General features: G+C 39.8%; 1 protein-coding gene and 1 pseudogene across 5 annotated transcripts; one reads left to right on the plus strand and one right to left on the minus strand.

Moving 5' to 3' along the window:
* Window positions 1-1,209: 1,209 nt before the first annotated feature.
* LOC117705641 (armadillo-like helical domain-containing protein 4 pseudogene) lies at window positions 1,210-2,625 on the minus strand (annotated as a pseudogene).
* A 22,667-nt stretch (window positions 2,626-25,292) lies between these two features.
* Window positions 25,293-115,167, plus strand: LOC117705458 (armadillo-like helical domain-containing protein 4). Of its 5 annotated transcripts, none has more exons than XM_076931126.1 (9): window positions 25,293-25,447; window positions 34,717-36,091; window positions 36,240-36,275; window positions 39,376-39,624; window positions 40,171-40,362; window positions 56,308-56,571; window positions 108,743-108,774; window positions 114,188-114,322; window positions 114,518-115,167. In XM_076931126.1, exons 1-9 carry the CDS (start codon window positions 25,439-25,441, stop codon window positions 114,584-114,586), a joined length of 2,361 nt encoding a protein of 786 aa, XP_076787241.1. In that variant the 5' UTR covers window positions 25,293-25,438; the 3' UTR covers window positions 114,587-115,167. The 5 variants fall into 5 exon arrangements, with proteins under 5 accessions (XP_076787241.1, XP_076787242.1, XP_034354023.2 ...); XM_076931124.1 differs by lacking the exon at window positions 25,293-25,447 and adding an exon at window positions 33,212-33,232 and having other exon boundaries at window positions 114,521-115,167; XM_076931127.1 differs by lacking the exon at window positions 36,240-36,275.
* Window positions 115,168-144,179: the final 29,012 nt, after the last annotated feature.

Consider the following 144,179-nt stretch of genomic DNA (forward strand, 5'->3'; position numbering starts at 1 on the left):
TGGATGCTGTCCTGCAGAAAATTCTAAACCATCTCTGGCACCTACCCAGGAGACATCAGCAGTCAGAATCAACCAAAACAAGTAAAAACATCTGCAAACACTGTTAAATGTCCCAAGGAGAGTTGGGGTGTGTACAAATTGTCCCCAGTTGAAGATCTTGACTTCTGTGCAGGATATGATTTTTATGGAATATATGATTTATTTTAATATTTCTTTCCTTGATTAAATCTTGAGTAACTGTTTCTAAGTCACCATTAAAAAATAGAACCATATGGACAAGATCATAACATGACTTTCATCTGAGAGGTTTCATGCAGAAACTGATGGAAACAGATGCAGAGATCCACAGACAAACATGAGGAGAAGCTCAGGGAGCTTGTGGAAGAGTCAAGGGAAGGATTGAGGGAACTAGAAGTGTCAGGTACATCACAAGAAAGCATACAGAGAAAACTAACCTGGGCTGATGGGGCCTCATAGAGAATGAACCACCAACCAAAGAGCATGAATGGTCTGGACCTAGGCCCCTTACACTTTTGTGGCAGGTATGTTGCTTGGATTTCATGAGGGTCCCTAACAATTGGACCAGGGACTGTCTGAGTTTGTTGCTTGCCTTTGGATCCCTTTACCTTAGCTGAGCTGCCTTGCCGAGTTTTGATGGAAGAACATATGCTTAGGTCTACCATAACTTGATATGCCAGGGTAGGTTGGTACTCAGGCTGTGGGTTCTCCTCTTATCTGAGGAGAAGATAAGGGGAGGATGGAATAAAAGGGGTATGAGGGTGGGTCTAGAAAAAGAAGAGGGATGTGATCAGAATATAAAATAAATGAATAAATAAAACAAAAGACAAATATTGTGGCACACATCTGTAACCCTACGAATCAGGAGGTAAATGAAGGAGAACAGTCATGTTTGAGGTCAACAGGACAATGTGGTAAGTTCAAGGCAACTCTGAACACACAGTGAGATCCTGTCTCAAAACCAAAGCAAACAAATGAAAAAAAATTAAATAAAACCAGCCAGGCATGGTGACACACATCTGCATTCCTAGCAGTTAGGAGAAAAAGCAAGGACACAGTAAATTCAAGGAATCCTTTTAAGATCCCATCTCAAAAAATTTCAGATATAACTATTTTTTTTTAAAAAAAGGTTCAAACAGATAGTTTTCCAAATTAATCACTTTGCTTATGCTTTACTGTTGTTTTAATTCTTTACATTCGTCTCATAACTTTTACCACATTTCCTGCTTCCTGCTGTGACACAGGCTCATATTGAGAGGTAGAAACTGCAGTCTCTGAGGAGAGCTGGGTCCTGTCCCCCTGAGTGGATGCTGTGAAGCCTCCTGCACTTGAGATCAGCTTCATAGTGGAAACTTCAGGGTCTTCTGCCAGACTTGTGGGAGGGAAGGAAATTTGATAGCTGAAGACTGTTGACCTTTCATCTCCCAGTGCAGTTTCCAGGGCTGTTCCCAAGGCTGTTTCTCCTCCTGGGAGCCCTGGAGCCACCTTTGTGACCTCTGTGGAAGTGGGGCTCTCCTTAGTCTCCTCAAAGCTCCCATAGGTTCCATGTGGGGGTTCTGTTCTCACTTGAGTTTCTGCATTGTCTCCTGGCTCTGGGGGCATCCCCCGACTTATGCTCTCAAATTTGGTGTCATCCCACTCCTCACTGAAGACAGAAGAGACTGGGCCAGGTGTGGTGGCACTCACTGTGACCTTAGGGTCTTCCAGAATTCTGCCAGCTGTTGGCTCAATAGTCAGGACATTCTTGGGGACTGTCACCAAATACTTGGTGGTAGTGGTCTGGGCATCATCAGTTGCCATCTCTGAGGGCCTCTTCCTATCAGGCTCTGTGTCTCTTGTGGAATCAACACCAGGAAAGGCAGTGGTAATCCTGGCTGCATCTGCTCTGATTTTCTCAGGTTCTTTGGTATTTACAGAGGAAGAAGGTAAATTCCCTAAGCTAACTGCTTCCTGACTTTCAGTTGCAAACAACTGGTTATCTACATACTCCAGGAAACCATGTGTTCCATCTGTGACAGCTTCTACAATAGGCTGGGTGCTCAAATTGCTGTAGGGTCCCCCCTGGTCAGGATTCAGAGAAGCTGGTGAAGATACAGCAACAGTAAACATGGCCCTGGAAAGGCTGTGCTCAGGAGACATTCTTTCAAGCTGGCTGGGACCATGCTCTTGTTCACTGGCTGAGACCACTGGCTCACTGGGAGAGTCAATGCCAGGGCTGGTAGGATGCAGAAGCCCAGCTCCTGGAAGTTGGCTCTCTTTGTTGACAGAGAATACTTTATGTAATGGTGTCACTGAAGGTCCTGCAGACAGTACCATTGGAACTTCAGAGGACATCTGTTGTGGCATGTACTTTGGAGCAAAGGAGATGTTTTCTTGGTCATCTGTGTTCATCTTCTGGGTCTGCTCTTTTTCTGCAGATGCATGCGCTGTCTCCCTCCTTTCCACCTTTGGGAAAGCTTGACATCCTGGAGTCCAGGTGAGGAAGAGAATGCTACAGAAAGCCACACAAATGAGCAACAGAGTTGATCTGCTCATAGTGGATGGAAAAAGAAGGTTGAAGGAGTTGACAATTGCAGTAATTGAGTCCTGTAGGCAAGTAAAGCACATCACACTGTCATATGGATGTATTTGTAAATCATCTGCTTTCTGTTAAACCAGAAGTGCAATGACCTCCTTTACTTCCTCACAAAAAAGGGAGGTCAGAGATGGTTGTTCCATTTCTTTGTATCCTTGAGACAGTTCACTTTCCCCTGTTTGTAGTAGGAACAGCTGGGCCACCTCTAGGTATATGCTGGGGGCTGTGCAGTTGCAAAAGCATCTCCTGCAGGAGGACCTAAGTGAGGACTGCCTGTGACACCAGCATTCCCGCAGGGGGACCTGATTGAGGACTGCATGACAGACTAAGGATTGCTAGTGCAAATAATGTCCGCTAATCAGGAACTCCTGTTTAGAATAGATAGTTTCTTGGGACCAATGTGGGCATGGGTGGAAGGTATTAAAGGAGCTTGCAGCAGTGCTCAGACAAGGAGCTTGCTGCAACATTTTTCACCTGCTCCCAAAGGGAGTCTGTGTCCTTGACTCTTCGCCAACTTGCCCCCAAACCCCAAAGGCAGGTAGGGCCAGGTAGACAGCTGCCAGGGCACAGGCAATACCTGTTAAAATATCCAGGTAATTCCACCTCCTTTTCTCTATTATTGGAAATAACATGTGAACTTTAAAAGAAACTGAGATGACGGCCTGTAGGAGGCCTGTAGGAATGGCAGCAGCAAGCAGCCTGCCACTCAGAGGAATTAGCACATGACCTTCAAATCCCTCCATTTCTCAAGCTCAGTGCAGGTCTCCATCACTGCTCTTAGGAGTTTCATCAAACAATGGGAGTTGTATGACATTAGAGAATATGGAAGAAAACTCAGACCACAATCAATTTGTTGCTAATATTCTTAACCCTAAACCACTCCTGTAGCCATGTTTTATATAGTCTCTGGCCTTTGCTTTCTTTCCTCTACACTACATCCTCTACATGGCCAAGTGCCCAGGAGAGAGGAAATGCTGAGCAGATCTTGGCTGAAAAGCCAGGATTGTCTTTAGGCTGCTCTGCAGGGAGAAGGGAAGAGGGAAAATGTCACTGTTTATGAGCATCTGTGTCTCAGGTTCAATTATCTCAAGCCATAGAATACTTAAGGAACAAAAGGAAGTTATTCTCTTGCTTTCTGTTCACACTGCATCTTTGGGTGCTGTTATGTCTGTGTCTCTCCATGCTGGTTAGTTCTCACAAAGTCTAACCAAATTCCTAATAGCAGATATTCACTCCACCTAGTATACAAAGCATTCCTTAGGGAGCTAATCAATACTACTTTGTCTGTCACTTGCTATCAAGGTACACTGATGGCTTCTGCTGTCATCTGAATAATTTGCTGCATTTCTGCCAGCAGTGGGCAGATAAGCTGTTCTGCCATGCATTATCTTTGACAGTCTTAAATAGACACAGTCCAGAACCTACTTCTTGTCAACGTGGCATATTCAATCTTAAAGGACCATGAAAATCAATGTTAAAAAATACAACTGTAGCCATAAACGTAATTGTGAAATTTTCTAAACACTTACTTGGTGATTGTATTTCCAAGTGAGATTAAGAGCATCATTGCTTCACATGGAGAGGTAGGGATAAGGAGACTTTTACTAAGCTATCATAAACATCACCACCAACATAGGCATTCTATTTTATTATTAAGAGTGGTGGAATAACTAAAATGACAGGGACATGAGATCAGTTTGAAAGACTTGAATATCATGTGTTTAAAAACCATGTCAACACAGTTTCAACATTCATGTCCCTCAAACTACAAAGAACAATCTGAAGCATCTATAGCATCTGTCATTTGTGGACTATATGTTTTCCGTCTACTTCATTTTTCACATCTTCAGTGCAGAATCCTGTCCTGGTCAGTTTCCTGCTAGAAGTGGTTGTTTTCATATCAGGCGGTTCTTTCCAATGACCCAATTTAACACCTTATTTCTGTCCTTTGTGGACAATGAACCTCATTTGTCTGGCAAGATCTCTCCTAGTCGGCCTTTACAAGAAACCTGAAAGTAGTTTCACAGACTTTGTTCATTAACAGTAAGCAAATTCAATATGAAAAAAGGAGACTGACCACATACGTCTTAACTGAAAATGAGTTTTTATATTAGAGAATAAACCTAGACTACCCTTGAAGGGTCTCCTTACCTTAAATTTCAAGTAGCACAATTCAGTGCAATGCCCCTCCCACGGTGGCCCACATCTTTAGTGATAGCACTAGAAGCAAAGGCAGGAATATCTCTCTCAGTTTCAGGACAGCCTCATCTACACATCTGTTTTAGGCCAGCCTAGACTACATAGTGAAACCCTATCTCAAGGAAAAAGAGAGAAAGAAAAAGGAAACAAAGACAGAAAAACAAAAATAAAGGGGAAAACACTAAGAAAGAAAATTCACATTCAATTGAATGATAACTTTAAAGCTACTGAATAGGATGAAGCACACCTGATATTCACAAGTGAATTTTTATCTTAGAAGATGGGCTCATCGCCCTCACTTATAGTACCAAGTGCATTTAGCACAGAAAAACTTAGTGCTAAATGCACTTGGTACTATCGTGCATTTAGCACTAAGTTTTATAGTGCTAAATGCACTATAAAACTATAGTGACAGATGACCATAGTGTGAAGGTCCAGCAACAAAGATCCACTATGTACAGTCAGAAGCCTCTCAAGAAAACAAAGGCAAATCCACATTGCCCTAATTGGCCCTGTTGCTGTAGCTACCTTAGACTTAGTGAGCCTTGGGAGTTTTGCAGTCAATATTAAGGCAGCTGCATAACTGTGTGGTTGATTAGTGCAACCAATGTAACAAATTCTACTTTATCTATAAGAGCAAGCCAGGCTGACTTTAAAACTCTACTCTGAACAATAGAAGTAGCATTCTGACTCTATGAGGCTTTTCTTCAGATTCCAAGTCTTTCTAAATGATGTTGTACTAAGAATTTTGCTGTCTTTGGTGCTGCAGCTGCCTGTTCAGAAGATGCTTAGCTGAGAAAGACACAATGGAGCTGAATAGACAACTTGATGCCAAGGAAAAACATAAAAAGGGGGAGGCATGCAATTTCTGACCACATGTATGGTCCTCAGTGAAGAGCTCTTTCAGAACCCTGTGGATGGTTTCTAAACCCTGCCTTAACTCCCCTTAAGTTTGAATGGAAAAGTTCCAAAGGGAAACCATTGGAAGCACTTGAAGCAGCCTTCTTTGCTGCCTTCCCCAAGAAATCTGCTCTTTAATATGATACCCAAAGTTTCTTTCAAGGAAAAAAATGCCTCATCTTGAAAGCCTCAAATTCTTGGGTTTTCCATTTTGCCTGCTCCCTTGCTTAGCCAGGGTTTTTAGCTTCTACATGATTAGCATCTACTTTGGCTAGGCTCTGTCAGTGACCAGGACACACATGATATACCTCAGCACTCCTGACAGTGCTTCTGCCCCATGTTTTTGTATCAAATGCAACAAAGCAGGTAACTGGGTGCTGGATTCAAGAAAAGATGCGGGGCACTTCCAAGCTGTGCCACTGGGTGCTCCATGCTCAGGGAGACCTGTATCACCTAGGGCCTCTGCTCCACTCCTGCCCTTGTGTCATGTTTGCAGAGGCCCGGCTTGATCTCATCTGTGAGCATTCAGCACAGCTGAGCCACAGAGGACATCTGAGGCACCAGCTCATAGGCATCACTGCAGCAGTCCACAGAGTGGTTGCCAACTTCTTTGGCCAAGATGCCAGAGGGAGACTGCTTCACTTTGGTACTCATAATGCTGTGCCTAAGACTAGGGAGTGGCCAGCAGGTAGGTATGCCTGCTCTCTGGACATGATACACTAAACTTGGCCCCTACAGTTTTCACTGGGGGGACTCCTCTCCTGCATGGGGCTGGATCAGATTGGGACCCTGAGCTGGGACCTTTCGAAAGACCCTGATCTCAGCTGCCCCTCTTCACACCCTAGGCTTCTGTTGCAGCTCTCTTTGTTCCTTCAGACAGAACACTGGAGCATTGGTCCAATCTGAATAGTAATTTCTCTGGTTCCTAGTAAAGAAGGGGCACTCAGTTCCCAGCTGCAGAGTGGTCTCTGTGGAAAGAGTGGGTGGCTTGATGGAGCCCCTAAGCAGATTCTTAAAGGAACTTCTCAAGAACTGTTCCTATCACTCAAGTAGATGTGTATTGGTATCTGACTCTGGTCTTTCTGACACAAAGCAAAGTGCTGTGTACTACACAGGAACTCTGAAAAGTACAATGATCACCTGAAAGTTGAAGATTCAGAGTGCAGTTGGTTCAATGACTTAAGGCAGGGATATGCATGCCCACCACCATCCTTGAGCCTCTCAGGGACTCAGTTTCCCTTTTTCATTCTCCTGATTGTAAAGGGGAAAAAGTATCTGAAATCTGATTTCTAGAACAGGTCCCACAGCATTTTCTCTCCATTCTGATTATTATGATCTCCCTTTTTCATGATGGTCATTTTAGTCCCAAGTGAGTGTGAGTGTATGCACATGGATGTGTGTGTGTGTGTGTGTGTGTGTGTGTGTGCATGTATGTCCATGTGTGTTTGTGCGTGTGTGTGTTTGTGGGTGTGTCATGTATTCTCATTATATAAAGTTCTATAGTATGGTAAGGTTCCAGCTAGTACACACACACACACACACACACACACACACACACACACACACAAAATGGGTCAGCTAAACCAAAATTCTGGTAACTAATAAGCCTAAAGAAAACAACCTGAATGGTGGATATTGAACCCAGAGTTCCAAGAGAAATAGAAGAGATAACAAGATACACTCTGGTTACCTCACATCCATGGCCTGACCCATCCACAAACTTTATCTAGTCAAAACTTCTTTAACATTTTTCTGTCTCTGTTTATGTATCTCCTGCCATTACACTTGTAAGTCAGAAAAGCAGAATGTCACTAGCTTGACTCGCTTGACACTCCAATACGTTCTTTCTTTGAAGACAGTTCTTTCTCACAGTAAACTTCTCTCGTGCTTACGGAAATTATATCAGCTGTGCCATAGATAGCAAACAATCTCTTCTGAAATTTGTTTATAAATCCTCTATCCTGTCACAATGGTCAGCCCTACTTTAAACCACTCTAGTTGATACAGTTTTTCTCAAAAGTTTCTATTAGCACATGGCAGTGATATAAATCTGTTCTCGCCACCTCAACATACACAAGAACTGTAGACCAAGAAAAGTGTTCTTTGCACATCAAATCAATACATTTACACATTATGAAGGTAATTGCCTTTTAACAGTTTATATATGTGATATGTTTGGGGTGCAAATATGAATAAATCATGTCTGTACACACACCAACAGCTATTACCAAATAAGGCAATGAGCTCAGAAAAAAAAGTTTGGAGACTGATAGATTTAGCAATCCTCTATTTAGAGAATCCTCATCTTAATTTGAATTCCTGATATCTAATATTTAACACTATGCCTTGGTTATTCAATGGTAAATATGGAACTAGAAAATACTTTAGTATATGTCATGGAGAGATGGATAGTGGCAAAGATCATTCCTACTTTTCCCAGACATTTGATTTCTAGCCCACAAATACCTCACACCCCTTTGTAAATCCAGGATCCAAAGCAAATTTATTTCCTTTGTGACCATCATGGAAGGGAAGTCATACACACACACACACACACACACACACACACACACACACAAATAAAAATAGTATATACTATTCAACACCTAGGTCTGCTTATACTGATGTTAATGAAGTTTATCAGAAATACAAATTTAACTGAGAATCCTGCAAGTCTTTTACTAGATCTGCCAGTATTTGGCTAATACATGGTTCTAGCTGGATAAAATCTTTTGAGTCAGGATGGCGTTAGAACACTCACTCACCTTCAAAAGCAAAATAAACAATAGCTGTTCTAATATCACTCATATGAAAAATTTCGCCAGGAAAAATATGGCATGCAGAATGAGATTATCACTAATACGAGCAGAAAAGGGCTAGAGAAACAACTCAGGATTTAAGAACACTTCTTTCTCTTCCAAAGGATGTGAGCTTGATTTCCAATAACCAAAAATATGCCAGCTCACAGTCATCTGTATGCCAGTATGTCAAAATCTGCTGCCCTCTACTGTCCTCATTGGGCAAAGTATGCATGTAGCAGAAGGTCACCTATAAATTTGGCAAAACGTTTATACAAATAAAATTAATTAATTACAAGCTATTGTAAAGGAGTACAAATACTTCACAGCACATCAGTTCCTTAATGTGATTCTCAGTTGTTGAAACCAGCAGCACAAAATCTCTTTTAGATTCTTGCTCTTGTTGTAAAACAGAATTTGAGAAGGAGGACAAACTGGCCACATAAAAAGAGCAGAAATAGAAGGGTATCCAGAGCCCTTGTTCCTTATGATGAAGAAGCATAAAATTGACTGCCTTAATAGAGGGTTTGGTCTTGGAGACCAAGACGATGCACCAATCTTTAGGTACCACCAAGGAGGAAATACTTAGTATTGATTGATTGAACCTTGTAATCAGCTAAGAGATGCTCCATGTAACCTGGAAGTTAGGATGTGTCTAAGACAGAGACAGTGACAGCTAGCTAAACTTACTGTCACCACTTACCTCTCAGCTCTGTATCCAACAGAAAAGAAAGTGATGTCACTTTGCCTTTGGCTTTCTTATTGATAGAGGAGTTACAGAAGAACTATCTGCGCTGGCTTTCATTGGTCAACTCTTGGCTCTGTGGGCAGTGTAACCCCACTGCCATCAGCTCCTGTTTATCCTCACAATTAGTTATAAGCATCCTGTGGGTATTTAGCCAAAGGCCAATTGTGGTTTATTGTCAATCTAGTTTATATATGTTAGCACTTGAAAATGAGTCACAATGATTTATATTTCTTGGACTCTACCTTGCTTTGATTATTTAAGACACTAGAGTATTACTGAGCACTACCCATGCCACTTGTCCCCGAGGAAGCTGACATACTGACATTCATATGTCTCAAATAGTGCTTGGGTAGCAGATAGCCTCAGTTTTCCTCCTTTTCTCCCTGCCTAATATCACCTATTGGCCACAAATAATTATAAAATGCCTTGATTTCTCCTGCACACACTCCATGGGACTCTGCTAAAATTCACATTCCTGGGGCTAAAGGATGGTTCAGAAGCAAATCATACTGCCTGCTCTTGAGAAGGCCTGTGGTCAATTCTAATCACCCTCATCTCAGCACACAGCTGCCTGTAACTCTGGTTGTCTGGTTCCAGGGCACATGACCTCCTCCTCCTCTTCCTCCTCCTCCTCCTCCTCCTCCTCCTCCTCCTCCTCCTCCTCCTCCTCCTCCTCCTCCTCCTCCTCCTCCTTCCCACAGGCATCAATGACACATGTGGAAAACAGACATACATACAGACAAAAGAACTATACATATAAAATCATATTAAAATTAAATAAATCAAAACATTTAAAACAGTATCCCTATCCATCTGACATCCGTGTGGGAGAAGCTCATATTTTGCACTATGGGAGATGTTCAGTAGAGGTCTCTTCCTAGCAGGTATTCTGATCCCCACAGAAATTGCATCTCTGGTCTTGCAGAGACATAACCAAGAAGTTTTGACAAAGAGCTGTCAGATCTTACTTAGACTTAGTGCTAGTGGTGGTGGAGCATGCTTTTATTGGAGTCTAACTGATTTTCATTTGAAATGGATCCTGCAGCAAGGATGTGAGGCACTGGGACAGAATGAAAAATTAAAACACACACGTGAAAACATTATCTTCAAGGGTTGTATTTAACTAGTTCTCCTTCCAATCCTTCCTTCAGACTGTCTTGGTCTTACGGGAAGTGTAACCATAGAGGAGGGGGAGAAGGTTCCATTTGTAAACTGTGTATTTAAGCCTTTGATCTGTAAGATTGTCTTTCCTTTCTGGCCTTCCCCAATATTGATTCACACGAGCCTTCCAGTTTTTTCCAAAGTATTATTTCCTGACCATTTGACTAATTCTTCAGTGGGAAATTCCAGGTTGCTTTTGATTTTTTAAGTTGAACTTCTGAGCAGTAGTCTTTGGTGTGGAGTAGTATTCAAAGAATATGCTACTGACTCTAATTATGCAATGAAATGAAAACTGATTGTGGTGAGAATAATTGTATAAATAATTGTACCAAAATAGAATCTATTTTGTGCTTTCTCATGGCTTCTTACATCCAAAATCTTCAGAAATCCAAAAATCTTCAGAACATTTGACAGGACCAATCTTGTATTACCATTCTGCTAATAAACTTACAAAATTATTTAGTGTACAGTTTATTAATAAAATAAATAGGTAAATTCTGTCAACTGTTTTCCTTAAACATGCATTTGGAATGATAAATTTTTATACACGAGTTGCTTTTAACTTCAAAACACTAGAATTTGCTGTGTTTTTTTTGTTTTTTTGTTTTGTTTTGTTTTGGTTTTTTTGTTGTTGTTGTTGTTTTGTTTTTCGAGACAGGGTTTCTCTGTATAGCCTTGGCTGTCCTGGAACTCACTCAGTAGACCAGGCTGGCCTTGAACTCAGAAATCCGCCTGCCTCTGCCTCCCAAGTGCTGGGATTAAAGGCGTGCGCCACCACCGCCCGGCGAATTTGCTGTTTATGTATCTACATTTTAAACACTTATTCCAGAATCACCCAGATAAATTCACTGACTTCTCTTTCTTATCCAAAAATCTTTTCATAAGTGAAGGAGCAAAATATTGCATGACTTAAAATTATCTTTTTAAAAAATGCATTATTTAGCCTCTTGTTCTCTGCTGTCTTTAGACTCTGAACTCCTCCATTCAACTGAGGTAAATAGATTTTTGTCCTTTGCATTGAAGAGGCAAGATACAAGAGGGGAGGACTGAGACAGATGCAGAGTAACACAAATGTCTAAAGTAGTGCAGTCCTTAATGAAATCTTTTAAAGATAAACTCTCAAGCTGAAACATTTACATAAAAGAAACCTACATTTTATAGAAATAAATGTATCCATGTGAGATGGGTTATATGCCTTGCTCATCAAAGAGATTGTGCCTTTCATGGAATAGATTCTTTTATTCCAAATGAATTGGTCATCAGAAATAACTATGTCTGTAATGGCAGCCATGACTTATTCTTCACTTATTGAACAATTACGTTGTGTCCATTCCTTTCTTCTTTTTCTTCTCCTCCTTCTCCTTCTTCTTTTTCTCCTCTTTCTTCTTTTTACAAATCAATGATTCTCAGAGTTAATATTTTAAACAAAAACATAAATTATTTATAATTGAAGCAACTGCATACCTGCTGTTTTTTATTGCCGAGGAAGACCATTTTCTTCTATTCAAAAAAAAAGTAGACGTGAATAAATAATTTACTAATAGAGGCAAAACTCATGACCAATAAGTTACTGTGTTTCTCATGTTTCTGAGAAGAAGTCTTAATTGTATCCCAGATTTGTTTGTCCAAAATGCACAATATTCTTTCTTTGACCTATAAATGTTGACATTACAGATATAGGCTCTTAGGCCCTGATCAAAAGATGCTCTTGAAAAGAATATTTGAGACACTAGAATAGAGAAGCAAGAGGGTCAAATATTCTAACTATAGTAGATTTCTGAAACACTGTGAGTTTAAATCTGTGCTATGTTGTGGACTTGATGAAGCACCATTAACTTATAGTAGTTAGGAGTTATGAGATCAGTTACAGACATGGAATGACCTCCAAACAGATTTACTGAATGTGTTTTCTTATCTGCCTTCTGATCAACATTGCTGTGATGGCTACTTTGGTTGTCAACTTGGCTACATCATAAAAATAACTAAAATCAAAAATGGCTGGCCGAATAGGTGGGAGAGGAGATCTTTGGTCCCATGAAGGCTGAATACTGAGTGGGGGGGGGGATTTGAGGGTGGGGAGGTGGGAGCGGGGAGTAGGTGAGGCACACCCTCATAGAAGCAGGAGGAGGGGGGGATGGGATAAGGGGTTCCTGGGTAGTGGGGGGAATGGGGTAAGGGGATAAAATTTGAAATATAAATATTATATCCAATAAAAGAGGGAAAAAAAGAAAAGCTGTTAAAACCAACATCTTTAATAAAATGTCAGCCCTCTAAAAAAATCATCTTGATACTAAAATTTGTTTTGAGAATTGTATATTGCAGAAGACATAGCCTTAGTGTGTTGTGGTAAATCTCTTGCCCATAGGAAGTCCATAGAAGAAAAGACACAAGTCAATAAATATCCAATGAATGCTGCATGCCTAGATTGGGCAGATTTACCATTAAACTACACTATTCCCCGGCTAAGAGAGCTCTTAGCAGAGGAGTTGACAGTTGGTGGAAGCAGAGGGAGTTGGTGGAGCGAGAGAAGACGAAGAAGACCTTGACCTAGGAAACCACATGTTGTTAAGAGCTCTCCTAGCCGGGGAATAGTGTAGTTTAATGGTAAATCTGCCCAATCTAGGCATGCAGCATTCATTGGATATTTATTGACTTGTGTCTTTTCTTCTATGGACTTCCTATGGGCAAGAGATTTACTGCAACATTAGTGTATCTACTCATCAAGCAAGCTGAGCAGGCCTGCTCAAACTTCTGAGGTTCTGGAATTCCATCTGGATGCAGTGAAGACACAGTGTCAGAGGCTTATCAATTCACTCTTCCCCCCACCCCTCTTCTAATATCTCAACACCCGTAATCAGCTTGAAGAAGTTAATGAAGAGTCAGCACCCCTCTTCCCTGGGCTTGGAGACTAAGATTGTAAATATCAGGCTGTCTTTCTAGGGAGAAGTAGTGGTTTGTGAGAATAGGGAGGATTAGCTAGGATTTATTGCATAGCCATAACCTATTGGTAGAAATCTGTACAATTATTGTCAAGATGAAGTTATAATTTCTTAAATGGCACAAATTTACTTTGATTTCAAATTTAAGGTTTTCATTGGTACAAGCTTCTTATTGATATAAAAGTGAGATGAATATTGATACTCTCATAGGCATTGTACCTGTATAACACATTTAGGAATACAAGGCTTAGACCCAGTCCTTCTTTAACTTTTTTAACAGATTTGAGATGGTTAGCCTGTGAGTTAAGGGACTATTTATGGCTTGGAGTTTATTGTTAGGATGTTTTCTATGTTTTATTTAGAAATAGCTGAGAGGAGTTAACAGACAACAGTCCAGATTACCTTACATGGATAGTTGGTTTTTAAAACATCAGAAGTCCACAGAATTGACGTTACAAACATTTCTGTAGTAATGTTCATTTTGATTAGAGACCTGTCTGCTCCTGACAGCTTCCTGTCTTGGATTCTAAGAAGAAACTGAGCATCTTTGGAGTTACTCCAGTTGTGGTGAGACAGCCACTAGGCAAGAATTGCCTCTCTCCATCTGCAGACAAATTACTGTCCAGAAAAGGACACACTTGCAGAATAGTCGACTGATTATATCTGCCTAGACAGAGTAATCAGCCCTTAATAATTCTGCATCACTAAGGTCTGTCAGATGATCCTGGGCCAGAAGGCTGAAGATCAGATGCTCCAATGTTTTGTAGTATAGGGACTGTCCAGGTGTTCAGCGGTCTCTATAAATTGACTAAGTTTTAGAAGCTATGCTTTGTGCTTCCCATAATTTTAGTTAACTCAGCCATTCGGGATTTCTGACAGGGTTGAAAACTTATAGTCTCATAGCCAATCCTGGCTATTTACCTTGAGAGAAAAGATTTGAGTGGATGTTTTTCAGCTGACATTCATTCTAAAGCCAAGGAAAAAGCCAGGTTCAGAACTAAGTGTTTTAGTTAGGAGAGATGACAGAGGTTCTGATTAGTCAACAAAATGATGGACTGGGTATTAGGACTATCTTGTACCTCACTGGTACAAATAGGCATAATTATGCTCTAATTGTATTTTGAGAGAAAAGTTTTATTTTAACAGGAAGGGTGATATGTAGGAGGAGCTAAGGTGGGAGGAATACTGAGAGAAAGAGAAGAAGTAAGGAGAGGAGGAGGAGAAGGAGAGGAGAAGCTAGGTGATGAGAGAGAAAAAGAGAGAGAAAGAGAGGGGGGATATCAAGGCAGATGTTCAGGTGTTTCCACCAGTCAAAGATAGTTTATATATCTAGGTTGAGTATTGGGTTACACTTCTGATTGAGCATTACCAAACATTTTTAAAAAGTGTATAAAGGCAAAAAGGAAAAGGGGGCATAGGATAGGGGTCTTCTGGGAGGGGGGCGGAAATGGGGAAGGGGATGGAATCTGAAATGTAAATAAAATATCCAATAAAAGAAAAAAGAAAAAAATGGCTGGCCCAACCTGTGAGGGATATTTGCTTACTTAAATCATTTGAAGTGAGAACATCTCTTTGTAATCTGGATATTTTGATGGGGGAAGACACAGCTTTAATCCAGATCTTGTAAGGTGGGAAGACCCACATCTAGTCCAGGCCACACCTTCTTCCAGAAGCCTATGTAAGGCCAAGGAAGAAGAAAGCCTCTCTGCTACCACATCCACTCCTTCATAACAATTAAAGCTGACTTCTTTTGGGTTTTAGCATATACTGAAGACCAGCTGAGACATCCAGCTTTGTAGACATAACAACTACTGGATTCTTGGACCTCACATTAATAGGCATCCATCATTGAACTAATTAGTCTATAGCCTATAAATAATTCTAATAAATTTAATAAATAATATATATGTATTTATTGTTTATAGTAAATAAATAGAGAGATACATTCCATGAGTTTTGTTACTCTAAAAACTCCTTATACTATTGCTTATGTAGCTTTCAAAGAATGAAGGTCAAATGTTAACACCAAGCTTAAGATATCTAAAGTCCAAAATTATATTCCACCTGCAGACATCAACTGCATAAGCCAGGTTTGAGAAAGCAACATTTCTGCGGAAATTGTTCTACTCCTATGCTTCTCTAGGTCAGAATAATACCCAAAATGTAAATATCTGTTTACCAAGATTCCAATGAAGAATGGAAATCCCACATAGAAAGTGAGAAAGAGGGACCAAGAAGGCCAGCATGAGCGTCAAGGAGTGATTTTGCCTTAATAGAGACATGAGAAGGGGAGAAGAGCGAGGGAGGAAGGCAGGGAAGGAGAGAGGAGAAGAGATGAAAGAAAAAAGGGAGGGTAGGAGAAAAACAGAGAAAATTCATTCCACAAAATTTTCTTTTTTTCTTTCTTTTTTATCATGTAGCTTCAAATTCTCCTTCAATGTCTAAACACATAAATTTTGGAAAATTGAGTGAGTAAATAATCTTAAAATACATTTGTGTTCCCTAAGCACTACACAATACACAGGAAATCATGCCAGTATGCTTTTCAACAGTGAACTGAGCTCCATAATCAGTCAGTCAGTAAGTGAGTTTTTTTTTAATATTCCAGAGAGTATGCAGTGTAATGCCAATATATGTGAAAGGGTACTGGAACTGATCTGAGAAAAAGAGGTCATCTATTAACAAACATAGTCAATATACTATACAGCATAACATTTCCCATCTTCCTCATTGGTGTTCTCAGAGTGGTTTATCTTTTCAGCACCTCTCTTCATGCTAGTACTGCGAAGAACTATCACATGAAGTATGGTAGACAGTCTAAGTGTATGGAACTGCCTTTCTCCTGAAAAAGAACGGCAGGCTGTTTGAAGGAAGGCACTGTGCTTTAAATAGTCTCACATCTCTAACACCTCCAGCAGCACCCTGACAGCTGCCGTCCACAAAAAGGGGTTGTTGACTAATTATGTCCAGGAGCTCATACCGAAATAGATACTGGATGCTGTAATGCACATCTTTCATAACTGAAATTTGAACTGAAGTCCACTGGCAGAAGAAGGGAAATGTGGCCAACGTCAGAGTGAAGTGTATTAATCCCTTATAAAGGAAGATAGGCTCAGGTGTGAATGGCTCAGTGACATGGGGTTTAATTGATTTTACTCTTACATCCTATGAAAAGAGGATGCATATGTGCGTGACATCTGAAAGCAGAGAACCAAGACAATTTATTTCAAATCCTTTCCTGACCACAAGTCTGTAAATTTTTTAAAATTATTATTTATAAAGTTCATGTTCATTCAGAGAGTAGCCGGGCATGGAACAATATTCCACGTGTAAGACTTTAAAACATTGTTTCTCACCCTTTCTAATGCTGTGACCCTTTAATACAGTTCTTGTTATGGTGATCCCCAACCACAACATTGTTTTGTTGCTATTTCATAACTGTAATTTTGCTACTGTTATGAATCATAATGTAAATATTTGATATCCAGGATATCAGATATGCAACCTCCAAAGAATAACTCAGATATCGAAAACTAGTGCTTTAAAGTGAAGGGCAAAAAAAAAAAAAAAAAAAGTAAAAGTAAAAGAAAAGAAAAGTAAGAAAAGGAAAGGAAAAGAAGGCTTTTTTTTTTTTTAAAGCTGAATTCAGAATTTAAATGCTACCCAGGGTCAAAACCTGTGAAATAGCCAGAGCAATGTTTTGTCTTCATTATTCTTTCTGAAGTCCTGAAACATAAAATAGACATAAGACATAAAATATTTACCTACCAGAATCAGAACAAAGCATTTTTTCCTCTAATTTGTTTACAAAAAACTTAATGTTTAAGGATGAAGGGGAGACTTCCTTTCAAATCAGAATGATTGAAAGCATGTCTCATCCTGAGAAAATCATTTGCTTTGGAACTCATCTAGCATATGAGGCACAAAAGAACAAGTGAATATGTCCCCAGAAAAGTTCCAGTGAAGGTAAATGGGGTGGTCATGTGACAATCTTTCCTTCTCTCTCATTTTGCTTTTAGAAGCTTTCTGTGAGTGGGATTCAGGCAGTGACATGTTTTCTTTGCCTTCTCTTGTAAAAGACACTTTAAGGCACCTACTATTGCAGCTTCTGCTCAGCTGTGATACATTCCCAGCAGTCCCCCTGACAGGAACAAGCACATTTCACTTGCATCAGGTTCTGTTCAGCTCACAAACAAACAAAACTTCATCCCACTGCTGTTTCTTGTTCCCCTGGATTTCCCTGATTTTCTTTTCTTGTGTGCTGCTGAGTTCCTAGATTTAAAGTTGCTGCTGTTAAATGTCTTCTCTAGTGTGTACATTGTTCCTTGTTTCAAAGAGGAATTATTGAGCACTTTGGTCAATTTCAGTGAGCCACTATGTTGAAGGCAACCTTTAGGAGCAGAACAGAGTCTTGCATAATATAATGGATTATTTATCCACACACTTTTATAGACCCATTCTTTTTCCCAACACACAAATACTAGCAACTGGCATCATCTCCTCTCCTTTCTCCATTGGGAAGAAACAAGCAGCAGGAAAGACATGGAAAAAGAAGCAAGTATATTTTGGGGGAGCAGCCGTGAGGATAAGGAACTTTGAGATGGTGCAGTTGGGGACATGGAGACCTAAGAGGCATACTTTCTTTTGCAGAGACTGGAACAAGGTAAAGCTTCAACTTTTACACTCTAGTATAGTCATACTAGTCAATGTAAGAAAGTCTTCCATTCCATGATAGTCAAAAATATGTCATCCTAAATTATCCTTCCAAGTCTGCCTCCCCTTTCCTGCCTCAACTTCTCCTTCACTTCCACCAAGTAAAAGAAGCAGTAAAACTAGGTTTGTGTCATGGGCTGAGATGTGTCCCCTCAAAATTTATATAATTAAATCTCTCTTTTCTTTCTATTTTAGTGAATTGTATTTCTTTTTTAAAAATATTGCTTCCTTTTATTTAATTATTTTTTACACTCGGAGATTTTATTCCCCTCCTGGTTGACCCTCTAACTTCCACATTCCACACCTCCTCCCCACCCCCCTGTCTCCCACCTCACCCCACCCTCACCCACCAGACCTCTAAACTCCCTGGGGCCTCCAGTCTCTTGAGGGTTAGGTGCATCTTCTCTGACTGAACCCAAACCAGGCAGTCTTCTGCTGTTTATGTGTTAGGGGCCTAATATCAGCTGGTGTATGCTGCCTAGATGGTGGTTCAGTGTCTGAGAGATCTCGAGGGTCCCTGCTGGTCCTCCTACAGAGTCGCTCTCCTCCTCAGCTTCTTCTAGCTTCTCCCTAATTCAACCACGGGAGTCAGCAGCTTCTGTCCATTGGTTGGATGCAGATATCTGTATCTGACTCTTTCAGCTGCTTGTTGGGTCTCTCAGAGGGTAGCCATGATAGGTCCCTTTTTGTGAGTGCTCCATAGCCTCAGTAATAGTGTCAGGCTTTGGGGCCTCCCTTTGAGGTGGATCCCACTTTGGCCCTGTTGCTGGATCTTCTTTTTCTCAGGCTCCTCTCCATTTTCATCCCTGCAGTTCTTTCAGATGTGAATAACTATGGGTCATAATTTTGACTGTGGGAGAAGGAAACATGACCTAGTATTGAGTGGAGGAAAAGGACTGAAGCCCTGAGGGGCAGCAGAAAGAATGGAAAGTCACAAAGACTTCTGGAAACAGTGTCACAGCTGAGCAGAAGCTGCAACAGTAAGTGCCTAAAATTGCCTTTTACAAGAAAAGGAAAAGAAAACATGTCACTGTCTCAATCTCACTCGCAGAAAGCTACTAAATGCAAAATGAGAAAGGAAAGATTGTCACATGACCATCTTATTTATCTTCACTGGGAATTTTCAAAGGACAAATTCATTTGTCCTTTTGTGTGGATGCCTCATATGAGTCCCAAAGTAGTAATTTTCTCAGGATGAGACATGCTTTCAATCATTCTGATTTGAAAGGAAGTCTCCCCTTCACCCTTAGACAGTTTCTGGTAAACAAATTAGAAAAGGAATGCTTTGATCTGATCATTTGATGTAAATGTCTTATGTCTATTTTATACTGTAGGTCTTCAGAAGAATAAATAAAACAAAACATTGCTTTGGTTATTTCAAAGGTTTTGAGCCTGGATAGTGTTTGAATTTAGGATTCAGCTTGAATCAAGGCTTTTCTTTTCTTTAATCTCTCCTTCCTTTTCAAGTCTTAGCCATGAAGTACTTCTTGTTCAGGAACAGCTACTCTTTGACTGAACATGAACTTCAACAATACCAAAAGATCAGAGGCTTTTGGTCAGAAAGGGATTTGAAATAAATTGTCTTGGTTCTCTGGTTTCAGACATCACACACACGTGCATTCCCTTTTCATAGGATGTAAGAATAAAATCAATTAAACCCCATGTCACAAACCTACTTACACCTGAGCCAATCTTCCTTTATAAGGGATTAATACACTTCACTCTGAGGTTGATCACACTTTCCTTCATCTGCCAGTGGACTTCAGTTCAAATTCCAGTTGTGGAAGATGTGCATTACAGCATCCAGTATCTATTTCGGTATGAGCTCCTGGACACAATTAGTCAACAACCCCCTTTTTTGGACGGCAGCTGTCAGGGTGCTGCTGGAGGTGTTCTGAGACGTGCAAGAGTATTTAAAGCACAGTGCCTTCCTTCAAATAGCCTGCCGTTCTTTTCCAGGAGAAAGGTGGTTCCATGCAATTAGTCTGCAATAAGGCTTTAAAGTTCTACCCAAACCTCATTAGATTCCTCTCGGTACTATTATGAAGACAGATGCTGAAAGATATAGGAAATGACATGCTGTATAGTATTGGCAATGTTTCTTAATAGATAACCTTTTCTTCTCAGATTAGTTCAGGCTCTCTAGATATATCCTTGCATTACATTAAATACTTATTGGAAGTGAAAAACAAAAACCAAGATAACCACCCAAACAACAACAAAAAAGACCACTTGCTGATTGATCCCATGATCAATCAGCTAAATTCAATGTTGAAAGGCATAAGTCGTATGGCATGGTGTCCTGTGTATTGTGTAGTGCTTAATGGACACAAACTCATCTTTAGATTATTTACCCACTCAATTTTACAAAATTTATAGGGTTAGAAATTCAAAGAGAATTTGGAATTACATGAGAAAAACAAAACACAACAAAACAATCTCTTGTGGGGCCAGTTTTCTCCTTTCTTCCCCTTCCCTCCAGTTCCCTGCATTCCTCTTTCCTCCTCTCCTTTCCTGCCTTCCCCCTGACTCTTTTCTCCTTCTCCTCTCTCTATTAAGGCAGAATCCATACTTTTTCATGCTGGTCTCAATGGTCCCTCTTTCTCATTTTCTATAAATGTGGTATTTCCATCCTGCACTAAAATCTTGAATATTTTTTACGTTTTAGACATTATTCTGACTAAAAGCAGCATGGTGGTGGGAGAATTTCCACAAACACTTTACTTTCTCAGACATTGCTTGCACAGTTGACCCGCTGCAGGGGGAATATACCCTTGGATTCTTGGATAGCCTGAGCTTGTTATTAACATTGGACCTTTATTCCTTAAAAGTGACTTGAGCAATGTTTGTTAAAACATATTTTTTAAAAAAAGACACTTTCAGTGAATGTGTTTGGGATTCCTTCCATGTCTGTAAGTGACCTCCTAACTCTCTTCCTGAGTAACCAATGATGTTTCCTCACAAACCTATAGCTCAGCACAGACACAAGCTCACAGTGTTTCAGAAATCTACAATAAGAGAATGTCTGACCTTCATGCTTCTCTATTCCAGTGTCCCAGATATGTGAAAAGAACATCTCTTGAGTAGCCCAGTGACCTACATCTGTCATGTCTGTGCTTCAGAGGCTGAACTTCTTGATCATGTCTTTGCAAGACCAGAGATGCAATTTCTGTGGGGATCAGAATACCTGCTAGGAAGAGACCTCTACTGAACATCTCCCATAGTGCAAAATATGAGTTTCTCCCACACAGAGTGAACATCTCCCATAGTGCAAAATATTAGTTTCTCCCACACGAAGGTCAGGTGGGTAGGTATACTGTTTAAAAGTTTTTGATTCATTTAATTTTTAATATGATTTTACATGTATAGGTGGCTTGTATGCATGTATGTCTGTATACCAAAGGTATGCTTGGTGCTCATGGATTCCAGAGGAAGGAGTCAGGTACCATGGAACCAGAGTTACACACAGTTGTGTGCTGAGATGTGGGTACTGAGGATTGATCACAGGCCTTCTCTAAGAGCAGGTGAGGCACTTAAGCATTGAGTCATCCCTTTAGCCCCAAGAATGCTCATTTTAGCAGACTCCCATGGAGCATGTGCAGCAGAAACCAAGTCATTTTATATCAGGCAGGGAGAAAAGGAGGAAAACTGAGGCTATCTGCTACCCAGGCACTATTTGAGACATATGAATGTCAGTATGTCAGCTTTCTCGGGGACAAATGGCATGGGTAGTGCTCAGTAATACTCTAGTGTCTTAAATAATCAAAGCAAGGACAGAGTTCAAGAAATACAAATCAGTGTGACTCATTTCCAAGTGCTAACATATACAAGCTAGATTTACAATAAACCACGATTGGCCTTTGGCTAATGATAAATACCCACAGGATGCTTATAATTAATTGTGAAGATAAGTGGGAGCTGATGGCAGTGGGATCACACTGGTCACAGAGCAAAGAGCTGACCAATGAAAGCCAGCACAGATAGTTCTTCTGTAACTCCTATATCAATAAGAAAGCCAAAGGCAAAGCGACATCAATGTATTATTATTTATTATATATTGGATACAGAGCTGAGAGGTAAGTGGTGAGAGTAAGTTTAGCTAGCTGTCACTGTCTCTGTCTTAGACACATCCTAACTTCCAGGTTACATGGAGCATCTCTTAGCTGATTACAAGGTTCAATCAGCCGGGCGGTGGTGGCGCAAGCCTTTAATCCCAGCAGATTGGGAGGCAGAGGAAGACAGATTTCTGAGTTTGAGGCCAGCCTGGTCTACAGAGTGAGTTCCAGGACAGCCAGGACTACACAGAGAAACCCTGTCGAAAAAACAAACAAACAAACAAACAAAAAAACAAGGTTCAATCAATTAATACTAAGTATTTCCTCCTTGGTGGTACCTAAAGGTTGGTGTGTTGTCTTGGTCTGCAAGACCAAACCCTCTATTGAGGCAGACAATTTTATGCTTCTTCATCAGAAGGAACAAGGGCTCTGGATACCCTTTGATTTCTGCTCTTTTTATGTGGCCAGTTTGTCCTCCTTCTCAAATTCTTTTTTTCAACAAAAGCAAGAAGCTGAAAAACAAATTCTGGGCCCCTGGTTCTAACAACTGAGAATCACATTAAATATATGATGTTTTGAAGTATTTCTACCCCTTTTCCATAGCTTTTAATTAATTAATTTTTATTTGTACAAATGTTTTGCCTGAGTTTATAGATGACCATACGCTACTTACTTGCATTGCCCAACAAGGCCAGTAGAGGGCAGTGGATTCTGATATACTGGAATTACAGATGGTTGTGAGTTGGCTTTTTTGGTTATTGGAAATCAAGCACATGTTTTTGGGAAGAGCAGGCAGGGTTTTTAATTGCTGAGTCATCTCTCTAGACCTTTCCTGCTCATTTTAATAGTAGTCTCATTCTACATACCAAGTTTTTACTGTCAAAACTTCTTCTATGAGTGATATTTGAATGGCTATTGTTTATTTTGCTTTTGTTGCTAGGTGTCCTAATTACTTCTGACTCAAAAGATTTAAACCAGCTAGAACCAAGCAATAGCCAAGTACTGGCAGATCTAGTAAATGAACTTCAGGATTTCAGCTAAATTTGTATTTCTCACAAACCCAATGTAATATCAGTATAAGTATGGCCTAGATGTTGAATAGGATATACTATTTTTCTTTATACTAATTTCAAAAATATTTTTATTTTATATGCATGTGTGTCTTGTCTGTATTATGAATATGTGTGCACAACTTGCCTGCCTGGTGCCCACATAGGCCACAAAAGGTGTTAGATTTGATGCAATTGGACTTACAGACATATGCGTATTGTTTGTAGTTGCTTGGGATTAAACCCTGGTCCTCTGTAAAGCAGCATGAAATCTAGGCTCTGAACCATCCCTCCAGACCTTATATTAACTTTTAAAGCTAGGTATTTCCTATTGCATAGCTAGTGCATACTAAAGTTAAAAGTTAGATATAGTTTATCTGAAATTAAAATTGAACTGAGAATTCTCTAAATAGAGAATTTTTTTTTCTAAATCTACTAGTCCTCAAACTTGTTTCCTGAATTTGATGCCTTGTTTGAAAACAGCTGTGGGCCTGTGTACACACATGCATTTATGCAAATTTGCACACATATATGCACACAACATACAATTTGTTGTTTTACCCACTAAAAGGGAATAACACTCCTGATGTGTGGATTTATTGTTTTGATGTGCAGAGAACACCTTTCCTGGTCTACGGATCTTGCATGTGTTGAGGTGGCGGAGAATAGATTCTGATCCCTGCGGTGTACTAACAGCAGCTTTTGAGATAAACCGTACCAACTAGAGCGGTTTAAAGTAGTGTCCACCATTTGGGACAGGATAAAGAATTATAAATGAGCTTCAAGAAGTTTGTTTTAATTTTACTGCACAGCTGACAGGAAAGAGCTACCATGGAGGATGACAGCATTAAGCAGGTCTAAGTGGGACTCTGCATTTCCAACTTGGGAGTGTCGTGACAAAAGATGCATAAACAGAGACAAGAGGATGTCAAAGAAGTTATGACTAGATAAAACTTGTGGATGGGTCAGGTTGTGGATGTGAGGGAAATGGGAATAGCAACCTCTTGCCATCTCTTATATATAGCTTGGAACTGTGGACTCAATATTTAGCATTCAGGTTGTTTTCCTTTGTCCTATTAATTACCAGAATTTGGGCTTAGCTGACACATTTTTTTGTGTGTGTGCTAGCTTGGACCTTACCATACTGTAGGACTTTATATAATGAAAAGATATGACCTGATTTTCAAAACCATTGACTTTAAGAGAAACATAACTTAGTTAGGTGTGGCTGATCTGGCAGGATACCTGGTCACCACACAATGCATCGTGTATTAAGTTGAACACACACAGAGTACAGCTTTTATCCATTAATTAAATTTAATCATATTCCATTAAAAAACCGCTTCCTGGCGTCCATTCAAATATACAAAACTGTTCTAAAGGGAAGTGGGAGAAATAAGGTGATGGTGCATAAACCAAAGATGAGTGTGAGCGCGCGAGCGTGCGTGCGCGCACGGGCACACACACACACACACACACACACACACACACACACACGACTTAAAAGACGATCCTGAAGAAAGGCCATCATAAGAGCAGAAAGAACCAAGGGTAAAGTGCTATGTGACCTGTTCTAAAACTTACTTCTCTCCCTTCAAAATTAGGAGAACGAAAAAGGGAAACTGAGTCCCTGAGAGGCTTAAAGATAGCTGGCAAGGGCAACCTTGCTTTATGTCATTTTACCAGCCATAGTCCTGAACCTTCACCTTTCAAGGGGTCATCCTAATTTTCAGAGCTCTTGTGCAATTTTTATGCAGTAATTTATGTGGCACCTTGCTTTGTGTCAGAAGAAACAGTTCTTGCAGGTGTTCTCTGATTAGTGGCCCCACCAAGCTGCCTACTCTTCCCACAGGGATCCACTGCATCTGAGGACTGAGTGCCCCTTGTTTACCAGGCACCAGAGAAATTCTTGATCTGGTTGGACCAGTGCTCTGGTGTCCTCTCTGAAAGTGTAAAGGGAGCTGCAGCAGAAATCCAGGATGTGAAGAGAGAAAGCTGGGGGCCCCGGTGTCCCACTCTGCTCCAGGCGGTGTAGTGGCTGAGTCTACAAAGTCCAAGCTGTAGGGGCGTGGTGATTTAGCTCGTCATTGCAAGAGAGGCGGGCATACCTACCCGCTGGCCAATCCCTAGCCTTAGCTGCAGTCTTATGAATAAACAACAAAGCCAAGCGCCCTCCCTCTAGCAGCCCAGACAGCCAAGGGAGTGTAGGCGGCCTCTACCTGAGTCGTGGCAGGGATGGCTGGCACTGGCGCTGCCACTTTCCTTCTCGCTCAGCTGTGCTGAATGCTCCAGGTGAGGACAAGCCCGGCTTCTGCAGACCTGGCGAGAGGCAGGGGTGGGGCGAGATTCCAGGGCTGCTCGGGCTTGCTCTGTGAGTGGGGCAGCTCTAGGGTGGAGCTCCCTGAACCCTCCCGGAACGCGGTACCCGGGCTCTGACTGAGCGGGGACAGCTCCAGGAGCACTGGACGAATCATGCAGGCCTGGGAAGGCTTTCAGCACTACTTGGTCCATCCCAGCCTTGCTGCTCAGCACCTGGGAGAAGCCTTTGTGCAGGAAGAGCTTCCAGGCTGGCTGCTTTTTTGTGGACTTGCTCCTTTTGCTCTCCCTCCCCTTACAGTTCAACCTTGTGAAAGAGAAGTTCCTCAAGACCTTAGTTCATTCCTTTCAAAGCTTAGGTCCCAGTGTTCCTGTGCCACTTAAAGCTAGCAATAGAGGAGCGGACTGCTGTGGCCTCCCAAAAGGGTCTGCTACTTTACAGAAAACAAAAACAAAAATATTTGAATGTTTGATGCAGGGATGTCAGGGAGCCTTCTTGCTCTCGCGGGTCCCCCAGGACAAATGAAGGACACTCCCTGAGAACTTAACCTAATTAGAAAAAAAGTACTAAGGGTCAAGGTGGGAGAAAGCTCTGCGGAGCTTGAGACAGAAGCACGGTTTTGAGGTGCTGAGACAGAGCGTGTGCGTTCTGGTCACTGACAGAGCCCAGCCAATACAGATTCTGATCTTGTGGAAACTACAGCCCTGGCTGAGCAAGGAGGCAGCCAAAATGGGACTCTCAAGAATTTGGGGCTCTCCAAGATGAGACATTCTTTCCTTTCCTTGGAAAGAAAACGTGGGTACCAAATTAAAGTACAGATCTCTTGTGGAATATAGCAAAGAAGGCTGCTTCAAGTGTCTGCAATGTTTTTCTTTGCAAGTTTTCCTTTGAAACTTAAGAGGAGTTAAGACAAGGTTAGAAAACCACCCACAGACTTCTGAAAGCTCTTCACTGAGGACAATACATGTGGTCAGAAATTGCATGCCTCCCCCTTCTTTTTGTGTTTTTATTGATGTCAAGTCTATTAAGCTCCTGTGTGTCTCCTTCAACTAAGCGTCTTCTGAACAGGCAGCTGAAGTCAGCAAATCCTTAGCATCATTCAGAAAAAGTCAGAGTCTGGAGGGAGGCTTTGCAGGGTCAGAATACTGCTTCTATTGTTCAGAGTAGAGTTATAAAGCCAGCCTGGTTTGCTCTTATGGACACAGTAGAATTTGTTATACTGGCTGTACTAATGAACTACACACAGTTATGCAGCTGCCTTAATATTGACTGCAAAACTCCCAAGGCTCACTAAGTCTAAGGTAGCTACAGCAACAGAGCCAATTAGGGCAATGTGGATTTGCCTTTGTTTTCTTGAGAGGCTTCTGACTGTACATAGTGGATCTTTGTTGCTGGACCTTCACACCATGGTCATCTGTCACTATAGAAATGTTTCTGTGCTAAATGCACTTGGTACTATAAGTGAGGGCGATGAGCCCATCTTCTAAGATAAAATTTCACTTGTGAATATCAGGTGTGCTTCATCCTATTCAGTAGCTTTAAAGTTATCATTCAGTTGTATGCAGATTTTATTTCTTAGCATTTCTTTCTACATCTGTCTCTTGCTCTCTTTCTTTCTCTCTCTATCTGTTTCTCTTTTTCTCTGTCTCTCTCTATCCCCCCCCCCATTTCTATTTTTTCTCCCTGAGATGTGGATGAACTATGTAGCTCCAGGTGGCCTGGACTTAGCTGTATAAATGAGGCTGTCCTGGAACTAAGAGATGTATACCTGCTTCTGCCTCCAGTGCTGTGTGTGAGTGAAGGTGTGGGCAGGCCACCACACATGATGCATTGCTGTTGTTCACTGAGTTTTCCTTCAAACGTAGTCTGTATTTATTCTCTAGGATGAAAACTCATTTTTTTTTCAGTTAAGATATGTGTGCTCAGGGTTATTTTTCATATTGTGTTTAATTATTGGTGATGAGAAAAATCTCTGAAAGTTTTTTTTCTTTCTCATAAAGACCAACTATTGCTTAGAGATCTTTCCAGGCAAATGAGGTTCATGATCCACAGGGGACAGAAATAAAGTGTTAAACTGGGTCATTGAAAAGAACCGCCTGATATGAAAACAACTGCTTCCTATAAGAAACTCATCAGGACAGGATTTCTGCACTGAAAATCTGAAAATTGAAGTTAGGTGACAAACATTTAGTCCACAGTTGAATGATGCTATAAATACTTCAAATTGCTCTTTGTGGTTCGAGAGACTTGTATATCAGAACTGTGTTAACTTATCTTGCATTGCTTGATATTTAAGTTTCTTCAGAGTGCTCTCATGTCTGCTGCCAGTTTTTTTCCTGTCTTCTACCCTTTGAAGAAAACAGAATGCTTATGCTGCTGGTGGTGACCACGATGGCTCAGCATGAGTTGGAGTCTTCTTATCTCTGTCTTGCCATTTGGTATCTTTGTTGTCACAGTTTGTTCAAGGTTCCCTGAGAACTTGCACGTTAGGCTTTAATCTTCAAGGACAACTTCTCTTACCAAGGATAGAATGATATACTGAGGGTGAGAAGCATGGACTTGTTGTTTGTTAGCGTCATTAACTAGACAAAGCTCTGGAAGGGAACAATGTGCAGAACTCATTTGTGGTCTGAAGCTGGAGAGATCACTTTGCTGGGGCTTGACCTGTCTACTCACCCTCTTCTCAGTTAGCCCTGGCCTGGGCTGCTGTGCTCCGTGGGGAACATCACTCTCTGCAGCGACGTCATTCTTTATTGTTCCACTGTGATGGAACAGTCTGCTGAAAGGATCATTTGTCATCCTATCTCTTTAATTTACAGTAAAGGATGGCTGCAGCCCAGATCTTAGAACCAATATGAGAGACCAGTGAGGGTTGCAGTGAGTGACACATTGAATCGGTAATGTGGTGCACTAATGCCAAGATCTGTAGCTAGATGAATAGAGCCAGAGTTGATTAAGGCAATAATATTGACAAGGAGAACAGTGATGCTTAGAAACAAAACAGTGACATATGGATCCATGAGGATCAAGAAAAGCACAAAGTAAAGAGATTATTAAGACACCTAACCAAAGAAAAGAAAAAAGAAAAAAGAAAAGGACTTTTTCCTCCTTTGTCAATCAGAGAATCGACTGGATTTCTGAAAGATTAGAAGGTCATTAGGAAACAAGTTGACCCAATATTCTAAAGCTACTTACCTGTAACTTCTTCACTTCCCCATCTCTCTCTCTGTCTCCTCTCTCTCTCTCTCTCTCTCTCTCTCTCTCTCTCTCTGTGTGTGTGTGTGTGTGTGTGAGAGAGAGAGAGAGAGAGAGAGAGAGAGAGAAGGAAAAAGAGAGAGAGAGAGGGGAGAGAGAGACTTTCATAAGCTAAACTACAGGGCAAATAAGAACATACACAATTTGTTGGCTTTATTGAATAATCAGACCAAAGTGGTCAGGTGGGTAACAAAGCACACAATAAGATTTGGAGAGACTAAATGCCGTGGGAAATCCTCTGGTACTAAATTGACACTGGATACCCCATCCTTAAATGATTACTCGTAGTTACTCCATCCCATCAGCTATGTATTGATTGTGTCCTCTATCCAGTTGTCACCATTAAAAACTAGGCAAACAAAGGAAATTTAAAAGACCAATGCGAATGTGCAAGAGATGTAATTTCCTTTGAAGTGAGATGACTTACAGAGAAGATAATTAGCAGTAAAAAAGCTGAGAGAATAATGGGAAGAGAATGGGCTAGTTTGTGTGTTTGTATTGTGTTTTATATTTTTTTTTTATAGCATCTTTTTTCTAATGCCCATTAGAAACATGGTCAGGACTTGATATAGGATGCAGAGAAGAGCAAATGTCAGGCTAAAGTGGTGGAAGCAGAATCAATATGAAGGCTCGTGTGTAAAGCATTTAAGTGGGAGCTGCATCTGCCCCGAAGATGGGGATTTGCTTGGCCCTGGTGTGAGATTTGGAGAGTAGATGTACAGCTGGGGGTTTGTGTATTTGAGGACATTACATTCCGTGCCTTGAGAAGGCAGAGAAGCCAGATGGCAAAGGCAAGGATACTGAAGTCTGAAAGGCTCCAAAAGATCAAACAAAGCTACAAGCTATCACAGAAACAGTTATCCTCTGTAAACGTGTAGCTTTTTCATCTGAAAGATAATCAGGACTACGGTAGCACCCACCTCATTTTGTGGGAGTAAATAAGGTAGATTTCCACCACTCACTTAACAGCGGTTGGCTCAAAGCATTACTCAAGCAGTGGCCTCTCTTGATTGATCACTATCGTTTTATTCTCAAGAACAAACCATCTGGGTGGTCTGTGATATCTTACAAAGGAGACAGTCTAGACAGATTCACCAATTAGAAAGCAATTAAACTAATGAGGATCCAGTTAGGCATCGGCCACTCCAAGAGGGAGAATGAAGGACAGAGTCACAGCAGTTGGGACGCTGGGATTTCAAAGAAAAATAAATAAATAAAGATGGTATTGAAAGTTAGGTGAAAAAGAAAATTGAGTTTGATGTAGACCCCAGTGGCCACCAGATGTAATTGTTTTGAAAGACAAGGGAAGACCCCATACAGACCGCATCTAGGACTGAACGGTTGTCTGTCAGTTTGCGTTGCAGATAGCATTTTTGCTGCAGACATTACACAATGTGTCCTCCTTGCCTTGAAGTTCAAACATTCAATTGGATAGAAAGGAAAAAGAGCAAACCCACAAATGGCTGCTGGATCACCACCTCATCTTTCCAGCAGACAAGCGGGGTCTATGAACTGGGATCTTGCCTCTCCATTTCTCCTCAGTTTTCCATAGTGTTTCTGTAGATATGAGCCAACTGTCAGAGCTTGTCTGTGCCTTCAGTACTCTTGGGGCAATGCTCATAGTCCTTTTAGAATAGATATGAAATTCAATTTACTCTATGAGCTCGGTCGTAATAAGAAAAGTGTCAACGTGCTGGGTTCCCTGTCATGTCTTTGTTTTGGTAACACACTGAAGCAATAATGGTGTCCATCTCAACTAGAAACATACTGACCAAGTAAATGTGTAGAAAACCTAACGTTTAAGAACAAGGCTACAGTTGTAGGGTTTATTTTATTTATTTTGTTTTTTTAACATTGCTTTTCATGATCCTTTAAGATTGAATATGCCAGATTGACAAGAAGGTTCTGGACTGTGTCTATTTAAGACTGTCAAAGATAATGCATGGCAGAACAGCTTATCTGCCCACTGCTGGCAGAAATGCAGCAAATTATTCAGACGACAGCAGAAGCCATCAGTGTACCTTGATAGCAAGTGACAGACAAAGTAGTGTTGATTAGCTCCCTAAGGAATGCTTTGTATACTAGGTGGAGTGAATATCTGCTATTAGGAATTTGGTTAGACTTTGTGAGAACTAACCAGCATGGAGAGACACAGACATAACAGCACCCAAAGATGCAGTGTGAACAGAAAGCAAGAGAAGAATAACTTCCTTTTGTTCCTTAAGTATTCTATGGCTTGAGATAATTGAACCTGAGACACAGATGCTCATAAACAGTGGCATTTTCCCTCTTCCCTTCTCCCTGCAGAGCAGCCTAAAGACAATCCTGGCTTTTCAGCCAAGATCTGCTCAGCATTTCCTCTCTCCTGGGCACTTGGCCATGTAGAGGATGTAGTGTAGAGGAAAGAAAGCAAAGGCCAGAGACTATATAAAACATGGCTACAGGAGTGGTTTAGGGTTAAGAATATTAGCAACAAATTGATTGTGGTCTGAGTTTTCTTCCATATTTTCTAATGTCATACAGTTCCCATTGTTTGATGCTAAACTCCTAAGAGCAGTGATGGAGACCTGCACTGAGCCTGAGAGATTTGAAGGTCATGTGCTAATTCCTCTGAGTGGCAGGCTGCTTGCTGCTGCCATTCCTACAGGCCGTCATCTCAGTTTCTTTTACAGTTCACATGTTTTAAGGAGCATATGGCTCAATACACAGACACACAAAAGGCTGGTGGGTCACCCCCACTTTCTCTACTGTAATTGGATTTAGAAAGCAGATGGCCAGACTTACTCACACAAGGAACATCTTTTAGAGGAGAAGCAGAATTCCCTGCACACAGACATTCTAGAATTCTAGAGGTAGATGAATTAAGACCCTGAGGAGAATTCTGCCTTGGCAAGATGGTTGGAGCTACTTAAACCTTTATCTTTTTTCTCCTTCCCCTCAACCTAAATTGTTCAGAAAAATTTCCTCTCAGCCCACAGGCTACAAATCATAAAATGTACAGTGCTCATTCACATGTGTGGGCACCTCCATTCCCTGATGGAGAAATGCTGAGACTGCAGGAACGGTCTTAGGTTTGTTTTACTCCATAGTAACGAGACATGAGTATACAGTCGTAGAGGTAGAGGGGATCTCATGGTTTGATTTCCTAACTCCCCGTTTTATCAAAGGCAGAAGTGAAGAGGTATATTCACCAGCACATGGCAGCTGCTAACGAGCAAAGTAAATCCAGAAATTATTTTCTAATGCTAGTCCATGTTCCTCTAAACTCCCCATTCTTGATATTTTGGGCTACTCTGGTTTTATCCAGAAGCATAGAATCATGTAGACTCAGCTTTTAGGCCATATCTTTTTTTTTTTTGAACTTGGGGCCTTGCGCATGCTAAGTAGGCATTCTGTCTCTGAGCCCCAGTCCCAGTCTCCGGGGCATCCCTCCGATCATCTATTATGTTTAATAAGATGTCACTGAATGAAAGAGGACTAGATAGATCTGAAATAAACCAGAGATTTCTGTAGTTATTATCAGTATTTTATCCTTTGCAATATTAATATAGTTTCCTAGTTCAGTTTGTCTACACACAAATCCAAAGGTGTAAACTCATTGCCCATGGACGCTTTTGATATACAGCTCTCTTTGTCTTTGTTTTAAAGAAGGAAAATTGGGGCATCAGGACCATCCCTCTGTAGGCTCATATGACCTGGCTATGGAATAAGGGATTTTCTGGCATATCTAAAGTAGAATGACATCTCACATGTGATGTGCCTTGGCATGTGTATTTTCTCTTTTTCTCAAATGTCTTCTCCATATTTTCTCCCCTTAAAATTACACTATATATAGGCAAGCTAATATTTAGTTAAAATTGTTTCAACCCTTGCCATCTAAATGCCATCCTTCCAGTGCCTAAGGATCTTGGGGGTTGGGTGGTATGGAGAGATGGATAGGCTTAAAGTTTCTCCTAGCTTCTTTGGATTCAGCTTCCTCTGCATGCTAATTATGATCTTGATGATACCATTACTTTTCTGCACATGACACTTGACAACTCATGGGTTCTCTTCCTATATTTTTCAGAAGCTCTGTGGAGTCAAGGTTTGGTGTAGCACAATACTCTAGAAAACCACTGGTTCAAAGCATAGCCAGTGTTTGTTGATTTATTCATTTCTGGACGTGGAGAGTTTGGATGTTTCTTATCTAAGAACTTCTGACCCAAGGTTTCTCAGGAAAGCTTGAAAGGGGCTAGAGGATCAACTTGCAAGATGGTTCACTGGGTGGTACTGTTGTTGGTAGGAGCCCTCAGCTCCAATCTGTGGATTCCTTTTTATATATGTTTAAACAATATAAATACAGTTTTCTTCTGTTCTTCAGCCACCTGAATCATGCCTCAAAACCTGACTCTTGCTTTTTTAAAAAATATATATTTTAAAAGGACCTTTAAGACTGAATGAGACCTGGGCATGGTGGAGCACACCTTCAGTCACAGCACTCAGGAGGCAAAGGCAAGCTGATTTCTGTAAGTTTAAGGCCAGTCTGGTCTACAAAGTGAGTTTCAAGACAGCCAGGGCTACACAGAGAAAAGTTGTCTCAAAACAAAACAAAACAAAACACAAACAGACAAAATACCACCACCAACAAAACAAAACAAAACCCCCAAACCAAAATGAACAACCAAAAGACTAAATGGGATACCCTATGAAAGCTGTGAAATCCTTCAGGCTGAGGGAGGAAACCTCGTGAAAATGTGTGTTTCTGTATTTCACACTCCACAGCGTGTGCATATTCTAGGCCGTTTAGTTGGTTAGATGTGAGTGAAAGAAGAATAGTAACTTTCATAAAGATGAGACTTTGATGTTTAGAATCTAATTTCAGGAATTAACCTTTTAGATTTTTCCTGTTTGTACTGAGAATTCAACATTTGTGGAATTTTCAATATTATGAAATCTAAAGACCAGCCCAGAACAGTGGATAAAGATTTGTAAATCTTTAAACTGGGGTGAAGGTATGCTATACAGATGTAATAATATGCTATATGGATGTAGCTGTAATGAGATTGTGAATAGTTTAAAGAATATAACAAATCTAATTATTATAAATCATATCTAACCAGGAACAAGTACAAATTTGAACATTAAAAACCCATATGTTTGTGTTGCCTAAGTATGTTTTATGACTCTCAAATTTTGAAACATGGAGGTTTTGTGTAAAATTTTTCTTGTTTCAAATAGATTGAACATTTTAAAAATATATTTTGGCTAGAGATCATTCACACGCATCCAGCCCATTGTCTAAACTCATGAAAATAACTGTTTTTCATTCAGCATGTTTTGATATTTTTCAAGTTTGAAAGCATATTTTCTGTTTTGACTGCTGTAGCAAAATACCATAACTTGGGTAGAGTGGGAGAATTGTGAGAAAGCCCAGTTGTAAGAACAACAAAAGCCCTCAGATAAATCTCTTACATTCCTGGACTCTGAAGTTCAAGCCAAGAGCAGCAGCAGGTGTGGGCTTTGGGTAGGGTCTGGTTCATAGTAGCCAATCATTTATATGTACTCACAAGCTAGACAGAAAGAAAGGGGATGTTTTAGGCCTCTTTCACTGGGACCCTAGTCTTATTCATCAGACTCTGTGCTCACCATCCATCCTTATGGTTAGAACTCACATGAGTTTTAGGAACACAATCATGCAGACCATGTCAACACAAACGTTCCTTACATTAATTTGTAATATTAAGTTTCCACCTTTTATACATGGTGCTATTACTACAGTGATTTTATATACCATTTTCCAGGGGCCATTAAGTCAAATCAGCTGAAGAACTAAGCAGGGAAATGTGAACTGGGTTATCTATGTCTCAGGGGTACAAAGAAATAGGACAAACATCTCCTGCCTCCTTTCTGTCAGGCAGTAAAGGAGATCATTGCACTTCTGGTTTAACAGAAAGCAGATGATTTACAAATACATCCATATGACAGTGTGATGTGCTTTACTTGCCTACAGGACTCAATTACTGCAATTGTCAATTCCTTCAACCTATTTTTTTCATCCACTATGAGCAGACCAACTCTGTTGCCCATCTGTGTGGCTTTCTGTAGCATTCTCTTCCTCACCTGGGCTCCAGGATGTCAAGCTTTCCCAAAGGTGGAAAGGAGGGAGACAGCGCATGCATCTGCAGAAAAAGAGCAGTCCCAAAAGATGAACACAGATGACCAAGAAAACATCTCCTTTGCTCCAAAGTACATGCCACAGCAGATGTCCTCTGAAGTTCCAATGGTACTGTCTGCAGGACCTTCAGTGACACCATTACATAAAGTATTCTCTGTCAACAAAGAGAGCCAACTTCCAGGAGCTGGGCTTCTGCATCCTACCAGCCCTGGCATTGACTCTCCCAGTGAGCCAGTGGTCTCAGCCAGTGAACAAGAGCATGGTCCCAGCCAGCTTGAAAGAATGTCTCCTGAGCACAGCCTTTCCAGGGCCATGTTTACTGTTGCTGTATCTTCACCAGCTTCTCTGAATCCTGACCAGGGGGGACCCTACAGCAATTTGAGCACCCAGCCTATTGTAGAAGCTGTCACAGATGGAACACATGGTTTCCTGGAGTATGTAAATAACCAGTTGTTTGCAACTGAAAGTCAGGAAGCAGTTAGCTTAGGGAATTCACCTTCTTCCTCTGTAAATACCAAAGAACCTGAGAAAATCAGAGCAGATGCAGCCAGGATTACCACTGCCTTTCCTGGTGTTGATTCCACAAGAGACATAGAGGCTGATAGGAAGAGGCCCTCAGAGATGGCAACTGATGATGCCCAGAGCACTACCACCAAGTATTTGGTGACAATCCCCAAGAATGTCCTGACTATTGAACCAACAGCTGGCAGAATTCTGGAAGACCCTAAGGTCACAGTGAGTGTCACCACACCTGGCCCAGTCTCTTCTGTCTTCAGTGAGGAGTGGGATGACACCAAATTTGAGAGCATAAGTCGGGGGATGCCCCCAGAGCCTGGAGACAATGCAGAAACTCAAGTGAGAATAGAACCCCCACATGGAACCTATGGGAGCTTTGAGGAGACTGAGGAGAGCCTCACTTCCACAGAGGTCACAAAGGTGGCTCCAGGGCTCCCAGGAGGAGAAACAGCCTTGGGAACAGCCCTGGAAACTGCACTGGGAGATGAAAGGTCAACAGTCTTCAGCTATCAAATTTCCTTCCCTCCCACAAGTCTGGCAGAAGACCCTGAAGTTTCCACTATGAAGCTGATCTCAAGTGTAGGAGGCTTCACAGCATCCACCCAGGACAGGACCCAGCTCTCCTCAGAGACTGCAGTTTCTACCTCTCAATATGAGCCTGTGTCACAGCAGGAAGCAGGAAATGTGGTAAAAGGTAAGGTAAAAAACCTAAAGAATTAAAATAACAAAACATCCTCAAGCTTTGTTTAATTTGAAAACCTTCAATTTGGATATTTTTAAAATTTTATTTATATTTGAAATATTTTGAGATGGGAACTTAAAAGTTTTCTTTGAATTCACAGTGTTTCTGCCTTTGCCCATAACTACTAGGGCTACTGGTATGTGTCCTGTTGCCTGGACGGTTTTATTTTGTTTGTTTACTTTAACATTGAGACAGAATCTCACTGCATGTCTTGGTTTGCCTTGAGCTTAAAATGTTGTCCAGTTGACCTGAAACTTACAACTGTCCTCCTGTCTCTGCTTCCTGAGTAGTAATATTAGAGATGTATGCTGTCATGTTTGGCTTTTGTTGTTTTGTTTACTTGTTTGTTTTTTCTTTTTAAATAATTTCTTTAGTTTTATTTTATGTTCACTGGTGTTTTCGAGTACATGCATGTCTGAGTGAGGGTGTTGGGTCCCCTTGAAGAGGAGTTACAGGCTGCGAGCTACCATGTGGATACTGGGAATTGAACCTGGGTACTCTGGAAGAGCAGCCAATGCTCTTAACAACCAAGCCATCTCTTTAAATCCTGGTTTTGCCTGTTATTGGTAACTTAGAAATAGTTACATTTAAGTCAAAGACAGTAGTATTCAAATAAATCATATATGTTCCATAAAAATCGCAGGCTGTACATAAGTCAAGGTCCTCAACTTTGGACTGAGGTGGTAAGTAGTTAGTCCAAACTCCCCAACAGGTGTGCATGCCTCCTCTACACCCACCCAAATGTTCTGGATTCATGAATGAAAGACATACACGTGTAGCCTTATTTTTAATAGGCCGCAAGCAGCTCATTGGCTGGGTCACTTCCAAACCTTCCCACTACTAACACACTCTCCCCTCTGCTATTCCTGAATTATTGCTTACTAAAACCTATTTTCCATCCTGGCTGCCACAGACCCTGGCCTGCAGCCCTGGTGGGCCACAACCCCAGACTCTTTCATATTGGAAATGTCTCTGTCTGTCTCCTACATTCCTCAGGCAGGAACCTTCTCCCTGGCAATAGTGGTCTCCTCTCCCTCAAAGTCCTGCCTCTGTCTCTTTGCCCAGCCATTGGCCACTAGCAACTTTATTTATCAATTAGAACCAGCTGGGGGCAGGACTGACAGCATCTCACACACAGATTCACACATGTGAATTCTTGTGTAATTTAGGAAGCTAATTAACATAAGCAATAAACCAATTCACAATGGACTATTTTGCACAGACCCAATCCTCCTTGGAACATGTAGCAATATATAAAGATGCTTTCAGTTGCTTTGCTTGAAACTTACTGCTGACATCTCCTGGGTAGAGACCATGGATACTTTATAACATTCTCCATCTGGTGGACAGCTTCTGGAAGCATTAGTCCCAACCAGTATATCAATAGCATTGTAACTAATGTAGTTTAACGTTTTTCAACTTTTTTGTCATGAAAATATATAAAAACCTGTGAAAATATGAAAAAAAACAGCTATATATTAAATAGTTTAATAACAATATTTGATACTTATTTGGATGCCATTAATTGTGCGCAATTTTTTTATATTTCTCAACAAAAATAATTAGGTAGATATTTATCTAGTGATATTAACCACTTTGGTTCTCTGACCTTATAAACCCAAAACTAAATTGTCTAGAAATAATATGGAAAGAAATTAAAAGTCGTCAGCAGACTTGATTCTAAATTTCCTATTTTTTTTTCCTGGCCACCATATCTTTGAATATTAGAAGATAAAAAACTCTAATTTTGTTGTTAATGGATTAAGCTTTTATTATGTGGTTAGTCCCATAATGACATCTGGAAAGAGTGGATTTATGTAAAGTTTATATGTATTCTCATTTAAAATTGTAACAGAATGTGCAAATCTTATGACCTGGGCCAGGTAACCTATTAATAAGAAAATTATCAACAAAAAATATTGATACTATGGCTTATAAAGTTTTGCTGAGATCTAATATAAATGGTAAAAATGGTCACTTGATAAATAATAAACATAAATAACAGTTTACATGCCTATTAGAATTTTTTTTTGTTTGTTTGCTTGTTTTTGAGACATAATCTCAGGTTGCCCAGACTCATACTGGCTAGCTTCTAGTTTTCAAAGACTGGGCTACTAAGGTATAAATTTTCATATATGCTCCCAGAAAATATTTTATAAGTTGTATTTAAACTTTTAAAATTTCGAGACATTTTTTGAGACTATGTAGCCCGGTGTGGCCTCAAAAGTGTAGAGATGTACTTATTCATAAAGATTTCTCAGAAGCTAAGATAAAGGCATTACTACCACACCCAGCATAACCTGCTTAAAATGACAGTAAGTGAGTTGGGCCCATAAAAGCATGAAGATGTTAGGTAGGATTAAACTAAAATTTTACTTCAATTTTCCATAGCACTTATATTTCTAGAACATGAAGTCACATGGTTCCTAGCATACATTATACCAGTACATTTATATTGTAATATTTTGAACTTATTTCAGCTTTTATAAACATAAGCTAAAAAATTAAATGAGTTTGATAATATTCTGGCTATTCTGATAATCAAATATGCCTAAGGAAGCTGAAAATGTCCAATTAGTTAGTTTAGGATCACAAAACTAGTGGGTGGTTAAATTAAAATTCAGACCCAAGTAACTTAACATTGTAGTGTGCAGTCTTAACCAGTGGGGTTAACCAACAGGGTTCTGTGAATGCTAGTACACTCCTCCTTTAACACATGTAGAGGGTAAATTAAGAGTACACTCCACAAGCTGCCTAACTTGTCTGTCCATCCCAGAAACTAGGTGAGCACTAGTTGGTTATTGTAATTATTGTTTTTTAAAATGCCAACTTTCTTTTCCCCTTTAAGGTATGCAAATGTAAACATTAGTATGAAAAAAACTTTGTGAAAGACTTTATGGGACTTAGTTATATATACTTTAGATCTTAACAGACTGATTCAGTTAGTTTCCAAATATGTCTGAGAAGCTCTGCTAACCATCTTTCTGTTTCAGTTTTACTCTAGGGTTTTTGTGTGTATATTTGTTTTTACATTAACTTCTTTATTTCTGGATCAGATTGCTCCACAACTCCCACAAACAGCAACAGTAACATTGTTTACTGGTCTGTGATTCCTAAGTTCTCTTTGTTGTTCTAGTCTCTGAAAGAGCTGGCTACCCCTTTTCAGTTTATTAACTTCATAGTGAATTTAATATATAGGAATTTGGTCTACTTTAAAGTGTTTCCCTCCTTCTCAGCCATCACTCAAGAGATGACAATGGCCATTCAAGAAACAAACTCCACATTACCTGTGGTGACACAAGAGCATATGGCCACCATCGAAGTTCCTAGAGGCAGTGGGGAGCCTGAAGAGAGCATGCCATCCCCCTCTTCTGTGTCTGCTGATGTGGGTGATGCTGAGATGTCCAGAAGATGGGAGTCTATGGCCACTCCAGCCTCCACCACTGTTGTCCCTTTGTCTCTCAAACTTACCTCTTCTATGGAAGGTCAGCAGTGGGGTGTGGGTTCTCTGTTTGAGGGAGGAGTGTGGATCTTTACTGTTAATTACTGGAATGAGAGAGGCAGCTGGCCCTTTCACCAGCACACGCATGTCCCTTAAAGATGGTCAGCTCTCTTTGCTTGTAGAAATGTGTTAGAGCCTCAGTGGATGAGGCAGACTGCTCCCCTGGTCCCCAAGTCTAAGCCTCCTGAGGGCTCCCCACCTAAGAGTCAGGGTGGGTAAATGGAAAAATAGCAAGGGCCTGTCTGCCTTTGGGACCCCATACAAAATTCTGGACCATCCATTATACTGTCAATAGAATATGTGGGAGATTAAAATTTAAAAGCAAAATTATAATTTGAGGCATTGTCTTTTCAAGATGATGAAATGTTTTCTGGGTGTAGTTAGGTTGATGTGAGAAGAAGAGATGAATTTTAGGCATAATTAAGTACAGAATTTACTGTTCTTCTGGTTTCTTGCCTTTCAATGCCAATGTTAACATTTTCTGTGTTGACTATCTTGTGGGTCAAGTCCTGTCTCTTGTGTTTGGCAGATCTCATGGACACAATCACTGGACCAAATGAGGAATTCATACCAGTTTTGAGCTCTCCAGTAGCAACCCCTGCAATGACTGTGGAGGCTGCCACAATTTCTCCAGCACTCCCTTCTGAGGGAAGAACGAGTCCGTCCATCAGCCGCCCAAATACAGCTGCCTCTTTTGGCCTGGAACAACTCGAATCTGAAGGTATCCTTGTCTCTGCCCACACATTTGAGAAACAACTAAGTTGGCGTGCCTGTAAGCCCCTGGGTAAACTGGCCTAGGAAAATATTGTCTGCCACTGATTTTCCATGACCCGTGAACTAAGAATAGTTTCTACATTATTAAATGGCTGAATAAGCTTTCAAGCACAGTATTTTGTGACATGTACTAGTTATATAACCTTCAAGTGTCAGTGTTCATGAGTCCAGGTACATCCTCATTTGCATGTTGATGGTGGCTACCTTGGGGCCATAGCTCAAAACTGAGACGTGGTCGTAAAGACTAAATGTCCTAAGCAGCCCAGAGTATTTACATTATTGTTCTTTAAAGAACATGTTAACAATCTTTAGCATGCAAATACACATATGTATGCATGTAGGTAGGTGTGTGGGTATTTAAAGATGTATGTGATCATCTACTGCAATTGAACATTAAACTCAACTTGGAGAGCTTTCAATGAACCTCGATATAGTACACACACACACACACACACACACACACACACACACACACACCATAATGTGTGACCTTAACTGTAAGTAAGCACTGGACTCAGACTCCTCCCGAAGAGCTTTTTACTAAAACCATCTGCCTGAGGTTTCTCAGTTAAATTTCCATGGGCAGAATATGGGATTAACATTCAAAATGAGTGTCTTAGTTGGTTTCATTATTCAGGCTGGATGAGAATTGTAGGTTTAAATGGAGGAGCTCTGTTTTTTCAATTGGATTTTTTTCTTTTATGAAACTTTAAATGTTTACTGTGTTTGTATAACATCATCGTCAATGCTGGGTTATTCTCTTAGTAACATTTTTGAGTTACTGTCTAGATACAGAAAGTTTCTTTATTACTCAGGCTGAGGAATCCATGCCAAATTGTACTATCTAAGGCATTGGCTTTGGCCATGAAAAGTGTAATTCAGGCATAGCTTCACATCAACAAGCAATAAGAATGCTTATAGGGCCCACAGTCATGTGACTCCATGAGTCAGCACCTTGAAAGGTGAGGAGTGTCACATTGTGGATGCAGATAATTGAATCTAGTTGTTAACCCAGACCACAGGGAAGCTACGAGGCAGTCAGCCATGTCCTAGGAGAGAGGACAGAGAATGTTCTTGGATTCTATGTTTTCTCTATGGCAGGGAAGAGGTTCAGCTGGGTGTATAAGAGATGGTTCCCTCCAAAGATTTATTGTATCTTTTGTGAAAAATCTATGTGTATGTCTGTATGACTGTATATGCCATGTATGTATTGGGGCTCTTAGAAGCCAGAGCCATAAGATCCTCTGGAACTAGAGTCATAGGAAGTTTCCATGGGTGCTGGAAATCAAACGTGGATCCTCCACAGAACAATACACACCCCTAACCTCTGAGCCATCTCTCCAGCCTGTCTTATCACCTTCCAGAATGGCATTTATAATCTTCTCACTAAGAAACATAACACGTGAAAAATGGCTTGGAGAATTTCACAGAGGAATGCTGACTTAAGAGGCAGACCTATATGGTCCCTCTCACATCACGGGAAGACAGATACCACATGGGTTTGAGCTCAAAGCATCATGTTTTAAGTTCCTTTGTAAAAAATCAGGTTTCCTTAAATTGACTTAAAATATAGATGGCAGCTCTACTGGGCAAGACTCATTAAATCAAAGGAAAAAAATGTATTTGGGAATAGTCTATACTTGTAAAACTGTAGTAGTATTCTAAATTTAGTAGACAATGTCAGTTGTGTTGAAATATGTGAGAAGTTTTCTGATATTCTAAAGATATCCTGGGGTTTGAGATCTTTTCTTCTACACAATTTAGTTTCAGCTTCTTCTCTTTTTTTGAGAATATATTTTGTCAGGTTTCGAACTGAATTATGCTTCTTGTCAAGGTTTCTGAAAGACATTTTTGGTTAAAAACCATTCTTTGTATCACCTTGTTGGCTTAAGAGAAGGTCTAGAATTAGATTAGCACATAATATCTCCTAAAGACAAAGGTATAGAATTTATCTTAAATTACTATGTATTAAACATGTCACAAGTTGATGCTGGCATTTAAATCTCAGAAAGCTGAAAGGACCATATGTATTCAAACAGATGAACCTACCAAACTCCTGGATAGATTAGGGGCCTCCATTTTCAGCCTGTGTTTCTCTGTTTTGCCTAGGAATGTAAACACAGTATGAGATGTTGCCTAGGGGAGGGAGCATTTTAATTTTACCACAGAATTACAACCAGAAGAGAATTATTTTTTACTAAAATAATTTATTACTTGTGGTATGTTTTCTTTCATTTCATTCTAAGGTTGTTTTGTTTTTGAGACTGGGTATCACTATGTAATTCACACTGGTTTGGACCTAGTTATAGAATGAGTTTGAGGCCAGTCCTGGACACATCAGACCCTGTCAAACACACAAAAATGTGTATTTATTGTTTATACACTTAATCTTTTATGGCATAAAAGCAGTTCTCAACCTGTAGGTTATAACCTCTTTGGAGGAGGGATTGAATGACCCTTCCACAGGGGTCACCTAAAACTATCAAAAAACACAGAGATTTATTTTACTTTATTATTCATAACAGTAGCAAAATTACATAGTTATGAAGTAGCAAGGAAGATAATTTTATGGCTGGGGGTCACCACAACATGAGAAACTGTTAAAGGGCTGTTGCATTAGGAAGTTTGAGAACAAGTGCAGTAGAGGATATCTGTTTGCTTTACACAAATTAAAATTGTTGTGTGTTTCATTTACTTCTTAGGAGATGTAAATTAATCTAAGCTAAAACTCTGTAACAGTACTGTAGAAAGTAGGACATTGCTTGAATACCTCAACACTTAGAAACTGAAGATGTAGCTCAGTGGTAGGGTGCTTGCCTAGTATGTGCAAGTCCCTGAGTTCAGTCCCAAGAGCATGCCTTATCCCAGACAATTCCCATTTCCTCATTGTTTCAGATGGCCCACTGCATACAGGTTTTTTAATCTAATAAATGAACAAAAATTCTGTGATAAATTCAGAAGTAATAGAACCGTAGTTTGACTTGCTGGAGGATTACTTTTTATGTGTATTTTATTTTAATAATTATAAATTGTTTATATATGGCATAGAAACATGGTGACATGCTTCTCTCTACATATGACATAAGAATTTCAGGAGAAGGGCTGGAGAGATGGCTCAGGGGTTAAGAGCACTGACTGCTCTTCCAGAGGTCCTGAGTTCAAATCCCTGCAACCACATGGTGGCTCCCAGCCACCTATAATGAGATCTGATGCCCCCATCTGGTGTGTCTGAAGACAACTACAGTGTACTTATATATAATAAATAAATAATTGTTAAAAAAAAAAAAAAGAATTTCAGGAGAAAGTAAGGTTTTTCTTTTGTTCCGTTTTGTGTTGTTTTCCTTTGCTTTGTTTGAGACAACCTTTCACTTTGTATCCCTGGCTAGTCTGGAATTCTGTATATAGACCAGGCTGGTTTTGAACTCACAGAGATTTACTAGCTTCTGCCTCTCATGAGCTGCGACACAAAGTTGTGTTTGGAAAGGATGCCTTTATTTTTGCATCTGAGATGATAGTTTTGGCAATAAGGTGGTCTTCTTGCAGTTGACACTAAAGTCAAAAAGCCTTGCCTTTTCTTATTGATTAACTAGAAAGCAATTTGGAGGTGCCCTAAGAGGCTTTAAAGAATAGCTTCTCGGATGCTGTTTCTGAAAGCTCCTCTGAGGATACTGCAGTGCTTGTTTGATTTAAAGCATTACTTAGCGTGGATGGGTGTTTTGCCTGCGTGCATGTATGGGCACTACATGGATGCCTAGTGCCTACAAAGGCCAGAGGGCACTGGATCCCAGACACTGAGTTACACAGAGTTGTGAGCTGCCATACAGCTGTTGAGAATTGACCCAGGGCCTCTGCATAATCAGCAAATGCTCTTAACCTCTGAGCCAGCTCTCTAGCCTTCTATACATCATTTGTAAGGATCTCCTGTGACAGATTTTGAAAAACAGATTGCCAGACATTTCAGTTATTGATTGCCTCTTAGTGTGGGTCTTTTTGTTGTCATGCCCTGAAGTCATTGTGCATTTCCAGACACCTGTGACAATCCTCTTCTGAGCATCTGTCAACTCTCTTGGATAGAAGAGCCAATCTCTTAGCACGGAGAATGGCTATCACATGCTTGCTAGTAGCACTCATTTGGTCAGTGGTATTTCAAAAGTGTTTTAAATTAAAATTATGGTGCACTGCTATAAAGTATTCACAAATTCTGATAAAAACACACAACAGCAGACATCCATTAAATTTTTTCTGACATTTTTTTTTTTTTTTTTTTTTTTTTTTTTTTTTACCGTTGGGAATAATTTATCAGTATACCCACACAATTTAGTAACATTGCAGAGTTGATGCCCTTCATTGGCCTGTGAGGTGCGTGCGTGTGTGTGTGTGTGTGTGTGTGTGTGTGTGTGAGTGTGTGTACAGTATGTGTGCGACTATGTATACATGCATGTGTAAATGTGTGTACATGTGTACTTTTTCTGCCCAGCCCAGTACAGCTTGGCATGCTCACCTTTAGTCATCCAAAAACATCCTCTTTAAGGATAAAAAGAGGATTCTTTTATATTCAGCAGGCTAACACTGTTACTTACTCATGTGATTATAAATGCATTTGGAAAATATTTGGCAACTCAGGGAATACCATGAAAAAATTAGGGCTCTATTTAACAGAGCATGGTATATGATAACAGAGCACAGATACATATCATAGATGTGTAAATTACACACTGCAGGGTGAAAAGTGAAAGTATTAAAAACGTGGACAGAGATTCAAGGTCAGGAGAAAACATTAGTGAGATTTGAAATGGCATATATGCTCATTTTTCTGTGTATTTGGATTTACATAAATATGTTTAATTATTATTATGTTATTGCTAACAGAAAAGGAGATGTGACAAATCCTCAAATGTGGAGAAATGTTAAATAGACATAAAGAGATACTGTATCTATAACATTAATGATAAGTTACCTTATGAACATTTGTACCAAGCAAATTTTTCTAATTTGATAGTGGTGAGATGAATTAGTCTTTAAAATTAGATTTTTAGCTGTGTGTGGTAGCATACACCTTTAATCTCAGCTCTTAAAAGGCAGAGTGTGGCAAGTTAATCTCTGCAGTTGAAGAAAACATGTATCTTGGAAGTATATAATAGCTTGCAAAAATTTCAAAGGTATTTTAAAATGCTATTAGCATATATTAATCCTAAAAGATAAAGGGATTCTTTGTAATATATGGATATTAAAAGTATTTTAGATGTTTGCAGAGAAGGCATTTTTATTTTCTTTTAAAAATATTTTAAGCTTACATTATTGCGTATGTATATTTTGTATGTCTGTGCATGCACGAAGACTGGAGACATGCTGTAGGAGTATGTTTGTGTGTGTGTGTTTATATACGTATATATTCTTTTACTGAGGCAAACATGAGAATTTCATTGTGCAGAGTACAAACTATTACAAACCTGAGAAATATGTAGATGGATGTAAGAACTATCACTGGCAATATGGCCAACTGAATTCATCACCTTGATGCTGCTTGGGTATCATACTACTATTACCTGCTTTATTATTACTTTTTATTTTTTAAAGGCAAGGTCTCACTCTGTAGCCCCACTTGTAGCCCTGGAATTTACTATATAACTGAGACTTGTATTGAACTTGTGACAGTCCTCCTGTATCAGCCTGCCATGTTCTGAGATTATAGGTATGAGCTACCACTCCTGGATCATATTACCTCTTAATGTTTATATTCCTACATGACCCTCAAAGGAAATAGATACATCAGAAAAAGATGTATCTATTTAAATACTCCTATAAGTTTTAAAAATTATCATATTTGGAAACATTACATTTGTTCTGATTTTGGAAGGTTCTGACTCTGCTTTCTAGAGTCTTCTTCAGCCAAGCTACCTCTTTCTACACCGATGATAATTCCAGATAAAAATATCCATGGAAATATTCCCTACTGAAATGCTATAAAAAACCTCCAGGACTTCAGCATGATAAGCTAATTGAGGCCAAGTAGTGACCCTCATCTCCCATATACACACCACCTCTCATCTTTTGAGGTTGAAGGACATACCCTTAATTCTGGAAAGCGGCAGTTTAATGACACTCATGATTAACTCTATTAATCTTGTTAACTTTCAACCCTCAGAGAGATAATTCCATGTCCTGTAGAAGCCTGCTCTAGTCTTACCACTGTTGCTGTGATGAAAAACTCAGAACCTAAAACAGTTAGGGAAGGAAGGGCTTATTTTAACAACAAAATACAATCTCTAACCAAGTGCAGTGAGGGCAGGAACTTAAGGCTGGAGGCTGAAGGCAGGCCCGCTTGCTGTTGGCACAGCATCACCTCTCACCAGGAACTCACAGCCAAGGAAAAGCAGCAGAGACTACAAAGGAGTGCTGTTTGATGGCTCTCTGGCAGGATCCTGCTCATTTAGTTCCTTACATTGCCTATGATAACTTCTACCAAAAGAAAAAAAAAATGATGCTGCCCACAGTGGTCTGGGCCCTCCTACATCAATTAATAGACATGTCAGTAGGCCAATCTGATCTCGACAATTTCTGTCAAATGGCTCTAGGTTATGTTAAATCGACTGTTAGAACTAATTAAAGCAAAGCCTGACTCTTTTCTAGACATTTTAAGACCATTTTCACTTATAGAATAGTGAGGTTGTTGTGTTATAGGCAAATAACAACCAGAGCTACATTATTCAAAAAAAAATAAGGCAATGAAATTAAAATTAAGAGGAGCAGGGAGGCAGAATCAGTTCTGCTGCAACCCCTCCTCTGTGGAGCCTTTCCGACCACCCTGCTCTCAACAGTGAGAGCTTATGCTGGAAAAACTCCCCTGCTTCAGATCTTAGTGCACTCACTTGAGTATAAGTCCTGGCTCTACCATGGAACCTCACTGGATTTTAATAAAAGACTTTTACCTCAGTTTTTGGGGGGGCCTCAGTTTTTCTACCTGTAAAACTGGGACACTGATGTTTCTCCTCTTGGCTTGTGAGGAGGAAATGTGAGCTTACATGTTAAAGTTCTTAGTGTACATTTATTCACACATGGAGCAAATATATAATGTGACTTAGCTTTATGATTGATGACTTCATCTCTTAACATTATGTATCATGTATTACCAGGTCCCATTTATTACAGTGAAATTATCTTCTCTACGTTGTTATTGTCTGGGCGACAGGTAGATGACGTGACAATAGCAAAGAACAAGGCAGGAAGACATAGGAAGAGGCAATGTGATGCAGGGAGAGCACACCACTTCTGATGCAGACTGATGCTGTACTTTGCCAGGAGGAAGAGCTGAGCTTAGTGGTATAAGATCTAAGAAAAGCCCAACCTTTTCATGGCATGTGAGACATTCTGAATTGTGTGTGTTAGAAATCTATTCAGAAGGTTTTCTGTTTTAGTAAATTATTTCATTTTTTGAGTGATAATCCTACAATGTAGCCCAGGTTGGACTCACACTCATGATCCTTATGCCTTAATTTCCTGAGTTCTGGGATCAGAGGCATCACCAGGTCTGGACTCAGTTTTATTCTTATAGTCTGCACATTCCAAATGAATCTGTTTTTCTAGATAGCAACCGTCAGCTTATGACATCTCAACTGATAGTCTTACATCTGCTTAGGCAGGATCAACTCTCCCTAGTCATATAGACAAAGGCCTGTTAGTGCCAGGTGCTGTGTAAAATGATGACTAAGTTCTGGTCTTTATACTGATAATTGTGTTTGCCTTCTCTTGCTTTTTATGTGACTACTTGAGTCCAGCGCTTGTTTAGATCCCAATTGAACATTTAAAACAGTGTCAAAGAGGTGATGATTCCTAATCACATTCTTTAATAAATTTCTTAGGTATCATGGATACCACTGAGAAGTCCCACGTTATTTCACATCCTCAGAGGAGTCTGTACTGAGACTTGCACTCACTTAGGTCAGAAGAACTCAATATTCTTAAGTAATTCTTTAAGTCATATTAGAAAAGAGATGAGAGGAGGGCATCGGGATCAGGCTCTAGCAATGGCGTGAGTCCATCTGTATAAGGGTCATCTCTGCCATGCCACCATCCCCAGAATAACAACATGATGTACATTACCTTTCCTTAAAAGTTTGTCATACTCTCTTGACACATACACATAGTACAGCAAAATAAAAACTGTTTTAGGCTCTGTGAAGGGTGCATTTATTAAGAGAAGGTTTTGAGCAAGGCACAATGCTTGATCTTTAGAGAGGGGTAAAAAGAAGGACGTAACTAATTTTGTTTTCAAGAAGGGAAGGCTCACAGGTATAATAAATAAAACATATTTCCACAAAATAATATAGACTCCTCATTTTGGATAAGTTGACTCCTTGTACAGGTCAAAGGGAAAGTGTATCCTAATTAGAAATTTTACAAAATCAATAATCAACCTATCCAATCTAGTTTATCTTTTGTATGAGTGTGAAGCTTTATACATAGTTTTTATTCATTTTCTTAAAGAAAATACTCCTTTATGGTAACTAAGTTGCTAAAGGTTTTATGTTGTATGTCTCAAAATTTATGGATCCAAGTCTGATCCTGCCTCTGTATTTCTTCATAGAGAAGTCAGAAAAAGTAGAACAGTCAGTCTTCTATTTCTGTCTCCAAAGACACAAGTACAAGAGGCTGTTATCTGAGTCAAGAGCAGTTGGACTAGCAATCAGAAGCTATAGTCTGGAGTTACCACTAGGGCTCCCTATATTAATATAGTGAATGTGGAGTAGGATTTATAAATGAAAATGGCAGAACAGAGCACCTCTATGTGGTCAAGCCTGAGACGGGATTAGGTATTAATAAGCCACAGCTGGTAGAGTTGAGTGGGATGCTCTCTGTTAACGGGGGGGGGGGGGGGGGGAGAGAGCAATTGATCAAGAGCAATACGTGCAATTCTAAAGACAGAAAAATTAAATGAAGTAAAATAAATATGAAAACATTGCACAACTACTGTTTTAAGTAGACTGTCTTGCCTCAGAAATTTTCTTCTCTCATTAATAGTTTCAAATAGTTTTAAGGTTACACGTAAATTTTAAATTATATATGCTGTTAAACATCAAATAGAAATTTAAAATTTAATAATTTGATAAAATGGTGTAGACAAATATGGGAAGTTTTAAATCATGCTTCTTTAGTATTCAGAACAGTGAACTGGAATGAGACAGTTTTGAAGAACATAATATATAATAAATAATATCAATTGAGTTTTACATTTTTAATTAGTGGTGTGTGTGTGTGTTGCACATGGTGAATATCAGAAGATGATTTGGGGAGTCCATTCTGGCCTTCCTTAATATGGAGCCACGGATCAAACTCAGGTCATCAGGACTGATTAGCAGCAGGTATGTCTACTCAAGGAGCCATCTCACCACTTTGTGAGTTTTTACCTAATTTTAAAAATATACATCTCACACTTTAGAATCAGATAGCAGATGCTCATCTAACTACTTGAGACTCAAGAATTTGAAAGTGGAATTTGAGTAGCAAAAGAACCTCTTACTCAATTTGTTAAGATTACCTCAAAAGAAGATAATATGAATGATTTTTAAAGTATTGTATTTGGAATTGAGGTATTTACAGAAAATTTGATAGGCCTCAACATAGCAAGATAACTAGGTCTTCAGTAATTGAGTTTATAAAGAGGCAGAAGCATCTCTAAGAAACATACCAGCTTGGTTTTTGAGGACAAAAATGTGGACAAAATGGAATTCCCAGTAAAAATTCACAAGCTTCTCACACGTTAGAATCCAACAAACCTGTAACTTGTAATGAGCATCAACAAGTTAACAAGGTGGCAGTCCACCATACTCAGGGGTTATGTGTATGACTGCACAGTCAGACACAAGAAGTGTAATGACCATGTGCAAAGAAATGGCGAGTGAAGTCACAAACACAAACATGTGACAAGAGGCAGTAAAAGTGACCCAGCAGATGGCATGGGAGAGTATTAGGAAAAGAAAGAAGGATTCTTAACAAGCAGATTAGAAAGAAGAGATTCAGGTAAAGAAAAAGATAGATCATTTCCAAAGAAACAAGACGCTAAGAGCAGAGTTCACAGCAGATCACCGGAAATGTAAGCTGGAAGAGAGAATAGCATCCTCAAAGTGCTGAGAAGTGAGGAATAGGAACTCTGGCTCATGCATTTACAGAATAAAGGCAAAATACTAATAACAGGCTTTATAAAATGAACTGCTAAGAGAGGAAGAGACACAACCCTGACAGGGAGGAATGGGATTCAGGAAGAACTAGGAGGCAAGTAAGTTGATTAACATGCACAGAAGGTATAACCATTTGTACTTTATGAACTGGTAGGACAGGACGGAGCTAGTGAACAGCAATAGACATAAGCCAGAAGGTTTCATAAGAAGATGATGTTCTAAAACTCTTTATAAACATCTATTGCTTGTTCATGTGTGCCCAGGGACAGCAGTGCCACAGCTTGCATGTGGAGGTCAGAGGACAACTTTGGACTGCCTTCCTGTCTTACCTCACTGAAGTTCCTCTTGCTGCCACTGCTGCTGCTGCACTGCATATCCAGGCTAGCTGGCCTTGGAGCTTCTGGCTAATTCTCTTATTTATACCGCCCTTGTTTCTACTACATTTCACTGTAGTAGTGCACAGTTTACTGATGCTTCTCACTACATCCAGTATTTGTTTTTAAACTAGGGATTTTTTTCTCCTGAACTCTTTCTCTATCAGTGATTAGATCCCATTTTAGTGGAGGGTAAGACAGTGATAAAAATTAGTTTTTGTTTAGTTAAACATGGATAGTAATGTTTTCAGAATCAATTCAAGAGTAAAGCTTAGAAATGTAGTGGATGTATAATATAAACATGCTAGCATAATGAATAGCATTAAGACCAGAAGGAGGCTTTTGAAGGAGTATGTGTATAGTTGCAAGGATATGTGTGTGTGATAAAGATTTATTTTTCTTATATTTGTGTGTATCTGTGTATAGATAGGTGCATGTGAACGTTTGAGCAGAGGTGACATCAGGTCCTGGATTTAGTTAAAGGATGAAGTTAAAGGTAGTTCTAAGCTATGTGATGTAGGTGCTAGGAACTGAACTTGGCCTTCTATAAGTGCACTATGGTCTCTTAGCCTCTCAGCCATCACTTATTCCTCATGAAAGGTAATTAAACACATTCTAATTCTTTACTGCAATGGTGAGTTCTCTGGGATTGTTTCTTACAGTAGAAAGCTTGGTAACAAGTTTATGATATATATATATATATATATATGTGTGTATATATATATATATATATATATATATATATAATTAATATTCATATTGAAATGTAATATTAAGCTTCATAATATACACATATACAAATATTGTTTGTATATTATTTGTATATCATGATAAAATATGAAGGTGGGAATAGTTGACATTTTAGTAATGTTAGGAGATTCATTAAATTCTCAATCAGCTTAGAGTCTTGATGTGCTGGATTTCGTCAGAGTTAAAAATGTCTGGGGTTTCTCAGCACCTTCTACTCATAGGGAGCCATCTGCTGGAGGATGGCTTCATATCCTTAGAGCAAATTTAAGTTCTTTGGCGTTTAAGTTTCACACTCAATTTTATGCTCAACTCGAGAAGTCTGTCTGTAAAAGTAGTATCATCCCCAGGGCTGTGGTTATTCTTATGCATGTAAACCCTTTTAATAACATTGCTATTAGGTAAAACCATTTAATCCCATTGATTAACATTGCCATCTGTGTGTGCATGTGTATGCATATGATGCTTGTGAGTGCAAGAGTATCCATGCCGTGGTGTGGACAGGAGAGGTCAGAGAACAACTGTAGGAGCCAGCTCTGTCTTTCCATCAAGGGTTTCAGGAATGAACCCAGATATTCTGGTTTCTGTGGCAAGTGATTTGCTCACTGAGCCATCTTTCTGGCCCCTTGTTCTTGGTTCTTGGTCTTTAGGGCTCTGAGATGCTAGTAAACATTTCAGGATATGGCAGAGACTAATACAGCTCAGGTCAGGGAATTCCCTTCTCCACAGCAGCCTTCTAGTTTTTCATGCACATTAGGTTATTTGCCTTAGATCCTGCTTTAAATTTAAAGGAGGAAGGGAAAGGCCAATGAAAAAAGAATTCTACCTTATAAAAACTACATAACCAGGCCAAAGGTGAGGATTCATGTGAAAAATGAATGTTTTAAGAAGGCAGAATAAACAGGCGAAGAGCTGTCCAGAGTCAGGCAAGCAAGACATCACAGGGACAAGGGTTCCCACTCTGGTACTTTCTCCAAGCTGGTATGGCACATTTGCAAGGGCTCTCCACTCCTGTGATGTGTTAATGACAGCCTGGAGATGCTCACTATGTGTTTGTCTTTTAGATATGAAAAAAAGTGTCTATATTAGAGACCCTAGGTCAGCCTTTAGTGAGGTCTGCCTTTGAGAGTGTCAGTGAAATTTGTAGATGTCTAGTCCTGAGCAAAAGTAAAGCTTGATTTTCAGTGACCACAGACTGAAGGTATGTTTGTAATTAGTAAGAAAAACAACTAACCAACAAGAGGCAACAACCCAAGGTTTGAACAAACTCATATTCAGCTCTGTTTAGATATTATTTGAGGATTCAAAGTTTTTATTAAATGAACAGTCAGTAAGAAAAAAAATACAGAGCCTATAAATTTCTTCCCTGTTCAGCTAACAATGTGAGTTTGCAAGATAAAGCTGGCAAGGCTTTTTGGTTCCTCAGAGGCTTAACCTCTCAGAAGAACAAAAGGATCCTGTGGGTTATGAAGCCACTCTTCTATCAGAGAGAGGCCAGGCAGATGAAACTGTCTTAGAGAGGGTACTGTCTAGACACATTTTTTCCTCTCTCCTAGCCATGTGCAACAAGACATTTATTTCAACTCTGAACATATCACTTAATGTCATCAAGCGTTGTTCAGCTATCTGGCATAGATATCTGACACAGCTGCTTCCTCGTTCTTCCTTCTTCCTTCCTTCCTTCCTTCCTTCCTTCCTTCCTTCCTTCCTTCCTTCCCTCCTTCCTTCCTTCCCTCCTGCCTTCCTGATTCTTTCTTTCTTTCTTTCTTTCTTTCTTTCTTTCTTTCTTTCTTTCTTTCTCTATTTTTTCTTTCTTTTTCTTTCTCTTCCTTCCTTTCTCTCTTTCTTTCTTTCTTTCTTTCTTTCTTTCTTTCTTTCTTTCTTTCTTTCTTTCTTTCTCCCTGTCTCCATCTCTGTCTCTGTCTCTCTGCCTCTGTGTGTGTGTCTCTCTCTCTCAAAACAGTATCAGATAGCCCATGGTAAGCTTCCAGCTTCCTATGTAGCTAAAGATGACCTTGAACTTCTGAAACTCCTGTCTTCATCCCTAGTGCTGGCGTTACAAGCATGTGCTACTACACTAGGTTTAGTGGTGGTGGTGATCAAGTGAAGTATTTGGTGTGTGCCAGGCAAGCACTCTGTCAACTGAACTGCATCCCAGTCCTGACAGTTTCATTTTCAACTATTTTAGTTCATTTCAATCACAGCAAACAAAAAGGAACAAGGACCTGTTTTCATTGCTGTCAGCTGACCTTTCCTGGACTTTCAGCCTTTGCATGTGTATGTCATTGGCATGGCCATCACACAATATGTCTCAAATAGAATTAATTTTGCGTATTATGTTTGCATTCCCATAGGTGATGGAGGAATCAACTTTCTTCCGTCTTTTGTCTCACATTATAATAATCAGCAAGGGTCCACCTACAAATTGTATTACTGGATCTTGGCAAATCTGCATCATATCAACTTTCAGAAACCATTACCCCATTGCTCACCATCCTTTAAGTTCTAAGACCATCCTCATGTGTTTTCTTCTCTGTGTACTCAGTTGAGGTCATTTGCTACCTTGTAGCCTGAATCATTTGAAAAGTTGTAAGTTGGATATGTCCTATCTACTCCCTCCCATCATTTTATATATTCTTAGTGCACCTTCATCTCATGCCCAGTCCTCAGTGACCTCCTTGCTAGTCTCTGAACACAGCCTGTGCACACCTGCCTTAAGGCACTTGGTGTCGCTAGTTTCTCTTCTGGTGATGCTCTCCCTGTAAATATCAACTCAGTTACACATAGAACTTCTTATTTGCATATAATTCTTATAATTCTTATACTATAAGAAAAGCTTTGCTCAGTCTCACCATCTGAAGTAACAGTATCTGATATTTTCTATCTTCTTGACAGTGTTCATCAGAGTGTAGTCTCTGTACCTGCTGTTGCATCCATGTCTGCTGTGTGCTTTTTTGAGGGGCAGATCAGTTACTTAGAACCACAAACCGTATCTCTGTTGCCTGGAACCGCCATTCGATGTCCACTCTGTTGTGTTTTGAACAGTGACATGCACTAAAGCCTACATAATTGAGGCTGATATAGGACCAAAAGATGACAAATTTTCTTCTGTGATTGTAGATCCTGCGCTCAGTGTCCTGCCCATGCCAGGCATATGCTCTCCCACTGAGCTGCATACTAGTAAAAAAAATTGATATGGTTTACAAGTAATGCACTTTATAAGAAAGTGATAAAAGAGAGAGAGACACATGTATATAGTTGTCTGGAAACAGGAAAGGTTACAGTGAAGATTGTGATTGGCTTTAGTTTTCTGTTCTCTTGTCTCTTCTGCCTTCTGAGTAGAGTTCCTTGCCACAGTGACTGTTGGGGTTACAGAGATGCATCCTTAAGAAAGCCTTAGGTGCATTCTGCCATCAGTTAGCTGCTTTGTGGGATCACTCACAGTGAAAAGTGAACATGAATATTCTTGGGAAATTAAAGTCAGTTGAATTTGCACTTTTAGGTCCCTCAGCCCACACCACCTTAAGCACCAAGGAGGTTCAGTTATAAAAAAAAAAAATAACTCCTAACAATGATAATGATGTCTTATCACAGGTGATAGACATTCTTGATAAATATGCCATTTTAGAACTCCCATTAGCACTGGATTAGGAATGTTGATGCATTTCTAGGGTTTTGGGTTACTCTTCTGCAGGAAAAATGCAATCCAAATTCATCTGCCTCTCATGTGACTTTGCTGAATTTAGTCACTGATGCAGATGATGGAAAGGGGAGTGTATCAAATAATGAATTTTCTTCTTTAATATTATTATAAAAGAGATGGAACTATTTTTATGTTCTTTGATATGTCAGGGTAATTTCTAACAGATAATCATTTTATAACCTTCAGAAAACAGAAATATTTGCTAGCCTTGAAAATATAAATTAGTTTACAAAAATTCATTGTTCCTATCTTAGTTTACCTTTTATTACTGACCAAGAAAAATTTGAGAAAACTGAGACCATTTCTTGTTTTAGCTTACAGTTCACTATGACAGAAGTCAAAGCAAGAACTTAAGGCAGGAACCCGGACAAAGGAACCCAAAGCAGAGGGCATGGAGGAGTGTTGCTTACTGGTTTGCTCCTTATAGCTTTCTCATTCTACTTTTTATACAACCCAGTATCACTTCCCCAGGGATGACACAACACACATGGGGGGAGTGGCACTCCAACACCAATCATGAATCAAGAAAGTACCCCCACAGACCTGCCTACAGGCCAATCTTACTGAAGCATCTTCTCAACTGAGGTTCATTTGTGTCTGATGATTCTAGATTATGCCATGTTGACAAAAAACTAACAATCACAATTCCTAAACTTTAATTCCTAATAAACATGGGGATCATAGTATATAACTATAGTATTGAAAGTTTAAAACACAGGGTATAGAGAAACACATGATCTCATAAAACTTGGACTGCCCAATATTGACTTTAACAATTAATTTTAAAAGACAAACATGATTACTTTGTAGTGTATGAATCACTTCAAAAGATTAATGTGCTTGAGAATATGTACTTTGCATGTCTTCAATTTTTACTTCTAATTGTTTTCTAGAGGTAGAAGATGAAGAGGATGAAGAAGATGAAGAAGATGAAGAGGAAGAAGAGGAAGATGAGGAAGATGAAGAGGATGAGGAAGATAAAGAGACAGACTCCTTGTATAAGGACTTCGATGGTGACACTGAGCCACCAGGGTTTACTCTGCCTGGTATCACGTCCCAGGAACCTGACATAGGTCCAGGAAGTATGGACCTACTAGAGGTAGCCACCTACCAGGTGCCGGAGACCATTGAATGGGAACAGCAGAATCAAGGTCTGGGTAAGAACCCTTTGAATTCTCTCTCTCTTCTCTTTTGCCTAAGACTTCAGTTTTCTTTCATTGACATCTGTCATACAAAAACACAATCTGCCTATAGTTATGGGTATCTATTTGTATGTAAATTATCAGTTATTTCCTCAAAATTTTTGCATCTGTGGTTTTACATGGCCAACTCCAATCCCCTACTTTCCATTACCAATCTTGTTACTTGATGTTTTGGAAAGATCTCCATTTTTCCTTACCAGAAGGAAGCCATTCAAATGAGAAGGAGAGATTTAAATAAGCAGTGCACAAGGGCTGGAGTCAGGAATTTGAGTGTGTGTATGTGTGTGTGTGTGTGTTTGTGTATACATATATATGTATGTATATGTGTGTATTATGTAAGGGTTTTACAAGTTTATGAAGGTATAAAAATACCATATCAAATTATAAAATAAACAAATATAGTATGAACATTAGTTTGTGAACACACATTATTTTGAAATGCTCCTCACAAAAGGTTTAATATTTATGAAATAAAATACTAAAATATAAATACATTCTGTTACAAAATATGCTACAGAAAAATACAACAATCTATAAATGATGTGATTCTCTACTCAGTGGCATTATCATTATCATAAGATAATATACATAATATCATATACATATAATACCATATTCAGTAATATCATATAATAATATCATATACAGTAAATAGTTGTAATGGTTTAAATATGAAATTCATCCCACTGGCCAATGCATGAACCCTTAATGTCTAGATGGTGGTTTGCTTTGGGGTTGTATGTGGTCCTCACTCTCTTTGTTTTCCCTGTTTCCTTTTTGCCTTGATGTGAGGAGCATAACCATGCCTTCTGCCATGATGTCTTAAATTGTTTCTGTTACATATTCTGTTACAGCAGTAAGAAAAGTATTTGTAGTGTGATAGAGATGAACATTTGAACTTCTGTTTTACTAGAGAGATAAGAGAAAGATTACATTCCTATAGAAGTAAGTAGGCTGTTCAGAAATGGTGGTGTACACCTGTAGTCTCAACCCTCAGAAGGCTGAAGCAAGAAGGTTACAAGTTTGAGACATTCACAGGCATGTAGCTAGCTTGAGATAAGTCTGGGCTCCAAGGCTAGCACTTATATCCTAAAATATAACCCACAAAAAAAGAAATTAACTGACAAGCAGCACTGGGCAGGCATATATTTCTGGGTTGTGGTCAATAAAATGAACTCTCCTCACTCAGAAAATGGATTAGTCATGCAGCAGGAGGGAGGTGCAGGATGGACTGAGTGGCTGTAATCTCGGGTGAGGGGTTAAAGATGCTTCTCACTCTCTTACTATGAAGGACCTTCTACAGGTTGGATCTTGTTAGGAACTGTCTGCAGGTAACCACAGATAATCTGATTAAAATGATAAATGACTATGTTGTGATTAAGGGACAGTGTTCCATGGCAGATACATATTATTTTATTTCTAGCTTCTTTTACTTAGTGATATGATTTTGAGATTCAACTATGTCATGGGCATCAATATTTGATGTTCTAACAGGTTAATGTTCTGCTGTGTGGCTATGCCACACTTTTTATCTAAGTCACCACTTAAGTTGCTCCCAAATTTTGTGTAATAACGTGTGAAATAATAAGGTGTGTAAGGCATAGGGCTTAGGATGAATATCTCTTATGTCTTCCTGTCCTGGTTCCCAATTTCATTACCTAAGCAGAATTAAAATGTTTATAAATTAGTGATAACTACTTGATGATTGGTTAGCTTTTTAAAAAAATAAATTACATTTAGTTTTGTGTGTGTGTGTGTGTGTGTGTGTGTGTGTACATGCATTCCACTAGACCTCATATATTATAGTATATTATAGTTAGAGTACAATTTGTGGGAGTTGATTTTCTCCCTTTACCATGTTGGTTCTGGAGATTAATCTTAGGTCACCAGGCTTGGCACCAAGTGACTTTACCTACTGAACCACCTTTGACAGCTCAATTTGTTAGCTTTTAAGTGATTTTCCTAGTCCAGGTTATTTTTTAAAAATTTACTTTGATTTTTATTTTGGTTATGGGTATGTGTCTAGGAAGTGTTATATGCTGTATACAGCTGCTCATAGAATCCAGCAGAGCTGATTGGATTCTCTGGAGCTGAAGTTACAAACAGTTATAAGCTGTCTAATCTGAGTACTGGTAACCAAGCATGTCCTGTGGAAGAACACCAAGTGTTCTTAACCAGCAAACCATCTCTCTAGCCTTGTACGTTTCTTTTGATTTGTTATGTTATATTAGTATTTATTCTTACTATAATAATTTACTATTTTTCTAAATATCTCTTGTGTTTTATCATAATAGTTTTCCAGTAAGTTAATTTCATCAGACTGTTGCTAGCATTGCAGATTTTGTAGAAACCCAAACTAGGAATGATTATTTAAAGCTGGTCTTTCTTCCACTGGGGAAAGATTGTAATTAAATAGTGTCTGTGTCTAGAATTTTATTAACCCAACTTTTTCTTGAAATGTTTCTTTACAACTTTAAATTAATTGTGGGTTAATATTAATTCATTTGCTGTCCTCAATTCTTTCAGACTGGTTCCTTATTCCTGGTATGTTTTGTGGTGGGTAGAAAAATGGCTTCCCAAAAAAATTTTATACCTAACCTCCAAAAGCTTTAGATATCTTACCCTATGTGGAAAAGGCAAGTATCTTGAAATGGGTATTGGGACATTAGTCTGGATAGTAGTGGTTTTATAGTCATATAGGTAGCATATTGGAGGCATAACTCAGATAGTAGAATGATTTCAGCATGAAGGAAAAGTCCAAGGTTTGATCACAGCAGGGCATAAACTGGGCACGTTGGTGTATGAGTGCAATCCAAGCACTTTGGAAGTAAAGGCTGGAGAACCAGTGGTACAAGGTCATCCTAGGCCACACAGGGAGTTTGAAGCCATCCTGGGATACGTGGCATCCTATGTAAGTAAGAACAATGGCAAAGGAAATCTCCTAACCCTAACCCGATCAACAAGCAGAGAAAACAAACTCAATGTCAGAGTCAAAAAAGGATATATGATGTTGGAGGCAAATGTTAGAGCAATGTGGCCCTGAGTGAAGAAATACAGAAACCCCTAGAAGATGGAGAAGCCAGTAAAATAGATTCACCTGTCACTCATAAAAGAAGTGGAGCTTGCCAGCATTAATTTGAGCCCAGTTAGGCCCATTCTAGACCTTTGACTTCTAAAATTATTAAGTAATACGTTTGCGATGTTTTAAGCCCCTGCTTTTGTGTCAATTTATTAAAACAGCAAAAAGAAACACATACAGGTTTCTGTCACTATTTAAATGAGCTCAACTATTTTGAAAGTATTACGGTATGGTACCTGTAGGCAGCATGCAGATGTTGTAATCTTAAATCTACTTTTTTTTCTCACAATAAATAAGCAAAAGTGTAAATATACAAATATACTCCCCATAGAGTAAGAACAGAAAATATAGACAACTTTCTAGTACAAATCTGTAGATGCACAGGCCCCAATTTTCTTAAATTTTGTCTTCTGCATGGCCCCATGTGTATTGCTTTGAGAGCAAGGAGCTCTGCCTCCAGCAGAAGTCATCTTTCCAGAAAGTGGTTGAGATTAAGTCATGTGACCACCTGGGCAGGGAAGATCCGATTGGTGCAGTGTGTTGAGTGTGTATCAGTCATGTCCATCAGTGATTTATGATGTGCTCTCTGCCTTCATTGCTTGTACATTCTTATCTGGGTCTCTTCTACCCTCTAATGAATTCTGTAACTAGTGTTGTTAAGCTAGTTTTGTTTTAAATACGTATTGAATTCATCAATTTTGGGTGAAAGCTTAAATGTGGTACTAATTTATGTCTTTCTTCACAAAGAGACCATTTTTGGCTACTTTAACATTTGATTGATGTTCTAGAGGAATGAGGTTTGGAAAAACCATCAGTTAGCTCGGTGCTGAATTATTATAGCTGTCTTCATTCTTATTCCAAAAGCCTGCATATCACATTGCAGTGGGCACTTGATTGAGAAAATATAACATTTCTGGAGTTCTTTTCAAAGTCATTATAAATATTCAGTGAATAGTCTAAGGATGAATGCTGGCAGCAGATACAGGAACAGTGCTCATCTGTCTACTTTCTATGGGGCATTCACTGAGCCCCTACTGAATACGTGCTCTGTGTTTTGTAGGCAGTGAAAGACTGATATGTTACCATGTCATAAATTATCCTAGAGCAGAGAGCAGTCTCAGGAATGTGAGGTTAGTGGCTGAGCAATTCCAAAGCAGAGAAGAGAATTATCGCCATGGTTTTGCTTTGCATCTAGTTGACATCTTTCTGTGAGGTGTGACTTTAGAAGGTGAAGTGACATCCACTGGTTTGTGTCACCCTTTCTATAGGGCCTTCTGAAGGACCTAGAAAAATGCAGAATTGCTATGGGTAAGACAACTCATTTAAAAATTCTCATGCATTATACGCCACAGAGAATTATTTATCAGCTTCCTTATCTGGTTGTTTCCAAGATAAAAGAGAGAGGAACACAGACAAATATGTTTGGGAATGATAGCAAAGCAAGATGCACTGCAGTAGTGTGGTGGGAAGGCCTTAGAGACACAGACTGCTTGACTGGGAGGAAGACTCAGCCTTATGACATGGCAACATTCTTTTCTCATCTTCCTCTGTCAGTTTCTTTAAAATAACACACAGCTAAGACAGAATACTTAAATATCATGCAACACACTCTATGGCAGCAAGAAAGAGATGCTTTCTAAAGGACAGTGGAAAGTGTGCTCACTAAGTGAATGTCAGTGCATTGTGATGAAGAACATGGTGAGATATGGTTTAAAACATTCAGGAGGTTGCTGGAATTATTGCAACTAAATGTGTGCATGGAATAAAAAGAAAGAGGGAAAAAACGTTAAAGAAGTATAAAAAACACAAATAGAAATGGCAGATTGGCCAAATCCCCAAGACCAGTGTGCTCACCTACATAGCTATAAAAGATAGTGGGATGCTAAGATTAACTGTCCTAGATGGAATGTACGGACTGTCCTGTCATGGGGGGAGTTTCTGTATATGTACGGGTATGAATAAGATTTGAGCATGCTTCTCTCTACTATGAATAAAGTCTTCAATAGTAAAAACTCATACTGCTTCTAGTGGTATATCAAATATTAATAATTTTGGTTTTAGCTTTTTTTTTACCCCCAAATGAGATCTTGTGAGCTCTGTCAGACTGATCTCAAAGTCTCAACCAAATTCTGTAGACAAGAATAATAAACTTCCACTTCTGATCCCTGCTTCTACCTTCAAAATGCTCGTGTTATAAGCTGCACCACCATATCCAGTCTTTTATAGAGCTAGATATCAAACCTGGGGTGTCATATGTGATTGTCAAGCATTCTGCAAAGGAAGCTGTATTCTCTGCTATTCCCCCAGGACTATCAGTGTTTCCACTTTCAGCATTTTACAAGTCACATTGAGAAAAGACTTAAATTCAATGTTCTAACTTCAATTTCCTTAGAAACTTCATGGTCCCATGAAAGAAATGTGGATGTAGACACCTGGATCTGGGATTGGTCTGGCATCTGCCAATGCTTATATGTTCTTTCTGTCCCAGAGATGATGCCCAAGTAGGTGTCTGGACTAGAGTTTAAAGCCACTCTCTTTTCTTTGAAGACTGTTTTTCCTCGACAGGTCCTAGACTTGAATGCCGACCTTTTGTGTATTAGGTCAAACGCAGAGGTAGGTTCATGTAGAGATGAAGAGCCCACATCTCTCTGCCTCCAGAGCATGAACGTATAATGTACACTGCCTTTGAGTCCAAGGTTCTGTTTCTTCATAGACCTTTCATTTGAACATATGTTACTTGTAGATTAGTAGTACTTGGAGGTCTCTGTCTGCCTATGTCCCAATATTCAGCCAATGCAATTTTAAACACTCCTGTTGTGGGAATTTTCCACTTATTTATTTTTACCTCTTCTTGTTACTATTTTGTGAGGTTCTCTCAGTCCTCTCTTTAAGCAGGAGGTAGGCTATAAATAGGGCAAATACACCAACATGACGGACTCCTGCAGCTTGTCCCCACTGTGCTCCCAGATGTCCAGAAGGCTGAAACTCAGAAAGTCATTAGCTCCAGCAGTTAGCAGTCCTGAGGAGCCTGAAGAAAACAATGGATGGAATTGGATGGACACCAGATTTCCTTTCACTTTATGTTTCATGAGACTCTGACGAGCAGCTCTTGATGCTGTGTTTTATAAGTTACTGTTGTCTTTTCATCTAGAGTGTGTGAAGGTGTCTGGAAAGAGAAAAGAATTGATAGATGAGCTCGGCTTCATGATTCACAGTTGTAACTCCAGCACTGAAGCAGGAGGATTGCTATAAGTTTGAAGAAAATCTGGGCTCTAGAGTGAATTATAGGTAGTGTGGGCTACAGAAAGAGACCATGTTTCAACCTCTATCTCCAAGCTGAGTTTATATCATGCATGGTTTCGTGGGATGTGCTATGACATGTGTGGGTTCTTAGACTGATGTATATAACAACTATCTGAAGAACTCCCTCTCCCAGGATTTATGGCAGAGACAATTGATAGTATCCATTCATTTCAAGAGGAATAAAGAGAATGTGCCATTAGCAAGATACTATTCACCTTGCCGACTTAAAGAATGCCATAAGTACCCTTCTCTTTCTAAATCCTATTTTGAGAAAAATTAGTACAATGTCAATTTTAAGGCTTTAAAAAAGTACTATTACAAATTGCAGTCTGGCTTCACACTGGCTATGTGTCATATGATGTCCTTGAACTCCTGATCCTGCTTTGAGTGATGAAATTACAAGCAGTCAACATCATGAAGTGTTGGGGATCACATTCATGGCTTCATGCATGCTCCATGTTAGGCAAATGCTCTCCCCATTGAGCTACACCCCCACCCTGACATTTCAATTGTTAATCAGTGGAGTTCATAGTATTGCGTTGAGGGTTACTGGGGCAGCTAAGGCTACATGTACTCAAAATTAAGTGTGTACCTGCATGCTTTAACTGTTCTCCTCAGTATTCCCTTCCCAGGAATGAAACATTCCAGTTCAAAGAGAAATCTTTAGTTCAATTATGTTTCAACTTTGATGGCTCACAGTGATTGACTGCACTGTAGCAATAAATTTTATGTGACCCACTCAAAGAATTGTGAAGCTACCTGGGGATGCTTAAGTTGTATTTGTACTTCAAAGGGACGATAATACACACAGTCAAAATACAACACTGGCAAAGTCAAAGGAGAGATTAAATGTTCAAATCAGAACAAGTAACTTGGGGTTCTACAGGTCAAGCATCAGAAAATCTCCTAAAATGTATTGATCTTTTTCTGCACTCCTGATATATGCACAATTTCTATGTCTGAGCCTCTTGCCATGCTTCCTTCAGTTACTCTGTAGAAACCTCTACCATGGTCCAGCCAAAATCAGAATCACTGGGACATGCAGGGAGCATTGCTGAGGAGGAAGCTTTCTCCCACGTTCTCCTTTCTGTGAATGGTATTCTCATTTCATTCTTACAGATGAAAATCTGAACCCAACTCATCTGAATGCCTTTGTGAAGCTCATAGACCCTAACATCTAGCACTGACTACTATTGATAGCTTAAACAGGGAGAAGGCTGACTTTGAGCTAGCTGCCACTCTCAGTCTGAAACTTTTCAGCTTAGTTGGGAGAAGGGATGGGACATTGTCTCTTATAGTTATATTTATGGTGGATGTTTAAAGACATTAGTTTGACTCCTGGGAAAATCATAACTCATCAGACACTGGGGATTCTCTGTCATATTCATAATAGACTCCAAGTTTATGCATCAGACAGTAGTATAAATTCACCTGATTTGGACTGTCTTGGGATTTCTATATAATACTGGTTCAAAGTGGTTTTAACAACTCCAAAGCCTTTAATAATAACTAATAACTTTAATAACTAGTTATGCCATGCAGGCTTAGATTTTTTTCAAAACCTACTTTAATAAGGAATGGTTTTTAAACACTTTGACCTCCCTTCTAGCCTACCACTCACCAGAGGTAGTGAAAGAGAAAGGTTAATAGGGCAAAGGGGGATGTGGATCTGTTTAGAAAGTTCTTTGGAGTGATCCCAATCTTTGTCGGGATATCAGCAATTCAGCTCACACAAATCAGCAGCGGTAGCATGATCTACTCACAAACACCATTCACAAATCAGTAACAGTTCGATCTAGAAGCAACCACAAGACTTTACTAATCAACCAAGTCCACAGAAGAGGCAAGAAGCTGTCGGGATATCAAAGGAAATTCTTCGGTGCATTTCTCTATGTGAAGTCACAACAAGCAATGATCAGAGAAGAAGGCAAGGTGAACCAATGCAACAGAGTCATCCACTGTCTGTTGGGTTATACTATGCTCTTTCCAAACATCACATGTCCTCTCAAGGGTCTACTCCAGCAAAACATCACATACCCCCTTTTTAAGGCAGCTTGTCGAAAACACCACATGTCTGTTCTTAGCAAAACATCCTCTCATAAGACAGATTCCAGATAAACATCATATGACACACTTTGTGTCTCCAAAGAAACCAGAAATTTCCACTTCAATGCCATCAATGTATAAGCCTTGAAGAACACCCTCCAGATGCACCCTCCATTGTCTTGTTGCTTGCTTTTACTTTGGCACATTTTTAAAGATGAGATAGATACACAGAATATAAGTCACAATATGGGCTCTGACAACTGTAGAAAACAATGACTCCCATCTCCCAAATTCATTTTAATAACACAAACTCAGTAATCTGTAGACAAGATAGTTTTAACATAAACTTCCATTGCATGAACCAGTTCAGCAGTAGGGAGTGGAGGGATTCTGACTTAATGAAGGTCAACTTGTGCTAACCTTCATTAAGGGCCCGTATTCCTATGTGTGATGCACATGGATATATATGAACATAGTAGTATAGGCCAGAGGTGATTGTTTGATGCCTTCTTCAATTGTTCTCCACCTTATATTTTGAGACAGCATCTCCTCTGAATCCACTAGTCAGTCTGTGCTGACTGGCCTGTGAGCTCCAGGAACCCACTGGCTCTGCAGCTACAACACTGTGTTTGCAGACGTATGACATCATACTCAGTGTTAATATGGGTGTTGGGGATTGAACTCGGTATTTTTCTTGTGCTCTGGGCACTTAATTGACTGACGTCTGACCCTAGATTCTCCTTCCTCCACAACTTCTTTCATCATTGATTCTTTTTTCTTTACCTTTCTATTTTATTACTTAAGAGTTATTTCTGTAAGTCAGAACACAAAGTAACAGGTTTCACTATAGAATCTTGCCACTATGTATATTTTCCATCTTTTTCATCTTTCCCCCCATCACTTACTATTTATTTTCTGAATATCTTAAAGTTATATTATCCAGAGAATGATCTAACATTTTAGACTTTTTCTGAAACAGGGTGTCATTCAGCCTAGTCTGGTATCAAATCTGCTATATAGCTGAGGATGACCTTGAACTTCTGACACCTCTGAAGGTACTGGAGTTATAGGCATGTGCATCCATGCAAGTATTGCTAGACATTGAAGCCAGAGATTTGTAGACACTAGGAAGTACTTTTATCAGGTTTTTGATCTCCAAACTAAGCATTAACTCCAACCCTTTTTTTTTTTTTTGATTTACGTTTTGTGTCGTGTTCTATTTTGTACTATAGAAATGATCAGACCTTGGAAACAGTGGGCCAGTTACCTTCACTGGTAAAGATTATGGCTCAGATGAAAATCAGATATTTTATTTTTAGAATAATACTTCCTTACAAACTTTCAAATTGTATGGGTGTACTGGCATATGCCTTCAATTCCAGCACTAGGGTGGCAGATATCTGAGTTTAGGACATGCTTGAAATACATTCTGAGTTGCAAGGCCTTCATAGCTTCATAGTGACTCTTTAATAAGGAGAGAGAGAGAGAGAGAGAGAGAGAGAGAGAGAGAGAGAGAGAGAGAGAGAGAGAGACAGAGAGAGAGAGAGAGAGAGAGAGAGAGAGGAGAAATGCAAATATTTATTTAATTAGATAGCCTTATAGAGACAGATGTTGGAAGGCTCTAACTAAAGACCGAATCCAGTTTAGTCTTGCCTACAGTGGTAGACATCATGTATTCTCTGTCCTTGTTGCCACTGATTAAACCAAGGAATAGAGTTGCTTTTTCTGTGTCTCACTTTTAACTCATCTGTTAAATGTTTATGAATCTTGGTTTGAGAATTCTTTCCATTTTTTTCTATCTTTAATATCCTGTAGGAGGCTCTAGATATTTGTTTTTTAATCAAAGCTTATCTAACATAAATTTAGACTCATTTTATTTTGAAAAGTCCTCTGGAAACCAAACCCAAATATCTTAGTGTTGCATCTTCTCCTTGATTTATTATGTTTTATTCCTCCAAGTGAGGTGATGGGATTCAATCCTTCCCAGAACTGGAAGCCCTTGCCTGCCTTTTCATAATGAATCATACTGATTAGAGAACTAAAAGCATCTCCTTTCCTTCTTTAGGAATGTAGTTCTGTGAAATCCAATCATTGATTTTACTTTGTAGAAATGCAAAAGGAGCCTTGGAATAAAGCCAGAAGCCAATCCCCTCATCAGCCACAGTTAATAAAAACATTAATATGGCACATTACACTCCAGGAAAATGCTTCGAACTAATTTCCTTGTAATTAAAATGCACTTATAGGGATCATTTGGGGAATTATTAACATGCAAGAACATATAAGTCGGCTCTTCTGGCAATTAAACAAGAAGAAATAGTAGGAGAACTAAAAAAATGTTCACAAAAGAAGAAATAAAGTCTAAATTGCTTCTTGAAAAAAAAATGACAGTAAGCCAAGGTGATATTGAAGGGCTTCCAGCTGTGTCCAAAAAATCAATCAAGTGGTTGTTCTTATCTTTTAATTCAAGGTTATGCTAATCAAAGTGATTATTTTAAAAAATTGCAGGACCACAATATTAACAATCTGGCATAGATTCAGCAAATGTAACTGGATTTACTTAATCATGTTTAGAAAAAGAATGTATTTTACCTCTCTCTCTCTCTCTCTCTCTCTCTCTCTCTCTCTCTCTCTCTCGGTGTGTGTGTGTGTGTGTGTGTGTGTGTGTGTGTGTGTGTGTGTGTGTACAGGTTCCTATGGGTACTTTGGTGTGAGTGTCTGAGGAGGCCAGGGTCTGATATTGATTGTCTTCCTCAATCACTCAGCACCTTAGGCTGTGTGACAGGGCTTCTCGTTGAACCTAGAGCTCACTGCTGTGGCTAACCAGCCCTGGGGACTTTCTCTACCTCTCAAATGCTGGGTATGTAGGAACATACTGCCCCTGTACTTTATGATGTGGAACTCTTCAATCTTGCCCAGCATGCCCTTCACCCACTAAGCCTATTCCCTAGGCCTGCACTTCATGTTTACAATAGAAATCAGAGCAGTTCAATAATTGCCCCTATATCTCCAATTAGTGCCAGAGAAAGGACTTACAGCAAAGCCTTCCAATCCCCTGAGAGTGAAGTCAAACAGTGAACTTGATCCTTTTCTTTCAATATTTGAAAATTAGTGTCTATGGTGATTGGTTTATCTCAGATCCCTTGTACTTCTCATAGAAAACTTCCTTCACAGAACCTGATACAAGAGCCAGATCTGTGGTCATTCCAAAGCTTCATCCAGTCAACATAAAGACTGTATATAGTCATGTATGGACATGAAGATTTGTACAACTCAGGGAAGGAACTGAAAGTGAAGGCATGCTTACCACTGTGAGCATTTTTACATAATATCTTCCACATCTGTAGGACTGAACCTAATTTTGAATTAAACAGATTTGAATTTTCAAGTTGTTCTTGAATAAAGGTAGCAACAGTTTGAAATAGGATGAGTTTTTATGAGTCAGTGACTGTAAGTATCCATAGCAACTATAGAAACTCATCACTGCAGAATCTTGATGTGCAATTACCTGAAAGCATATGGGATGTTCCCACATGAATCGCTCTATCCCTTTATCACAAGACTGAGAGCTCATTGCACCTCCCTTGGGATTGCCTTTCTTAAATGATTTTTTGATGGCCCATCAATAATTCATATTGCTATAGGGTACATTTTAAAAGAAGATATAATTATGGATATGGCAGTCAAATATTTTTATCTCTAATTCATTAATTCATGAAGGAATTGGGAGTCACAACTGCTTCATTGTAGACATCATAGAACCATGGGTTTGTCTGGAGTGAGGAGCTAGTAATGTGAATGAAGGGTGTTAGGCTGGCTATTTCCAAAGGACAAGGGTCATCCCACTACTAAATTTCTAATTAGAGAATGACCTGTGTTGCTAGCAGCCATCTACCATTGAAAGAGCTGTGAAATGATTCATAAATAATGAACTATTCCAAACTCTGATGTAATTACATGATGCACAAAGGTGTAACACTCCAGTGAAAGATACTTAGTAGTCACATTTCCTTATTCCAAAATTCAAATATTCTCATATTCTCTCTCTCTCTCTCTCTCTCTCTCTCTCTCTCTCTCTCTCTCTCTCTCTCTCTGTTTCTCTCTTTCTCTCTCTCTCCCTCTGTCTTTCTTCAAAGACAAGGTACTATATAGTTTAAACTGTCTTCACACTCCCTATGTACCCAAGGATGACTGAACCTCCAATTCTCAATGGTGAGATGACAGGCATGCACCATCATACTCAATTCATTTTTCATATATGTTAAATAAAACCATGCCCTTAATTCAGCAGCATTTATATTGCTAAAGATCAGCTTGTAGGATAAGTGAGGATGTAGACACATTCTAGGTGTAGCACAACCTTTGGGAAAGGTTGATTGTTGTAACTATAGCTCCAAGGTCTCCATGGCTCATGAACGTATTTCTTACTGACTTCATTGTTCATCCTTACCTTCCACAGTCCCTCACTTATCATCTTACTTCAGCAACTTCATTGGGTCTTCCACATTTAGCCATGAGGTGGGAAAAAAAATTTCTGGAAGGTGGCCTTGAGCCTTGTGATAATGGGAACAGTGACCTGACTCTACTGGATTGCACAGGCACAGGCAGTGGAGTGGTAAGTGTGGCTCACAGGAGGTAAAACTGGCTCAGTTTTCTGGGTCTGAGCTCCGCCCAATTCCTCAAAGAAGCCACTCTAAGAAATGGGAAAAGCAGGAGTGATGAACAGAGCAAGTGGTTTCTGTCCAGGAAAGTCACCTGGATGCTCCTGCTGACGAGTCCTGGGATGAACTTGTTAGCCTTTCAAAAATATTGTTCAAGAAACAAACAAACAAAACTATCAAGGTGTATGGTTCCCAAAGAATAACACCTAAGGTTGTCCACTGGCTGGCCTGAACATGCATGCATACATGTATGTACATGCGCACCCGATACCCCACATTTACCTACACACACTCACATAAATGTATGAAAATTATAGTTTAATTCCAACAATAGGCTAAATATGAAACAAACAAAAAATAGTGAAAGCACACTGTGATAGATTACTTTATGAGACTTGAAATAAAGGATACCTGCTAGTACTGTTTGTACATTGTCAGCCATGTGCATGCAGAGTCTAAGGTGACCACACAAGACCCCTTTCTACCTTTGCTAAGGAAGCTGTGTGCTGTATTTCCCAACACACCACTCCTTTCTGCAGGCTTTGTCCCAACTAAGGAAGAAGCCTGCTGCCATACTGCTAGGGAGCTGCCTGGAAGCTTGGGATTCACTGTTCTGCCATGCAGGTCTTCATCTCCAGGTTTCCTCTGATTACTCTGAAATGTAGAGAACTGTGAAAATGGCAGCATTATAACATATAGGTGACCCATGGGTGGCAGACCCCTCACCTGGGTCCCAGGTCAGTGCCCTGGAGTCCTGGGTTCCAGCCTAGCATGAGGTGGCACTATGATCCTCTCAGTCACTTCATCTAAAGTAACATTTTAATCACAGTGAAAGCCAGGCCCTCTAAATTCATAAACCTACAATTCTACTTGTGATGCTAATGCCTCTCAAATTGGTTCTTGCTAATGTCTCAAGAGACTCAAAGGTGTACTAATTCCAGTGTGACTGTAGATGACTTGAAACTTACAGGATCCCTTAATGTCTACATAGTTCTACCAAACTTTACTTTCTTTGTCCCTATAATAATCGTATTGTAGGGTTGTATAGTAATTAATAGACCTATTTTACTGCCAAGGAACATGGGACTTGGGGTCCTTTACACAACTGGTAAGAAGAGACCCTAGGTCTGGGCTGTAGCAGGTGGTGTTAGAAAAATCTGCGGAGTGACTGGCTCCAAGCCGCTGCCATGTTCCCGCACTCAAGCGGCCCGCCTGGCCAGGAGCGCAGGCCTGTGCCCACAAGATATTGGCGTGGCTGCTGCTTCTGCTGGTCAGCTCCATGGCATCCATGGCTCTAAGCAAGGCCCTTGGGCCAACTCTGACACCCTCATAGTGCTCGGCTCAACCCCAGACAATATCTGCCATCCTCGTGGTACCCAGTAGAATGAAGACTCTTAATGCTTAAACATTATTCAATAGATTTATATATCGGCAAATACTCAATACACAAAATGCCCACACAATTAGAATTGCTAAGCCATTTACTTAACCTTGATAATAATAGCTACCTTAGACTGCTGGAGACAGACAGGCGGACATCTGCCGCCATCTTCTCTCCTCTCTCTTTCTCCTTCTTCCTCTCCTCCCAACTCCTCGCTCAGCCTACTTCTCTATCCAGTGACCGAGCTTCACTGCAAATACAATGGGCAGGAAAAATCCTGCAGCACTGGGTTATCTATGTTTTTCTTCCATTGCTTAGCCCTGATTATCTTGGAACTTGCTATGTAGATAGACCAAGCTGGCTCTGAACTCATATTCACCTGGCTGTAAATCCCATGTTCTGAGATTTACAGATAGATGTTCTCTTCTCTCTCTCTCTCTCTCTCTCTCTCTCTCTCTCTCTCTCTCTCTCTCTCTCCATTAAAATCTTCAGTTACATTTACAAGTGTATTTGCATGCATGCAGGTGTACATTTGGGGTGGGGAACAACTCTCAGAGCCAGTTTTCTCTTTCTACCATGCAAGTTTCAGGGACCAAATTCAGATCACCAGCCTTGGTCTCCAAGTTCTAAGCCTTTACACTCATTCGTTCCCCCCATACACAGTTTTTCTTTCCTTTTCCCTGCCCCCACCAAGGGTGTACTCACTCATGCATTTGCACACATGCACACACCCACACCAAACACACACACACACACATACATGCATGCACACACATACTCACACACATTCACACACATGCACATACTCACACAAATACACACACTGACACGCATACCACACACACATTTACCACACATATACATACACGTACCCCACGCACACATATGTACACACACATACACTGGCAAACATACATACACATGTGCACACACAAACACACATATGTACACACACACATGCATGCACACACACTCATACACATGGACATACACATAATCATACTCACACAACACACACTCATATGCACACACACATTCAGACATACACATATACATACATCTCCACACACACACACTCACACATATACACACACATAAAGTCAATCACACTGGCCTCAGATTCACATGGTTCTGCTCATCCCTGTCTTGGAAGTGCTGGGACTAAAGGTGTCCAACACCACTTCCAGCTTTTTTTTTCACCATTTTAATGTCTTTTTTTCTTCTCCCCAACCTAAGCAGACAGCTCCATTGCACTACAGTCACACCATGGAACTTACATAAGTTCAACATACCACAACCTTGGGAAGAATGACTTCCTGATGAAGTCCTTCCTTCCTTCCTTCCTTCCTTCCTTCCTTCCTTCCTTCCTTCCTTCCTTTTTTCCTTCCTTCCTTTTTTCCTCCCTCCCTCCTTCCCTCCCTCCCTCCCTCCCTTCCTTCCTTCCTTCCTTCCTTCCTTCCTTCCTTCCTTCCTTCCTTCCATATTGATCAAAGAGCTGAGAAAAAGCAGCAGTAGATTGCTTTTTAGGATAATAACTGCTTTAGAAGTCAAAGGCACTGCATGTAAATGTGTTCACACCAGACAGGGTTTGGATTTGTTTATTAACAACCAATACTGTCTCTGGGATCTTTGCACCTTTATTTTTTGTGGTGTCAGGGACCTGAGCCAGAGTCTTGCACGTGCCATGTAAGCTCTGTAGTACAGGGCCAGCTGCTCCATACCAGCCCTGAGCATCTTCTGGCATAGACAGGAGGCACCAGGAAATAATGTGTGTGTGCTACTTCTTTTCTTTCTTTCTTTTTTCTTTTTCTTTTTCTTTTTTTTTTTTTTTTTTGAGACAGGGTTTCTCTGTGTAGCCCTGGCTGTCCTGGAACTCACTCTGTAGACCAGGCTAGCCTTGAACTCAGAAATCCACCTGCCTCTGCCTCCCAAGTGCTGGGATTAAAGGTGTGCACCACCACTGCCTGGCTATGTGTGTGCTACTTCTTAAGATGACAAAGAGATGGCTCATTGTATTTTAGGTTTCAGACTGTTTTTATTTAGGTTAGAGTTGCCAACTTTTATGGGAGAAGTACTCAAAGAAGTGGAAATTTCACAAAGCCAAATACAAATATAAATGTGTTATTAAGACAACAGGAACTGAATGAATGATGTTTTCTTTTGGGAGTCAGCTGTGACAGTTACCTCTTAGCCAGGCTCCCAGGAGGGGTGCTGTACCCAGGAACTGCTCTTCAGGGTCTTGAGACTAATTCTCTGTAGACATGTCAGTGAAATCAACACGGAAGTGTTCTCTCTTTAGAGATAACTTTAAGGATTATTATGCATACGGACATGTGGCATCTGAATGCCCTGGGGTCTTGTCTAGGGCATCATCTGCGATAAGCATTTGAAAAGATGGCACTTCCTCAAATATAACAGTAGGTGGTGCTGCAGTCAACCAAAAGCTGTGGAAATCTATGACCTAAAGGATTTTTTTTTTTATTAGATATTTTATTTATACTTCAGATGGCATCCCCTATCCCCATTCCCCCCCACCCCCCTTAGGGAACCCCTATCCCATGCCCCCTTTCCCTTTTTGCATTTATACATTTTTTTAAAATAATGTTAATCATAGGCTTTGTAAGTTTGGTATTTTTCAATCAGAGGTGTAACCCACTGACCAACCTAGATATGCTTTTTGTTTGACTTTTGCACTGAAATACTTTGAGAGGCTCTCAGTATTTTGGCATGTGGTATGTGTAAGGTACATTCAATGTCGATCAGTCTGACTTACCCTGAGAATTTCATTCATTTCACACTGAGGTGCTTTGATTAATATGCAAGAGGAGTTGAAAAAGCATAGACAAGAGTGGATCTGGCAGACAGGAAGGGACCGGGCATGCATTCAGTCTTGAACATTTTAACCAGGTAATAGCAAAATAAAGGTGGACATAAAACATGAAATTCCTCTTTCATATTACCTGTATCTCGAATGGCTTGCTGACTATATTATAAAATCCAAATTCAATTCATCTGTTCCAAAGACTGAATCTTGAATGAGTAAAACTAAATGTGTAGGTCTCCTCTTAAGGGGACTAGAAATCTGTATTATAAGGAAGTGTGCTCCGTGGATCACAGGCAACGCTTCTTGCCTTCAGTTAGGACCTCGCAGAAGCAAGGATCTTATTATTTTTTATGCTATTACTATTTTGTTTCATCTTTTCAAAAAGTTAACTCAGGACTGCCATTATCTTTTTACTGTATTCAATTCTTTGTTTACTCATTATATAAAAAGTATGGCTTACGGCTAGTATGATCTTTCCAACCATTTTCTTTAGACAAGTAAACCTTTACACATGCCAGGTTACAAAATACAGGTTCAGTATAATGAAATGCTTACTGCACAGTTATGTGTGTCTTTGTGTCTATTTCATTTGTGTGTGTGTGTGGGGGGGTATGTGTATGTATGTGTGTAGCTGAAACTGCTCTTAAACTCAACCAAGTAGCCCAGGCTGGCCTAATCTCTAGATCCTATAGCCATATTCCCTGTGCCTGGGGTCTTTCATGTCTGTGTTTGGAAGTCAGGAGAGTTTAGTGATGCTGTAACATAAGGAAAAAGCATAGTAATATAGTGGGGTGGATGAGCTTACTGCTTTGCTGTGTTCATATGATATGGTCTTGAGCAAACCCTTTAATCACTCAGAACCTTTAATGTTTTCATCTATATAAAGACAAAAAGGTTTTGCCTGATATGAGGTCACCCACCTGCAATGTACTGGCCTATCTTCCCTTTTGACTTTATGTTTCTGCCCTTGACATGACCCTTCCTCCAGTGCTCTAGGCACTATCAACCTTTTCTTCTTCAAACTTATAGGAATACAGAGCCCAAGACCCTGTTTGTGCAGTCTTTTCCACTTCCAGTCTGTTCTCCACATGGTTTCAGATACTGTTTTGAAACACAGTCTCATCTCCTCTGTTAAACAGCAACATCTTCACTGAGCCACTGATGCCAGCTTCTGAGGGACAACTTCCATGAGACAATATAGTCCATTTTATATGAAAGTCTTGTGCTGGCCACCCCAGTTGTTTACAGGGAAAAGTAACATTCCCTTGCATGGCTTTGGAGCTCTGAACTTTGGGGTATCAAATCCCCCCGTGGGACAGCCCCCTTTTGCTACCTCATTGCTGTCTGCTTACTTTGTACTTGGCATTCTGAATCCTCTCAACTGGAGCAGGCAGTGTTTTCCCATGCTTCTATGGCTATCCATAGCTAGGCCTCTCTGGCTGCAATTCTCTCTCTTAATCCCCCCTCCTCTGTTTATGAGATGCCCTCTTGCTGTACAACAGATATAAAGGTCTAATTTGGGGGAACCCTTATGACATAAATGTTCCTTTGTTTCTACCACAGCCCTGTGCTAACTATGTTAAGTTTGTTACTGTCTGTTTTCCTTATAATAAATATTGTAAGCTTAATTTAAAAAATTATTTGATTTTTTCTTTAAATTTATTTTATTTTTTCTTATGTATATGGATGTTTTACCTGAATGTATGTCTGTCCACATAGGACATTGGTTTCCATGGAACTGGAGTGACAGATGTTTGTGAACTGCCATGTGGTTTCTGGGAATCAAACGTGGGGTCTCTGGAAGAGTAACCAGTGCTCTTGACAACTGGGCCATATCCCAAGACCAAAGACTGTGATCTTGAGGGAAGACCATTCATGCCTTTTACATATTGATATTTTCTATGGCCTGCCATAGTATCTGCATATTGTAATAAGTGGTTGTTGTGAGTATGGAACAAATGAACACATATATGCTGCATGCATGCATGGATGAACGTAATTATTACAATGTTTCATACCTCAGTGCAAATGTCAGCAACTGCGGAAAAGAAGAAACGGGTTGCAAATGGCGTGCTTATCTTTTGCCTTCATATCTTTGTGTAGATACTGAACTGATGGACAAGATCATTCTCATGATCTCTTTTGGATCACTTATGACAAGTTTGGACTAGATCCTTCTTATGATTAAAGATAAAGTATACATTTAAAAAATAGCACACTTTCTTGGTGACTGAGAAACAAGGTACAACTTTCTCCTATTTCTCCAGCCAGATCCACTCTGTGTCATTAATAGCAAATCCAAATGACACTTTTCCAAAGGAAACAGTCAGACCTCATTGAGACTTGCAGAACATCTTAGGTTCAGAGTAAGTCAAATATGATTGTGTCTATCCATAACAGTCACAGTGATCCTGCATCATAAAGAGCAAAAGAAAAAAGAAAGAAAGTAAGGAGGGAGGGAGAAAGGGAAGGAGTTAGGGAAGTAAGAAAGAAAGGGAAGAAAGGAGGGAGGGAGGGAGGAAGGAAGGAAGGAAGGAAGGAAGGAAGGAAGGAAGGAAGGAAGGAAAAAACCTTTTTCAGGACTACAACATGCTTCAGGTAGAGACAGTTACTGTTGCCAGTGAGGTGCATGTAAAACTTTATGTAAAGTTTATAGTGGAAACGTAAGTACTCCTTTACTGCAAGGATGTTAGCAACTGAGCTCTTCTGTTGGGAGGGCAAATAAGGAAATTCTACCCCGTCACATCCACGCATGTGAAATCAATGTTTATAATCAGTTAGCAGTCATTTTCTGGGATGTGAACTAAAAGGTTTTATTTTTTAATTTTCAGATTATTATTTAATTACAGAGTAAAGTGCTTACTTATGGCATTGTGCCTACCTGTGGTAACACAACACTGATAATTGAGGCTTGAAAACCTTCATTTTGACAGGGAAAGTTCAGAGGCCAAGAAGAAACCTCATCCTGCCTCAGTTCAGAAGTGTCTGAGTTTTTCCTGTGAGTGTGTGTGTGTGTGTGTGTGTGTGTGTGTGTGTGTGTGTGTGTGTTTGGGTGGGTGTGTGTGGGGTGTGTGCATGCATGTGTGTACCCACAAGTCCTACTGAGCATGTGTAGAAGTCAAAAGACAACTTACAGGGCTTTGTTCTCTGTTCTCTTTTTCTACCGTGTGGGTACAGGGATCCCACTAAGGATTCAGGCTTGGTAGCAGGCATCTTTATTCACCTAGTTATATTGTTGACCGGACTTTGATTTGAATACAAATTATTTTACATTTATATATCTTGAAAATTGCGCATGCACTTGTAATATAAATAACTATAATATTAAAGTTAAATTTTATGATCAGTAACTTATGTAGAATGCATGATTTGAACTTAGAATGTAGCAAGTTGCTTTTCATTTTTCTTATGGAGATATGACCACATTGATCCTCTTCTAAGATTTCTTTATGGTTTAAAAACATTTCCTGAACTCTTTAAAGTCTTTCACTGACTCCTGTCCATACTTTTTGAGACTGATTCTTACATTACCCAGGCTAGACTTGAGCTCACTATGTAGACAAGGCCTTGAACTCCTGGTAGTCTTACCTCAACTTCTCAAGTGCTGAGGTTGTGAGTATTCACTGCCATGCCTAGCTAGAATGTTTTTCTTTCTAATATTACACTTTTTCTTAATTGAGAAAAAAATTGCATTACAATCACATAAATAAAATTCACACCAAATTTATTTATCCACTCACAATTTGAAAGTGTGGAATTTGGTGGCATTTACTATCCATGCTGTTTCACTGCCATCATCTCTAGCTCCAAGGCATTTCATCTCTCCACCACACGTTAATTAGGCAAGGGCTTTCATTCACTACTTTACTCTCCTCAGCTACGGCAACTGCAAATGCTCTCTGCTCTGTGAATTTCCCTCTTCTTGGTTCAGTTTGTTTCCGGTGGTCAATTTGTAGAAGAGAATTGGCTTTCTTGACTGGCATGCAGAGACAGGACTATACCATGTTACAATGTGTTTGTATGTGGGGCGCTGCCTTCATTAGGACTGACTCCTTGTTGTACTGTCCTCTGAGCATAATAGCTGCCTTCACCAGGGTTCAGCTGTGCCTCCTGTCAGAAGACTGGCACAGCTGTGCCCCTTCAGAGTTGACATTTCCTCACTGGAACCTCACTGAATATCCCACCACTCTTGCTGACTGGTTATAGAAGATTGTGCCCTAATTTCAGGTGACCTTGAGGTTTTAGGGGCTAGAGTGATTATGTAGGCTGGGGAAGACTCAGGCAGAGATGGGAGAGTTCTTATCCACACTAGATCCATCCCCACCATGTTCCTCTGCCTCTAATGCCTCACCCATAGCTCTGTAAGTAAGCTTAATAATTCACTGGTTTCCCAGAGTATACTTTGATGGAATTAATCCTTGGCTTGTCATTGTAAATGGTAGAAGATGTGGAGGAGTTGTTTATTCTTCCCAGAGACAAAATTTTGTAAATACTACTGGTCAATCACAGTTGGTAGTTGTAGAATTTTCCTAAGAGTATCTAAAAGTCCATGAGCATTTGACATGAAGTAAACAGACAGTGAGACCACTAACATGGCAAGATGTTCTGGAGATGCAAAGAGCAAGACACAGCTTATTAGGGTCCTCTGCCTCAGGAGCTCACCTTGGAGGGATTGGTTGAGGCTCATCCCAGGGCTTGACTAGAGCAGACCTGCCTCCAAGTTTACACATTTAGTGGCAGAATTTGAATTGTTGCAAGAGGCCCTGTTGGCTGGAAGCTGTCCTCAATTTCTTGCCACATGGACTATATTATAGAGTGGCTTACAACTCAACATTGCTTCAGCCTATTTGTGGAGTACAATGTAATGATGTATCTGTGTACTGAAACATCACACTATCCCCCATAAATGATATGACAGTTAAAGATGAGTTAAAAGAGAGAGAGAGAGAGAGAGAGAGAGAGAGAGAGAGAGAGAGAGAGAGAGAGAGAGAGAAATGTACAGTACATCAGGTCAGAAAAGACTCTGCTGTACAGTACATCAGGTCAGAAAAGACTCTGCTTCTAAAGGACAATGTGGATTTATACTGAGAGGAAGGGAAAGAGATTCTATAAGAAATTCACTATTGTCCTTTGGCTCTTTTGAGGGAAATTGGAAGAAAAACGCGTGCTCTCTGGGCATGGCAGTGAACGATGATGTATGATATACTCAGCCTACATTGTGATTTGTGGTAGCTTCTGGAGGCTGGAGGTTCAAAGCTATACAGAGCCTATAATCATGCAGTGGGCGCAAGTAGGCTCATTGATGGTCAGTGAAACTGCTGGCTAAAACATCTCTGTGCAATGTCATTGCTGGCTAGAACCATTGCTGTTCAATGCCATTGATGGCTAAGAATCTTTCGTGAAGAGCATGAAGTAACATGCTCAGAAACTCTGAAGCCATGAAGGAGCTTCACTCAGTGCAAGAGCAAATAGTACCCTGGCTAACAAAAGTTGTCTTGAGCTTTTATTTTTTCCTTTTTGTTAAATATGAAACCATACCACTTTACTTGATCAACAGTTGATTTGTCTGGTTTTGTTCTGAATTAGTCTTAAATCTTACAATAAAAAAATTGACCCTGAACACAGCACAATGTCATATAACACAGTAGACAGTAAAAAATAGTTTGATAAACTCTTGAGTTCTGATGAATTCTCAAATGAATGCTTTATATACTCTGGTGGGAATTGTAAAAAAGGAGCTCTTCTTGTTTTTTAAGAGAAAAAGATAATATTATTTATTTGAGATTTGGATAAAAAACTATAAAGTAGCTAGAGGAGAAGACCAAAATTACACCATTTGTGACTAAAGGTCTACAGATCTTTGCCTATATAGGAAAACAAAAGAATAAAGGTCAAAAATTGTCACATTTAGATTTCAATAGCCTCATAATAATGAACTGCATTGTTTTATTTATTTATTTACTTATTTATTTACTTTACATACCACTCACTGCTTCACTCTCAGTCACTCCTTCCACAATCCTTCCCTTTCTCTCTTCCCCTTCTCCTCTGAGCGGGGGGGGAGGGGGGGGTAAAGTATCCTCCCACCCTGGCACATCAAGTCTCTGTGAGAATGGACACATCCTCTCCCACTGAGCCCAGCTAGAAGAACATACCCTGTGTATAGGCAACAGCTTTTGGGATAGCCCCTGCTCTAGTTGTTTGGGACCCACATGGAGACCAAACTGCACATCTGCTTCACATGTTCAGGGAGGCCTAGGTCCAGTTCGTGTATGTTCTACGGTTGGTGATTCAATCTCTGAGAGCCTGAAGGATTCAGGTTGATTTACTCTATTGGTCTTCTTCTGGAGTTTCTATTCCCTTTGGGGCCCACAAGCTTTCTCTCTTATCTTCCATAAGAGTCCCCAAGCTTCATCCACTGTTTGTGGATGTCTGCATCTGTCTGAGTCAGCTACTGGCTGGAGTCTCTCAGAGGACAGCCTTGCTAGTCCTGTTTGCAAGCATAACAGAGTAGTGTCAGGGATTGGTGCTTGCACATGCGATGGGTCTCAAGTTGGGCTGGTTACTGGTTGGCCATTCCCTCAGTCTTTGCTCCATGCCCTTTTTTTTGCATTTCTTGTAAACAGGATAATTTTGGGTCAAAAGTTTTGTGAGTGGGTTGGTGTCCCTATCACTCCATTGGGGTTCCTGCCTGGCTACAGGAGGTAGCCTCTACAGGTTCCATATCCCAGTGCTGTGAGTAACAGCTAAGGACATCCCCATTGATTCTTTGGGGCTTCCCTTATCCCAGGTCTCTCTTCCTGGAGATGCCCCCAAGTCAATTGCAGATTTCTATTCATTCTCATGGCTATCTGGCTATCCCTCCTGTTCCTCCCAATATCTGATCCTGACCCCCTATTCCTCTTCCCATCTCCTCTCCCACCTAATTCCCTTTATCTGTCTTTTATAACTATTTTATTTCCACTAAAAAGTAGCTTTTCATAAAAGATTTTATAATAACAATATACTTGGCATATATGACAGTCATAAACATGCTTATTGAATAGAGCACTCTTGATGTATAGAAAGAAGTATGTTTATTTTAAGGGGATTCTTGGTTCTTAGTCTTTGATAATTCTGTCTTCTCCTTCAACCAGTAATGATTCTGTGTTGAATCTTGTAGTGAATGAAGTCTTTGAGAATGTGTACAATGACACTTGTGTCTTAGCACATCAGAAACACATAAATAACTGCCTGCTTACGCCTATAGGTGTTTCCACTTAGAGTATAACTAAATGTTTATATTTAGGATGTTATAGTAACTAATCTGTGTGAGCTAGGTAACAAGGGAGCATTGCAGGGAAAGCAAATGAATGAATAATTATCAAGACAATTTCATAACGTGATAGCCAATATTTGCTAAATTGTTTAAGGCAAAATTTCAATACCAATATTTGAGGTGGCTGACCCATTGATTAGTCATGTTTCTAAAGCACGGGTAATTCTTGATTTACTTTGGCCAGGCTGGTTACTTCCAAGATTCTTGCTTCACTACTGTGTCTGCTTGGTATTGAAGCAGTTATTTAATCTGCTCAAGAAAAGTATCCATCACCCACAAACCAGGTCGATTGCAGCTTGTAGAAAGTTTCTGCTGCTCACTTTTGTTTGCACAGCTGCTTGCCTCCGCCAGGCTTTGTGATTGAGAGCTAACGGTGCAGCTTGACACGTGCATTGATTTTGCCTCCTTATTGACTAGAGCAGACACGAGTGGGGGAGCGGTGATGGATGATGGTACCACAATGTTCTTGGCTAAAGCTATGAGGCTGTGTCCTTCTCCAACTCATTGAATCAAAACAGAATACTAAAAATTATATGCTTGGCCTGGCAAGTCTTGCCTGGGATGGATGGAGATAATCAAGTTTTCTGCTTATTTAGAAGGAACTGTGACCTGTCTACTGATCCTTAATAAAATGCTATTTTAAGAGAGATAAAAATTGTTCCTCCCATCTTCATTTTTAAAAATCCCTCCCCCTAGAACCCATTGTGCCTGTGATGTCTTAAATCATGCCCCCTCACCCTACAAAGTACATTGAGCTCCCAAATCTCAGGTTTTTTTGATTATTTGAACTTATTTGAAGTAGAGTGTTTGTAGATTTTTCTCATTTAAGATGAATCATGGGAGAGATCTTCATTTAATGTAGCTAGTGTCTGTACAAGAGGAGGGACATTTGGACAAACAGGCATGTGAAGACCGAGGCTGTCTAGACATTTTTACCGGAAGTCAAGCCTGCCTGGTGGTTCTAGAACAAGGAATGAGCCACAGGGCTCCTTCTTGGAAGGCTTTGGGTGGTGAATGGCACTGACAACACCTTGATTTGGAAATGGGTGTCTACAGATTTGCAAGAATAAATTTCCATGGATTCCAATCTCCCACCTTGCAGTGCTTTGCTCTGACAACCTGGGGGAGCAGTGAACTCACTTTGAACCTCTGCTCTCCCTCCCTTCCTCCCAGACAGGCTGTAAATTGGCTAGATTACATCACTCCACTAAAACTGTTCTTTCTGGGGTTTTTGGGATCTCTGAGGAAGGGCTGATTCCAGATCCTTATTGCTGAGATCAAGTCCTTCCTAGTTGAAGGAACTCAGATGAATTATTTAAAATTTGAGTGCCTTAGTTTGTGTTTATTAATAACATGGGTCCATCTTTAGAAGTTTGTAAAGCTAACTCACTCGTTAGAGTGCCTGGCACATGGCTTACATCAGCTCGTTTTCATTGTGCTATTGCCTGACATTGTGCCTTCATAGTTCTTTACCTCCTGGCTGCAGCCCTTGATCATGATGACCACGATGCTCCCTATGTTCTGTTGCAGTCTGGCTATCCTTTCTGGCTGTGGCTGTTCTTTTAGTAAAAGTAGAATCTTAACAGTTCTTGGCTTTATCAAGTGAGTAATTTTGAATAAATTAACCTTTATGAGACTCAGATTTTTTAAAACAATTGGTTGATAAAATAGGAATAACCTGACTGTGGGAGGGATAAATAGGCTCGATTTAGAAAAAGGGCTCACCTGAAGTTGGATTTGAATCATGGTCTTTGGGACATGACCTGTCCCCACATGAAGGCTGTCATTTAGTCTGTGCACTTGGTGTATTTCACAGTGACACAGGGAGTTAGCTACCTGAAGTACATTATAATGCAGAAGCCCAGCTGCCCACAGCAGCTTTTACAGTTCCAGCCAGTTCCTAGGAAGCTGAATAAAAAGCCTTACCAGATTAAGCTTTAGTCATGGCTGATGCTTGTATCTCTCCAACTACTGTGCATAGGTCTCCATTGTTTTGCCTTCTGTCACAGCTCTCAGATACATCCTCCACTGAGGACAGCAACTGGTTCTGCCATTGGAATGGAGGGCAGAGTAACTAGTCATAGGACAGACTCTAGGCAACCATACAACACTCAATTTCAGAAGTGGTTGGCTCCAGGATGAAGGTTTAATTTAGTAGAAGAGTGTTTGCCTAGTATGTTCTAGGTCATCATTTTGATTCCCATCACTACCACATACACAAAAAGCAATAAAACCCAAAAATGACTGGTCCTAAGGTTACAGTAGACTAAGCAATGGGAAATATCAAAGGTTCATTCTGGCTTCATTTAGTGATGATTGTCCCAGGAGAGAGGTGGGCTAGGGGTGTGGGATTTGGAATCTAGTGCACTAGATTCACATTCTGAAGAAAGCTGTCATATAAGCCAGGTAGAATTTCAAGTCCTAGCTATTGAATTGAGCCTCAGAAAAAAAAGTGTCTAGTCCTAGACTAGGCAATAGGGGAGAAGCCTTTGAACAGAGCCAGTACACGAGTTAGGTCAAGATTTGCAAATGACAAGTAAGTATGCTCCAATCAGGCAATATCAGAGGGACCATCATGACCTGGGGACACAACCTGAAATCTGAGATGGAACTTCTGAACTTTACCAACGGGATCCAGAGAGCTTGGATGGGAGCTGTTGATGCAGGTTGCCTTTGTCAATGTTAAACTAGGTACTGAGGTTGGTCAAGGCTATACCAGTAATCTCATCGGGAGAGGTCCTTGAGATCTGGAAGAAGAGAATAAAGCTCAAGGATACCTAGTCCATTGTTATTCACAATTATTACTGATGCATGGGCAGTCAGGGAATCTGAGAACATCTTTCCTACACACAGTTGCTGATCCTACTCCAAGGAAAACCCCATGCCAGCATAGAGTCCCCAGAGATCTCTTCCCCCAGGCCTTACTTGTTTGTGAAGTGGTGGCCCTTTTCATCCATTGGTGTTCATAAATAGTATTCAGACTCAGAAGCTTGTCTTATGATTGGGGTGGGTATATTCCTTAACAAACCTGATTTAGGGGAAAATATGTAAAATCCCTGTCATGGGTACCTAGTTGTTTCTTATTAGAGGTAAATGGTTTGACGATTCCAATATTACAGTATCCAGTGATCCAACTTCTGAGGATCATCAGCTATTAAGAATTAAAGATATTTTCAAAGTCTTTCTATCCCTACCAGTTTTAACCAGCTTTAGTCTGCTTATTTGTTACAATCAGGAACAGACTGTTTTCTCCAAGTCATATGAAGTTAGAATAAATACATAAAGTAACATAAGGGGGATTCTACGGCAAGAACAAGCTATTCTCCATTATGACAAGGTCATGAGGCAACACAGCAAAGCTGAGTCCCTGATGTAGACTTTACTGCCCTCTTTATTCTACAGAGGTGGGTTAGTGCCTTTTTCATGTAGGCAGACAAATGAAAATTTGAGTACACTACCGCTCAACTACAGTGGTTATAAAGATTAAATCACAATCATGCTAGTAATACTCAAAAATACATCCAATACTGATTAAAATAGACTACTCCAGTCCACTCTGTATGAAAATGGTGAGGATATCTCACCCTTTTCCAGGGTGTAGGTGGCTTTATGTTTTAGACTCTGAATCTCACTTCATGTTCTGTAGGCTCACAGCATGACCTAAAAATTAAACATCCTTTTGACAGATCCTGTTATGTACTTTCCAATAACTTTAAAGCTGAAGGTGCAGTCATGGGAGAGCTGGCTAGACAAACCAGGGAGTGAAGGGCTTTGTATTCTATGTACATCGAAGGATCACTACCGTTGGAAAAAAACAAGCCAGAGTATAAAACTTCGCCATGCATTAATATCTCTCGTTCTGCTCAAAGTCTATAGACTCTAGCTGTTCATTAATTCTCCATAAATGCCTTGTGCAGAGAGAGTTACTGCTTCAGAGGGTTTCCAGTGGCATACTTTTGCTGAGTGATACAGTGAGAATTGGTATTTTAGGGTACTTTTGAGATGATTGATGTTAAGCTTTGGTTGAGATATTTCCAATAGTATATGTAGGCTGCTACAGAGAATACATTTTGACTCTCCATTCCCTAGACCATGGGACTGCATGCTTAATGTAAATGGCTGGTCATACATTGTAGCTTCAAAATCAGAGCTCACTCTGTGAATAGATTTAGTGTCCTCACCAGGGTTCCTTTCCACAAGCCATATTCTTGCCTTGGGTTGAACAACATATTTGTCAAAGTGGCTCAGCACCCAGCCAGCACTCAGCAGGTCCATTGAAAGCATGACCTCCTGGATTTATAAGTGCCCTGAAACACACAGAACATCAGAAATGTCCTTTAAATATTTTATGCAGCCCTCTTCTCTCCCTAAGCTGCTCAGTCTTGACTTATGCTAGCATGGTTCTCCTCTGATTATCTCTTACATCACTCTGCCACTTTTCCCATGTCTATAAGATTGACTCTGTTTGACTTCAGACTGTACACTCCATGCCCTTTATTCAGAACATTGTTCAGTGTTTAAAGAGGTCCTCTGTTTCTCAGAATGCCTTTCATGTATTCTTAGGAGCTTTCCTAAGGCAAGGCTTCCTCTCTCGTCCTGTAGTCTATGTATGGAGCACCTGTTTCCCTACTGCTTTAGTAGCAAGTCACAAAATACAGTGGTAGAAAGGAATGGATTTTCCTACCTTTTCATCCTGCCATTCTTTCCTGGAGGAAAATTAAAAAAACATATTCAAGCAGAAGCAAGGGTAATTTGCCTATGACACACTGGGGCTCCATGTCTTTTAGTTTGGGATGTGCTGAAGCTGTTTTAGCTGGCATCTTTGACCATTGTGCTAAATTGCTCCTTGCCAGAGAAATCCATAATTCCCTAATACTGTATCTTTTATGGTTGCTTTGAGAGTAAAAGTGGTTGTGTAGGTGCAGTGAGTGAGTGGCAGCTGTCTCTTTGTATGCATGCTGCAAGCTATTAGAACTGTGTCTTGTATATGTGTGTGTGCATATATGTGTGGTGTATACATGTGACTATTCTGTTATTTCACATTTTACCTTAGGTCTTCAAGACAGAATCATTCACTGGGTCTGGACCTAGCTTGGTGGCCAGCAAACCCTAGTGATCATCTATTTCGTCCCTCTACCCAGAATGGAATGATAGAAGCGCATTGCCTAATCCTTATGGTTACATAGCAATTGTTATTACCCACTGAGCCATCTCTCCTGCCCATGATTGTTGTTGACTCCAGAGGCCACATGTGCTTTAAGAAGCCTAGTACCCTGCAAGTGTTATAACCTGTGAGACTTTCAGGTCTTTTGTCTCATGAGCCAGTGTTCTACTCACAATACCTAGGTTATCAAATTTCCTTCATTAATTTGATCCTTCAGTGCGCGCGCGCACACACACACACACACACACACACACACACTGCCTCTTCTCTCTGTCTCTCTCTCTTTTTCTCCTTCTCTGTAAAGTGTACCTATACTAGAGTAATCAGATAAATGTATGATTTCACTCAAAATTAATTGATTATATGACTCGATTTAGTCATCTCTTTAAGCCTTACATTTCTCATCCATGAATGAAAGGCAATAATCTAGAGTTGTGAGGGTTAAGTAATCTAATGTGAATATAAACTGCTTAATAAATTATCTGCATTCTGTATACCCAGTGAAATATTTCCTTCTATTTCCTCTCATTCAGGAAACACTGAGTTTGGTCAAAGATTTAATACAGAGTGATCCTTCCAACATTGAGCAGCATCGGCTTCTCACTCTAACTCTCAAATAATACTTAACCTCTCTTGGCTTGTAATGTATTGAATGCATACTATATTGATTTGGGACCCTTGTAGTGTAAAGTCTCAAGGTAGGGTGCAGAGAGGTGGAGGGTTTTGGTTCACTGGTCATTTAGGACTCAGGTTACTTCTTATGTTTTGTTTTGCTGTTTACCAGGATGTTCTTGGCATTTAAGGTGTTGTCCATGAGAAAGGGAGAGTGTAAAGGAAGCATGACCACTTCCACAGTGACTGGGCCCTGGTATTACATTTCATCAACAATATGTTTGTCTCAGGGCCACATCTAAGAGCAAATGACAAGTACACCTGAACAACTAGGCATTGAGTGACAAGGCATGTGGTCTGTTGCTATAGGGCAAGAAGAGGATAGGCAAGAAAGAACAAAAGATCACGCTTTCCTTAGAATCTAGCCTAGAGAGCTTCACATGGATGAGGACGGTTGATGGCACTCTAGAAAGAGTGACTCGGGAGTGTGGATTCTGACTCTATTTCAACCAGAGATTTACATTATGATATTGTCCAAAGAACTCCATCTCAGCTTTGTTCATGTGGAAGAAGATGTGGCATGATGGCTGGTCTCCATGTTCCCTCCCAGCAATCTGCAAGCATTCCCTGATAAATAATCTCAGGTTCTCTTTCTCAGTACTTCTTCATGATACTTCTCATGAGACATACCTTCAGGGGTTTTACTTGCTGTGAAGATTCCTTCATTTCAACAAACAATGAGCCTACTGAAGAAACAAGCCTATTATGACAATCTGCAAGTACCCAAAGGCCGAATGACATCTAGGGATTGGCAGGTTGGTTGGTTGATAAATGCAAATCAATTGAGGTTCATTGGACAAAGATGCTTCAAAAGTCCCACAAAGTGCCTTTCATTGTGGATGCATCAGAGCTGAGGGAATAACACCCAAGGTCTTTCCTATTCTTACATTTTACAGTCCTGTGACTCAGCAGCTCTTCACTTGGGAGCACTCCCATCTTAGTTACCTCTGGTGGCAGGCTTTCTACAAGTTTTTCTATCACCAAGTTAAATTTGGGGTAAAAGTTTCCATCCTTCAAGGTCAGCTTAATATGTATTCAAATTTAAGAGAAAATATTCTCATCTCTGGATTGGGCTATCTTTTAAAACCCTCTAGACTTTCAAGTAAGGGGGCTCAGTACTTAACATGATATTAAAATGCAGGGCCATGCAATTTGCTGAGCATTGGAATCTTATTTTAGACATTAAATCCTAAAACAAATCCCTCAGAGACTCACTTGAAAAATACTATGTTAAGCATTTATTCCGTAAAAATCTGAGCCTCTGTTTTGAAGTCAGCTCCCATCAAGATTTCTATTGGTGGGTAGTGCCTGGGCACCAGAAAATGTGTAACTGTGCTTCTCCAAGGCCTGTCATCTGGGCATTTGATTAAAATGCATATTGAGATTTTTTTAAGTTATATCAAACACTCCAGAGCTACTGATATGTGGAGCAGTCCATGTGTGCAGATATTATATGGCAGAGATGCATATACCCAGAAAGTTATGTCAGTGTAACCTTCCAAGTAGCTAGCTTCTCACTGCCTCTTTCAGTATGGTTTCAAAGCCAGGTTTGGGTGCAGGGAACCAACTCTGGTTTCTCTGCAAGAGCAGCAAATGTTAACTGCTAAGCCACCTCACCAGTCTCTCCAAACCAAATTGTAAGAAAGACAACAAAACCAAATCAAGAACAAGGCAAAATCCATTGATTGCAAAGCAGGACCATGTCAGCAGCTTACCTTCTCTTCTACTGATTACACAGCTGAACAGCTGGTCCCTTGTGCCCTGGCTTATGTTTATAGTCCATTATAGGTCTGCACATCAGTACTAATCCCCAGTTACTCCTTGATCATTATTTCTCTGGAAGAATGCACTCTCTTCCCTCCCCCCCCCCCCCCCGCCCCCATGTATTTACTGCTGGCCATGATTAGATGAGAAAAGAAAAAGGAAGTAAGAGTTTGAGTAAAGATAGGGCCAAGGCTTTGAAGAATATGGTCCTCCTGGGACTTGCTAAGATTAAGCAATGAGAGCAATTGAAAGCAATAAAACCAAAAGTTCTATTAAAGCCATGGAAGACCTCAGAAAAGGGTTGTTCATCGGTCCTCCATTTCTAGGACTGCATACATGCAGAGGTACATAGGATGCAGTATTAACAGTGTTTGCCTTGCCTGCTGGGGGATCAGTGCACAGATGAAACCCATCTGGAAAGTGCTCCACTTAAACCCTGCAGTGAGAAGGTGATTGTCAGGCCATGAAGCTGACCTGTGAACTGAAGAGAAGTTACAGAGAAATTCAGGTTTGACAGCACTGCTTTGAGTCTCTCTATGTGAGAACCTAGATTAGAGACAAAGCCATCAACAAAGATACTTCTGGAGAGATCATTCACCTCATAAGCCACAGGAGCACTGAATCACAGGGAATGAAATAGCATTTGGGATCCACGTCTAGTGGTAGAGATGCAATACAAGAAGTGTGTGTTTTTTACTGAGCTGCAGGGGGATGCCTGAAACCTTACAAGGGATGGCTAATGAGGCAGGTGCAACACCAGAGTCACTAGGACATTGCTTTGAAATTCTGGGAATTAAGTGAGTTCTTTGGTTGATAAAAGTCACCCTCAACTAATTCTTCTGTTAATCTTTCACTTTGGTCATCCTGGGCACATAACTCCTCTGATTTATCAATGATAGAACTTTCCCTTGAAGGCATTGCCTTGAAGGCATGGACTGTACCCATCTCTGTCCATTTTCCAGCAATTGCCTGACCACCAAAGAAGCTTAATCAGTTGTTGAATTAAATCATATCTCCACAGATAGCTATTGAGTTCAAACATCTGATTCTTTTTATTCTACCTCTTTGCTTCCACTTGACGATCTAGAATATGCACCCTTTTGTGTAATATGAAGACAGATAATACAGGCTTTTGTAAAACAATATGAAATTTAGTGTCTATGATTATGGCATTGTTCGTAGTTCAGAACCTAGTATTTCTTAAAACAATGAAAACTGCCTATTCTCTGTGGCCATTTTTTTTCTTTTTTGGTTAAGTTTTTCCATTTTGTTTGTTTGTTTGTTTGTTTGCTTTTTGCCTTTATCTCTCACTACTGATATTTTCTGCTCCTTTGATCAAGAACTCCAGTGGGTTGATATTCTTATCTATAAAAACCAAAGATTTAATTAAAGGTTAAAACATTTTAAAACTGCATTCCAATGAATTCTATCTTCTTGCTCAGTGTTGTCATTTCTTGCATGGTTTTTCCTGCTTTCCCTTCTCCATCTTATATGTCATATGTTACACGAACTTTACCTCTTGCATGGCATCTCACATTCTTTGTGTGCATGCTTTTCTTTCTCTCTGGTCTACTTACTTCTAGCATGTTTCTTGTGTTATTTTTGAATTGTCATTCCCTTCAAATACTGTTAATAAATTCCCTGCTATTAGAAAAAATTCTAATAGTAAATTTTCCCCCAAAGCAGACAGGCATAAAGTGCTGACTTTTAAGATGAACCCTGAGTCACATGAAAGACAGAAAACAACCGTATTGGTCAGTACATCGGGATGTCTGTCATCTCCACACAGAACCTGCTTTCCTTTTAGACATTTTCTTGGAAACTGTGCTCCAATAACCTCTTTGGAAAACTATGCCACTCATGAAAGAACACGATCATTTAACATTGCGTCATCTGTGATTGAGTCTACTATCTCTCCTTGATGCAACTTGGTGTTTCCAGGAAGGAAGTGAAAGTTAGGGGAGTTCATGTAGATGCTCAGCGGGTGACAACATGGAAGATGTCATTGTCTTTGAGAACAGAAGCTTGAGTTCTTTTAGTTATAACTCTTAGAGGGAATCTAATGTTGCCACCACATCTCTTGGGAAGAGTACCCTGGAATCTATCAGTTCCCTTCTGCAGCACACTGTGGCAGTTAAATTGGAAGCTTGACTGTCTTTCTCCTCATCACACTCAGGCCTGTGGCAGTTTTTCTCTCCTGCATAAGAACCATTTCCAGAGTCTACCTTATGCTGATTCATTTATGTCCATGCCTCCAACCTCCCCTCCCCTTGTTTCTGTTTTTTTTTTTTTTTTTTTAATTTTGATACAGAGTCCTGGATAATAGTTCAGCCTAGACTTGAACTCATTATGTAGCCCAGGCTAGCCTTGAACCCATGGTGTTCCTCCCTCCCCAGCTTCATGAGTGCTGGGATTATAAAAGTGTAATCCCATCCTCAGCCCTTGGGTTCTGTTCTCTTGACATCTATGCACATCCTCCCACTCAGCTAGTCTTTCTGTGTCCTTTCCTACCTAAGTGATTTACCTGGCTTTTGACTTGCCACCTTGAGTCCCTAAAATATTTTTCCCAATTTACCCAACGTCCCAGTTACTGCATCTTATGCCACCTTAGTTCTTATGCCTCAGGGTCCAATTTAGGATCTGAGCTAAGCAAGATTACACATTAATCTTAGAAGGCAAATAGCTCATGTGGGAAGTCTGTGTAGTTAAGGATGAAGAGTGCAAACTCTGAGTCAGGCTGTCTCTGGGCTTACATCCTAGCTCTGCGTAAAGCAGGGTGTGTGATCTTGGACAAATCAGCCAACCACTGTTCCTCCAGTGCTCATATTATCAGATGGATATAGTGGTTGGGCCTACCTATGTTATATAAAGAATAATTAAGTCCAATAAGGTAAATTCCTTAGATCAGTATGTTTGCTACAAAGTGCCATGTGACACACCATGTGTTGACAAGTACTAATATATTAAAATACATGTTCTGAGTCTGCTTCAGAACAAAAGGATAGAGTTGATTCATGCTTATCTAAGGGGGTACACGCCACAAGAAATTTTAATCTTGTGCTGTGCTCATATTTAGATGAACATGTGAACACATCAGGATCAGCATTTTTTTAAACTTAATACTTTACTGACTTATTGGTGTCTGAGCAAGGCTTGTTGTGAGAAAGGCTGGCTTCTCATTGTACTCATCAGGTTCTTATGATGCAGTGAAATCTGGGTCTTGAGGCTTAGAGAGAAGGATGAAGGAGAGTGACGTTTCTTCCAACCTGTGTTTTATGCTTCCCATATTACTAGAGAGCAGCTCCAAGCAGCCAATAAGGCTACCACAGTGACCAACAGGGGCCACTGATTTTAGACTTTATCTTAATTCTACTAAGTTCACAAAATTGGCCTATTTTTTTATCGTTATGTGGAAGTGCTATCTGGATTAGTGGAATTTTTATCTAGATCTCTGTATTTATTAAACTAACATTGTAATAAAAATAATTTGTTAGCACTGGAAGACCAAGACATGGGTGGTGGTAAGTGAGGTGGGGCTAGGTGTTTTTACAATGGCTCCATGTAAAAATTCTTTATATGTTATGTGGTTCGAAGAGTGTGGTGTGCTAGATTTAAAGCTTAAATTTTAAGTATAGCTACAAATTAAGTAAATTACAGGACCCGATTTTCCTCTTTCTCTTAAAAATTTTCTTTTGGAAATGAAATAATAGGTGATTTTTATGAGTCACCGTTTTTGTTTTGATTTAAGAATGAGAGTGCTGCTTGTGGTGCAGGAGTTTCCAGGTTCTTGGCATGTTATTCAAGAATCCAATAAAGGGTCACAAAGACTGTAACATAACAAGACTCTACTTCACCCAGAGCACAGTGATAGTACAGGCCAGAAAGAAGATGCTGTCATGAAGGACAGTGGGCTCCAGAGCCCTGAGGCTTCTTTATGGATTCTAAACATATGTACATATGTGAAGGGTTCCCCGTGTTGACTGACAGTTTTAAAGATGTATAACTTTTTCTCTACTGTGCATAGCCTTTCCATAATGCATCCAATTCTCAAAATATGCATACCCAATTATGCATAGGCATAAGATTCTTAATATGAGGTTCCCCCTAAAAGTTACCTTGGAAAGCAAATGTTTCTTATTTTATATGCACCAAAACTAGTTCAGGCTGGAGCGGCACCTTCGCCTTTTATCCAGATATAAGTGAATTTAGTTAAATCGAAAGTTGATGGTCTCTATATAGAGAAAAAATGTATTCTATTGTTCGGGGAGGGGTGTTCATGTAGCCTGATGCAGGTGGGTATCCTCAGTTGCTAACAGGTTGCTAGGTATGCTGCTCAGAGAGAGGTTTGTGTATGTCTAGTTCATTCAGGTAAAGGTCTTAAGTCTATCAAGTATATTTTTAGAAGAGAGGGCTACAGATAGCCCAAGGCAAGTGGAATCCCATGTGGCCAACCTAGCCCCTATTTTTTTTTTTTTACTCTCAGAAGGAGAAATAGCATGGTAAAAGTCAAGACTACAAACATTGTAGCCCTGAGTCAACATGGTTCACTTGTTTTAACATCTTTGTTTTCAGTGTTTTTAGAAACCACAAGTTACCTCTGTAGGCAATTTTGCCTTGACCAGTGTGTTAGAGTTTCTTGACTCAGTCAGGAAAAAAAAAAGCAAACTATATATTCCAGGGGAAAGGGATTCTCTCCCTTCTAATGCTTCCCTTTCCCCCTCAATCTGTCTAAGCTGCCTCAAAAGAAAGACTAGAAGGAAGTGAACTGAAGAGTATCAGACTAAACTAAAGAATCAGCTAAGAATTTCCCAGAGAGCCATGCTACTCATTTGGAATACGTAGAGCACTATGATGATGACCACTCCATAGTAAGCTATGAACTTATTAACAGAGGTTAAGGCAAGGGAAATGCCAAAAGACAAAAATAATGAGGATTCCATCAGGTATTTTTGAAACAGTATTCTGTGGCCATGGTGATTAATAACAATAGTGGCCTCCATCCAAGATTAAATGGGCAGTTTCTGGGCTGATGGCCTACTTTCTGATTGAGATTGTAGCTGCCTCCTTGGAAACCTGTAGCTCTGGTAAATCCATATGCATAGTTACCATCAGAAAATCTTTATTAGAAGAATTGTTTCTTGATGACTCCATTTTGGTTATGACAACTTTCATCCTTTCGGAGTAGAAAAGGACTCAGATGGCATTTCAGTTCAGAGACTGTTTTAATATGGTTGACTGTGAGTTCCTGAGCCATTGCTTATGAGAATACTCTTCTATCTGGTGCAATGGACTTGTACTAGAACATGCCATTTTGTCATTGTCTGAGAGTCATGCAGGGGAAGCATTGGTATTGCACAGATGTGATGGCCCCTGGATCTTGGAAGGGAAATTTTAAGGGTGAAAATGGAGACAGAAGGTAGAGTTGGTATGAAGGTGTAGAAGTGAGGCAGGCTTTGCTCACAGAAGAACTCAAATCACATAGGGTTGTGTGAGACAAGAAGTAATGTAGATGTTGGCTTAAGGGTAACAAGCTTTGAAGGGATTTTAAGCAGAAAGTAATTATATCAAATTGCCTTGGGGGGAAAGATAGTTTGGAAGGAAATGAGAATGTATCTGTAGTACAAGAGAAGGCTGATTGCAGCCTGGTTAGGAAGCAAGTATGACAGAAATCAATGTCAGGAAAGGCTGTTCAGGATACATTTTCCAATGCCCATTGGGGATCATTTTCTTTCTGTGAATAACTAGGTCTTGCATTTCAGTGTATTAACTTACGATGGTTTGCATTAAAAATTTGGAAGCTGCCAAGTGTGATGACACACACCTTTTATCCCAGCACTTGGAAGATGGAAGGCTGTTGGATCTCTATGAGTTCAAGGCCAACCTGGTCAACACAATGAGATGTAGGCCAGTCAGTACTACACAAGAAAACTCTGTCTTAAACATAATAACAATAATAATAAGTAATACTAATGGTAATAACAACAGTTGGGAGCATCTTTCTGAGAGTTGGGATGTTCACAAGGGGGGAATTTCTCACTGAAGTCTACTCCAAAAGCCTCTGCATTAGATATAAACACACAAATCTTGGAAAACTTCCCTGAACAGTGTCTCACAGGGGAAGTATCTGTTATTTGTTTAGCTTCTTAATGTACATTTGTAACTTGCCACAGTGTTAATGGCCTTTAGGCTTCCACATTATGAAAAAATAAACTTATTATTATTAATGTAGATAGTTATATTGCCAATTAAATGAAAGGTTTCTAGCTGCTCCATCTTAAAAGGATTCAGTATTTGTTTGCTACTAGGTAAAAGCAGATCTATTTTGGCACATGAGGAACTGACTTTAGGACCATTCACAGCTGGACAACTCATAAATGTATGTGGAAATGAATCTCAGGGACAATCAGATTTTATTTCTAGTGTCTAATCGATGCTCAGAGCTTTGGGATTTAATTATGCCTACTTTAAAAAATGAGAAAGAGAATTCAATTTCTTTTAAACCTAACTGCAGTGTTAATTTCAACTCATAAATGTATAAGGCTTTATAGTATTTTCTAACACACTACCTGGTACTGTTAGATTCTCAGTAAACATTGGCTACATTGTAGAACTCTGCTAATTGTATTGAAGTATATCAAATTATAAACCTAATTCAATTTCTGGATAAATACCTCCCAATGAATTGAAGGCAAGGTCATTAGGAGATATTTGATTATGATTGCATGGTAGATATTATGTGTATCTCACACAGAAGAGATTTTAAAAACATAGAAAAGAAGAATCAGGCATATAGCATTGCCACCTCACTGCCTTTCACCTAGAATTGACTCTTCATGGTACTTGTAATTCCAGAGAAACAACTCAAACAGGAGATCTTTCCAGTAAGAGGACCTCTGAACTCTAGACAGGCTGAACTGGCCACATTTGTCCTAGGAGAGGACAGGTTCCTGGCAACTGAGGCATGATGCGTTGAGCTAGTGTGCATGGAATATGTGTTCTGTTCTATTCCTCTCGGTGGCACCTCCTTGGCAGGCAGAATGCTACAAAGCAGTCTTTACTCCACTTTTCAATACTTTCACACTTTCTTTCACTTTGAACAATAATTTCTAGGTTCACCTGGAGTGTAACATGTAAATATAGTGCATTTTTATAGCTGGATAATATGCCACTGCACCTTGTCCATTAGTTGATAGACATTCGAATCATTTATTTATTTGGATATTGGAAGGCTGGTGTTAATATTTATGATGAAGCGTTTGTGTAAGGACCTGTCCTAAGCGCTGTTAGGTATATACCTATAACAGTGAATTATAAGTTATGTGGTCATTTTATGATCAGTTTTTGGGGAGCGAGCAGGTGGTTCTCTATATCTTCATCAACACTTGTCATTTTCTTTTGTTTTTAAACAGGCCTCCTGGTTTAAGCTGGCTGTGAAGTAGCGTCTCATTTTGGCTTTGATTTGCTTTCTTCTGATAACTATGACACAGCATATTTTTATGTTTGAATGCTACTAGGTGGAGGGATGGGCCTTGAAAATATTATGCTAAGCGGGAGACAGAAATAATGTTATGTACTTTTAAGTTCATTTATATGCCACATACTGAAAATGTAAGGGTCAGAAAACAGCTTAGTAGGTCTTAGGGATGGTGCAGAGAGGGGCTCCTATGGAATGATATGCTAAAAGTATTTTGAAACTCATTAGAGGTGACATTTGTACTGTGTAACAATTTAAATGTGTTGAGTGTTGTTCAACTGGCACTTTAAAACTCTCATTTTTGTTATAAGAATGTTGTCTTAGTAAAAACGTACCTAGTTTGAAGTTAAACCTGAATCTCCAGTTTCTGTAGTAGGGCAAAGCTGAGTGACTGGATTCTCACCTTCTGCTAGTATGTCAAGAAATACTGGATAAGTCATAACGTTTTCAAAGCATATTGATCTTGATAATATGCATACATGACCTTGAAAAGCAACCTTCTGTTGCCAGAAGAGGCAATGTTATGCTGAGAAGACAGACATAGTGCTTTGTACTATGTAAGTCCATTCATATGCCATGTTCTGAACATGTAAGAGTCAGGAGGCAGCATAGTAAGTCATGGGGATGGTGCAGAGAGGGTGAATAGATGTTTCAAGCAGTCTCACTCCCAAGTCATGCATGGTGGACTGTGGGGGACAGTAGACCAAACACAGCAACTGGATTGAAGAGGAGAATTTAAAACAGCACATGATCAAGAGGAATGGCCTTGGGCTGGTGTAAAGCATGGAGCAGAGCTGAGGCTCCTGAGAACAGAATGTGTTCTGGGAGAGGCTGACCCCCCTCCCCCCATCCAGGAAAGGGTCCAGAGATGTACCCTACCCCCATAAAGAGGCCTGAGAAACATCAAAGGAACATCTCTCTTTCTGACTTCAAGTAACAAAGAGAAGACATTGTAAATTCCAGGCTTGACTTCATGATGCAAGAACATCCAGCTAGGAAAGGAGCCTAGGACCATCTGTCCAAGAAAAGTGAAGGTTCTGGTCCTGATGTACACAGCACCAGCAAATGAGAAACTACTCATTTGTTTTTATGTTTCTTCAATTCAAGTTCGCTGGGGGAAAACCAACCACTATTGTAGAAATAAAGGAAATAAATGATCCAATAGGAGGGGAAGTGAGTGTATGAAGCACCCAGCAGTGAGTCTGAATGCTCATGCTCCAAGTAACTAAGGACAGGAGAACAAAGTCCTGATACCTGAATGTGCATGCTCCAAGTGGCTAAGGAACAAGGGCAGGAGAACAATGCCCTGATACCTGCAGGGAGCAGGCTTCTGCCTATGGTAGCGAAGGGAAACCTTGATGAAGAAACTTTGAAGGGAAAAGGCAGAGTCTGGGGCCTGACATGCATGCTTTCCTGTGCTGGAGACCAAGATCCTTAGGCTTTCCCCTGGGGGTCAAGAGCACAGGAAACATTCAAGTAACTCTTTGAGGCAGCAGTCAGGTTCCACCCTTGAGTGTATTTATCGTGAAGCTCAAGTGATCTTTTGTTTTAACATAGAAAAAGCTGCACATGTTTAAGATCCATAACTTGATGAGTTTGGGGGATAAGTGATCTTCCTTGACACCAAGATTATAAACAAATCTGTCACCTCTCAGAGTTTCCGTTTGTCCCCGTCATCATCATTATAGTTCTTTACAGAAGAGGGACTTTCTTAATGGATGGAACATAAGTCTCCTCAACACATACACAAATGTGATGTGCAACCATGTCTGTAGATATGTCAGATTATAATGATCATTTCACAGTACATACATATGTTGACCTGTACAGGTTAACAGTCTTATCCATGTAGCAAATTTTACAAATATGGCTTCCTGTATTGTACTGCATGGAAGACCTCCAGAATTACGTATTTTACAGTACTGTAGGTTTCTCCTATTGAACCATCAATGCACAGGCATTCTTGAGCAAATGTTTGCCTTAATTTCTCTTGGGAGTGTAGCCTGACATTGCTTAGTACTGTGGAGAGAGAAGCCTTATGAACGGCTAAATGGGACTTTAGGAAAACAAACCCTGAAGCAACTAAGTCCACTTTAGCACTCATTCGGCATTCTGCCATTAATTGATTTCACCCGTTGGCAAAGCAACAGGAAAGTGGGAGTTTACTCAAATCCTGTCCAAAGCTATAGATGAGAGCCAATGGGAAATGAGGTCTCCAGAAAGTGTCCTGTTCACCACATCCCTGGGTTCAAACCATGGCTTTTGTCAATGAAACCTGGAATTTGTATAAATAAGAGGGGTGCTGTGTGGGCCTATCATAAAGCTCTACCACTTTACATAGCAACTGCACATGAGAAAGACCTATGTGCAGGGCTGATGGGCATTTACTCTCACTGAAGCTGCAGCATGTGTGGGGATGGCGAATTTCACATCAATGGCTCTGCTAAGCAGTTCACACAAACGTGCCACTAGTGTATTTTTGGAAACAGTAAACTATTAAAAACAAAGCAGGTTCTAGCATTGCACTTACTGGGTGTATATCTAAAGGAAATGAAGTCAACATATCAATGGATACCCATCTCCTGTGTTTGCCATGGCACCATTTGTGCCAGTGAGTATATGATGTCGCTGGGATGTCCATCAATGCCATTGAATAGAGATTATGACTATGTGCAGAGCCGAAGGTTACTCAGCCTTAAAAAGGAGGAAATCCTCTAATTTGTGGTAACTTGGATGTATCTAGAGATACTTATATTCAATGAGACAAGCCAGACCCAGAAGGACAATTGTGGAATCTAGAAACAAACTCAGAGGAACAGAGCATGGAATGGTGCTTACCAGAGTCTGGAAAGCATAGGAGAAAGGGAGGTGAGACAGATAAGAGGACAAATAACAAGTTGTAGTTACAGAAGAAAAATGATATCTAGTGTCACCAGCACAGTAGGACAGAAAAATTATATATTAAAAGGTGTGTGTGTGTGTGTGTGTGTGTGTGTGTGTGTGAGAGAGAGAGAGAGAGAGAGAGAGAGAGAGAGAGAGAGAGAGAGACAACACAATTGCTAAAAATTAGAAGAGTTCTAAGCTTCTCAACACAAAGCCTTAAGTATTTAAGGAGGGGAAAATGCTAACCACCATGACTTGATCATGATGTCTGTCAATATCAAATTGCTATGTCCTGCCCACTGGTGCAGACGATCATTGCATGTTCATTAAAATAAAGAAATAAAACTATGAAGGATAAATATCTTTTGTTTCTAACCACTGGATTGGAGAGAAAACAGGTAATTACAATGTAAGGAGAAACCTTGGGGACACAAGAAGTTCTGAGCCATGAGTGTGGACTTGGGGAACCTGAGTCAAGGATCTGGAACCCTAGTGCTCAATAGTGTTTTCAGGAAGTCACAGTCAAAAATCAGTGATGTTTCATTTCACTGAATTGTGGAGGGTGGACACTGACCAATTTTTTTTTTCTCATGAATGATGAGAAGTAATGTCAATGTCTCTGTTAGGGGAGGGACATCTTTATTTGTGTACCATATATTTCTATATGCTTGAGGCTTATGACTACCTTTTCATCATAGAATTTGTGACAATATTATATATAATTTTTTAGTATTAGTGTCAGCATAGTTATAATTAACTAACCCTGGTAGATACTAAGTTGATTTTAAGCCAATCTTCTGCAATCTTCTCGTGCTCAGTAAATAAAGATATTTTTAATGTTACTTGAAAGCCAAGATTAGGTTATCTGGCCTCTCTGTGCCCTTCTCTGTAAATATCAGTTCAGAGGCTTCAGAATTAATTGCTTCTTGAACACACAGTTACTGCTCACTTAGCCCTGTGCAAAGAAGTAGGTCATCCTGCTTATTGGAATCTTGCTGTTCTGTAATTATATGAAGAGCAGATGATTATAGATAGGGTTTACATGATTTTAAGGCAGGTGAATTTAGGATCTCTAAAGACTAAATCCATAGATACAAAAACTCAATGACTTTTTTTTCTTTTTAAACACACATTTAATACTTAAAATGTGGTGAGCTCTCTTAAAAGTGGTGTGTAATGAATACCTAAGATAAGTTCTCTCATTCATAAGAATGGTATGTATCTTAAGAAAGAGCTTGGTTTCTCAAGTCAGAATGACACTTAGGACTAAGTAACAAAGTGGAAGAAAGAGATGCTTTTCTTTTAGTTCTTTTTGACAGTGTAGAAACACTCTGCAATTCACATGTACATACTTTAATAAAACAAAGGGCTATGTATGATCTTAATTTTTTTAATTTTGGTCAAATATATACTTCTCTTTCTCTTGATTTAAGTAAAAAGCTTATGTCTCATTATCATTGGAAAAATGCTGATAAATATTTCACTAAAGAAGCTACATTTATGATCCTTTTAAGGTGGAATGTCAGTTAAATGGATCCTGCTATGAAGTGTCCTTGTGTAGGAAAGGTATATTTTACAAATCCAGACCTTCTGAATATTTTCAGGTAGAATTTCCATTAGATGAAGGAAGATGGCTCTCCCCTGAGCTTGGCCAGTTTGCCCCCACTCATGTTCTTTCTCCTTGTGCTCACATTAATACTTTCATTTTACTGAACAAAGTGAGCAAAATTGGTGTGGCAAAAGGCCAGCCTACCTTGATGGCAGCGAAATTTGACTGTTGTCTAGGTAGAGCTCTCCTTGAAAGCAGTCATAGAAATGGCAAGTGTATTGACGAGCTAGCAGAGTGGATTGTCTCTGGGCTTCTAGCTGCTAAGGATTCTCTGAGAATCTGCATGTAACACGGAAAGGGAAGCTGAGGGCCTCCCTTGGCAGGATAGGCAGAACAATGGCTGTCTTAAAGACACCATCCCATCCACTGGATGCCTGGAGCCTGGCTGTTGCCTCTTGTGGCAAAGGAGACAGCAGATAAGATTGAGTTAGGATGGGAAGACTTTCACAAGATTGTTATGATGATGGCCAAAGATGGAAGAAATTGACAATGGGGGAAAGTAGGAAGCTGCAACACTCACATTTGACCTGGTAGGCCAAGTGAAGCCTGACACAGGTGGGCACAGTGAAGCTTCATGCAGCTGGAACTGGTGAAGCCTGCTGTAGGAGGGCCCATCTAGCCAATGAAGGATGAAAGTGCTGAGTTCTAGAAAATTCCTCCTGGTAGGCAGCCTATGGGCTGGGAATTTTGCTCTGTGTACCTTCAGACTGAAAACATGGACTTCTCTTGGGTCTCAAGTTTTCAGGCCTTTGGGCTGAAACTGTATCAGTGACTATCATGGTTCCCAGACCTTTGGGTTGGACCAGTAACCAAGTCATGACTGTGCTTGGTTCTCAGTCTCTATAATCTTGTGAGCCAATTTTCTTATAAACACACACATTCTATTTCTCCCAGTCTCTCTCCTTCCTCCCTTTCCCCCGTTCTTCTCTTCTTTTCCTCTTTTTCCTCCTCTTTTCTCTGTTTTTGCTTTTCTGGAGAACATTAACTCATATACTTTGTACACTACCATGATCTTAACCATTTTCTTGACTCATTTTCTGCCAATGTGCTGGTGGTGATTTACCGACTTTAGTCTTCAGTGTGGATTTCGTCACATCTGCGTGCTGTGATTTGGATGTAAATTGTATAGGCTTAAGTATTTGAACACTTGATCCCAACTAGTAGAGTTGTTTTGAGAGGATGTAGAACTTTTGGGAAGTGGGACCCAGCTGAAGGAAAGGGTTAGTGGAGGGTAGGCCTTGAGGGGATACACACACACACACACGCACACACACACCCCTCAGCACCACTTTCTGTCTGATCTCTGTTTTCCGATCTGTTGAAATGTGAGGACCCTCATTCTCCTATCCCTATGAGCTCCACTATGCATTGGCCACTCTGGCAGATTGTCCCCTCTCAAACTGTGACCCAAAATAAATCACCCTCATTAATTTGCTTCTTTAAGCCATTTTGTTACTGATGAGAAAAAGGAATTGACTTACCATGCTGTTACCCACAACAAACACATTCATTAACAGTCTACCTTTCTCCTGGGAGCCTGTGTGTGGCTTTTACATTTTGTGCTTTTAGCATAGAATTGTGTATGATAGTCTCCAGACTAAGTGTCCTCAGCATTACTCACTCTGAGTTTTATGTTTTGCTTCAGGATTTCTGCCTCTCGGGTGGTTGTTGTGCAAAGGAGCACTCAGGTACTGCAGACCGAGCCCCCACAAAGGAGCTAGAGGATATACAGGCTAAGAGAAAACTATAAACTCTATCTCACTCTGTCTGAATGAGAGCTACACAGTAGAGGCATGAACACATCCACTCAATATCAACCACCCCAGTTCCCTTCCTTAGAGAGAATAGGGACAAAGATAGAGCCTTTATAAGCACTCTGGTGTGGTTGCTCTACTCCACAGATCCCTCCTTATGGTGGCCTCTTAAACAGCTCTAGAACCATCCTCAACAAGACAAGTTCAACCAGCTGTTGACCTTGTACCATTTCTCTGATGTGAACTAAATCTCTTTTCCTATCAGCTTCCCAGCCTCGGGCATTTTGTTATAGTAACAGAAAAGTGGATATAGTCAGTGATGTTGAGTGCATATCCATTGGCCATCCTCTGTAGAAATGTCTATTCAGGTCTTTTGACCTTTTCCGCTTGTTGTTTTGAGATAAGAACTCACAGTGTAAGCCAAGCCAGCCTGGAATTTACTAAATAGGCGACTGGTCTTGAACTGATCCACTGGTCTCTGCCCTCTGAGTGCTGGGATAACAGTGCTACCATTTTTAATTATTGCATTTACTCTCTTTCTCTTGAGTCATGTGATTCTCATACAGTTTGGATATTTGCTCCTTACAAGATAAGAGATTTTCTAATATTTTGTTTTGTTTCATATGAATTTTTAGGCTGTGTCTTTGACTTTGGTGAGAAATAATAGTTTTGATAGAGAGCTCAGTGAATCAACAGATTATGTGGAGCTCTGTGGACATTTCAAGAATATTAAAATTCTTCCAATCCAGGAAAACAGACAGCTTTCCACTCTTCTGGATTTTTGACTACTTTTATCCTGTAAAAATTATACCTCCTTTGGAAACTCCGTTCCTGATTATTTTAACCTACTTGTTTTATTTATGGCAAATGGGACTGTCGTCCTCTTTTTCTTTCAGATACTTTGCTGTTACATATCAATACTACAGATTTTCACAAGTTTATTTTGTATCCACTAATTTTGCTCATTTCAGTTATAAATTTTTCCAGGTTTTATATGTGTGTATGGATATATTCATGTCTGTGTACATGTGTTAGTGTGTCTTTGTATGTGTTTATGTGCATGTGTGTGTTTGTGTATGCACACCTGTGCATTTCAGTCTCTCTATGTTGGATGTAAATAGTATATTTTGGGTGTTGACTTTTTATTTTATTTTTGAAATTATTTTTATTGGATATTTTATTTACATTTCAGATGTTATCCCCTTTGCCCATTTCACCTCACCTACCCAGAAAACCCCTATCCCATCCCCCTCCTCCTGCTTCTATGAGGATGTGCCCCCACCTAACCCCCCCTACTCCCACCTCCCCACCCTCAAATTTCCCCACACTGAGGCATCCAGCCTTCATGGGACCAAGGACCTCCTCTACCACCTTCGCCAACAAGGCCATCCTCCCCTACATATATAGCTGGAGCCATGGATCCCTCCCTATGTGCTCCATGGCTGATGGTTTAGACCCTGGGAGCTCTGGTTGGTTGGTATTGTTGCTTTCCCCATGGGGCTGCAAACCCCTTCAGCTCCTTCAGTCTTCTCTCTAACTCCTCCATTGGGGACCCTGTGACCAGTTCAATGGTTAGCTGTGAGCATCTGGCTCTGTATATGTGAGGCTCTGGCAGACCTCTAAGAAGAGGGTTGCCTTTTTATAAGATTTTGAATTTTAATTTACAATTCCCTATTTAACTTATTTCCAAATAGATGGTCTTTTCTTTTTATTATCTAACTGTATTGTGTAGGACTTCAATTGCTATGTTAAACAGAAGTGGCAACATTGTGTATCCTTGTGCCCCTAACCTTAAGACAAAGACCTTTCAGCTTTTTACCAGGGAGGGAGTGTGTCAGTTATAATGGCATTTATTCAAGCCTACCTTTTGTCTGGATACTTTCTATACCTAATTTAAGGAGACCAGAAGTCTTGTTATATTGTTGTGCTTTTGAATTTTTATTAAACAAAAATTTGAGACTCAAATTCAAGGCAGTGGGACTAGCATCAAGCTGTTACCTAAGGAACTGGCCAAGTGGAAAGGCCTCAACTTCTGTCATCCACAGAGTCAGCAATTTATCACCAACTTCAAATTGTAAAGGTATACAGAGCTTTGCAAGGGCTTTAAAAATAAGTTTTCCAACTAATTAAAAAGCACTGCAAAGTTATATATAACTTGGCAAACCCTAAAAATGCAAAGAATAAAAGAAATACTATCCTTAATTCTGCCTCTTGTTATTTAATTTGGTCACCATTTTGAATGTGCATTTCTCTGGTTACACAGAACATTTTTATTCTGGTGCTGGGAGAGATCTAGTCCTGAGTTATGCTCATAGGTATAGAGTACTTTAATATACAAACTTTGACTATTAATTATTTTTCTTTAAATAATTTTATTTTGAGGAACTGGAGCTTCAGGAGATTTGGGTTTGATTCTCAGCACCTATATGCAGCTTACAACCATCTGTAGCTCCAGTTTTAGGAGACCAGAAACCCTTTTTGGGCTCTGTGTGGGATACATGTGACATACAGATATACAAGCAGGCAAAACACCCATACATATAAAATTATATATATATATATATATATATATATATATATATATATATATATATATTTAAAATGCTATTCTACTCAGTAGACTTTGCCTGAGATTCCTAACACCAGTATAGATCTATGTCTAACCCTTTTTAGACTTATACAACCAAATTACCTATTTTCACATCTCTCCAGAGCTGAACTGAGGTTTCTTTTCTTGAATTATAGAACTGATAAGTACTCTTTCAAATTATCTTCACACATTCAAACATCCTGATCTGAGATGCCTTTTTGCTCCCATCAGAGTCACTTTGTGGGTGTCCTGGTGTGGTGTGGGACTTTGTCCTAATTTGTTGCCTATTGCTGTGATAAAATGTAACTTAAGGGAGAAAGGGTTAATTTGGCTCACAGTGCCAGTTACAATCCATCATTGTGAGAAGTCAGGGGTGTAGAAACTTTAAGCTTCTGGTCACATTACATCCACAGACAAGAGCAGAGAACAATGAGTTAAAACATGCATGTTACTGTTCAGATCAGTTTCACTCTTATACAACCCAGAATATCCTGCTCAGAGAAAACCACTTATCCAGAGCAGGCAGATCTTCCTACCCCAATTAAGCTAATGATGATAATCCCTTGCACACGCGCCTACTGGCCAACCTAATCTAGACAATCCCCCACTGAGACTCACTTGCCTGGAGATTTTTGATTGTGTCAAATTAACAACTAAAACTAATCGCCATGGGCCATTGAGACGAGGTGGCTCAGTGGGTAAAGGCATTTGCCACTAAGCCTAGTTACCTGAGTTTGGGTCCTAGGACCCACATGGTAGCAGGAGAGAGACCAAGTTAGAGTTGTCTTCTGACTTTCAGACATGCAGTATGACAGGGATGCATATAGAACACACACACACACACACACACACACACACACACACACACACACATTGGAAAAATCCCACCAAACAAATCCTGAAACCCAATCATCACAGACCCCATACAATTTACTCCACTAACCTCAGATATGGGTAGTTTCTCAGATGAGGCCAAAGTTGAAAATGCTCCTCTTGGCAATGAAACATTTACTCTTTATACTGGAAACGCCTGTGAATGCTTAAAATCTGGCTTTGATCTTTGCCTCCTGTCCCTCTGCTCTGAGAAATTCTTCTCATTCCTTCTGAGAGTAGTCAGCCTGGTCATTCTGTCTTTATCCCGCTCTCCATTTGATGCCCAGCCTATTTCCTGAGTCTGGACTCCCCTCACTTACTCACATGCCACACTACTTTTTCTTATCTACTTCTTAGAGTCTTGCTAGCTGAACTTGTTTTCCCTTGGAACCGGGTCCGGTTGACTTATTATAGAGAGAACACAATGACTGATCAAACACCATGTGCATTGCAAGTATGTATGTAACAAATAAATGAATGTTGGTTATTCTCTTGCTTGCATTTAAATCTGTTTTGGATTTGAGATATAGTAACACAACACCCACATTTCACTTGTCTCTCTTCTTATTATTTGGATTCTATATCAGGTACTAGATGGAAATTTTGCATGTAACATTTCTACTCTTCACAATGATCTCTCAAAGCATCTGTTGGCATCTGTTTTACAGAGGTAGCTGAGAGTCTTCAGGTTCCTTATTTCTTCTAAATTTAGTGGCTGACCTCCCTTCTTGGAAGACTCATTCCTGGAAACACCAACTCCTGGCCTTGTTCTGAGGTCACTAGATGTCTTTTATCTGTTCCTATGCTCCTGATCCCATCTTGATCAATCACCTCATCTCTGTCTGAACCCAGTTGGGACAGACTATGAGGGAAGAACAACCCTGAAAGGTTTGATAAGATCTTTACATGAGAGCTTGAAGCCAGTTGAAGGAAGTGGAAAGCCAAAGGTGTTTTCACATTTGCAACCACATTTGAGATGGTTAGCAAAGAAGTCTCACTTCTAGAAATCAGGCTGACATGCCTGTGGCTATTTCTTGGCTGACTGAAAGTGTCTCTTAGCTTCTCTGAACCTCAGTTTCCCCATCTTTTCTATGAATATCACATTCTTCAAGGCATTTTCTCATTCTGTATCTCAGACTGACACTTCATTTGAAGCTATCCCTATGATTCAGTCTCCTGAATGCCGAGATTATGAACAGGGGCCACCACAGCTGTGAGCGTAGACTAATCTGACTCTCATGTTTGTCACCTTGTGGGTCACATGCTACAATGCATATACTTCAGTTTGTAAAAAGTAGTCTTAGACACAGTGGCACTGTCAGCCTGATAAAATACCTTATTATGGGAGCAAGATTGTATAAATGGAGGTGCTGACTTCTTGAGGATGATATTCTTATTCCAGGGGCCCCAAATCAGGGCTCATGACCAACTCTGGCTGGCCTCCTGTTTTTATATAACTTGTGAGCAAATACTTTTTTTTTTACATTTTAATATGATTTTTAAAGAAAACAACTATGACATGTAAGTATTACATAAAATTTAAACCCCAGTATCTATAAATACAGTTCATTAGAGCATCACTGAGCACATCTGCTCGTAGAGCAGCCGTAACTGTGTTTGCAGCAGCAGAACTGCATAGTTATGAAAGACTGCAGCCACATTGAGTTCATACATTTATTCTCAGATTCTACAAGTAGAACTGTCAGCTTTCTACATGTTGAAGCTTCTAGTCTGGACGGTCAGTGTAAAGTAACCTCATTTTTTCTTTAATTGCTTTACTGATTTCTTTCACTTGATAATAAACATTAAATGAAGATACACTGTCCCCTCCATTTTTTTAAAGCTTAGATAACTGCAGACTGAAACACCAGTATAACATTAAAAGTCAGTAAAGGGTGAAATGTCCATCCCCAATTTCAAGCCATTCTTCTCACTCTGAATGGCACATTTCTCTTCTCCTATTAATGCTCCAAACCATTGTGATCAGGAACTGCAGAACAATGCTGAGTTGGTGCAGTCCCTTCACACACGTTACTTCTATTATTAATGGTGGTTATGATACAGTAGTGTTGGAGAATGGTATAGTCAAAATGGCTCTGAGTTCTTGCAAATTCCCCTGTTCTTTTTTTTTTCTTCAAATATGACCGTAATGCTTCTCTTTGGAGCCAGAGCTTCCTTGGTTCACCATCTCTCTGTCCTTCCCTATTCTCCTACTGACAGGCTTCAAGTGAGGCATCCTCATTGATCCTAAGAGCTGAGACAAACAAGCATCAGGTTAAAGAAAAAACAGTCACAGGAAAACAGCACTTTGCTAATTACTCCCTGCCCCTTTTCCCAGGCCTTCTCCAAATGAATTGAACAGTACATAGAATTCTGTTAGCAAACAATATTCTCCATTCATCAAATAATGACATGGGAGGGTGTTGATCTCTGTTGCATTTCTAAATGTGTGGCTTTGTGAGACATACCTTTAATCTCAGCACTCTGGAGGCAGAGACAGGTAAGTCTCTGTTAGTTCAAAGCCAGCTTAGTCTACATAGTGAGTTCTAGAACAAACAGACCTATGCAGAAAGACCTGTGCCTGCCATTTTGTTGATATTGTTGATGTTTTTATTATATTTCATGCAAAGAAAGAAGAAAATCTTTCAGTATATCAAGTTAACAAGCTAATACCATGAACTGTAAGTAGGATATTGCTATTTATATCTGCTTCGCTTATTTTTTTTCCTAGTGAGAAGCTGGATGGAAAAGCTAAAAGACAAGGTAAGGAAAGTCTCCTCTTCCTGTTGACTGATATGAAAGGGTAAATAAAAGATATGCAAAATAGTAGAGCTCCCATGGGTTACCATTTAGGAATTTATGTATATATACAAACACACATGTGCATGTATTAAGAGGCCATAACTTTGAAGGAGAGCTGGAAGGGATGTAGGAGAGTGTGGAGGAAGAAAGGGGAAAGGATAAATGTTGCAAATAGATCATAATCTTAAAAAATTATAATAACAAAGCTTCAGTTTGCTGTCCTGGGCCTCCTAGGAGTTCAGGAATTCCCTTTGGATTCCTTCATGGGGAACACAGAAGACAGACATCTTATTCTCAGGAGCCTTATTCCATCTTTTCTCCTCCTCCTCTTCCTCCTCCTCCTTCTCTTCTTCTTCCTCTCTCTCTTCCATCACCTTTTCTCTCTCTCTCTCTCTCTCTCTCTCTCTCTCTCTCTCTCTCTCTCTCTCTCTCACTAAATGTGTGTGTGTGTGTGTGTGTGTGTGTGTGTGTGTGTGTGTGTGTGTGTGTGTGCAGGTATGTGTGTTTATGCATGTGTGGAGGCCAGAGGCCTGAGTCAGATATCTTCCTCTGTCATTCTCTACCTTATTCTTTTGTGGCATGATCTCTCACTGAACCTAGAGCTGGTGGGTTTGAGGTACACTGGCAGCCAGCAAGCCCCCCAAATCCTTCCAACACCACCTTGCACAGCACTGAGGTTTCAGGCATGTTGAGAGACCTGCCATCCAATTGCCATGTGAGATCCTGTGGTTGCACAGCAAGCACCTTCCAAACATTTGTCTTTAGGTTCATTCATTTTATATTGTGTATGAACTGAAGTTACAGGGGGTTGTGAGCCACCATGAGTGTACTGGAAATGGAATCTATGTCCTCTGCCACAGCAGCAAGTACTATCAATCAAAGAGCCTTCTCTTCAGCCCAACAGCAAACACTCTTAACCACTGAGCCAACCCCTTATCCTCAGGTGGTATGCCCAACCAAGTACTATCCTTGATCTACCCAGTACAGTTTCTTTTAGGGGATATTGGCTATGTTGTTCATTTGAGTCTGTGAAATGGGAAACTGCCATAAGTGTGTAGCTTATTTTAATGCTTCCTCACTGGGCACTAGCAAGCCAGCCTGTTTGGATGGTCAGCTGTGGGAAAGCATTTCCCTTTCATACAGATTTGACAAAGTGATTGGCAATGCTCATTTCTTTCCAGAATCATATTTTAATTTTCTTTTGATTTTCAATCCTCTCCAAGTTTTCACATTTGGTTGTAATTTTAACTGGAACTACTCAAAATATTGATGGAGTCTTGAATTCCTCAGGGTAGCCTATGTCAGATTCAATTAGCACATTCAGCTCAGGTTTAATTGGGAGTTCAATTGCTTGAAAATCGTTTTAATGGTCAGGCAATAAGTTGCCTTCAGTTTCCCAGCCTCAAAACATGTCTGCTTATGGTTTTTCATATATTTTATTTTATTATTTGAGCTAGCTTTCCTGTATTTATTTTGCTACAACTTAATGTTAAAAAAAATCCATTAAAATTGCAATTAAAATTATGCTAATACAGTAGTTTTCAGTACCCATGTAGCTTTTGAGGACAAGTTCATTTTGTTTTCATATATATTAAAAGTGATAAAGGAAACTTTCAAGCTCTTGAGGTCATCGGGTGCCATTTTTGGTATCTGTTATGTATCTAGTTATGTCAAACAATATGTTCAAATGAACAGAAAAAGGTTTAGAGTATCCCGAGAAAGGTATTTTCTAAAATTTCTTATATTAAAATGCATTTCTAAAATATATTTTAAAATAGAGTTGAATTTTGGCATAAGGTCACACTGAGGTTGGACATTGCAAATTCTGTAAGTTGCATGTAAATGTCAACTCTTGCTAGTTACCATCTTTGGAAGCAATTTGGGAAGCCTAGCTACAGTCTGATGAAAGTCACTCAAACCCTTAGAATGAAAACTAAACACATACTTAACTGAGCTCATAAACCAAACCAGGACACCAGGACACCCCCTTGATCTAGTTTCATGAAGAGTTCTAAGGTTGGGTCTCTTTTAGTTCCAGAAGCTCTAAACGAAGGTGTATTCAAAAGTCCTGGCTCATTTCTTCTTTTTTTTTTTTTTTTTTTTTTCAGATTTTTCTGTGTTAATATTAAGGTTAATCATGAGTAACAGGAAGCTCCCAGCTATCACAGCTAAAGTCAAAGGCTTACAGCTAGTAACATAAAAACAGGGCCTAAACTGTATACTATTTGTAATCTTCATTCCTAGGGGTAATTTATGATTCTAGATTCTATGGCATGTCCAACTTAGCTATCTCCATGCTCTAGCCAGAAATAAGAAAAGGGGACCAGGCATGGGGCTGCTGAGGACAAACCACCATTAAAAAAAAAAGAGAAGGCAGCATCCCATCATACTTTGAGGCTCGCATCTTCCTATAAGGAGGTGTTCTTGAGTGTGTTTATCCCACAGTGTCTTAGTCATGGTTACTATTGCTGTGATGAAACAACACAACAAAAAAACAACAATATGAGTGTTCCAAAATATAACACTTTTATCATATTTCACATACAAAAAATCAGTTATATCTTTCACCTCTTAACTGGTATTTTCCTTGCCTTCAAATCACAAATAAATTATAGGATGATAATATAGCCCTCAATCCACCTTCCAAGACAATGTAACCATTTGTTCTTCAAAGGCAAATCAGGTCTTCCTTAGAGCTGTTTATCACTTCATTAAAAATTAAAGTAAGATGGTATTAAAGTAAGATGGTATTAAGTAAGATGGTATTAAGTAAGATGGCATACACTTAGTATTGTAAGTTATCAGTTGTGTCCAGGAGCTCTTCTTTGTTCAGAATCACTGGTTGTGCATATGTATTCAGCAATGGCATCCTGAGGATACGATTTACTCATGAGCTTTTCCAACCAATACTGTTCAAACTGAGTCTATTCAGGACAAAACAGCTAGCAAGCCTAAACTGATGGATATCCTAATTTTTATATAAAAAATAAACTATATTCTTCAAAACTATGGGTATCATGAAAGGAAAGATGGTTATAAAGTGATGAAAAGAAGTGACTGAGATGTGATTAAGGAATGTATTATATAAATTGTTGGTAGGATCTTAGACTGGAGAAGTGGCATATTCATGAAGGTCATTTCAGGTCTGTTGAAAAGTTGCAATATGAATACCATAGAACATAACTAGCTATGTTAAATGGGCTCAAGTTAGAAACTGCAATAAGATTTGATATTGGAATATTCCTATTCTTAGGAAACACAGACTGAAAAATTAGGGATAAATAGGCCATAGTCTATGCAATTTATTATTCGATGGTTCAGGTAAAATAAGGAAGAGACTATATCTACAAATAAAAAAATTGAAGGCAGAATATATTAGCAGTTGGTGTATCTAGATTCAAGTGGTAAAGGTGGGAGGAGTATTATTGGTACTATTCTTATTTTTATATTTTGTCTATGAATTATAAATTTTTCCCTCTAATGTTTAAAGATTTAAAATATATTATAAACCAAAATCTGACTAGACATTCTTTCATTTATGTCTTTGAGATAAAAAAATGTTTGTTCAGAAACATCTGTTTTTAAGAGAACAGATATAGGAAGTTGGGATGGGGCCTGTGAAAAGCACTGAGGATGTAGTTCAGTCGGTAGACTACTTGCCTAGCATGTACAAGACCTTGGGTTCACTCTCTAGCACCTCATTAAACTGAGCATAGTGACACACACCTGTAGTCACAGCATTTGAGACATGGAGGCAGGGAGATCAAAATTTAAAGCTATCTTCTATAGTTGTGCCCAATTAAAGCTACTCAAATTGATAATGGCAGGTGCACCATGTTCCTTGCTACCTGCCCCAATGTTCTGGGTTCCCAAATGAAAGACACACACACTCAGCCTTTATATTTTTATATGACTTAATCAGCTCAGTGGCTGGTCCACTTCCTAACCTCCACGTGGCTAATCTACCTCCCTCTGATATTTCCAAGATAGTACTTACTAGAATCTATATTCCATCTAACTTTGCTAGGTAAGCAATTAAATACTTAGGAGTTAGGGAGATAGCTCAGTGGTTTAAAAGCACTTGCTGTTCTTGATGAGGACCAGGTTCTGTTCCCAGAACTCATGAGGTGACTCACAACCATCTATAACTCTAGTGCTAGGTGATCGATGTCTTCTTCTACCTCTTCAAGTTCATGTACTTGATGACACACATGCACTCAGGCACACACATACACATCTCACAAGTGTAAACTACATAAACAAATCTTTTTAAAAGGAGAAATAGAAGACTGGTGCTTTCTCAGAAAAACACCTGTGTATTTATTCTAGGTTTTAAAAGTTATAACTGTAATATATTTTTTTCCACTAGGGGTGTAAGTCTTATGTTCTCCCATGAAAAGGTTGGTATAGACACATGCAGCCCACAAGGGTTTTACTGCAAAGATCTACCTCAGAATAGGGGCCTTGCTTTGAGAGTGGGTGGGACCTAGCTGTGCACTGAAGCACAGGGATGTGCTAGGATCATACTGTTCTCTCAGGACTGGAGTGGCCATAGTGATCTTGGGTATGCTAGACACACCTGGGGTTCCTTGGAAAGTTGCCATGCAGCTGGCAGTGATCTTTGTGCCATTTTTAACCACTGCTTCCCTGGGACTGAGGACACTCTCTGGTTTTGTTCACTGGGTACATTGCTTCTCTCAGAGATAAATTTCACATGCACATCTCCTTGTCCTTGCCTTCCAGCAATTAACCCACCTCTTCATTCATGCCCTTTCCCCTTCCCTTGCTGTTCACCACACTCTCACCTTCTACACATATGTACTTTTATCCTTCCTTTCCTACTGTAATACAGCTGGGAAAAGTTAGCACTGAGGGGAGGCAGGCAGGGCAAGAGAGTGTGAGCCCCCCACCCCCCTTTACCCTCCAAGGAACATGGTATTCCAGAGGACACTTCAACCCTTTGGCATTCGACTCAGGCTGTTTCCAATTTATTGCATTTTAATAGCCCTGGCATTCTCAGAAGCCCACTCCATCCATCTTTAGTACAAATTATATTTCTGTCATCAAAAATTGATGTTGACAAATGTGCATAATCAAGTGGCTGGAGGGACCACTAGGTCTGGCTGATTTATTTCAGACCATACTTCTAAGGGATTTGAAATAATAATCATTTTTTAAAAGCTCATTACATTTTTTGTTGCTTTCTTTCCTCAAAGCAGTACCTTTGTGCTAGGTTCTCTTTTAAATTATAGCATAGCAGACAGAAGAATTCAAAGCATCTAAAACCTGCTGCTGTGTAGCAGGGAAAAGGAACTGAGAACCTGGTGCTCTGTCTAACATCCTAATACACAAGTCTCTCTCCTTCTCTGTCCAGGCAGGCTACATGTCTGGAATGCTGGTGCCTGTTGGGGTAGGGATAGCTGGAGCCTTGTTCATCTTGGGAGCACTATACAGTATTAAAGTTATGAATCGCCGAAGAAGAAATGGCTTCAAAAGGCATAAAAGAAAGGTATGGAAGAAACAAAAGCAAACCTAATCCTTCAGTGCTTGCCTGATTGCTTGATAAAGTAGAGAGAATTTAAGGGAGTGGGAAAAATTCGAGTTCAAGGTGCTTGGTACTAGCTGTTCCTTTGTTCTTTAGAGTGGTTCTGCTTCTGGGCTTTGCAGAGAAAGAATTTAATGCCTTTCTGTTTTCTTTCCCCAGCAGAGAGAATTCAACAGTATGCAAGACAGAGTGATGCTGTTAGCTGATAGCTCTGAAGACGAATTCTGAACTGGACTTGAGTTTAACTGAGATATTCCATGAGATTATTATTTTATTTTCTATTTGAAGGCAAAAGGAAGAAAGAGAATAAATAAATAAGAAAAAACAGTATCTCACCACCTTGCTGCTGCTACCAGGTCTTCGGTCCAGCCCCATCTCTGCTGGAGAGTAGATTTTTTTGCTGTACCCTAAATGCAGCATGCAGTGTTTGGCTATTCTGTAGTGTGTACGTCATCAACAAGGGCTGCAATTTAGAAACACATAGGATATAGGTCCAGTGGGAGTTTGGTAGAATAAATGTTTTGTATTTTTCCATTGCCTTTTTCTTAGTTTGGATTACTGGACTGAAGTTAATGGTGTCACCGCCAAGGCATTGTTGACTTTGATAGACAAATTCTAAGGAAGAGTAACTTTTCATAATCCTTCCCTACCGTTTTGAAGTTGTTGGCTTTGGTGTACCCTATCTCTGCATCAAAGACTAGTTACCATTTGGAACGATTTTTTTTTCCCACTGAGATATCTCAGCCTATTAGAATTATAAGCAGGTCTGTATGTCTCTTGCATTAAACTTTCCAGCCTCATAGTTTTAATTATTTTTCTCTTTCTTAGTCTTGCTGCTAGTAAGAAAAAAAATGCACCAGAAATTATACATTACACAAACCCTTAACCTTAATTTATGCTTGCTTTCTTAAATAATATGACTTAATTCAATGCATATACTGAATGATTCTTATCTGTTTATCATTACAAGATATTCTTCTGCTATATTACTGAAATTAGCTAAGAAGAAATAAGGATGGTATCAAAAAGAGTGTGTGTAAGCTCCCAGATTGATTGTCATTGCCGTTTGGTTCTCTGTTTATGTGGCCATTACTTTTCCATATCTATGATATTACTATGGAAGGAGTGGACCACCAGTGGTCTTTTGGGCTGTAATACATAAGACCATCATTCCTTAGAGAAGATGGCTCAGTGGCCAGAGTTCTCATGTACAAAGGATCTTTGGGCATCCCTCATGGGGATGATGGACTGTTAGATCCTTTCTCATTTTCTTTGGAATGTAATTTTTTCTTCTATACCAAATAACACATTCAACCCCCCTCTTTGAATCTGGATATTTGGGAATTTTGGTTCATTGGATTTAGCAATACAACTTGGATCATTTCTAAGAATAGATAAAGGTTAGCAATAATGCTGGGTTTGTGAATCCAAAAGACCAGTCAGAAGCCAAATAAGATGCACCAGGGTCTTTATTCGAGCTAGCTTGGGCTTAACTCATCATGGACCTGCAGGATGGTTCTGGTGGGAGAAAAGCCCTGAACATTCATTGACACAAGGTTTTATAGAAAGCAGCAACCAAGGGGTGCGTGTTTGTAGCCTGGCAAGCATCTAACTGGGGGCGGGGGGTAGGGGCTACTGCTGGTGCTGGGAGGCAAACCACAAACTCAACTTCTGCTTTCTTCCAAATTGGTGGTTGTTAGGTAGAGAGTGGGTTAACCTGGAAACTGGTGCTAAACGCTAGATTTGTTGGGGGAGATTAACTTGAAAACATTTGTTAGGGTTAGCCTAGAAACATTTGTTAGGATTAGCCTAGAAACTGGAGCAAGGTTCAGGTTTTGCTGGAGGATAACTTAGAAACTAATAGTAGGTATTGGCCTGTTAGTTTACTTGAGTTCAAACTTAGGTCAGGTTCTCTTAAGATGGAGTTTGAGCCCAACAATTTGGTCTCTCACTGTTACTATGGAGATTTTGTTCATAGTCATTAGAGCCTATTCTACTATGACAGGGTCAATTTAATTACTCCTCATAGCTTCTGGGTGAGGAAGGATACATGTTTTCTATTTTTCTATTCTACTGAAGATAGAACTAACGTAGAGAAAAGAAAGAATACATCATCAGTTATATCAGTGGCCTCAGCATAAGGACCACCTTGGACCCAAAATATATACTGTCCCTTTACCATGACATTGGAAGGTCCTTCTTTAAAACCAAATCTACTTGGTCCAAAAACATTTATCATTAATTTCTGTGAATGAATCGTTCACACAAGTTCTTTCCTGCCACATGAATTTAAGTATCATTTCTAGGGAACTAATGGGCAAAATTTTATGGAACCCATATTTGAATGCTGGCTATCTCTCAAAAATATTTTTCCTAGGTTTAATTCTTTTGGTCAAGAAATCAAATGTGTAAAGTTGAGGAAGAGAAATAAAAAGTCTCAAGGAGCAAATAAAAGCTAGCCATCCATAGATCAGGTTGAAGTAAGAGTTTTTTTTTTTTTTTAAAGTGGAACATGGGTCATGACTCTCCTCAGTGAGTCACAGTTCCACTAGGAGATCTACCCTGCCTTGGCATAGGAGATGTTTTCTAAGAGCAGTCTCCTGCTATGTTCCTCATGCTGGAAACAAGTGACATGAGGGGACTTTGTTACCTGAAATATTGACCCAAGTTGTATATAGGGAACTAACAACAAGTTCTCTTAATTCAAGGACGCCTGGGTGATACACGCCTGGAGCTAATGAATCTCTAGCTTTATATTAGATCACGGCTAATAGTGCCTCTTAAATTATTATATAAAAAGTTCCTCTTCTGCCTGCTTTTGGGACTTTTTTCCTCATACTGGATTGCCTCGTCCAGCCTTAATACAGAGGGAGGTGCCTAGTCTTACTGTGAATGGATCTACCATATTTGACTAATATCCATGGAAGGCCTGGCCTCTTCTGAAGAGAAACAGAGGAGTGGATGGGGGCAGCAGAGGAGAGATGTGTGGGAGGATGGAGTAGGAGAGGAGGACGGAGGGGAAACTGCAGTCAGAATGTTAATAAAATAGTCGTAAGTATCAGTCACAAATTCACACAGTGAAGAAAACCTGTGTGTGAACTGTGCTTTAATAGCAATCTTGGTGTCCCCTTTGGCACTCATGACTTTGTAGAGAAAGGGATTTACTTAGATCACAGCAGTTTCTGCACAAACCTATTTAGCTGTCTGTATAAGGAAATGTGATATAGCTATACATTAGACTGTGACTCAGTTCTAAAAAAATAAATGAATCTTGTCACAGTGGCATGGATATTGAAGGACTGTCTGCTAAATAAAATAAACCAGATGCGTAAGAAGGGCTGCATGATTCCAAAGGCTATGAGCTATCTAACGTCAAATTCAGAAACTCAGGTAAAATAATGGTTGCCAGAGATGGGGGAAAAGAAGGGAAGGAGAAACAAGGACATGTTAGCCAGGGGTATAAAGTTTCAGTTATGAGATGAATAGGTTCCAGGCATCTGTTGTATAGAATAGCACCTATACTTCACAATGCTGGATTGTACAACATAGCACACATGGTTAACGATGATGCATTGTACAGAGTAGCACCTATACTCAACCATGCCATACTTTCCATTTAAAGTTTGGTTAGGGCAGCAGATCTCACAGTAAGAATTTCTACCATGAGGCTGAGAGATGAAGAAGAGCAGTACTCCATGGGAAGGGACACGTTCCCTGGTCATTCTACCCAACAAACCCCACCATTGCACTGCCAAATCACAAGCACACTGACATAGTGCAGAAAATAAAAGCCAAGATAAATGAAAGAAGCTACTAGGGGGAAAAAGGCTGAGGAGAAGTTTTCCATCATGTCCCGTATGCTATAAGTAGAAGATAATATTTTTGTTTTGAACTGTTTTGATTTTGCTTTCTTCTGTGAGCCACTGCTTTTACTAGCTGTCAATTTAAGTCATATGCAATATTTAGAGTTAAATAGTATCCCAGGGTAACATATTCTTTTAACAATGCTACCTTGGCTGCAGTTCATATATTACCTCAATGGTAGTTTCCTTGGAAATAGAAAATACCCATATCTCTTACACAGGTCAAAAATTCTGAGTAAAAATTTAAAGCTATGTTTGGGAACATATTTAAAGTGGTTATAACATAGTCAATTTCAGGTAGTTTGTCATTTTATTAATTACACATTTATTGTGTTTTAATTTAGTTTTACTTTTTGTAGTACTGGTAAATGAAACTCATGACTTCATGTATGCATGGAGTAAGCAAGTGCTGTACCATTGAATCACACCCTCAGCCTTCACTTCAACACACACAGAGACACAGGCACAAACACAGATGCACACTCACATACTTGAAGCCTAAGATTTAAAATGTTCTAGCCATGAAAACAATATGGAATGGTATAAATCATTCTCCCTTCTCTGATTGCCTATATATATTCTTCCTATAGATGTCCAAATCAATCACCTTTTAAATCTCATCTATAGAGCACACACACACACACACACACACACACACATCAAATTAAATCATCTTTGGGCATTATGATTTCTGTGTCTATGAAGAACCATCATCAATGCCAGATACTGAAGAACAACAGCATTTGGACATAAGACTTAATATATGGCACAGGCTTTATAGCTGTGTGGCCTGTTGTAGAAGCAGGCTTTGCTTTGACCAGAAAAGAAATATGAAGTGGAAAGATGACACTGGAAGGAAGTAATCTCACCCCTTTCATATAAAGATGCAGTAACAAGGAAGGAAAATATGAACAGAAAAAAGATGGAAGAAAACCCTAATACAAGGCATGTGTAACAATGATATACGATGGTATAGTGTGTTGAAAAACACTAAGTCATGAATATATTTTTTGTTTGGTGCTGGGGATTTAACCCATGGCGTGATGCATGCTCACTCAGTGCTCTAACATTGAGCTATACCCTCCATCTTCATACTTAGCTACTTAGAAAAACAATGAAGCTAAACAAGGAAAAGAAAGAAAATGAGCAAGATCATTAACAGGAAAGGAACCATAAATGTATACAAACCTATGTGATTTCCATCTTTCTCATCAGAGGAAATTACACTAGGTAGAATGAATATGGCCAGAAAGGAACTGAAGTCCATGATGAATGGGGAGATAGAAGTTGACTGGTTTCTTTAAATTACCTTATTTTCAATTAAATGTCTTCCTTAATTACATAGAGTTGAAATTACTGAATGTAAACATTTAGGGATAGAAAATAAACTGAAAGAAATTAATGGTATTAACCTAATAAAAGTCTTACATTTGGACATGGAGCACTCTATAGGATGCGCAACTCCATTTGGGGGTAGCTATTAAACCAATAAGCTGTGATTGACTAAGGAGAGACATCTCTTTATGTTACTCTGATAATTACAAACTTTGGCAGTCAACATGGCTGTAAACAACTTGTTTAATTTCTCCTGTAAGCTAGTATTATATAGATGCATCAGAAGTATCCCATACATGTAATAGTTGCATCTACTTCTTTATTAATTGGCTCAAATTTCTGTTATGCACATACACAGTAAGAAAAACAGAAAAGAACAAAAGAAGAAGAAGATGGAGGAGGAAGAGGAGGAGTAGGAGGAAGGGGAAGTGAAAAAGGAGGGAACACTCCACAAGCACAAAGAATATAGTTGTCTGCTCTCTCATTCTAGTTTACTCAACTGCTCAGAATGATATTAAGGTTAACTCTGAAATCTTCCCCTGTGTAAAGCAAATATCCTACTGTCCTTTCTCAAAAATTAGCAGGTGCAGTAGCCCAAGTGATAAACACAAATACAATACACTAGAAGAAAGCAGATATTTAGCAAGATAGAATGAAAGTTCTCACCTGAGAATATAGTCTACAGTTAAGATGTTCAAGATTGATATTGCCTAAAAGGAGTAACATTTTGTGGGATGGTAATGGATGACCTAAGAGGGAGTAGAAATAGAAGAATCATTTATATCATCAACATGGGAAAATATACTTTACCTTTCTTCACAATGCTCAAGGATTTAGGGATGGAGTATAGGAAACTGGCAGGTCAAGTGGGTCAACTCTATTATTTTGTTGCTGTTAAGCAGGAGGTGTCTACTTGGTCTTGAAGGAAGAAAGCTGATATCGAGTCAAGAAATTGAGTTTTTTGTGGTCTTTGAAGCCCAACATTTTCTTCTCAAGTAACATAAAAGTAAAGAAAAAAATGAAACCTTAGAAATGTTTTTCAACTTTATGGAAAAAGTTAAGACAAATAGATTCTTAGAAAGTGGCAAAGATATGCTTCCAAGAGACCATTTTAATACAAAACTCCTACTTCTTATTTCTTTATTTGTGTAAAGAGATAAAGGGAAGAGGAGATACAAAATGACTTTATAAATGAATTGATTAGATCTCATTTCAAAGGTCTCCAAAAGACACATGTGAGCTTGGGTTTGGTCCCACAATAAACAAACAACACTGTGTCAGAGGAGGGAGGGTGCCGAGAGGTTTTATCTTTAGTGAGCAAGAGCAGGGAGTAGCATTATTTCTTTTCTGAATTAGCATCAGAATAATAAGGTGTAGTTAGTGCATCACCAGAAGAAACTTAAAAATTAATGGGGAGGGGAGGATTAAAGAACAACTTCATGCCAAAGTTTGTTGGATCTAAAAAAGGAGTATTCAACTCTGCCAAGATCAGGGATGTGTTTCTAGAAGAGCAAGTAACATCAAGCCTGGGACCAGAGGATGAGTAAAGGCTAGTGAGGTTAAAAAAAAAAAAAAAGGTGGGGGAGGGGGAGATGCTTGATCTAGGGAGGTAGACCAGAGTAGGTGAGAGATCATGGGAAATTCATCATTGAAAGGATGGTGGGAGTGGAAGCGAATACATGTGGTAGCACATATGAGGTTGATCCTAAAAGGCTTTTAGGTCACGCCAAAGAATGGAGCGTTTACTTTGAGGATAACTAGAAATTATCAGAGGGTATTATGCTAAGAAATAATATGATCAGGTTTGTGATCATGGCAAGGTTTTAGAAATCTGAACTTAAGGATATCAGTCAAGGCCAATGGTGGTAAATCAATGCAGGTAAGAGATGTCTGTAGTCCTGATGAGGGTAAAGAGTGCATATGGAGAGGAAGATGAATTCTGTAGGTGTTGAGAAACAATACATGAAAGGACTTGGGGATAGGTTAGAGATGAAAATAAGTTTTTAAAAAATGGTGGATAAAGATGACCTATGAAGTCTGTCAGCTTTCATGAACTTCAGTTTCTACATTTTTGGAGAAAATTCCATTATACCCAAGTATGAAAAAAATATAGCATTTACTTCTGAAAAAAAATGTGGAGGCAGCTTCTAGTCTTTCAAAAGTGTGTGTGTGTGTGTGTGTGCGCGCGCGCGCGCGCTCTCTCGTTATCTGTGACTTTCAACAATGTGTCAAATAAATCACTTTAAAATAATGAAGCCTCTATTAAACCCTGAAAAAATTCTATATATTGCCAATGACTTTGGTTTAGCCTGAGGCCTGAGTTAATACCTAAGATTTGACTGACTTTCTTGATTTTTGAAGACTAGTATGAAAGTCTCTTGTCCTCTGCCAAGAAAACCAAAGTTTCATATCTCTGAAAGGCTTCTCCTTTAAGGCCAGGCTCTATGAAGACCATGTTAGTGGATGCTTATGTAGCCTCAGGAGTCACATAAGCTATGCTATTTCCATTTCTCAGTACTAAGTGGTTTCTGGGGAATTTGAACAGTTGCCATGGACAGTTATCAAGCACTTTATTTCTCTCTGAATATTGGAAATAAAACAAGTTTACTACGGTTGACATATCAACACAAAGGTAGATTCTGGAGGGTCTTGATGATAACAAAATGGAATCAGGAAAACAGAAATCCATAAGAAGTCTGGATCACCCAGTCCTAACCCTAGAGTTAAGCACTGTTACCAGTATGGGCTATATTTTTCTAATCTTTCATTTCCATGTATTTATGCTACAGTAAATACACTTTTAACTTGACATGATATTGAGATTATAATTTACATTCTATGTTGTTAACCTCACTGTGGCTGCCATTTCCCATGATTTTTTTTTAAAGTAAAAGATCTTAGGGAAAATGCTATGATTGTATTGGATATTTCATCATGAGCATGATTTACGTGGCACCTGGTGGTCCGTGTATGTCTGCTTTGATATCAGTGTCCATAGTTGGAAGGCAAAGACTGTAGAACCAGAAATGCATTGGCAAATGTGATATCCTTGTGCCTTAGAGCAGTGGTTCTCAACCTGTGGGTTGTAATGCCTTTGTTTCAAAGGGGTCGCCAACACCATCAGAAAATACAGATATTTACACTAAAATTCACAACAGTAGCAAAATCACAGTTATGAAGTAGCAACAAAAATAATTTTAGGATTGGGGATCATCACAACACGAGGAACTGCACTGGACTGAAGCATTAGGAAGGTTGAGACCCACTGCTCTGGAGGATTAGAGGGCAGGTTTCCCTTCTTGCTTTTGTCCTCCAAACAGAGATTGTAAGCCTTTAAAATTGGACAGTAAAACTTAATTACCTCGAGGGTAGATAATGTTTGAGAGTTCAGGAAATACTGAAAGAAAACAAACTCATTGAAGTGACACAAATTGATTAAACGCTTGTTCGGTTCAACTCTCCAGTCTAATTGGTACTGTTCGTGTTATTTATTATTTCAGGGCATGCATATTATCTACATTTTATTCCACTTGGCTAATATTAAGTGAGAAAACATTCCTCTCTTGTCCATTACCTCCTTTTTCTTGTCCTTGAGAATAGGAGGTGTTGTGGCTTTTGTGACTCTTCTGGGTTTGATGCATGAGACCATTTAAGGCAACCTTTCTTCAGCCCTGCTAGGTCTGAAGAATTGTCAAATGTCAGGAAGTACAGACTTCCCCACCCCTTGAAACAAGTGTCTTACTTTGTAGTTGACTTTAAAAACATCCAATTCTTCAGCCCTTAGCATCCTGATTGCAGGCTGTCCTACCTGAGATTACAGTCATTCACCATCAGCTGGGCACAGCTGAGAGATGGCTAACTAGGATTCATATATTAATAAACAGTGCTTTGTTATTTTCCTTTACCTACGAGATTTACTTATTTTGATTTTATGTGTTTTTATGTGTTTTTGATTTTATGTCTTCTCTGCCTGTCTGTATGTGTACCATGTGTGTGCCTAAAGACGGCATTGGATCCCCTGGACTGAAAGTTAAAGACAGTTGTGAGGTGTGGTTGCTGGGTACCAAATCTAGTTCCACTGCAAGAACAACAAGTGTTCTTAACTGCTGAGCCATCTCTTTAGCTCACATTTCATTATTTTAATACCATGATTTCCAGAAAAACCATATCTTTGATTATAGTTAATGAAACCCTGTGTGCCTTTTTGTTTTTGTTTGGTTGTTTTGTTTGCCCAAGATGTTTATAAACATCTCCACTAACCCTGTCCTGCAGGTTTCTTTCAAAAGGCATCAAAATTGACCAAAACATAACCAATTGCAATGACCTTTATTCTGAAAGTATAGTCTTTCGGTGTGAAAATAAATTCTTATGTAAAAGATGCAATTGGATTAAACTAGGCTGGGGTAAGCATTCAGCCAGCTGCTTGGTTTAATTTTCTGTAGAACATACTTCAGTTATTGTGTTTAAGATCTAGAGTCAGTTAAATGCAACCACTAGTAGAAGAAATGAATCCTATTTCTAAGTGATGAGAGTCCTTAAGTTACTTTGGGGGAACTGTTGACTAGTTTAGTTTTATACTACATATTTCAAATATGAATCTCAAAAATCTGAATGAAATTTAAATCTTTAAATTCAACAAAAACAAAGTTCATGGATATTTATTAAGCTTCTTCTGTGGGCCATGTACTGTGTTCTTAACATGTACTTAACATGGACAAGCTCCCTTAACAAAATTACAAAACCCATTGCTATGTGCTCTAGGTCATCAATTGACCTACTAATGGCATATCTCCCTGATGGTAACAATGAGCTAACAAGACAACTATCAAAAGAGGCAGAATTTTATTTAGTTCTGTAATATTGGAACTGCATGGCATTGGTCTTTAGTCATGGTTTTGATGCAGCTTTTAAGGTATTTTTGTGGTAACAGCCCACTCAACATTGGCTTTGGGAAGGTAGTCCAGTCCCAATTGCTCCAAGGAAAGGAATCACAAAGAATACTACATATTGAGCTATATCCTGACATTATTGAAAGAATCCTCTGCTGAAATAGGTAGTGCATAATAGACTTATTCTGAATTTAGCGTTAGCTGTTACCATTTACTGGAGAAGTGGTTTGAAGTGACTTAGTCTTTGTCACTGTGAACTAAAACCAGTTTACAGTTTATAAACACTTTGGTTTTGAAGTGAACAATAATCAGTGGTGTGATATTTGTCCAATGCTGTGAAGCGGACTTCCCTCTTATAATGGACACATTTTAAAAGTTGAAAATGTCTTGTGTTCCTATATCATTAGCTTCTGAATTCAGAAGGCCACCATATATGTTTTATGACACTCAACATGGCCTAATGTGATTTTTTTCTATCCCAGAGAAGAATTGTCCAGACTGTCAGTATAGAATGCACTACTTCACTTTAAGTAATGAAATCTGTTGGACAGAGGGGCCATTCCATGCATTAGACTTATTAGAAGGTTTGTCAGTGCTCTTTGTTGGGCTGCTTTATTGGGTTCTTACTATCTACCACCCTTCCAAACCTTATTCCACCTTAATCCCTTTCAACTCCCCAACAGTAGGGGTAGGAGAGAAAGACAGTTGAAGAGGAAAGGGGTGTAGACCTCTTTAGACTACTTCCTGCTGATTAGGGATGTCCAGTTCCTTGGGCCAAATCTAATTTCTGTCTTCCTCAGGATATCTCCAACCAGCAATCTAGCAAAATAGTAAACCAGCAATACAGCAATAACAAATGCAGCAGCAGGAGCCAGCAGCAGGGAAACAGCATCTGCCTTGGAGTGTGTGTCCTGCTCCATTCAGGCTCTGGCATTTATAGCCTCTGAAAAGTTCCCAAAATTCCAAATGTAAACTATCTACAGCTGGGCAAAAATCATGACCATCCTAAGGCATGAGACAAATCATAGTCACCTGTTGTGAAGCAGCTTCTTATCCCATACCTAGGATTAAAACAAAAACATATATATATATATATATATATATATATATATATATATATATATATCCGTTTCAGTTAGGGTTTTACTGCTGTGAAGAGACACCATGACCAAGGCAACTCTTATAAAGGACAACATTTAATTGGGGCTGGCTTACAGGCTCAGAGGTTCAGTCCGTTATCATTAAGGTGGGAAAATGGCAGCATCTAGGCAGGCATGGTGCAGGCAGAGCTGAAAGTTCTACATCTTCATCTTAAGGCTGCTAGCAGAATACTGGTTTCCAGGAAGCTAAAATGAGGGTCTTAAAGCCCACACTCATAGTGACACACCTACTCCAACAAGGTCACACCTATTCCAACAGGGCTACACCTTCTAATGGTGCTACTCCCTGGGCTAAGCATATACAAACCATAATAATAGCATAAGTAGGTTTTTAAGGAAACCAAAATTCTCATTCCAGTGGTTCCTTTGGGCTCAATCTTCATTTGCCCTAACGGAGACAAAATGTGTTTCCTCTGGAGACAGTTCTGCTGAGGACAGTACAAAAACTAGAGAAAATTATTTAAATTTTTTCTTAGTTTTCTTGTTTCTTAAAGTGCCTGTGTGTGTGTGTGTGTGTGTGAGAGAGAGAGAGAGAGAGAGAGAGAGAGAGAGAGAGAGAGAGAGAGAGAGAGAAGCTAGTTTACCATGTTCCTATAGTATAAATTAGAACATAACTGAAAGCAAAATGGGAACACCAGAACCCCATTAGCACCATTAGAATATTAGAATCCTGGAAAAACTGGATTCCCCAAGGATGCCTGAGAGGGAGTATCTCTGACAGCTTGTACCATCCTTTCCCACGGCTACTGCTATATTGAGCCCGTCTACACAGGCTTCTCCTGTTTGATCTGCTGCAGGTTACCATGGGACTTCACTTGACACTCTTACATGTACAGCGTGACAATGCAGAGATCTAGCTGGCAGCCTTAACCAGTGGCAATGGAAGCTGGTGGGTAAATACTCCCACCATGGTACTCATCTGGCCACCTTATATGGAATTCATGAAAGTCCTCAGAGTATGTACCCTCAGGCAATGCCAACCTGAAAACTCATTCTTTTGCTGGCTTTCTCTTCTTCCCTATTTCAATGTTTGCTGCATGCTAGACTTTGTCTCAGGTTCCGCCCTCGGGAAAAGTGAGGTGATGATAGTCACTGTTGAAATTTCAGAACAAAGTCACTGGTTGTGGTAATACTGAGTCTCTTGTTAGAGATAGGAGGAATGGGTATACCTAGCCACCACTGTCTCAGTTATTAAGGCTCTTTCTTACCAGTGTTAGACTAGGATGGAGTTCAGGCAGAAGGCAACGCATTAATTTTGAGGAAGCTTTGGTCTATAAACAGACAACATGGAAATTTAAGAAGAGTCTCCAGATGTGCTCAGACTCATGGAAACTTTGGGAAAAAAGAACTTAAAAAGTGTTGAGTCAGTCAATTATCTCCATTGTAATGTTTTTAATGCTAGTATATGTGAGGAAGTGTTTGAGAATGTTCTCTTTGGCAGAAAGTGGTGAGAGTCTTATATTCAAGATCACTAGTCAGGCAAGCCCAGACACTGGTCAGAGACAGAACTCTATAACAGGTGGTCAAGGAAAAGATGAAGAATGCAATCATGGCCTTGGGGTAGTTTCAATAGCAGTACTTGCATTAATTCTGCTTAGAGATCAAGGTTGGCTGCCATCTTGAAGAAGGTTCTGAGATAGACCAAACTGAAAGAAGGTTATAAAGAACTCGAATTGGATCTTTTTATTTATGCCAGTACTGTGCCGTCAAATCTGTGCAAAGGCCAATCAGCCCTGCACAGACAGTTTGGCAGGATCTAGCTCCCTGTTGTGACTTGATGCATTCTTAGATGACTGAGCATCCCAGCACCACAGGTGGGGATTAGAAGAGTACTCAGGTACATACAGCTGAGCATGTAGGGAAGTGGGCTGCTGAGACTGACTCTCCTGAGCAGTGTGAATGAGGGATAGTGGCTAACTGCTTTGTTTTCTTTCTCTTCCAAGGTAGACTGCTCTCACTTGCAACTTATAAGGCTCCTTAGAAACCCCTGGAAGCCAGTCACCTCTAACAATAGCCAACATGATAATGAATGATCCTTGAGAATCTTCCCTCCCCCAATTATGTAGATTTTCATTCCACAATATCACAACCAGGGTGTTTAAGCTTTTGTTTTGGGTTCAATTTTGGAGGTGAAGGGAGGGGAGAGAGAGGGAAAGTGGGTGAGCAAATCAAGGTAAGAAACTGTGATATGCAATTAAATGGCAGGAATTTTTTGGGACATCAGAGCCCAATTTAGTGCTATGATATTTCTAATAACGAAGATGACACTTTTAGGCCACGTTTTCCTTGTTAGAGACTCTTTAGCCAGAGGATAGAGCAATTTTAGAGCCGGATCTTTGGATCTCATTCTCGCCTATCTTTTAATGAAAAGGAAGTTTGGGCTGTGGATTTACTGTATTCTAATTCATCTAACAAAAGAGTTTACTGTGTGTCAAACCACCCAGGACTAACCTAAATAATGCTGACCACTGTCTTTGGAGTAAAAGTATGTACTTAAGAGTCTTGATGACAAAAAGATAATCAAATTAAGTTAAGATAAGGTTAAATAAAGTGGAAGTTGACCTATATTTAATAGTAAAAGAGGTAGGATGTTTCAAAAATGTGTAGCGCTGAGAACTAACCTTGAGTTTTTTTTTAAACAAAAGACTAACTTATCTTATAGGCAGGCATGTTTTGCCTGCATCTATTTCTGTGTGCCATGAGCATGCAATGCCTTCAGAGGTTAGAAGAGAATGTCAAATCCCCTGGAACTGGAGTTATAGAAGTTCCTCAGGAATCATGTGGGTGCTGGGGATGGAACCTCAGTTCTCTGGAAGAGCAGCCAGTGCTCATAACCACTAAGCAACCTCATTAGACCTTTAAAATTGGGGCTTTACACATAGAAGGGAAGTGCTTTTCCAAAGAACTACAGGCTCATCCCAGAGGTGAAGATAGTTCCGGTTAGAGAAGCATACTTTGAAGTAGGTAATTTCTCTCTAGTCTTGCTAAATTTTTGCTCACAAAAGAAAAGAACTAACACATTCTACAATGCCAGATGGGCTTTCTGATGTCTATTTGATAGGTTAAGAAGCAGAAGTTTAGAGAATGTATATTAATTTCCAAGTTGATTACTAATCTAAGTGGCTTGCTATATTATTCTCATGCACTTTGCCACATTTCCTGCAGAAAAGAGAACCTCATCTTGTCTCAATCCCCAGGAGTCCCAGAACTTCTAAGCAATCTTGCCAGGGCTCTGGAAGTCCACTGAATTAGGAACATCTCACAGGCCTTCCTCTGCTCTCTATATCCACAACTCTCCACAAAAGAAACTGCTCAAGTTGCTTCGAAGATAATTAATATGTGTCACTTCCATGTTTGCCTTCCAATCTCTCTGGTAAAATTGTCTACCAGAATGGTAGCTATGACCTGACAATGGCTATACTTATAAAAGTGTTCCTATCTAAAGTTAAAATTAAAAATTTAGAAGGTGTATTTATTATTATTATTATTATTATTATTATTATTATTATTATTACTGCTGTGGTAAAAGACCTAACAGAAGCAACTCAGGGAAGGAAAAGTTTACTTTGGCTCCCCCATCATAGTGGGGAAGGCATGGGCATAAAGGATGAGGCTGCTGATCACATTTTGTCCACAGTCTGAAACCAAAGAAAGATGAATGCCAGTGCTAATCTAGTTTTCTCGGTTTTATTTGGGTCAAGACCCCAGGTCATAGAATGCTTATATTCATATCAGGGTTGGTCTTCCCACCTCAAAATGACAATGCCTAGAAACTTCCTCACAGGCATGCCCATAAGTTTTCCACCGAAGTCATTTTAGATCCCATCAGGCTCACAGCAAGCCCTGTAGTTGTATAAGTCAGGCTCAATCAAAGTATTATTTGTCAATCACTGATACTTTAAAACATCATATTCTTTGTGTTTTATGAGGCATTCATTCATTCATTCAATACACATGTTTTAAGTGTCTAGAGTTATGATGTTCAGTACAGTAGGAAGTAGCCACATATAGATACTTGAATTTAAGTGAATTAAAATTAAACTGAAAAATTTAAATTTAGTATCTTAGTCACACTAGCCTCATTTCAACTGCTTAAATAGGCACCACATATGGCCAGCAGCTGCCATCTTGGATGAAGTGAATATAGAAGACTTCAATCATCAGAAAAACTTCTACTGGGGTGTTCTGGCCATTTTGCCACAGTATTAAGTTCTAGGGATAAATCATGTGAATAGATAAGGTCCCTACTTTATAAGGTAATATTTTGAGGTTAAGATAACATATATATGTTTTATATATATATATGTGGGTGTGTGTGTGTGCATATATATATTTATATATACATATATATATACAACACACACACACATATATATATATATATATATATATAAAACAATAATGAGTGTAATAAAGCAAACACAATACTATGTGAAAGAACATTGAAAAGCACCATTGTATACAACTGAAATAATATGAAATAATGTAGACTCCAAAGGAAAACGTATTGAAGGCAGAGAGAACAGGAGGTTCAAGATCTCTTACAATGATTCTCAATTCAGGAAAGTGGACAGAGTCTGAGGGCTATGGGCATCTACAGGAGAAAATCAGCCAACAAAATCTGCTACCTTTTGAGAAAGTACAAAACAAATGCATAACTGTTTAATTTAGCATGCATCAGAATCACCTAGAATGTGAATGAAAATAGACTTCTTAGCCACACCCACAGACTTCTGGGTCAGAATTGGCAGGGCCCAACAATCTATTTCTTATCATGTTCACAAGAGATGCTGATGTTCCTGGTCTGGAGACCACAGTGGACAGCCATGATTTAGCACATGAAGAAATGAAAGCTTAGACAGATGTCATCTCTAGCCTGAGTTTCACAGATAGTTGCAGAAACAGAAAAGACAGAAATGAGAAGAGACAAAAAAAAAAAAAAAAAAAAAAAAAAAAAAAAAAAAAAAAAAAAAAAACAAGTCTGGCAAATCTGAGATTCTTGAAGAATTATGCTATTAATTACTTTTTTGCCTCCTTATGACAAAATACACACTGCAAATGGCTCAAAGAAGGACATATTTGCTCTGGGTCATAGTTTAAAGGGGTTCAGTCTATGGGTGATTGGTCCCATACACCTTGGCAGAGCATCATGACCATGGAACTATGCAGAGAAGTTTCTTTGCCTGTGTCAAGCAGGAAGCAAGGACAAGAAAAGAACAGAGAAGCATATGCCCTTCAAAGACAAAACTGCCTGTGACACACTTATTCCATGTATGTTCTACTGCACAAAGTTCTACTGCACAAAGTTCTTACCTCCTTCCAAATGAACAGAACAACCATATGAGCCCAAAAAGAATATTTCATGTCCAGACCATGACACAAATTAGTTTGCCATTGAAGACAGAAGACAATGGTAGCTGCATCTTGAGAAATATTTGGTGTGGATCCAATGGAGGAAAACAGGAGCTGATCTTTCCATGATCCTTAGGAATACTTGTCTTAATATGCTTCATTTAAATTGGAGTGGCCTTTCCTCCTGTTGTAGCTCACTTCTCTTTTGCAGTGATTTAAAAAAAAATGACCAAAAGCAATTCCAAGAGAAAAGTGTTTCACTGTCAAGTCTGTCGTAGAGAGAAGCAAGGACAGGAGCTCAAGGTAAGAACCTGGAGACAGAAACTGAAGCAGACATCATGTAGAAATTCTGTTTACAGGCTTCCTTCCCATGACTTGCTCAGCTATCTTCTTATACAGCCTTGGACCACTTGCCCAGGTGGTACTACACACAGTGAACTATGTCCTTCCATTTCACACATCAATCAAGAAAATGTCCCACACATGTGTCCACAGGCAAATCTGATGAAAGGAAATCCCCAACAGAGAAACACAAGAAACACCAAGTCCTCAAAAGTGAAAGTTACCATTTTCATATTTCTCAGAAGAGGCGTTATTGAGTGTGTATTAAATATGTAAATTAAGTATGTAAAGAGTAACAGCCATAAACTAGGACTACGTAAGACAAACCAGACATATGCTTATCCTCTCCATAAAAATAAAGCTACTGTGCAATTTGAAGTTTATAAATAACTCTCAGAGGAAGCCAGAATAACATGGACCAATAGGAGTGACTCGAGATTATCACCTTAGTATGCACATGGTCCTTTGTACTTAGCTATCTCAGAATTCAGAAGCTTAATATAACTCAGCCACATGGCAGGTGAGCTCTCTGCATTCCCGATATTTTCTCTCTTCTCCTCCAAGAAAGTGCAAATCCTTTACCCTCCTTCCACTGTTTAATAGCAGTTCCTCTTTGAGAGTCTGTTACTACAGGGTACCAAATCCAACTTCTTGAGTGGTATAATACTCCTGATGCTTTGGAAGGCAACTGGCTCTCTAGAGAGTCTCATTGCAGGTATTACCACTGTCCTGCCTGCATGGTACCCTAGTTTCTAAAGCTTTGTGAAGAAGCTTCAAGCTTTGTGTCTTCCCAGTAGAGAGACAGGCCAAAAGACTTCTTCCCTTTTCAATAATAAAAGTACAATGTCTCTCTGCTCCCTCCAAGGCAATTCAGTTCCTTTTTTTGTGTGTAGTTCTGTACACTTGTAACAACAACCACCTTGTTGATGCATTTCACTCAAGCAATATTACCCCATAACAGACTCCTGGAGGCAGAGCAGTGTCTGAATCAGTACTCACCATGCACACACATAAAACTAGGCAGTCACTCCGTTCTAATACACCTAGAATTCATCCTCCCTCTACTGTGCAGACTAGACATCTGAAAGGAAAGTGCTTATGGCTTGACAGACTGTGGAGATGATGAAACAGCCCAGTGTGTATATACTATGCAACCTGGCCAATAACCCAGGTGCTCACTCTCAAGACCTGTGTTCAGACCTTTCCCTTGCTCAATGAGTTGTAGGACTCGGGCTAGTGGTGGCAGCTTCCTAGCTTGCATTTCTAAATCTACTAAGTCAGTTCTCCTCAAATTATGGTCCACAGGCATGTAGTATGGGAAACAACCAGGAGTTCATTAGAAACACCAACCTGCAGGCCTTTCTCAGATCCACTGAGTGGATCTCTGAGAATAGTGTTCTGCTCTCTGTGCTTTAAGGAGCCCCCAGGTAGCTCTGATGCATGCCCCAGTTTGAGAATTATTGTCTTTAATCAACTTTCCACCATCTGCCCACCTCCTGAGAGAGCAGATGTAAAAATATTTTCTAGGTCATGGATACCTAGCCCTGATGCTCTTGGGGTATTAAAAATACTGGTGTATGGCACCCAAGCTGGACCAATGAAAGGAGAACCTCGGTAGAGAGGCTGGATTGGATACTGCTGAAAGTTCCTCAGAGGTACATCTGTTTTGTTGCAAAGAATAGAGCCACAAGGTGACAAACCACCCATTGTCATCTAAATGTATTCTTTCCTTTTCTTCTGGAAAAGTGATTGGAGGAGAAGGGGCTGTTCATGTTTAAAATTGATGGAACACTCTGAAATTGACCAATAATCACTTCTAAGACATGATTCTTTATGACACACTAACAGTATAGGTGATGTTTTCTGTATGAAAAGGCCAGGAGGTTTAAAGTCAGCTGAGTCAAGCACATACTTAATGTCTAGTATGCCCATGATTAATAAATCTATAGGAGTACTGGTTAGCTTTTGTTAATTTGACACAAGCTAGAGTCATTTGTGATTATCCATCACAAATCTCAGTGTGGGACTCCATCATGCACTCCAGCAATGGACTAAGAGAAAACAAAATGTCTGACTTAGGAAGATCTGTGAGGCTGGAGTTCAGAGGCAGTGGCCATGGAAAGGCCAAAGCAGGAAGGCTGTCACTGCCTTACTATTCTGAATGGCCACATTCAGGATCTGGGTCAGAGCCACAGCAGCTAAGAGTCTAAGCTGAGAAGCATGTCCAGCAGCAGCAAGAGAGGAGAGCCCACCTTGAGAGAGAAAATGAACTCATTGTATTAAGATTGTAAAAATACTAAGGCCAAGGGTCATTCTTTTCTGTTTCTAGTAGCCATGCTTTTCAGAAGCTAGAGTATTGCTTATGTTATAATCCCAGCACTCAGGAGGCAAAGATCTCTAAGTTCAAGGACAGTCTGTTCTATAGAGTGTGTTCCAGGACAGCCAAGACTATATACAGAAAAAAATATTGTCTCAAAAAAAAAAAAAAAAAGAAAGAAAGAAAGAAAAAGAAAGAAAAGAAAAAAAAGGAGGGAAGGAAGGAAGGAAGGAAGAAAGTCAAACAAGCAGGCTGGGGACTTGTGACATACCTCCAGGGCCTCACATTTGTCATTTTGAGTGTTAATGTCAACCTTATAGCACTACCAATCAGGGACCCTTACACTCTGCCTTCTCCTCTCCTCTCCTCTCCTCTCCTCTCCTCTCCTCTCCTCTCCTCTCCTCTCCTCTCCTCTCCTCTCCTCTCCTCTCCTTAACTATCTTCTCCCCTCCATCTCTCGTCGTCCCCTCCTCTCCCTTTCCCTTCCCCTCCTCTCCCTTCTCCCTCCACTCCTCTCCCTCCTCTTCTCCTCTCCCTTCTGCTCCCCTCCCCTCAATTCTCTTCTCCTCTCCTCTTTGACTGTCCCCTACTTCTCACTACTGTTCAAATAGTTCTCCATGATTCTCTCTGCCTTTTCTGAGTAAAACATATTTTTTTAACCTGACACAGGAATGCTGGTTCATCAGGGAAGTTGTGAGGTGAGCAGCTGTAGACACAGCTGGTGTCTGGAAGCCCTTTGGCACGGTCCAGCTCTGCTTCTGATGAGTACATGTTTTTTCAGGAGGCATTTCCACAATATTTTAGCCACACAAACCTCTCAGAATTCAAATTCAAATGCTGTTGGCTACACTGGGGCTCTGGAAGCCATTTTGTCAGGCACAGCAAGTTCTAGTACCTGGGCTCTGATGGCTCAGCATTCCGAAAGCACACTCCATCTTCTCCACCTACATTGAAAAATAAAATCCATCCCCTAAGATGCCTCCCCAAGAAATAGAAAGTGCCTCCTTTGACCATGTCTACTGACATGGTATTTGATCTGGGAGAGAAGATGAGGGGCTATGTGGAAGCATCATTCTTTGGGATGTCAGTGTCTCCCTGGAAGAATCCTAATTAGGGACTTGGAATGATTGACAGGTAGTGGAAGCTGGAGAAAGCACACTTGACATGCAGCAGAAGTCAGTGTCTGTGCTATGAAAAAATATTGGCAGTTTTAGACCTTGAAAAATCTTTGCAGGTAAGGCTATACTTCTGTTCTTGAGCTAAACGTATAAGAAAAGCATCCGAGATGGCTGCCAATTGCTTTTGCTCTTTTAAGCAGAATATTCTATCACTTGGTAGCAAACAAGTTTCAAGTTTAATGGAATTCATTTTATATACTGTGCAATCCTGCAGAATATGGTCTTTGTGGGGTTTTAAAATTTTTTTGTTGTTTTGTTTTATTTTGTTTTGTTTTGTTTTGTTTTGTTTTGTTTTGTTGAAGTTAGTGGTCTGTTAAGATCTACATTTTATTTACTTACTGCTGAGGGTAGTTTAACTTAGGCAGGAAGGAAAGCTCTTTAAAAGCTGAAGGAGACAAAATTTACATATACATCATTCTTGCCTTGCTCTGTGTTTGCATGCCCTGCATCCCATTTCCCCATCGTTATAATGTAGGAGTAGGATGAGGTCCTATTCCCTTAATAGTCAAGTTACAAGGCTGTGCAATTCTAGCTGCTAGCACAAGAACACATTTCTTCCTCATTTTCTCCACTAATGAGCTCAGATTAGCACCTTAAGCCTCAGGTTCTCTCTCTCTCTCTCTCTCTCTCTCTCTCTCTCTCTCTCTCTCTCTCTCTCTTTCTCTCTTTGGTTTTTCAAGACTCCTCATCTCTTAAATAGGTACAATAGTGATAGTGTCTACCACATAGTCATTGTTCTGATTAGATGAGAAAATACACATGAAGACAAAGCCTGGACCCTGCTTTGTGGCAGTGATTAAGAACAGTCCCAATCCCAGTCCCAGTCCCCAAGCATGGTAGGGACAGTTCTGTGCTCAGAGAACAAAACCCAGCTTTACAGGGTATCCTCATGGTCCTAATGACCATTGCTATTCTTTGGCCTCTGTTTGTGAAAGATCTCAGAGGTTTCACAACAGCCTTCTGGATATAGAGAGTACAGTAGACTCTCTCTGTTCAGCAAGCTGTGTTTCCTCGTGTAACTTCAGAACTGAGATCCAAATGCTGCTCCCTTTCAAAGAACTGTCCAAAGAGTTTCCTGTGGTGATAGAGGTATTCTGTATTTATATTGTACTACATAATAGCCATTTGGGCATATGTGGTTACTGAACACTTGAGTGTGGCTAACTAGGTTCTAGAACTGAATGCAAAGTTTTTATGTCATTTCAGTTGCTTTGAATGAATAAGTTATGGTGACATATGTCTGTAACTCAGACACTTTCAAGGCTGAGGTTGAAGGATTGTGAGTTTGATGCTATCCTGGACCACATGTCAAAAACAACAATTAAAAATATTTCCAAAATAGTCATATATAACCAAGGGTACCATTGGATAGTGCAGCCTTAGCTTTCTTAGCCTAAAACACACATACCAGACATGCATACCTTATATGCTTTTCGGTACATACCCATTAGGTGGAAAGGTTGGGGGTAGTTTATAATGCTCTGCTTTAAACTATCACCCCAGCAAGATGAAAGAATCATCTGGGGTTCTCCATTCTAGTTCTTTCTGGAGCTGGAGCACAGGCTTCCCAAAAAAGTCTGACAAGAGGAATAAGCAAAGAAGAACAGACTACAGTCCAGAGATGCTGCAAGCTGGGCTTGCCCTGCAGACAGACACCACCAGAACATTTCTTTCTCAATGTCTTCAAGTCACCTTGTCCGGGCTTGCAAGATCTGAGGACGACCTTTTACCTCTATTTTTAACACATACCTTGTTTCTCTCCAAGGTTCCTGACAGTGAAATTTTAAGTATCTCGGTTTCATAGTTCTCAAGAGCTGGTAAGAAAAATCAACCCGCATACAATAAATATATTTTTCTAGATCTAGACCACTGAGTCTCAGGAATAGCCATGTTATTTCAATGTGATCACATTCATTCCAATAATAGCAAAGGAAATAGATACTCGTATGAGCCCAGACTGGTGGGAAAGCAGAGTCTGAGACAAAGGCTTAATTCCAGGTGATTATTTTGGTACTAGGGTTGGTGAAAGCAGGTTTAACAAAAAGAGGGAGTAAGGAAAGAAAGCACTGATGTGTTAGCAAATGTCTTTCAGCAAGCTTTTGTTCTTTCTCATGGTTTGGTTCTTTCTCATGATCACACAGAAGTCAGGGGTGCAGGAATGAGAGGCAGGTGGTCACACTGGAGTGCAGCCAAGCAGCCGGGGAATGACGGCTGGTACTCAGCTCACCTTCTCCTTTTTCTTCAGTCTGAGATCCCAGTCCACAAAATCATGCTGCCCACATTCACAGTGGTTTTCCTCTCTTCAGTTATAGCTCTCTGGGACTGCCCTCCTCGACACACCCAAAGGTGTGTTTCCATGGTGATTCCAAATCCACTAAACCGCCAGTGAAGATTAACTGTCACTGATGCTTACTTCTTTCTCTCAGGTAAATCCTTTCCCTTGCCAGTTTCAATCGGATGCTACTGAATGTGGAGTTGAGAAGAGATGCATCCTTTCCTGAGTCACAGTGAGCTGACTCCAAGAGGTCCCTGAAGGGAAAGCCCATACAAAGATAGAGTAACGAAATATCAATTGCTATTAGCAACTGCTTTGGCAAGGCACTTCAGAGGGAGTTTAGAGCAAATGGGGGAAGCATTTATCTATCACTTTTCTGTCTGTGTTGGTGAATGCTCATGGGTGTTAACTTCCTTGCATTTCTGGGATGAACTATATGAATGCTGAAGAAATTCCCTGCTATATCCCAGCAGCTTCAGAAAGGTTCCAAAGCAGAAACTGACAGGCAAGTTCCGTTGTTTTGGATTTGTTCTCTAATGAGTTGCTTTTCCTGAAACTGTGACTGAGATTCAGCAAGGTGTCCTATAGGCCACCTCTATGTCCAAAGTCTCTTTGCCTTTCTTGCCTTGCAATGGTCTCTATCTCACAAGAGTTTAAGGGAAAAGTATCCTATTTATAATTAACACATTGAGTAGGTAAATAATAATAAGAATAAGAATAATAAGAATAAAACAAAAAACAAGAGAGAGAGAGAGAGAGAGAGAGAGAGAGAGAGAGAGAGAGAGAGAGAGAGAGATGAGTTCAGTTCCCAACATCTACATCTGGCAGTAGGCTTCAGGCAGGAATCTGACATTAGACTAGAACAAGAAGTAATTTCAGGCAGGAATCTAAATCTTAGGCTAGAACAAAGAAGTAGGCTTCAAGCATGAAAATATCTTTGGTCTAGGACAGGGAAGTAGGCTCAGATATTTTGGTCATTCTGATAAGCTCTTAGAAATAGTGACCACAGAAGTGATTTTGGGACTCTGTTTACTGTCCTGCGTGTTTTTTTACTATCTGGGTTTATTGTCTTGCTTGTTCCTTGACTATTTGCATCTATTATATTGCTAGTTCCTCAACCCAGAACTGACCTTAATAGTTGCATGTAATTTAAACGGCATAAAAGCAAAAAAGGAGGAGGAGAGATGGGATAGGGGGTTAATAGAGGGGGGATGGGGAAAGGCAATAACATCTGAAATGTAAATAAATAAAATATCGAATAAAAAAGTTCAGTGTTTCAGGTCTAGAATCTTATGTTAGTTTATGATTGGTTCTATTGATCTAGAGCTCCTCTCTGGTTGGTTCATCTGGAGCCATAGGGGTAGGATCATGTTTCATAATCCTCACTTCCAACAGACATAGGAAGACAAAAGAAGATGTTGGTTGTAGGGCAGTGGGCTGTGAGAAGCAGCTGGGTGTTTGGTTGAGCATGAGTTTCGAACCCCGGAACCTTTATCGGACGGCAGGAGTTCAGCTCTGCTCCCAGGCCCCGGTTCTTTTCACTTAGCTTCAGTCCTCCAACAACCCCTCCCACAGAGAGGCTTATGACTATCAGTCACGAGGAGGAACAGTGCCTCAGACTCTCCCACATGCAGATGAGGTATCTCTAAACTCTCAGGTCAAGCCAATAGACATTATCTGCTGTCAGACCCTAACCCACCCCAAAACTGTATATAAGGGCTCTATTTAGAGGAAGTAAAGGCGCGTGTTCAAGAATCATCCTGGTGTCCGAGTGTTTTTGTCACAAGAGCTGTAACACTTGGGAAGAGCTTTGCTCTCCCGGAACCTGCCTGGGACACCAAGCTGCCTCCTTGCCAACTAGCCGGCTCCTTATAGGCCCAGGCAGGGCCTGGACCAGCGTGGAGAGACAGGGACAATACCTGGGAGAGACCGGGTCAGCGACAGGGCGCCAGAGGCAGCGGCAGGGGCAGGCAATCTCCCCTCCTGCTTGGACTCTGTGTCCTTTGGCCTCGACCTCCCACATCTGGCCTGGCGGGAGACCTACAGACAGCAGAGACACAGGCCGCAGGTCGCAGGCCAGAGCCAGGGCGGAGACAGTATCGAGCCCTCCCGGCTCTCACCCTGTCCCCAGTCGGGAGATCATCCTGGGACACCCTCCAGAAATAGGAACCCACAGTTGGTGGCTTGAAAAGTTACCACTCAGAATATTACACAGGCTTGCACAAAATATTCCCCTGACTCAAGAGAGTCCTCGGAGGGATGTCAAGAAGTTATGACTTCAGGAACACAGCTACCTCCTGCCATGTCTGTTCCCATCTCTTCCCCAGTGGGTATTAAACTTTACAAGGTGGTCTCTTTCTCTGCTCTCTAAAACCAGTCTGTCACCTATCACAGAGATCCCTAAAGGAGATATCTACATCACCTTCTCAAAGGCCGAGGGAACATTGCAGAAGAGGGAGCACAAAATAGGAAGTAGGGCACCTGCCAGGTTATCCTTGCTGTTTAGACATTTGCCCATGGTCCTCACTGACCTTTCTTCTCACTGACACGGTCTTGGGCTCTCTATCTTCTGGTGGAATAAACATGGTGATTTCTCTGGGGTGAAGGCACAGATTCAGAGTTACTATTTAAAGGGCTTGAGCCCACACAGTTAGGTAGTGTTGAACCCTGAATTAGAAGCCAGCTTCTTGCTTATAAACTCAGGACATTTGACATTGAATTTCAGTCTCATTATATTTGAAATTCTGTAACATTAATACCTTATAGTTGGGAAGTTCCATAGAGGTGGGCACTTCAACCCCCAGAAGCTGTTGAGAGTAAACATGAAAATTCAGGTCTTGTCTTGATTAAGAGAATTCTCTGAGGTCACTCAATGAGAATTCTGGCTAAGTCCCTTCAGTGAAGATAATGGGGAAACAAAAATAATGTGCATGATATTTCCATCCCTTCACAAATAAAGGGAGAGTACAGGCTGAGGGATGAGTAAAGCTATGGCCTCCACCTATCCACCCAAGGATCATTAATGCACTGGAGGAGGATGAGAGCTACAATCTTACCTTGCTAAATAATATTCGGTCACCACCACCATCACCACCACCATCACCACCACTACTACCACTACAGAGGCCCTTCAGTACTCTTTTTGTAGTTTAATGGAGGAATGCTGGTTACCAGCACAAGAATTCAGTTTATAGGCCACATTTTCAGAAATCTACTGTGGTGTGGGCAGCTTTCCCACAAATAAAATTGATAATAAACAAGTCTAATTGCAATAATGAACAAACATAACCAAAGGATCTCCAAGGTTAAAGATCCCCTCCCCCATACTGAAGAACAAAAATGAAAAACTAAGACCTAACCTTCCCTGCAGTTCAGTGGAGTCGAAATAGACATGTGTTTAACAGTGAGGGGAATTGATTTTGTACATTGCATTCTTGTCTACTGCCCCAACCCCATCCCAAATTCATAGACTAATACATTAACTTCACTAGTTTCGATCCATTAAAACCATCTTCTTTCATAATGTAGCAGTATTGGGCAGACCTAACATTTATAATCCAGGAAGTAGAGACTTACAGTATAAAATTTTAACTTAAACAAGACTGTAGGAGTCCAATTTATTTTGTTACACAAATTATAATATGTTGACATTTTTAGAACTCTGTACATATCTTAATGAGGCCATTATTTCTAAATGCCCTATCTGGCAGAGATGCCAGAGTCTCTCAAAGCCTGAATTGAGACACTTTGCCAGTTGTTAATTTTCGTATTGTACTAGTAAGATGGAAATAACATTGAAGCAAGCCATTAATTTGCTAACTCATTAATCTGAGTGTGGTCCATCAATATGAGTAGAGTTATCTGTAAGGATGGAAGGTATTCCAGAGCAACTAATCCTGAAGAGAGGAACTCCCTTTAAGCTATTAGCATATCTGAAGGACCAACAAAGCCCTTCAGAAAGAGGGTAGTAAGCATGTGAGCAAGAAAAAGGAAATTCCTTAAGGCCAAGGCTTCTGTGCTGTTCTTGTGTCACCCAGAGAGATGGCCAAGAGCCAAGGACACCACCAAGGTTCAGCATTTGAGTCAGATGCTTCAGGGCCTAATGCTTTCAAACATCTGAATTTTGGAGGCAGCTCCCAAGGTCTGATTGAAACCTTACCAAGCAGCCTTCTTCCTAATTATAAATTTGGCTTCCTTGAACGGTTTTGCCCAATGGGGAGTTACAGGGCTGCCCAGATCATTTTGGAATCTTGGCAGATGCATTTCTTTTATAAATAATTGGTTTGTAGGCTACTTCATGCTATGAATAGGCTTTAATTTATACATCTCTGTTGGGCCCATCTTCCTTCCCAGGCCCCTAAACATAGATAATTGTAACATAAGCTTTCTGAAAAGACAACTATCTTGTCACTGATGATGACCTCATAGCTTCCTGTTAGAGTTGAATGGTTCCTTTAACTTTCATTTTATTTTTATATAAATTTATGACCTATCTCACAATGACCCAGGCTGGTCCAGAATTCATGATCTTCATTCTACAATCTCTCAAGTGGTAGGATGAAACGTGACCCACCATGCCTGTTTTACATTGTTCTTAATGTGACAGTTAGGGTTCATTTTTACAAAGGGGAAACTGCCATTAGGGCCCCTACAGGGACAGGTACTGTGGGACACAGCTCCTAACTTAAGCCAAAGGTTGATGACCTCTGACATTTAACTTTCTCTTGCTGTTCTGGGGCTCTTCCTATTCTGGGGTCAAAAGTTGATGGCTTCTGGCAATTTAACTCTTTTGCTATTTTGGGACCAAAAGCTGATGACTTTTGGCAATTTTACAGAGAAAAGAAAGTCAGTCATACAGACAGACAGACAGACAGAGACAAACACAGATACACATACACTCTCCTTGGACCTGACCGCATTTTTCATCACTTTCACAATGTACATGCATACTTGTATGCATATGCATATACATACATATATACTTCACAGATAAAATATTATACAAAAGAAATGTTGATAGTAAGTTCAAAGCAATCTTTTATTCAATAAGCTCATTATAAGTTCAAAGCAACAACTTCACATGGCCTTGCTTTATTATGGTATACACGTGTGGCCTCATTCTTGGATCTGACCTTGAATGAATGTTCTTCCTTGATCATTATTTTGTTCCAAGACCATTCTCCTCTTAGTGCAATTTATGAAATCTCATTGTATTCTTTATTATGCAGCCTTTACCTACTATTCTATGAGGAGGGGGCACATTTTATTCTTAATTCTAACTTTATTATACCTTTCTGGCAAAACAACTAAAATCATCTCTTTATATTTACTTCCTAAAATTGTTTGAATCAAATCAGGAATTCTATAAAGTCATTAATTCATCTAAACAACATTGATTCATAAAAGATCATCTTCATGTTGATCTGCAGGAAATTTGCCCAGTCAGGTAGGCTATCACCTAGGAAGTAATCATACCAGGCTATAGATAGTGAGGGTATCCCAGTGTCTACTCACATCATGCCAAATAAACGAGAATTGTTGTAATGACAAACATGAAAAAGCACATCAGTGGCAATCCTTGAACGAAGTCTCTGGGCCATGCCTCCCCACAGTGCATCCATTGCAGCCAAGCAAGATGGTGGGCTGTCTCCAGGGAGCTCATTTGCCCACTGCAACTCTTCTTGCATGGTATCTAGCAGGGAGCATATGCTAACTGTGTTTCCACTTTATTTGCTGCCCTTTATCAAGACAGGCAAGTGTGTTCACTCATTTTGTAGGAGGCAATTTTGGAAAATGAAAATTCCCCAAAGTCAGTTATTTAAAACCTATGCTAGTTCATAGCATAGGTATTTAGATTGTAGTCAGATACTAGACACTCAATTTATATTTATGTTTACTCAAATTCTCAACTTACTTAAACAAATTCTTATTTTTGGTATTAATCCCAAAATTAGTCCTGGCAAAGGCAAGCACCTTAGAATGTCAGTCATGGTAATATTTAGACCCAGATACCAGTGGCTTCCTCTTCATAATTTTCCTTATTTGAAGTTTAATTTTTTTTGAAAGATGAGCAAAATCATTTTTTCTTTTTACGTAATCCAAGCTATTCTCTTGCTTCAGCTTCCTGAATGCTGGGATCACAAGCATGTGCCACTATGTCTGATAATCTTGTTCTTTTTCCTCAACACTTGATTTATTTTGGTGCCCCTCTCCCCTCCTGAAATATATATATATATATATATATATATATATATATATATATATATATATAGTGATATTTACGTACTGGGAACCAGTAAAAATTCTGCTGAAAAAGCAAGCTTGATATTTCTGATAAAGAACACTGGACACATATTTAGATTGAGTTTTACAATTTAGACAAAGGAATAGGAAAAGGAGGGAAAAGACTTTATTGTAGCAGTATTTATATTATTAAAAACAAAACCCTTACAACACTGATAGCTCTCAAAACACAGCCAAATGAGTCTTGGCACTTTTCCTAGGCTATTATACATTAATTATGAAAGTTATATAGCAACATGGAAATATGAAAGAATATTTACTAAATATTATTTTTAAAGTAGAAAATACAGAACTCTTGTGTGATCTTTATCACAACTTGTGGGAAATCAACTTATGATCTTAAAGACATATTGACTATACAGAATTGTGCAGAAACACTATACGGGAAATACCTGTGTGCATTGGTAGCTTGCTTGTGCAAGTATGTGTTAATGGTGCACAAAGGCCAATTTCATTATGAGATTTCTATCCAGGCATAAAGAAAATGTGACCAAATCTTTCCTTCCTAGTCCATATCATACTTGCCCTCTCCTCTTTCACTGGTCATCTTCTTCTGTAGTAGTGTCCCCATTATGTCAGGTCTTTTGTTTTGTTTTTTTTTTTAAATAGTTATCTTTCTGGCAAACATTTGGCTTATATCAGATAACATAATAACCTCTTATTCATGTTATAATATGAAGTATCATTATTGTGCTTTGTAATAAAAGCTTTCAAGTAAAAATTATAAGACAGCACGAACACCACATTTTTTCAGGTTAATATTTTCTGTACATTATTTGACTTTGACAATATTCTCAGACAAGCATC

The sequence above is a fragment of the Arvicanthis niloticus genome, chromosome 3 (assembly GCF_011762505.2).
Source record: "Arvicanthis niloticus isolate mArvNil1 chromosome 3, mArvNil1.pat.X, whole genome shotgun sequence".
NCBI classification, from domain to species: Eukaryota; Metazoa; Chordata; class Mammalia; order Rodentia; family Muridae; genus Arvicanthis; species Arvicanthis niloticus.

Coding starts and splice junctions, on each gene's coding strand:
- LOC117705458 (XM_034498132.2), top strand. CDS start 33,164: ATGAGACCTGGGCATGGTGGAGCACACCTTCAGTCACAGCACTCAGGA. Junction 40,363..56,307: donor GGAACAACTCGAATCTGAAG/GTATCCTTGTCT, acceptor ATTGTTTTCTAG/AGGTAGAAGATGAAGAGGAT. Junction 108,775..114,187: donor TGGAAAAGCTAAAAGACAAG/GTAAGGAAAGTC, acceptor TTCTCTGTCCAG/GCAGGCTACATGTCTGGAAT.